The sequence below is a fragment of the Cottoperca gobio genome, chromosome 22 (assembly GCF_900634415.1).
Source record: "Cottoperca gobio chromosome 22, fCotGob3.1, whole genome shotgun sequence".
NCBI lineage: Eukaryota > Metazoa > Chordata > Actinopteri > Perciformes > Bovichtidae > Cottoperca > Cottoperca gobio.
In genome coordinates this window covers 9,531,458-9,675,636 of record NC_041376.1, presented here as the reverse complement: position 1 = coordinate 9,675,636, position 144,179 = coordinate 9,531,458, and the positions used below count along the sequence as shown (strand labels likewise).

Sequence of the window (144,179 nt, the reverse complement as noted above, 5' to 3'; positions counted from 1 at the left end):
TTGTCATGGTTACAATAAAAACCACATGGTTATAGTTAAGGTGATGGAGTTTGTGCTTGTGGATAATTAAACTTTCTTCCTGTTTCCACGTCCCTGTTTGCTGGGTTCAATCCATGCCAGCCCGGTTGTAATGCAATTAGAATTTTTATTTTGGTTCAATTATAAGGTGTTTTTGTACAAGTACCGTAGTAGGCCTACTGCCTTCAGTAGTATATAAACAACTAACAAAAAACAGACTGTGTTTCAGTTCTTTGATCAAATAAATGCCACATCCTCTAACGACCACTGAGAGATGTTTCTGTGTGTTTTATTTCACAGAACAGCGCGTCTGTCCGTGCCATCGCGTTACCGATGATGTGTGCGTTTGTGTGTGTAGGTTAAACGCATTGCACGTTTGTCCGCACAGTTACGGTACAGGTGCCGGGAGTGGCCAAAAAGGTGTGCCGCCCTTAAAATGAAGACGCCTCTGTGTGTGTCTGAACTTTCTTCCAAATCCTTCATCAAACCTCAGGGAACACATTTAATGGGGCTTTGGCTTTATTGAGGACGTGACCTTTTCATAGGAGGCTTTGGCACTCATGTTGCGTTGCTATCGTAAACACGTGCATAGACTCACTTCAAAACACAAGAAGCAGCAGCACGAGCACATCCCGAGCGGGCACTGCACTAGTGATCTTAATACCAGGGAATGTGAATGTCAGTACTGCAACATCTGGGTTACAATGCTAATGTGTCAAACAACATTAATAAGTATAAAACTTGGCTTTTTCTGCAGCCACATCTGAGGCCAGTTCCCACTGTACAGTGGTTATTCGATAGTCCTTCACATTATCACATTAGCGAAGAACAAGTTCTGGGGAATAAAAATAATTCCATGGACATGTTTTTGAGCTCAATTGTATGTCTCTGCTCACCTTTTGACCTCAAACCATGTATATGACTTTAAAAGCAAAATAATAATATAGTCTAAATTATATTTCCTCTCTGGGATCAATGAGGTTGAAAATAATCTAATTGAATTCAAGAATTCTTTTTTTTTAAAGTGATTTAGTACTTATTGGATTCAATGTTAGAAAGAGAAAACAATTTTGAGCTGTTTTCTGATTTATGTATTTCTATTTTGCTTATGTCACAACTTTTGAGGAATTAGTCTAATGTGGAACATGTATGCGACACAGATCTCCCTTTATGTCTTGAAAATAATTAGTTATAAATTATAGTCACGTGATAGAAGCTTTGGGTTTATAATTGAGAAACTGTGCATTAGACATAGACCCTCAATTCACATAAGGAAAGACCCCCCCCCAAGAAAAACCCTTTATTGAGAAAAGTAAAAAGCTTTGTCCAATCTGCTTGGAGTTTTACATTTTGGTAACGTAATATAATACGTAATATTTTCTATTTTGTTCGCACTGTTTTGATCCGTGAGAAACGATTCATATCAGGGAGCTTTAACTGTAAAAGCATTAGCGCCATCATTTCAGTTCAGGGTTTGTTTTTTATAAATGCAATCTGTAGCCATTTAAATCTTTATTAAACCCTTAAACCTAAACTTTGAACACATTGTCTTACATTTCATATTCCATCTCTCAACTGCATTTCACATGCTGCAAAACATATTTGTGCTCTTGTCTGCGCTCCAAAACAAGCAAACACTACCGTACCCTCACACAACTTCTCACACTGACACAAAACACTGATTTAAATTAGAACAGCTCATCTTATCTAGATCTCAATATAATCTCCAAATCGCCGGAGGCGTAATATTTGTTAAAGGCAAAATATGTGTCCACATACCATTCTGAATTAAGTATTGTGGTGTTGCAGAGATGTCCCGGGCTACAAATCATATGAAAGAATGATAATGTTCGATGAAAATGAGAACCATGATGCAAAAAAGATCGTTCCCTCCAACATTGTCAAACATATTGCAATTGCAGTCAAAACAATCACAATTACATTTTTTCTTCTAATTGTTCAGCCCTAATTCCAATGTGTCAAGAGTTTCTCATGTAACAAAAACGTAGATTATTAAAGAAACGACTAATAAAAGACCTAATGAACACCCTTCACTATACTCAGCAGATACGAACAGGGAGCAGCTCGATGATACTGTACTTAAAAACACAACAACATGTTTCAATTCCATTATAGCATCTCACAAAACATCATTGCCAAACCCACAGCTAGTTTGGTGAAATAATAGCCGACACAGCCAATAGTGGTCAGCTGTAAACATGCTAACAGATTAGCCCGCTAGTTATGCATTGATGCTAGCTTCCCCTCCAAACTAAACCGCGAAATGTCGTGATTGTTTTTAAAAACATTTGAAAAGAATTTTAATCACTTCAATCCATCCTCATCGAGAAAAAGCTTGTGAGAATCAACACTTCATTTTAAAAGTGCTGCCAGTCGGTATAATGTAAAATACAGAATCGAAGCATTATTATATGACAAAAACATTTCATCTGGAAGTTGTATTTTTGCATCTGCTCATTTCACACAGGATGTTACAGAACTCAAACATTAACTTCCCACACGCAGAAATGCTGGTTAATTAAGAAAAGGGAAAAATATCATGAAAATCTGTAGTAATTAAGTAAAGACTTTAAAACTTAAAGCACTTCAGAGCCGCAGTTTTGATCTAACGAAAGTGGTAAAAGAATCTCTTCCCTGGATCTAATTCAGCTCCAAAATATACAGAAAAGGGTAACAAAGGAAATTGGTTGATCGATGGAGTAGCTGAAGAAACCCAGTTGAGAAGCAAGTTACACTATTCAAGGGAAATAAAATGTGTCTTCTTACTGGACGTTTCACAACAATCCCTCGCTCAGACAATTAGAGACGATAGATTTTCAGATGAGAATCACTTCTGCAGGGTTTTCAGTAAGGGACATTCAAGAATGAAAAAAAACCAGCCAGAGTAGTGTTCATTATTAGGTGGAAGTGAATAAGCAGCATGGAAATATCTTTTAGAAATGAATATTACACAAGTCCATTAATTCCCACTGATCCACTGATGGTGAGCAGACTGGGAATTATTTTGTGCTCGTGCAAAAGGAAACTAAAGATACTTCTTCAGGCTTTCAGCTCCGTTTCTAGGTAAACTGATATCGTATTAATTTCCATTATATCAAGAACTAGATTACGACCACGCCACATCCACTTTAAAATATGCGCATCTTTGCTGAGATGTTTGTCTGCATCCAGACACACTTCTGAAGAGACATTCATGTGCAGTGAATCAGGCTTTTGGTATTTCCAAAATAATTAAGTCCCATAACTCAATTTATGATTTAATTGGTTGCAGCTTGACTTCAGTTAGCTGGTACACTTTAGCAAGTTCTTCTCAGACAGTCCTTTATTAACACAAACACGCAGACTCTCTAACACACCATGTTTGTTTTTTCTGAAAACCAGTTATGAATATGAAGATAAAATGCAGCATACACGTAAACCAATAAGCATTTTAATTCAAGGTGACTTGGGACATGGAAACAGAACACGTGATTTTGATGAGATAAAAGCTTTATAGTGATGCTGAAAAGCTTTCACTACATTAATGTGATGTGTTTTTGCAATAGATTTTTCACGTGTGGTTCATTCTTGTATGAAGTCATGAAACATTTGTAAATGTCGAGCTCTGAAGGGTCAAACCTTCACAGCTACAACCTTTACTGCTACAACTAGAGTCACAAGAAACTGTCACTGTCCATGTATGTATGCATTTGCCTTTTGCTCTCGTTAAATGTACAATCCACAATCCACAATCCAAATAAAATGAAAGAATTCAAACTAAAATCATGACTCCATATTGATTGATTGACAGGTGATTTGAGGACCAGCATTATTTTCTGAGGCCAAGTAATTCTGTTTACATAATTTACATTTTATGCTAATATTGGAATAAAACAATTGTTTGTTTCAAGCCTTGTGTTTACTGAGTTTCCTAAAGCAACAACCACAACCTGATCTAGTTTTGAAAATTCAGTAAATAACCTTCTTGGAACAGCCACAGGGTGACTGTCCTCCCTTGAAAAATGGTGGTCTGTTGAACCACTTAAAAGGTTTTCCCTGACAGGAACCTCTTGTCGCCAAATAAATAATGATGTTGAATGTTGTCTGGATGGAGCATTGTGGGATGTAGCATTACCAGTGAGGGCCACTCGTGCACACACACACACACACACACACACACACACACACACACACACACACACACACACACACACACACACACACACACACACACACACACACACACACACACACTCTCTGGATGTAATCTTCACAGTGTGTTTTTACCATGTTTAATGTTATCTGCTCCTGGAGTGACTCTACAGTAGTGATGCAACTCTATCTTATATAACTCCAAAGAGATCCTTGCGTTTTCATATTCCTACTGCAAAAAACTAAATGCAGGCTGAATATTAACTAGTGTCATTTTTCTTCACATTTAATAGTTTCATTTCTTTAAATAATTTCTTGACTGATTTCTTTTATTTTTCTGTTAATAATAATAATAATAATAATAATAATAATAATAATAATAATAATAATAAGATTTATTTGTATAGCACCTTTCATACAAGAATTGCAGCCCAAAGTGCTTCACAGCAAATACATAACAATTAGTACAAGATTAGACAGAATAAGAGCATTTACAGTACAATAACCACAGTGTTGATGTAAATGAGTCTGAAGTACCATTATAAAATAGCAGAATTAAAATAGTATAAAATTACATTGGAATTCATGCCTAGTTTCCGTATCTGTGCCGTACTTAACGACCCTACTGCCGGGAAACCACATTCATCACACCATTCCTGTAAATTATTTAAACTATCAGTGCCACATTTTGAAAGCATGAGAACTGGTTTACTCCCTTCGGTTAAAGCCAGTTATTCTCCAATACACATTTATCAGAGAAACTTCCTCTTGTTCCCGTGGTAACACAGTCTATTTGATCTCAGGATTTTCAAAAATACTCACTCTGAAATTTATCTCAGTTACCTTTAAACATTCAATGTTAAACCAGGCATAGGAAAACATTATGAAATCATTTAAATTAGTTTAAAGTGGCACCATTAAAAGGCTAAGATAAAGAGATAGAAAATATCACCATTAAAAGGCTAAAGTAAAGATATATAAAATATCACCATTAAAAGGCTAAAGTAAAGATATATAAAATATCACCATTAAAAGGCTAAAGTAAAGAGATATAAAATATCACCATTAAAAGGCTAAAGTAAAGATATATAAAATATCACCATTAAAAGGCTAAAGTAAAGAGATATAAAATATCACTATTAAAAGGCTAAAGTAAAGAGATATGTTTTTAGCTTACTGTTGAAGATACTGAGCGAGCTTGCCTCCCTAATGTCTGCAGGTAAAGTGTTCCATAGCTTTGGTGCATAATTGCAAAAGGCTGCATCCCCGATTTTCTTTTGGATGTTTCTGGGAACATTTAATAAACCAGCAGTGGATGATCGTGATGTTCTTGGGGAAACATAGATGATTTGAGAGTTGGCAGTGTAACTTGGTGCGGTTCCTTTTAGGGCTTTGTATACAAGAAGGAGGACCTTAAAGTCAATTAAAGTCAAACAGCTAGCCTGGCTCTGTTTTCAGTCCACAATTGTATTGTTTTGGTTCACTCTCACTGCTCTCATCAGCACAACAGACAGCTGTTCACAGTACACTAATGTTACCTGACCAGCAACAAACAACAGATAAAGTTATCAACTAGCTGGTGAACATTGTGGAGCGTCTAGCAGCTAAAGAGACAGATATTTCCCTCAGGAGTTAGCAGACATCAAAATAGAGCTAAAAGTCGAGTAGGCCTAAATATTGGACACCAAATGAATACTCGTGGTACTCCATACCTGCTGGATGATATTGGAAACTATTTGCTAACACGATCACAATATTAATTTCAAAGCTGCTAATAAGCCATTGTTTCTTTACAGCCTGTTGTGCTGACCCTTAGGGATCAAAAAATGAAATAAACTATAGCGGTGGAAGATCAGAAAAAGGATACGAGCAATCTTTGTACCATTATACTGTATGTTCTCCAAGGCATTACATTCTCCAGACATTGTGTAAAGTCCACACTTGAATAAAATGAACGTGCATTACTCAATGCATTTATAATTTACAAATTAGTACAGAGTTAACGTACACTTCCTTAAAGCTATCAACTAACACTCTGTACTGAGGTCGCCCTGACATCTGTCCGGTTATCCTGAGGAGGGGACTCGAGCCGTCCTTTTCATCTCTAACCACAAAGTCCATCTCCCACTCTGAAGGCGCTGGTGTGCTGACCTTCCTTCACACAGATCAAACAGCAGTGTCTATGAAAGATGTGAACACTCTTCACTCATATGGTTGTGTTCGACATCACATACTTCTAACTGCATACTACATACTCAATCTGTATGTGCTGCCTAATAAATCAACGATGACGTATTTTACCGGCAGACTGTTCCCATGAAGTATGCTCAGACAAAACCTCTTCTCTGCATCAATAAAATAGTTTATCACAAATGTAAATCAACATTACTTCTTCCACTCAATTTAATATTTTCCAGTTATAGGCACGTTTAAGCCAATTTAAAAGCCTTAAATATTTTAAATATTTCCTACAGTACTTTATATATGTGGCCTCCTGCGCGTTCTCTCTTAACTGTACCTTAAATGGACAGTGCTGTTAAATGGAAACCCTCCGCTCCCCTTTAAAAGACTGCAAAACAAGCTGCCAAGACAAGCTTTTCTACATGTACCACAATGTATTGCACTCCTGCTTCTGACTCCAAGAGTCCCCCGCCAGCTATATCCTCTTGCTCGGCTAATGCAGCTGCAGCCTCGGCCTCTTTAATCTGCATTACTTAGAATAAATACTGATGAATCCATAGTATCCTCTGCACTCATATTTTGGGATGCAATTTTCGCAGTTGGAAATGTAACTAGATGGCAATATAAGAGAAGAGAACAAAGAAGTTCTGTCTTTGAGCTGCATCTAAAGGACGCCCCGCACGCAACCCAGAGGAATTCAAGCTGAAATAGCACGTAGTTCTTCCTTGCATCCAACTACATCATTGTCGCGTCAAATGACGGTGCAGGAAAAACAACAGATTTTGCAGCTGTGAACTCTTTCTCAGTCAATTTCGCACACAGTAAGGAATTTATTGCTTCAATCGTCTCCATTTAATATCAACACTGATTGGAAATATACATAAAAAAAGGTGGCAAATGTTCCCTTTAAGTTCAGCATTGAAGAAGAAATTAGGCCAACCAGAGCCAGCGCCCTCCCCCATGTGACTCACTCGCTCTGGTGGATTTAAATTACTTGTCTTTTACCAGCGATTTAAAACCGATTCCCTTTGATAGTGTACTAAAGCAATGTTTACAACAATATGGAGAACATTAAAAACACAAAGTGAAATATATTCAAATGCTTTCTGGTATCAAGTGTTGTTTATCAGTTTGAGCAAATATTTGCTCAAACTGTATGAGCGCCAGAAGAGTCACAATCTGTTTCTGATTTCTTTGACAGACAGGCGTAGATAATCATACCAGTCTGGGTTAGTTGCTGTCTCTGCTGTTGCCTATTTATTATCTACCCCAGACTTATTATGATTTATTATTATTATTATTATTCCTTAACAGATACATTATCCACGAGTCAGGACACTGCTGTGTGACAGTAGCAACCCGGTAACTGAACTGACCAGAATACAGCAAAACATGAAATTCTGGTGATAAATGAACATGTCACTCCGAGTCTGTCACTTCCGACACTCTGTTGTGCTGTGTGTCCTTTCGCTTCTCCTAACAGTGGCCTGTTTTAATTCAACGAGGCCAAGTCATTACAAAGTTATAAAGTATTCTTCACCACATGGGAATTTGTGGCCCATGAAACGTGAAGCACTTCATCTCTACAACGTCGACGTCATTGAACTCTGTGTTACGTAAAACAAAAAAAAAACTAAAAAGTGTGGAAGACAGCTGCACGGATGTTGGAAAATGAACACGACAGAAACAATAAAAGCAGTTTGGGGCCTCTTCGGTTTTATGTTTTAAATTCTTTATTGACCGTGTGTGCCGATTGTCTGCTCAACATTGTTTTGTGTTAATTGCCTGCTTTTTAAATCCTCCTTTGCGTGATGATGTCTTCCTCCTCTATGACTTTTATCCTTTTCAGCTGTTAATGTTTTTGCTTTCTAATAATCTAATATTACATGGTGAAATTAACGTTTTATTCGTTGTTTTAATGGCCAATAAACATCAGGCTGAGGGACAACAGTTGAAAATTTGCCTTTTGGATATTACTGCCATATTTACAATGAAGTTGATCAAAGTGCACTGTCCCTGAGAATAAGTGCATCAGTAATGAGATATTTTAATAATAAATAACATTCCTGCCCTCAGCTGCTTCTATAACTGTAAACTACTCATTAATTATTCACACAATCTATTGGAGCATGATTTTTTAAAATAATTTTGCTCTTTGGTAACAGTTAACTTTAATCCCCCTATTTAACATTTCTACGCTGTATATTATACCATTTAATAAATGGTTTATAGCACATTATAATGTAGTTGTAAGCAGATTTAAGTGTTTGTTAATGTATTTGTCAACAACTGTAACTTCTCCTGCGATCGACCATAAGTGGAGGCTGGTGTATAAACAGATAACTAATGACAATATACTAAAACACAGTTGTGATAATGTAAAATATATATAGGTATTTTCAATATTCTTAAATCTGCAGATTAATTTTTTATTGTTAACCCTCTGAGGCATTGTTTCAGAGTTTTGGTTCCCCTGATCTCCTTGTGTAAAATGCTTGTATAACCTCAGCCCTGTCCTGCTCCATCAAGTAATAAACATTTTATTTTTCAGGACAAACTAAGCTAACAGTATGCATGCTGCAGGGATTTCACATGAATCTATAAATAGTCAAATGACCATAAAGACAAAAGACAAAGAGGCTTCAGAAGAATGATCTCTCAAGACTTTGGAGACATGGGAGAAAGAAAAACATTCTAACTAACACACATCAAAAGCTCTTCACATCTTTAGTTCTCCCACTTTTCTATAATAAGTCAGCTTTGCCATGACTGAAAGCAGATCCTGTCTGCAACGAGACAGAGGGGCACACCTCAGTCCCTACACGTCCAGGGGACACTGATGTCCTGCAGCAGAGGTGCTAGGCTCTTCAGCAGTCTGTTGCTCATCACTGTAAAACAAATACAAATCATTAGAAACATTATCATTACTGGAGATAACTTGCTTTGGGATTGATATTTGATTGGAATAACATCTTATACCTACCTAAAATGATACCTACAATCATGAAACACACTCTCTGCACAAATGAACGATGCATGTCCAAACGTAAAAATGATATACATGTTTTCATTTATTTCAAATGTACTGAAAATAAATATGGTCGAAAATAAATATGGTTCACTTACAATCCTCAGCTGGGACCAATTCCTTCTTGGTAAGTAAGAAAACAGTCTGCTCCTCATTCTCCATTATCTTCCCCTTCCAGAAATCAAAATCAGCTGTTGGTCCATGCGCTCAGTGTCTGTCCGTCTCCAAACCGTGCACCTCCGAAAAAAACGAATTGCACGCTACGATCAAAGAGGCTTCTTTCCTTCCGATGTCTCTTCCTGTTCATTTCTATCGTAAAATAGAACAACACCAACTATATCTTCATGGTTGCAAAATTAGCTTGAAACTCGAAGCTCTTCAGCTAACGGCCAAGGACAATACTAATCTACTTCCAACATGGATGAGTAATCACAGAGTACATCCATAGTCGGATATATAAACTAAGAAAATAAAACGAGGCTACAACTGCATTTCGTTGTGCAACCTGTGTTGAATAATGACAATACATTATCCTTGAATTGTGCTTTAGCACCAGTAAACGGTTTATTAATGTCATCTGAACTGTGAAGAGGATTCTCAATGTCAGCCTGCTGCTGGTTTAACATCAAAACGAATGGTAATCAGGATGACATGCTGTTAATGCTCCAGAAAATAATAAATGTATTTAATACTAATGGCAACCCGTGGTTGTAATCGCATTTTCTAACTTGCCTGCTTATAACAAAAAAGAAAATAATCACATAATAATCCTGTATTCTCTCAATGTACTTCTTTCCCAGAGACACATAATCTGAATTAACACAATTAACACAATTGGCACAATCTGAGTTTTAACATATTATAATTTTCCTGAAGAAATGGTTTCTAACTACTGAAGTGTAGCCTTGCTGATAGTGTTCCACTGGGAGTTGTCCTGTTAAAGTTGCATCTGTTTATCAGATAAATGTGATCTTCTGTGTCTGGAGTTTATTATCTGATTGGCGCTTTATCAAAGAATTCATTTGAAAAACTCAACAGCAACGTGTCTCTCCAGAGTCAATAGGGTCTGTGTTATGAGTTATTAGATGTCGTCCTTTTCTGTTTTGCATGGCTTCAGTTTTGTTTCAATATTGCTTCTGGGAAAGAGGAAACTTCAACGTTTCAAGTCTGATTTCTCACTCTTGCCAATGGTCAGCATGTCTTGTTTTATCTCTAAATGTAGCTCCCTGGCTGCGTCTCTTTTGATTATTTTTATTATCAATCCCTCATTTGTTCTCTGCTGTTTTTAATGATAAGAATAATAATAAAAAATGCCTGAACGACTTTGCCTTGACCCATGGTGACCTTTAACATGAAAGACACACAGCTAGCTGCTCTTCTCTCTGAAGCGCAGCATTGATCTCGCTCTCTTCTTGCAGCCTGTGGGTAGATGATTACACTCACTTAACTACACCTGAGCAAGAGACTTGAAACTGTCATCCATTAACTTCATTATAAAGAATTAAAAAAAGGAGTCTCACAAGATGAAGTCTGTCCCAAAAGCTGGGCCAGAGATATGTGAGGAGGCAGGAATTGGAAAATGAGACGTGTTGCAGAGAAAAGACAAGTAAGTTTGCAACTCTGAGGAAAAACTGAACTGAGGGATCATATTCAGACCTGAATCCCTCCTTCATTTGATCAAAAAAAAAAGATCAAGCTGTGCACATTACCATTTATGCCTCTTTATATCAGGGAACATTTCATACTTAAGTTCAACAATAAAGATTAGTCTGACTTAAATGACAGCACATACATGTTGGTTGAGGTGAGTTTGTCTGGAAATATATCAAAGCAGGAGCTCTAAAAGGTAACTGGTTTAAGTAGAATCCCTCAAGTGTTGAGCTGACGGACTGCCTGCACACTAATGAGATTCATACTCTGCAGATTGAGTGCAGATCAGACTCATATTTTTTTAAACATTTATACTCATGGGAACTGAGAATTGCAAAATAAACACAGATGATTAGTTTTCCTTAACACTCTCACCGTTAATGCTGTCCAATCAACCATCAAAACAAATCTTCAGCCAGTGTGATATTTACATCTGAAGCGCACATTTTCATTGCAGGCATACATCCACAGTCATTAACTAAGAGCTTTGCTGGATTCAGTATGAATTAGAAATGAAGTACTAAAGAAACCCCAAATCAGTTTATGTAAGTTGCAGTCAGGCAGCCAATATCTTCAACATCCCTAAAAGCTAAAGTCAAGTCAAAACCAGGGCCTGAACTGAAAACTAAGGAAGTTATCTGTCTGCTTTGTGTTACTGAAAGACATTTTACAACTTGGGATTGGCCTTTTTTTTTTTTTTACTCTTTATGAAACTATTTCTTCAAGATAACAAAAGCATTATTTCCAATCCAATTCTGTTTTTTAGGGGACATTAGCAGGGACTTAATTGGAAGAAATAATGTCATGATTCAGTGTGAAAAGAAGCACTTTCTCTTAATCACTAATGGCATAGTTGCATTTTGGCTGTTCTCCCCTCTGTGCCATTTTGAAAGATGCCACTTGGCATTTAGCAAAGCTGTGTTGGCAAGAATGTGGCCACACGTATCATGAAACAGCGTATACGACTCAATATAGTTCTATATATTGTGATGCTGCAAGCAAGGCAATATATTGGCATTTGTTTAATCTAATTTTCGGAAAACTGTCATAGTATTAAAAGCATACATCCATAATGCATTAAATCTGAGTAGAAAAAAGTTTACTTTTTCAATGCCATCAGAACAATGGGGTCTTCCTTTGCATTCATCACAGTCCCTGTAACATCGTAACACTACTTTTTGTGCAATCTGAGCCACCGTCTGTTGCAAATCTTGGCATGTAATTAATTTAAAATCTAACAGTGTTTTTGAGAATCGATACAGTATCACAACACATAATATAGAAATACCTCCTAGACTGTGGCAGCCCTCCATTAAATAATTTGCCCAGCCACAGTTTCATAATGAACGGAAAATATTTTTATTCTCAACGGGTGGGCTAGCTGGCCCTTGCAGGTGCATTTGCTCTGTAGTGACCACCCGGGGTGAAGGCCCCAGCCGTGAACTTTACGGTACCCCTCCCACGGGCCTCACAGCCATCTATTCGTGCGATCATCACCCGGGCGAGACTGTCGACGGTGGTGTGCAGTGTATAACCAAGTGCTGTGAGGGCCTACACATAACTATGGAAATGTGTTATCATGCTTTAGTTGCTACCAGCAAATAGGTATAGTTAAAGTGGACAGATCAACTTTCTGCAGATAGGTCAATGTGAACATTTTGCATCTTTTGAAGATAAATTCATCAAAAACATTCCTTGTTCGGTTGATAAGAAAAACGTAATTTTGTATTACATTTTGCTTACTGTAAACATATTTGCTGTTAGTTTATAAACGTCATTTCAAGGAGAAGTATGAGAGAACTGCACCTCACTTGCTGCTAAACTACGCTGCATGCTGGAGATGACTCAGGAACAGATAGGGAGGGGGTCTGACATAATACTGTGAGTTTTGGCAAAGCTCCCCCAGGGTGTTCTCCTGTCGCTGGGATTGACTGCAGTAAGAGCCACTTACACTGGTGCAGCCTCTGTGGCCACTGAAGCCAAAGAGGGTACGAGCCAAGAATCGCACAATCTCTATTTGTAAAAGTAAAGGTGTTGTCGCTGCAAACATGTGTAAACTCACTTCCATCCTGTTGGGAAAGCCTCTGGAATGAAGTGCATATTCAGCAGATACAAGACCATAGGTGGAAAGCATGTGGTGCAACACTAGAGGAGAGAAGCCGTGTTGTTTACCAGACAGATTTCCAAAACAACAAGCAGCAGCATGAGTTGGCGATGAGAATAAGCAATGATCCAAATCATCAGGCCTCAACTTGTAGGCCTAAAAAGGTAAACTAATATGCTCCATGGGAAAATTTGAAGCCAGATGAAGTCACAGTGATGCCAATAAGCCCGCTCTGGTGTATCCAAACTGAACTCATCATAATTTCTATGCCCACATGACATGCCTCTGCCGTAAACACTCATCCCATTCATACCACATTAAGCCTGGTGTATGTCATTTAGATTCAATAGAAACATGTAAAAAATATTTTAAAAAGGAGCATGGGGATTTCAAAGTGAAGAGAAACTGTGAATAATTCTACCTTTTTTAAATGGCGGTAACTTTTTATACATTTGTTTTTTAGTTAGGCTATGAGCCTTAAACAGGAAAAAGCATATGACCATTAACCTGCTTCCTTAACTTTTCAATAGAAAGGAAATAGTTTCCTCTAGTATTTAGTTTAACACTAAAACTAACCCTGTATATATTATATCCCTGCCAATCCACTAACTATGAGAGCAGTTGCAGAGCCAGTTTCTTGCCAAGTGTTGTAGTCAGTGCTGCAGTGTCAATTAATGTAAATCAAATTCCCTCAAGCCTGCCTCAAGAGAATATGACACCTGGACTCCAAGTTGTTTTTCAAACTGGAGCTGAATACACATGTGGGTGTGTGCGTGGAAATAGCGTGTGCGTGGAGACAGAGAGAGAGAAAGTGTGCTGTGCGTGCGTGCGTGCATGTGTGTGCGTGTGTGTGTGTGTGTGTGTTGGTGTACTCACAAGCACTCAAAGAGATGAAATCAAATTGCAACCGGCTAATTACTGGACTAAATATTCAACTGGTGATTTTCACTAGAGTGACACAATATATTACACAGAGCAGCAGCAGCAGCTAATTAATTTAACTCATGCGAGGTGTGTTTGCATCCACTTATTATATTAATTATATGCGCATTTTCAATTTGTGCATTCAAAATAACCTGAAGAACGCAGAAAATTCAAAAACAAATATATATATATATATTTAAAGTTTTTACAATTGGCTGAGGTGGGAACGTTAGTATATCGATAAAAACCTAAATGAAAATTAGCCAATTATTAATTATTAATAATTAACGACGAACATAGAGCAAGAAGTGACTTTACTTCTACACTTCAGATATTGAAAAAGGGCGACAGACGAAAACATCCAACGGCCTAAATGTGGAGCGAAGAAGAGACTGTACAATTAATAATTTACAAGAAACAAACAGAAATGTCATTGTTCTACCTTGTGGAAACATTTAAGATTAGACTGACGCTCTAATCACATCTAGTAGCAGCGTTTTTAAATAACGGCGCCTGACTGGAGCGCCACCTCGTGTTTACATAGATGAACCAACTCCTAATGTCGCTGTAACAGTTGTGGATGGAAACAAATACATTCCAGAAAATTCGGAAAAATGTGCGCTACATTTGAACACACACCTGTATATTGTTGTTAAATTGGTTCATTTAATGATTTAAAGAAAAATAAAGTAATACAGGACTGAAGAGGGGGACGTTGAATTGTGGTTAAACATGTTAGCCTTGCTTGATAAAAACACTAATTGAGGTAAAAGTCAATTACAGTACTTACTTATCAAAATGACGATGGAGAAATAAATATTGTAGTTTTTTATATAATCCATTGCTCGCGTTTTTCGGCAGGTCCAGAGAGTCCGTGTAGTTTTTTGGCACCTTTATGTCCTCATGAATACGTTCACAAACAGGCTCGTGAAAGCATACAGTAAACGGAGATACACACGCGCGCTCCTCCGGACAGTGTAGTTGTTTCTCCAAGTTGCGCACTGCTACTCATTCCGGTGATGCTGATGCTGCTGCAGCTCCGTGACGACAACCCCCCCTCTCTCTCTCTTTCTCTCTTTCTCTCCCTCTCTCTCTCTCTCTACCCCTTCCTCCCTCTCTCTCTCTCTCTCTCTCTACCCCCCCCCCCCCTCTCTCTCTCTCTCTCTCTCTCTCTCTCTCTCTCTCTCTCTCTCTCTCTCTCTCTCTCCTTATTAGTCACAGTCATAAAGGCTCCTGGTCCTAAAGACATTCATTTTCTCAGGTTTCTCTCTTCACTTTTATCTTCAGCTTTTGCTCTCAAAAAGTCTTTGTGCTCGAGCTGCAGGTGGCGACACCAGCTTGTACATAATAAATAAAGATACAGTTTTAATCATTGCAGCAGACAACAGAGACTAACATTATGTATTATGCCGTGGGGGAAGAATTATTCAGATATTAATTTGACTAGATATGTTGTTTTATATTCTTTGTGGTTTGTTTTTAACATGGTACAGCAGATGAAAATGAGCCTTCTTGGCTAATTGGCTTATTTAGTTTCTTTTCTACTGATTAATGAGCATTATCCTACCAAATAAGATAAGATGTAATACGATGTAAATAATTAATTCAAATTACGTAGCTAACATCACATAGGTTGTATCAGTCAAATATATAAATGTTAAAGAACATATAATTTAGGCCCTCAGTTGCCAGTTTATTAGGTACACATAAATCTAGGCCTTCTTGATTTGAAGGAGTTTAAACTCTTTATATATACAGTTGGCCAATGTCTGTGTTAAACTTCTCCCAGGATAAGACCTGAACACAAACTATATTTAGAGCATTATCTCTCAGCTAAACAGCCTCGTCCTGCATTCCAAAGGTAGGCAGTTAAAACAACCACAGAGCTAATAAAGCATGTCCAAGCGTTAGGGAGAAGTAAAAACTGAATTAAAGTATTAAAAGTTCCTAAAAATAAGACACAATCTGATCTTTGATACAATATTAACAGACAATTCATCCAAACTGCCCATTTTACACAAAATTCCTAAAGATATTGTGTTCACTATTTGGGTTAACTGTACAGTTTATCAGTTGTTCTGTACCGTTATTGTTATGCATTGAATATAATATGAAACATTGTTCACAGTTTACTCGATGATAAAACTAGGTTATTAACCACAGTTTCTTTCCCCCAATCAACTATACGTGCTGCCATGTGTTTCTAATTACATGCTTAGACACACACACACCTCGCCTCTGTGTTAAAGACATGTTTCACCTTTGCTAGACAAAGATCAAAGCAGACTATTCCTGGGGAGTGGGAGTGCAGCAGAATGTCAGATGCTTTTTAACGCCGCATTCATTTAGTTTTTTTATTGAAAAAAGTGAAACTCACAGCCAAAGTTGCTTAACATCATATAAAAAAATATACATTTCCCTCTTTAGCCCCTTCCCCGCTGACAAAGAAAACACAAACCGCCACTAACATCTGGAGAAAAAAAAACAGAAAAACTTGGCTACTGGCAATAGGAAAGAAGTCTCTCGCCTACCAAGGGTGTTTGTGTCTTACCAATTTAAAGTATGAATGGAAAGGTGAAGTATGAAGCATATGAACAAGTGTTCCATACTTCTTTATTTCTGTATTACAACTCATGCTAATCTATATTTTCTATAATTATAAGTGTTTCCTTGATTATCTTTTTCTTAATACAATGACTGCTTTGAATGGATATAGGCAACCGTTGCGGTACTTCAATCATGCCTAAGCTTGCGTCATCAGCCCACTGAAGACCACCTTTGTGTTCATCTGTGAAGCTGTAAATCAGTACATGTTCGTCACTGTGCTGCGCTTCGCACTGCAGATCTGCAAAAGTAAGGGAGGCTGTGGCGGATAAGAGCTCAAGGGTCAAGTCTTCATTTTGTTGAACAATGGAGAAACACTGAAAGAAGAGACAACAGGTGCTTCAGGCTCGTTCAAATACACCTCCTCACATGCACAGAAGGTAGAGCATCTATAATGTGTTCTGTCCATCAAAAGGCTTTTAAGACTTTTTAGAGATGGCTTCTGGTGACTCTGGTGAGTCTATTCCAGAAATCAAAAACAACCTTTCAAACGGTCTATGATGTATGTTTGCCACACTCTCACCTTGCCTGTCTTTCTCCTCTGTTAACTGTTCACTACAGCAAAGAAACACTTTAATAATTCAGTAGAGTAGACATCATCCACATCATCGTTCAGCATCCACAGATGTTTCTTCTCATCAGCCTTTGAGAGACTGATGTCCAAGTTGTTGACCTTTGTAGTCATCATCACTTGTGTTCAAGTACCTCTGATCTTACTGCATCATACGTCTTACATGATTCGTCAGCCATGGGGATTTCTCACCTTATACTTCCCTCTCTCAGTCAGAGACCCTCACCTCAACAAAAGGGTTCTGCAGTTACAGATTTGATGGAAAAGGCGTTGCTCTCAGAGGGAGCTGAGAAAAAGAGTCCGTTATTAAACACAAACAAGAATCTTAAATCTTAGCAGAATAATATAATGGCCAGTGTTGCACACCTGCAAGAATATAATTGGACATTTCTAGTGAAGTAGCTAATGATTGTAATGCACAACAAAGCACGATTCCAGTGCTCTGACTGAACTAACACTTTGCTTCATTTCACATCCAAACAAATAAAAATAAGGAAAACTGAAAAGTTACAAGCCAGAAGACATGTCTGTCATTAAGTATTGGTGTTCTCACAAACCCCTGACATTTTCTTGAAGACATTTCCTTCATCTAAACCTCTTACGTGATTTTGCAAAGGAGAGACTCCTTTCCATTGTGTAAGGTGGTGAGGTGATTTGCATCTAGGGCTGAGGGCATTAGTATTTGCTCAGACAAAAAGGGGCATAAACCAAATGTTTGGTAATGATGGAGATCAGACCACCCAAGTGTCTGCCTCTTTCCCGCTTTACATCCCCTTGGCACCCAGAAGACTGCCAAACATGAGGATGTAACAAGCTTCTTCTCTCTCACTGGTCATGTTCTCCCCACATCTGTGATATTTGATACAAATGTACACTTCAATTTTGAGTCTTTTTCTGAGTTTGGCTGGAGGTTTGCCAAGACAGGAATCGTTGTACAGACTCGAAACCAGTGACGTGCGGTGAGGTTCATGGCTGGGGAGGCACTGACTCTTTCAGAGGCAGATTTACAAATATATGAACCCAACTGAGAAGCTTATTATTATAGCGGCTCAGAGGTATTTGCTCTGCACCCTCCATAGCGTTTTTAGTCTGATGCTTTGATTAATTTTAATACAGACTGCACTATTAACAAAATAATATTTTATATAAGGTCAACATTTAGTTTTTAATTTAAATATTGGATTGTTTTCTCTTAGTTAGATACCATTTTCAATAAAATTGTGGTCTTACCTTTACTTGTAAAATCTTCTATTTTTGGCCGTCAGTCGGAGAAAGAAACTAAACTAAACGGTGCTACAGTGCACCTGACTCTGATGTTAGCTAGCAGTAGCTTGTTGGTGCTACAGTGCACCTGACTCTGATGTTAGCTAGCAGTAGCACCTGACTCTGATGTTAGCTAGCAGTAGCTTGTTGGTGCTACAGTGCACCTGACTCTGATGTTAGCTAGCAGTAGCACCTGACTCTGATGTTAGCTAGCAGTAGCTTGTTGGCGCTACAGTGCACCTGACTCTGATGTTAGCTAGCAGTAGCACCTGACTCTGATGTTAGCTAGCAGTAGCTTGTTGGCGCTACAGTGCACCTGACTCTGATGTTAGCTAGCAGTAGCACCTGACTCTGATGTTAGCTAGCAGTAGCTTGTTGGCGCTACAGTGCACCTGACTCTGATGTTAGCTAGCAGTAGCACCTGACTGTTAGCTAGCAGTAGCTTGTTGGTGCTTACTGTCTCTGCGTAGAAGAACAGGAGCAACACAAACCTGTGGGTTCACGTGCGCCCTCTTCAGTGCGGCAGAGTACTGTCTGCCTCACCTGGTGTCTTCTCACTGTGGTTTTATGTCACATCAGCAAGACTAAATATGTTACACACATACACTATGGACTGGACTATGGAAAGTCAGGACGCATAATAAAAGTGTCTATAAACATTATATTGGCGACATACAGAGAGATAGCAACAGGCAAGAGCCAAATGCATGCGCTCAACCTAGTTTGCGAGGGATTGCGCGCAATCTGAGGTGAGGCTCAGCTCGTTGCTGCCTCAGCTCTCCCCTGTGTCTGAACAGAGAATACGCAAATTCAGCGATTTTGACTATAAAAATGATCAACATTATTGGAATCATACAGAAAATGCATTTAAAGCACAGACCAGTGGACAAATATACATTTATGTTTTATTTTATTGTTATTTGTTTTTTTTACTTTTCATGATGGGGGCCTCCCCTGACCGCACGTCCCTGCTCGAAGCTCAACATCTGGGCATCTTGTTTTCAGCACAAATCTACCAAGAGAGTGATTTCCACGGTGGTTTCTACATAGCTCAATAAGTACAAACCACTGATTGTAATTGTCCTTCTCATATTTTGGGAAGTTTGGCGTAGACAATCTGGCAACTAGTAGAAGTGGGCCTGAATGAACTGCTGAGCAAGAGGGATGACTAGGTCAGGTGGTGGAACAGTTTGGAAAAACAGGCCGAATGAGTGAGTGAGAGATCACGAGGTATTCAAAACAGAAACAAATTGGCTACATGTAATGTGAAAGTGATTGTTTCTCTCATGTTTACAAAGCTTATCAGTGTCTTTCAGTTCATTGTTTTTGTTTTATGGCCCTCCTCGTATTCAGCCAAAGCAGGGTATGGAAGCCCTGGAAAAAAAAGCCAGAATTGTTTTCTCTTCTGTGTTTATTACTTAAGAACATTTTGTTTCTATCTATGAAACAGATGGGAAACAAACTTTTGCCAGGTGAAGAAAAGGGCAAAGTTTTGTCAGGTAATTTCTTCAGTCTGGATCATTTGTTGTTGTAATACTTATTTCGGCCATAAGAGGCTGAGGCGCACTAATCCATGTTCTAAACAGGACTAAAAGCATTCATGTCTCCTTCCAGGTGAGTTTTAATTTCTCCATGCACTCAAAACATAAGATACATATATTGTGTCTTAGCGAGTTATGTCTAATGTCTTTCTTTTGGCAAAAAAATCATTTTAATCAGCGCTAATCTGCTGTTAGTGGTAGGTTAAGGCTACTGACACAAGCCATTAGCTCACTAGCTAGCAAATGAAAAACATATTGACCTGTTGACTAAGAAAACTATTTGCCAAATCCCCCCCCCCCCCCCCCCCTGTTTCAACAGATGGAAAAAAAGTAACTTTGAAAAATTATCATATCCTAAACAAATGTTTACATACATAACACTCTGCACTCTGAAAAACAATAATAATAATAATAACAATAAATAATAATAATAATAATAATAATAGATTTAAGAAAAAGGGGAAAAAGATCAATAATAACACATAAGCATAAGGTGTGAAAGATAAACATACAGATATTGAATACAGCGTTATACATCCTTAGATCGGGTATTTTACACATTTTAAGATATAATCCAATTAACTGCCATACTTTCTATAAAAAAGTTGTTATGAGGCCACTTTTCTAAGTTCTATAACCCCGACTGATAAGTGGAAAGAATTCAAAGTAATTGATAGTGATCTCCTTGTTGTGGTCTTGTTCCCAAAAGTCTTGAACTTAGTGCATTGAAAGAGAGCGTGGAGTAATGTACTCTCTGTATTCTGACATTTTCACAAGTCTGCTGTGTTTTTAAGGTCTAATCGATGTTATCTTTTGTCCAATAGATTTAAATTGAATGCGTCTAACTGTTATGTACCTTGACAACTTTGTTTGATTTTGGCATATCCTGATACATTCTTACTCATGGAAGTGCGGTAGCCTGGTAAAATATTTTTGGAATAGAATTGAAAGGTCTTATGACCCAGTCCAAATATTATGATGTTATTAGCGATCAGTTTAAATTGCTCTCGTAGGAGCCCAGCACACAGCAAGTGCGTCAGCTCTAAGTACTGCCATATACCAGATCAAGGAAGACCAAACTCCATGATTAACTCTTCAAAAGATTTCAGTAATCTTTTTGAAACAAATCTCCAAATCTATTTGTCCATCCTTTCAACAATAGGGACAATCCAGAGTGTCCTTTCAGTGTAGAAACATGTGATGCAGTGCTAGGGTGGCCTTAAATGGAGAAAGCATGATAAAGTGCCCTCTGTTGTGGCCTTAAAATTAAGGAAACTCAATGCAGTGTCATATAGGCTGCACATCTCGTTCAATACTTTACCATGGAGGAGCTCTTTCTGGAGAGCGATGTGTCGATGTCTGAAAAAGTTTCTGTAATTCCATGCTCACTTTTTTTTTACCTGCTTCACAGATGAAAAATGCTTTTTTTTTATGGAACTTAAAAACATTGTGCAAACATTTGTGTTTACAGCTTGTTTCCACTTTCATACGAGTGGCCAGGAAATGTGTTGTTTTTGGAGCAACTCCAACATCCTGGAGTTTTGCTTTGAGGTCTTTCCTCTTCTATTGCTCATAAACTAGAGTCTTATGGAGTTTCTGGAATTTTTTATTTATGACTGCGCTTTGTATGGTCTTCCTCCAACAACCTTCAAGACATCTTGTAAATAGTGAGGACCATCTGGAGGTCTGGCTCACTGTATTTATTTATTCCATGATTCCTTTGTGGGCATTATATGATATTCCTCGAACATGATGCCAGCTGTCGCGGGTTTCACAACACAGCGGCCGACCTGCAGTCGTCCAGCATTAAGGCACCTAGCTGTTGTCTCTCTCTCACCACGTTCCCCTGACCTTTGTTTGACTACGTATACCATCTCTCAGGATGATCTCAAATCTAATCATGTAATTAAATTAGAAGACCCTCATTACTTTGAATAGCCTGCAGAAGTAAGGCTTTGTCTCAAGTCTCATTACATGACATTTCTTCTTCTGTGAACAGAGTCTGGTTTGTTGGGTGATGGATGACGAGATGGAGAGAGAAGTACAAAAGGGGTTGGGGGGGAAATCCAGCTCACAAATCTTTCTTCTTATTAGAGGAGGATGATCCATGTGACAGCTGGCCTTTCATAACTTCAAATATTGAATTTCTAAAGGCTCCTTTTTAAATCATTTCTTCTAATGTTAATTTCCAATGTCAGCGAAGGGATGATTCAAGTATAGCTATTACTTTGTGTCTGTGTGTGTTCGACACAAAGTTGCATTTCCCCCACTGAGCATGTGGTTTCAAATGTTTCTGCGAGTCACATCTGATTAGCCTGTGATGAGACATATTTTTCTTGTTACACCATGAAGCAATGTTTGGACAACATTTCTGGATACACAGCTTGTTTGAAAAGAGTGTGCATTTAAAATAAATGATCACTTGCCAGACAAAGAAACCCACTGATTGAAACAGGCCTTTTTTTTGTTGATCCTTGATTCTGCTTTTGTTTAAGCGTTGCTACAGGTATTATCCACATAATACAAAACTCACAATGAATCTTGACAGTCTATTGTTGGGCATGTATCCTTTCATTCAGGTCAAGTTTCTGGGTAAATTGCTCCTTTTGTGGAGCTGCTGGGGGTTTGATGTCTTGCTCAAGGACACTTCAGACGTGGTGGATACCTGATCATTTACAGATGCAACTATTTAATCCTCTTGATCCCTTTATTGCAGACCTGCAGCCAAATGAATTTGTTCTACAGTACATCTGGTTAATTTGAAGTGAAATTTCAGTGCCAGACATTAAATCCGACTTGAGCCATTCAGAAATAGTTTCCACTTGTGTTGCTGATCATGCATATTGCCTAATCTAATATTCATGTTATCAGTTATTTACGCACTCAACAACGTTTGTGCAGCTGATGACGTGAGCTCAACACAGTTGGTCTGCCGGTACGCCTTCCAAACTAAAGGGTCATGAGTTCAATACCAGGGCTGCCACCAGCAAGGTACTAAATTTCTACTACTCTTTTGATGTACATGTAAAAATGTGATAAACGTAATGGAGGGGAAAAGTGGCAGTAAATCCGTTGTTTTATTAATGGACGAGATTTCTTTTTAATCCCCTTAAAAGTTTACAATACGCTTTCCATAAGCTTCTTTTATGAAGCATGACTTTATTAGCCAACAGACAGATGCATTGGCAGATGTTGTCATGCAGCGATGAACATGTTGTTTACCTCCAGTCGACAGGAAACAACTTGCTCTTGAAGTCTAATCTAATAAATGTGAAATATGAAGCTGTCTGGGTCTGTCTGGCCATGTGTCCTTCATCTTCAGTGTGTTTGTCTTTGTCTATGTATAACACTTATCTGGGCCCATCAGGAAGTGTCTCCTCATATATTGTGTAAACAAGTCTCCCCATACCTTACAGAGTTGGGTCATGAATCAAAATGTCAAATTAGATCAGAATCATTTCTTTCTTCTCTCTAGTCCACTTCTCTGGTTTCTCTTGCCGTCTTATTGGCTCAAACAGTTATACGTGTCGACAGAACAGTTAATACTAAGCAGATCAGGTTGCTTTTCTCCGCATGTTTGCATAGGAACCACATCTAAGCCAATACATATCAGATTTCCCTGTTTATTTTGTGCACTTTACCTCAAGTCCAGTTAATTTAAACTCAGGGGATATAAAAGTAGGTTTATGTCTATGCAAGAGAGAAAAGAAGGCATTTTCCAGAATGGAATTTTGTTTTGCTGATCTTGGCATGAGAGTAAAATCTCTGACTGTTTCTGGCAAAACATCAAATCCTGAGGCAGATTTTAAAACAGTTGGAAGCACTATCAGGGACCTGGATGCAGAGCACATAATGAGACGATGCTATCACAAATGGATCACCTGTGAACAGTCAAAGAGGGCAGGTGCTAAGTATAAAACTGGGGGAAATCATCGTAAAAAAGATAAAAGGAAACGATGAAGAAAAGAATCAGAGTGATAAAAAGTGTTTATTCATGGTCAAAAGCACCGTGATCAGGTCTCTGTTAATGTTACTTCTGGCTGCTAGCTTCGCCGCGCTGCTAACCACAACCTCCTGAGAAGGGAGAACAAGAATTTTGAGCTCAGCAGAAAATATTTTCTCAAGTCCTTACAGAGGTTTTATAGCCAAAACTAAGAAAAAGATAATTTCCATAGAAGGAAACCACACAGTTGGATCAGTCAGAAACACACTAATAGGCTTATATTTTGGATCAGAAGACATTTCTCTACTGTCGGTGTATTTGGGAAACGGATGCAGTCCTGGAGTTTGAAGATATTCCTGTCTGCAGTCCGGCCAAATATAAATCTCGGCTCATATCTCCATTTCTATTAGATATTACAGGAGGGGGGGGTCATGGCTCAGACTTTACAGAGTAAAGTAGCTTAATCCAGCATTGAGAATAAAGAAGTATGCAGCATGTTCATCTGTTATTACCTGTACTCACACTAGCTCAGTTCTCAGTAGACTAAATTGTTTTTCCCAGAATGATATCCTCAACAGAAATCCACATAATAACAGACAGTGAACTCACATGGAGGCGCTGACCTTTGTGCTTATTGAAGGCCGCATCTCTTTATATACTGTACATCCTCATAACATTTAAATATCTAACATATTGGCCTGGTATTTGTGTCTTTTCCAATAATAACATTCTACAGTACTGCTACTGTCGAGATCAAAAATATTTATCTTCTAAAATAAAATATTTGAATCAATTCAATTCATATGAATATTTATTGTCTCAGCAGTTCCTCTTAGTGTAGTGATCTGTATCAATGTAGATTGTTTTGGTGTGAGTTGCTAGGTGTTGAAGTGGTGATCTGGCCCCTTAAAGACATATATACAAATCAAAACCTACTGACTGTGTGAAGTGTTTTTCATCTATCTGCCTTCTTGAGCACATTTGGTTCCCATCTGTATAGAAATATGACAACACACACAAACAGGCATTATGTCGCTGTTTCGTTGACACACACTTTGCTGTGCTCGGCTCTCCAGCTCGGCTTGGAAATCTGGAATTTAACTTCCTTCCCCCGATCCAGCTGTCCCGGTGTGATTGGATTGGGATGGGGAGTTCTCCTGAATATCTGCAACATAACTTCACTGCAGCATGGCGGCTGGCACATGCTGCTGTCTCGCCTTTCGTCAAAAACAAACTGGGAAACTATCAGCCTCTTTTACTGAGATTGGAAGTACAAAATTGATCTTATAGACACCTCGCTTGATGGAAATAAGATCTCCTGACTTAGCACTCCTGATCCTACCTATGCACCTTGTATTCCACCATTTTTAATAATGTGCATTTTACAACTTTAATTTTGCTGAAATAATGGGAAAAGGAGCCTCTCTCCATGGAAGATGGAGCTTTACATAATTTCTCTGAACTATTCGTTTATACTGATAGGATATCCACCTTAATCCTGAGCCTGGAGGTTGCCAGAAAACGCAAGATGATGGTTCCCCGAGCCAACCCGCTGTACATGGATCCACTGCGTTCAAATCTGTGAATACATTCCTTCATTCACTCGCCAAATATTTGAATATTGCTACAGCACAAGGTAATTATGTCATAAACTGGAGACTAAAATATTGACTGCTGGCTCTTCATCGTATGTTAATCCCGCAAATACTCCACGCATCAACACCATGACAATTAAACTAAAAGTTACAGACTGTATGTTATGCCAAAGTACTCAAAGACACAAAAGTAAAACTTAAACTTAAGGGAATGCAGCATCTGCTGGAAACTGCTGGACTCAGGATTTCACTCACAGAAGATCTGGATGTGATGATGAGTGGACCTCTGATTAGCTCAATATGGACACCGGATATGATGAACGGGAGGGTGAACACCCATAATCAGCTGATTAAGAAGAAGCGAAAGGAGAGCAAAGATGAATGAGGCAAAGATCTTTTTAGGGAGGCTCGATACCTTTAATAAATCTGATCACTGGTGTTAGTGAATATCCTACAAACCGTTTAATAAGGTCACGTAGGTGGAAGTTTTCGGTGCGTGTGTGCGCACATTGTCAACGTGTATGTGCATGTATTTCAATTTGTTCGCGCTGATCAGCCTTCCATACTGTACATCTGTTATGACCACATCTGTTGTCAGTTACATGACCAAACATCTGTTTCGGGATCAATGCCAATAAAGCTATTTGAATTTATGATGGTACAACAAATTCAGAGACGTCTACAATTACTTACTTACTTTTACAATTTTATCACATTTTCTCTATCAATGTTTGTTTTTGACGGAGACTCTTTCAATATGTATCCTAGGAGATGCTAAGCCTCTGGTGTTTCTCCAAGTCAACAGGATCTAGCTGTTTCTTGCACGAGTGAATAATGCTTTCAGAGGGAAGAGTGGATGGACTCTGTGATGATCCTGGCTTTTATGTTTCCTGTTTTACTTTGTAAAGAACAGTCACCATGTGTCATGTCTCATTTTACTTTGTGTCTTTGTGTGTTTTCCCGCCTGTTGTGATTTGTCTGCCACGTCCTGATTTGATCCTCTTGTGTGTGTGTGTGTGTGTGTGTGTGTGTGTGTGTGTGTGTGTGTGTGTGTGTGTGTGTGTGTGTCTCTCTCTCTCTCTCTCTCTCTGACATTAAAACCTTGCCTGCCAATAATATGGGCCTTGAGTTTTAAGTCTTTTCAACTCAAAGAGATGTCATTTGTTTCTTACAGTGTTCACTGTAACATGGTGGAGTTGCTAGATCATCATTAGAATCAAGCTGGAAATCATTTGCAAGTTATCTTGTGGATAGATTCCTTCACAGGGTGAGGGAAAAGAGAAAACATCGCCAACATGGCTATGAGAAAGGCTGCTCGATGTACACTAACAACTTGCATTGCTAGCTTATAGTGAACATCCATTTTTGGAGAAAATAACTTTTGTCTCACGTGTGGTCTTACATCTTTCCCGTATCGCTTCTCGGGTGTGTTTTGATGTAGTGTGGAGACCAGACAGACTAGCAGGGATTCCTCCAAGTGAAATGTCTTTTATTGTGTGTCGCCGATCACTCGTGTAATGTGCAAACTGCAAAACTTCAAACTACCCCATAGCATAGCAGATGTTGTTCACAGGGCTGTGTAAGCACGAGAGGAATGTCTGGCTCCAGATATTATCATTCTGGTATATGAGGAAAATGCTCCGGCTTGTTTGTATTTCATTTAACTAATCACAATCATCTTGGACGACACAAAGAACAGGATGCAGCGACGGTGCCGTTGCAAAATAGATGTGCAGATAGCAAAACAGGAGGAGAATGCCGCCCAAAATATGCCTCCAATGGCAGGCTTATACACAGTCTACAGCCGGTGAGTAAGATTACCTCATTATAAGACAGACAGGTGTGTGATCAGTGCAGCAATCTGACCACTTTGAAAGTTGTATAGTGGGTAGGGGCCATAAATTAACTAGTTAACTTCATAAAATATGATAAATGCTTAAATATCTGAATATAAAAAGCAGGTTACTGACTTCTTGATCTGACTTAATGCCGCTACTGCACATTATTTCATCCATCACACATGCCAACTGTGACTGGAGGGTTTGAATGAGTGTTTTTTAGAGTGAAACTAACAAAAGCTTCAGGTGGGAAGTGGTTGTTTCACACTCACCATGAGAGACAGAAGGTGCACGTCACTGACACTAACACAGACAAACACAGCTCAGTCACCATCCAATTTTAACTGATGTGAGGAGCGTGAGCAGACTGCAGCCACAGTCCAAACCAGCAGCTTCACTGATGTCAAACCAGGCTTCACTTCAAGCTCCAAGTGGCCCACTTTAACACAGCGTGCCTCAGATAAAGTAGAGTGCAGGCTGATGATGACAGAGAGAGAGAGAGAGAGAGAGAGAGAGAGAGAGAGAGAGAGAGAGAGAGAGAGAGAGAGAGAGAGAGAGAGACTGTGAGTGCTGTGTAACTCGAGGGCTTTGTTAACACTCTACCCACCAAAGGGTCCATATGTGATTCTCTTCAGTAATAGAAGAGCAGTCCATCATGCCCTGTAAATTAAATCAAAACAGGAGTGTGAGACAAAGCGATTTACTACTCTGCTTACAGAGGAAATTGTGAAAAAGCTTTTCATTACAGGTTTAGTTTAGCATTTCCTGCTAAAGAATGTAATTCATTTGGAGGTTTTCCCTTTTGTTAAGGGGGTTAAATACTAATGGGTAGGAAAAAGCTGAAGAACTCGGAGCTTGAATGTCGAATCAAAACAGCAATCTCCTGATGTAATCTATATATTTATTTAACGCAATAAGTCAAACAAAGAAAATATTCTCAGCTGAGGACACATTTCGCGTCGCCGTTTCCATAGACCGCATGGCTCCAAGAGCCCCATCGTTGCAGTCTCACGGCTCCGCTCCAGGTGTGTCCCGAGAGTCGTAAAACATGCGGCTACCTAGAAGGAGTAGGCGTTGACCTTCTCCTCATTGGTCCCAGTTTGGCGCCTACACGCTCCTCCGTCAGCAGTCAGGAAGTAATGGTTTGTTGACCTGTTCTCTTAAAGGGGAAGTGTCCCTATTATGTTTGTAATACTCTCAGTGCAGAAAATACATAATAACAGAGAAACATATTCGTAGTGTAGATATATATATATATATATATATTGATTGAGGTAAACAAATACATACGATAGTCTTTCCAATATGGATTAATTTACCTGACAATACTTTCAAACTGAAGGTCAGATGCACAACAAGATGTCTCAACAAATGTGGATAAAAAAACAACAACCTGATCCCTGTTGTATCTTTGACATCTAGATCATCTTCAGACCTGAACAATCTTTGCAGCAGTTTGTGTGAGTAACTGCACATGTTGTGGTAGACAAACAGTTTTCTGAATGTTTCAGCTTGCAAAATGTGAGGACAATATTTGTAAAATTAGGTGTAGAGACATCATTATCTCTATTGTGTTGGCATTTTAATACAATTAACAAACAGCCAGGTAAATAAACATTGTAGCCTGGATTTGATTTAATCTGTAGCTCCTGCTTTGGCCTCTCTGCAGACCTAAAAGTAGTATCTCCTGTTTACCAGACTCACAAACTGACAAAGTGCTTAATGTTCAATAGGAAACTCACTGCTATTCACAGCTGTCCTTGACATAATTGCCATAATTAAAAAAACAGGTCAAATAAGCTCGCTGACCTGTTAGAGCAACAAACAGCTCCATTAAAACGTCAATAGAAAGCCATGCAGGCGCTTCACTGCTTCATTTAAGGTTCTAACCACTGTGGCTTTGTCTGTGCAAGCCAAAACACTTACTATAATGCGATGTGAAGCAAAATGAGCAAAATGTATCTCCGCATATTTAATGCTATGTGTTTAATCATGCTAGCTGCAGCACTTTGTTTATCCTCGGATTTTTCATCTAGCACCATCATCTGGTCAACTTTTTTTATTCTATAGACTCTTAGTCTTGTATGTGATGATAGAATAATGAAATATTTTATCAGCAATTACTCAAATACAAAAACAAAAAGAGAGAAGTGGAAAGTGTGATTTTGGGTCAGAATGAGTATTTCTGAAAGGGGATCACATCACGGGCCAGTGAAAAATATGTGTTTGTATAAATATGTTTAGAGACAAGCTGCTGTGTTTAGCATCAGTGCACTAGTGTGATACTTTCAACAGAAGACATGTAGGCTACCATCAACATCCCAACCATTGCATCATAAAAGCGTCAGGACAAATACTGCACTGCAATGTGAGCAGGATGTTTCCTTATAAGAAACACTTTTACACGATTTATTACTAATCCTAAAACTGCAGTCACTTAATGTATTTTAACGACTAACAACAAACAGCTTAAAGGGAAAAAGATGTTTGCAATTAGACCAATGTTGTTAAACACAAATTGTACAAACATTTATCATAGCTTCTGTACAACTTAGTCTAATAAACATAAGTTTATTCATGCATACAAGGCGTTTAGTCTTTAAAGGAATAGTTCGCCATTCTGAAGAAATGCTTATTTGCTTTTGTGAAGAGAAAGTTAGCGGCAATTAACGATGCGTAAACATCATTTATGCATGTTGGCAAGGAAATGGCAAGTAAAAAAGTGACGTAGATGGTTCACGCTGTTGGGACAGCAGTGTTTACCTGCAGTGGATGAATGTTTGAGGAGGAGAAGTTTTCACTTTCACTTTCTGAGTTCCCTCTTTTCTATGTCCTTTGGGCTGCGGGATTTCAAATACAAACAAAAAACAAAGTGCTGCTTGGTGAGATGCCACGTAAATTGTGATAGAAAGTGCACGTTGCTTATTTACACGATAATTGTTAATGAACAAGCTGGCGTGCAAGCATTGGCATGTCTTTCACCCATGTTTTTTCACGCCCCCTTTCACACATGCACTGCAACCCTGAAATGATGTAGACATTACCTGCAGGAGCCGTATGTGAAAATGCAAATGTCTGATTGATTCGTATCGGACATGAAGTGGACTTTACCCTCCCAGCTCCCTAGTACAACTAGCACGATTTAACCAGGCGTCACTCCTCGCCCTAAACCACACGGATTATTTCCAGTAAGTGAGAAGGTTCTCACAATCTCTCGTTTTCTGCTACATGTGTGAAAAGGGAAACTCCGGACAATGTGCGGACCTGATTTCCCGGATGTTGTCCGGAATTCATTATGAGATAACGGCCTAAGAGAGCAGTCTCCTACTTTCAGCAACAGGGAAGCCAAAAGAGTGCAGTGTAACTACTTCAGAAATGCTGACTGTCTCTTTCCTGCGCATTAAAAGAAGCGATGAGGTAATGGAAATGATAACGACAGCTCTGAATAAAGGCTGAGAGAGTGACCTGTTTGTCCTTCAGTTTGCCGACTTCTCACTCTTCTCCAGGATTTGGCTTTTGAACAGAGCAGATGCAGCAAAAAATCTGATCAAAGACACTGCTGATGCTGATTCTCCTGAGTCAACACAAACTATACTTTGTGTGTGTGTGGGTGTGGGTGTGGGTGGGTGGGTGGGTGGGTGTGATTTGATCTCCCTCTATTTATACTGGATCAAGAAATCCCTCCAAAACCAAATTAGTGCCATGTTCCGTGACCAAGCCATTTGATACTGGACAGATGTGCTTTAATTGTTTGTTTTGTTTTGAGCTGTCAGCTGCCGTTTTGAAGTGGTGTTTTAAATGCAATTACCAGATGTAGGGAATGTGAGGTCAAACTCTTTGGAATATTGTTTTTTATTTTATTTTTTTACATTTTTGACTTGAGAATTGTCCTGCCTTCATCTCTTATAGCATACGCCATCATATCAGTGAGTGAGAATGGTTATTTTTATTTAAAATTTTACGCTTTTTGCTCCAGCGCAAAAGTTGATCCCCCATTAATGCTTTTCAGACAACCCACTCTCTTATTTTCCATCATTTTGATTTAACATCAACAAAAGACCTGAAGCCACATGGTTTGCTTTAAGAACCACACGTTTGAACTGTTTAATATTTCATATTAATCATCACTCATAAAGAGCCAGGAGTGACGATTAACAAGCACTGCAGCTGTGTGTTGTGCAACTAACAAGGAACTTTTGATTAGAAATTGACAAAGCAATAATAGAAATTATGAAATTGTTGAGGAATACATTAGCTTTATAAAGAGCTGGAACATGTTCCACGACTAAACGCTACTGATCATATAAAGGTTTATATTGTTCCATCCATCCATCCATCGTCTACCGCTTATCCGGGATCGGGTCGCGGGGGCAGCAGCTCCAGTAAGGAACCCCAATCTTCCCTTCTCCGGGCCACATCCTCCAGCTCCGACTGGGGGATCCTGAGGCGTTCCCAGTGAGGAGATATAATCTCTCCACCGAGTCCTGGGTCTTCCCCGGGGTCTCCTCCCAGCTGGACGTGCCTGGAACACCTCCCTAGGGAGGCGCCCAGGTGGCATCCTTACTAGATGCCCGAACCACCTTATATTGTTACATGATGGAATTGTTTATGTTCAGCTTTAGTCTCCTTTATTCAGTAGCTTTGCATTTAAGTGGGAGGTTGTAGTGTATGGATTACTCTACTTGTGTCTTGACTAGTCTTCCCGAACTCTCAAATGCAGCTGATGTTACATATTTTATCACAGTGGGAAACATGTCCATTGCAGTTATCTTAGTAGTAGTTTATTGGTTATCTTAACAACAAACGTGACAATAGATGTCACAATAACTTTAACGTTTCTTTACAAGTTATAAGCTACATGACTGATTACTTTACTTAAACAAGAGGTTTCTGTATTTGACTCGTGTGTAGTTTTAGAAAAAGAGACATTATGGTTTAAGCAGCCAGGCTACATTTTGGAAGTATTTCCTCACATCTATCAGTTAGCCGCAGTACCTGCACGCAGCTCTGCAGAAGTCCTGTCTCAACAGTGAAGCTGTGGGAGTCCCACCTGGTGATTCCTAAATGCAGGCTAATATTAGCACACAAAATATAAATAAATTCAAAACGTAAAGTATATTTTTATTTATTTAATTAGAATAATTCACACTATCATATAGTAAAACCTGTTCTGCATGTTAATTGATGTCAAAATCATTACAGTAAATAATCTCTAAAAGTTATTCTGTGAAAACCTTATAAATTCCTTTGTAAATGTGGAGCCTGCACTGCTCCACAGTTTGTCACGGTCAGCTATGGTTTTTATTTGTGTTTGGCGTATTGCACCTGGAACGCTTGAAGGTCGGAAGTTGGAAAATTCAACAGGGAAATTACGACCTCTGAGTTGTCTGGAACACAGCATAAATACATAAATAAATGGAGATAGTCCCAGACGACCCGTCTGTCCACGAACAGAAACACAACTGATACCAACCCTACATCTCACTCTGAGAGCCAACCTACACGTTTCAAAGTAATGCCGTGTTACAGGGATCAGCAACTGCAATGTAATCACTGGATTTTGAATTGTAAGGAACAGGATACTCTGTCCATTTCTTTAAATTAGCTGAACTACTCGCCGATCGTTTCCCCCTGGAAACAGCCGAAGTACACGATGTTGGGAAACAACTGCAATGGAAGACTAGAAACACACTTGGTTGTTCATACATGACCACAAATACACTACACACACACACACACACACACACACACACACACACACACACACACACACACACACACACACACACACACACACACAGTTTTCACATACAAACATACATATAAAACAGCAGTAAGCATCCTGCACATATCTTTAGCACAAACTAATTAAGAGTGGCAAAACAATACTTAGAAAAGTACCTAGTTTACAAGCTTTCGTTGGTTTATCTGTTTGCAATAATATGAGTGTAAACATAGACAGATGGGTTTTTAAGTATTTTGGCAGGTTATTATCACAATGTTGCTCTGACACCAGCAGGAAATGGACCCAAAAGCACGACACGGAGAAAAAGGCAACAAAAAAGGAACTGTCCAAAAAAATAACTGGCCAGAACAGAGTGACAGAAAAACATACACAAGGCAAGGTAACAAGCATTCAGAGTTTAACACTAGGAAAACTGCTGGACCGCTGACAAAACAAACTGGCACAGACAAAAGGGGGGAAACAGAGCCTAAATACACAAGGGAGGAAAGGTGATTAGGGACAGGTGAAACTGATTAGAGCGGGGCGGGAAACACACAAGGGCAGGAAGTAAAGTATCTGAAACGAGAGACAAGGGTTAGTATACCAAAATAAAACAGGAAGACAACTACAGACAGAAAACAAGGAGAACATAACTTAGACATGGGACCGGGACGTGACAGTTCTTCTTTCTATTCTGAACAATGCTTGTGTCTTTACACTCAAACAAAACATGATATTCTTCCCCTGGTATTTTTCATTACATACATTAAAAACCTTTTATTCCTTTCCAGACTTTTGTATCTTCCTGTTATTTTAGGAATTATGCTATTAGAGACTTGAAGAATACAAATACCTCCTACAATACAAGTCACATGATGTCATACTCTCATCGTGTCACTTCTGCAGGAACGGATCTTGTGTCTTCTGCTTAACTGCTGATATGTGTTGTAGCCTTCACATGCAGCTCATGCATCCATCAAGTCTCTTGTTTTCCATTCCTTACAGATGTCTCCACCTTCCATGGACTCCACATTTACAGTATGCATCACCATACAGAGGAGATGAAATAAATGCAGGAATGTATACATACTGCACCTGGGTTATCTGATAGGATGTGCTATATGAACATCCAGCAGGGAGAAGCCATGCCTCGCTGTGTCAGGAGGTAAAAAATGAGGATTGTGGTCCAAAGGGAAACAAAGAAGCTCCTCTTGGCATATGGTTGCACTCGAAGGGGATAAATTGAAAGAATATATCTGGCTGCGAGTGTTATTAACAACTGTGCAATTCTCTTTTATCAGCATTTCATTGTCTATTGTGTGTTGGAGGATGATGGATGAGGACAGTAATAAATAAGCACAGTACTTCTTCAGGTCCATCGCTTCACTCAGAGTCTGGAGATCACTTGCTCACAGATAAATTTATGATCCCTTTGTATCTGGCAAAATCATCAGTGAAGAATGTAAAAGCAATACGTAGACATTACTGTTGAGAAGAGCTGAAGGCAAATATTTTTAGCATTTATCAGTATTATCTCTTGTCCCTAAATGATCTGCCATTTTAATCTGCTTCAAGTCGAGTCAAACTTAGTTCTATGGCCTGATACTAAAACATTTTGGGCTTTGAAGGCCCGACAACAAAGAACCCGAGATCTTTAAAAAGACAAGGTCTGGCTCTGTGAGGCTTTCTGTTTGCTTGAGCTAAATGCTAACGTCAGCTCGCTAACATGCTAAAAAATCTAAAGCATCTTCGTTTAGCATGTCATCTTCTATTCAGCACCAACAAAAAAACTGTATGTCTTTGGACATACAGTTTTCATGACAGTTTCATAGAAATCCATCAAATAGTTATTAGATAAAGATATTTCGGTATAGATCAAACTGGTGGACCGAACGACAGAAAGTTCTACAACTACAACAATAACATTATAACGGATCCAAAGGTCATGCGTGAGTGTGAGAGGAAACAGCAGCAGCAGTTATCCCTGATGATCCTACCACATCCACAACATACAGTATATGCAGTTCAGAATTCTGACTGATGTGAAGAGCATTTCACTGAGAAAACCTGTGGCGATTATGTATAGGATGGAAATTATATAGTCCTCACACAGCGAGGAGCGTCATGGAGGTCTGCACATATGGAATGTCCACACACACACACAAACACCATCGCTAATGTGGCTCGACTTGCCAGCTGGATGTGAACGTGTAACGGAGAGAAAGCCTAAGCAGCAGGAGAGGATGACCGCCTGTCCAAAACATTTTTATGTCTGGAATAACGCACATGAATCGTAACCTGAACAGTTTGAGAGCTTCTAAATGTACACCAAATTAAATTCTCATAATGGAGCCCATCAAAATGTGCGAGAGTAGAACAGCTGGATCGGGGAGGGAAAGGAGGTTAAATTCCAGATTTCCCTGCAGCAGCAGAACTGGAGAGTCAAGCGCAGCAAAGTGTGTCAACAAAACAGGGACATAATGCCTGTTTTGTCATACCTCCATACATATGGGAACCAGATCTGCTCAAAAGAGCAGATGAAGATGAAGAAAGCGGGTTTTGATTGGTATACATGTCTTTAAGGGGCCAGTTTTCCTCTTACCTGTAGTGCTATTTATTAAACTAACGCCTTGAGATAGCTTTGAAAGGCGCTTTACAAATACAATTTATTATAATTAATATTATTATAGTGTGAGTTGCCGAGTGTTGGAGGTATCCGCCATAGAGATGTGCGCCTTCTCTCGTATATAATGGAACTAGATGGCACTCGGCTTGTGGTGCTTAAAGCGCCAAAAATATATATTTGAGAAATTCAACACACTCAAGAAATCATGACCCGGTTACACAAGATAAACTACAGACCTTGTTGTGCGTGCAGTTTCATGACAAAACTATTTTCTTTCTACCGTATCACGTGCAGAAGGAAACGTGCATTTAGTGACAGCACGAGATGTAAACATCCTCGGCTGAGCTTTAACGTCAGCAGCTGGCTCAGAAAGGTTCAGGAGAGCCTCTTGTCCTTGAGCAGATGCAGGCTTCCTTCTGCACGGTGATCAGCAGAAAGAAAATAGTTCCAACTGCTCACAACAAGCTCTGTGTGTGATCTTGAGTAACCGGATCATGATCTCATTGCGGTTGAGATTTTCAAATGTATTTTTTGACGCTTTGAGAACCACAAGCCAAATACCATCTTTCCATTATATTTGAAAGAAGGCAGACATTTCGATGGCCGATATCTCCAACACTTGGCAAAAAGATTATTTAAGGTTATGATTTTAAGCAGCTACAATCAATATTTCTATATTAACTACAGATCAACACAAAATGAAAGTTCCTTGTAGTTGTTAAAGTAGCCAGCAAAAAAATTGGCAAGCAGATGCTTTCTTTAGCAGATATATGACGATATCTGTCTTACCCAGCTCTGACCACAAACTCTTGGAGGAATGTGTACTTCTCCCACTCTGGTCAGAGATATAGGTCCCCTACGGTAAAAGCAATAGGTTTTTATCCTTTGTTCCAAGTGCCAGAAACACGATTAATTAGCAGTGAACTGTTTGACTGCACTGCTCAGCAGCACTTCATCATACTACCATTACAATGGTTTGAGACTTTTAACAAACACAGCTATATATCATTTGTTATACCCGCCTGTTTGATGAACGTCCCATGTCCTCATGTATGTTGTGTTTTTGTTTTTTACCCATTACTGTAAATTACATTTCGCCTCGAGGGACAATAAAGATCTGAACTGAATTGAACCGATCACATGCCGACTTGCATGTGAAAGGGATCACTTTTATGAACTTACAGAGAAATAACAGCAGACTGCAGTTCCCCGCGCTGGAGACTTTTAGAGCTTCTTGTTGTATCTTTTAGGTTTACTGGCCTGCAAATTTACTGTTTCACAATTCAAAGCTGCAGCAAACCAAACCTCTAAAAACACACTGTGTAGCCTATCTGCCCAGCACCAAACAGCAGACACGGCTAGCAGCTAGCATGATGAACATGGTGGAGCAATTAGCAGCTAACGGGTCAGATATTTCTCTTAGAGACCAAAGAGAAGCGCTAACACAGGGTCAATAATGAACCTACATTCATCAAGTGACCAGTAACAAGACTCTGAATGAACACTAATGCTGCCCTTTAACTGCTATATCCGCTATATTAACTTAAAAAGTGAAGATATGTCAGTGTTGTGTTCAACTTCTTTCCACTGCAGGTTAAGGCAGTTCAAGTAGACAAAGAAAGTCTTAACAAAAATTGTTACTTTTTAGAGGAGTGCTACTAATTCAGTTTTCTGTGTTTTTGGAGCTTAATCCATAACAAACTGGATATCTCGGCCTCTGCTGCAGGAAACATATGGAAATAATTATATGCATTACAGCTCTGTTCCAGCACTTATTGTAATGCAATGCAACAACTCGTTGTGTTATGAGTTACACCTGTGTTTGGAAGTTGACAGTGTTTTGGATAATCCACTGAAGATGTCGACAGTTTTCATAGAGATATTTTCTTCAGTAAAAATTAAATTAAGTAAATTAATATGTATTTGATTTGTTCTGGAAGACGTTTTCAATTATGTTTTTTATTCTGTGACTACCACAAAACATTTCCATCCATTGTTTTTTGTTATTGTTAAGGTTCAATGTGTAATTCTGAGCCACCGGCTCCAAAGAAATAACGGCAATGTTTCACCATTAAACTGGGTCCATAAAATCTCTAATGTTTATTACTTATTTTTAGTAGTTTGGCATATTCATAGTATTCAAATGTATTCTATATATTGCATTTACTCTGTGTAATTAATGCCTGTCAGTCAGTCAGTGGGCAAGAATACAAAAATTCGACCAAACTGCTGAAACTCTGAGAGCCGGTCAGTAAACTCTGCTGGTTTATAATCTTCACGTGGAGTTTATTCATCTGTGTTTACTGGGCACTAATGTTAAATGGGGCTGTAGTCCGTGTAACGTTAGTTTGCTTATTGGATTAAATCCAAAGTGGCAGAAACTAGAAAACAACCCACATATTCGTCTCGTCTTCCTGGTGGCGGCGCAGCCGGGAGAGCAGCCCACCAGGGGAGGAGAGAGGTTGGCAGAGCCATCCGAACAACGGGTGGTTTTCTCATTTCTCATACTTTGAATGTAATCCAATAAACAAACTATAAAACAGACACGGAACATGGCTGTAATATTTACAAGCGAGTCAGACAGCTGTACTTCTTCTCTCTCTGTACTGAGGGCAGACTGGAGCTACAGTGACTCACTATCGCCTCTAGAGGAACAAGTGGTATTACAAGACTGGACGGAGCGGAGCTAGACAGTTAGATGCTAATGTCAGTAGATATCTCTGCAACACGACATATAGACGTCTTTGACATAACGTCAACACTGTTACCTCTTCACATTCTGTTGATAATATTAGTTCATTGTTTTAAGTTTCAATTCTGGCATATCTTACAAATTAAACCTTTAATTTAGGGTGAACCACCCCTTTAAATGTTGTTAAAATCAATAAACATGAAGCCTTCACTCAGTCAACTGTGTCCTTAAAGACAGTGACAAACCAAACAGACATTAAAGAACAGGTGGCGCCTCAAGTTGCCTGCGTCTGGGCAAACGATTCTCATTTGAAAACACCGCAAAGACTACAGCCAACAGCAAACTAGTACTTATGATCTGCGCCTGCGTGAGAGGAAATAACTCCCCATAACACCTGTTGGCGGTCGTCTGTATTCATCATTTAGAAACGTAAACCGGAAGACCTATGACTAAATATATAAGCCGTTGTTAAGATACACACATTAAAACAAAGCAGCGTTTCCCAACCATTTTCACACCAATCTTGCTCGCCACTTAGTTTAATTACATGTGGCTTCATTAATGTCGCTGTGAAAATATCCGTGTTATTGAATGATCAGATGAGATAAAGATGAAAAATTAAAAGAGCCTCTGTGTGTGCCCTCTTGGCTTTAGTAGTTAGTTTGTTTGTTTGTTTTCCTCACGTCCGTTTCTCTTCTTGTGCACTGATTGCTGAAGCTGAGCAGCCAATCAGAGAGATTCATTTTGCAGACAGAGACTGTTGGCAGTCAGTTGGAGACAGCGTGAGACACATCGTAAAAAAAAAAGGCCGACAGACGCTCACTGACAGCCGATATCGGCTTGGTGTGTCACGGCCTTTAGATGTTTCCAAAAGTCGGCCTTCATGATCGACCACATACACACACACACACACACACACACACACACACACACACACACACACACACACACAGCCCAGGGCTTGGCTGGATCATTAACTGGGTCGACTAAATCCTAAAGTATTATCATCCCGCATATCCTGCACGCAATCAATATCTCTCTGTGTTTAAAAGTGTGTGTGTGTGTGTGTGTGTGTGTGTGTGTGTGTGTGTGTGTGTGTGTGTGACTGTGCTTGTTTAAGAGATAATGCTTAACACAGAGCTCTTGTTCAAAGTGATCACTTCTGCATTGATGTTTTTAATGGGTTCATAAGCACATCCACACACACACACACACACACACACGCACACACACACACACACACACACACACACACACACACACACACACACACACACACACACACACACACACACACACACACAAACACAAAGAGCTCTAATTACTGTCCTCATTATAGGTTAATGGCTGTAAAGGAAAAGCTTCATTCACATTTCCAGCTCTTCCATTTACGTGGATGTTAATGTGTTTTTAACGCTCTCATGTAAACAGGGAGACGTTGTCTGTGGTGCCATCATTACAGATTCAGGGGTCAGGATGTTTGACACACAGAGAGTTGCCAGATTTGGCTGGTTTCAACATTTGGCAGGGTTTTGAAAATATTGTAAAAAGCAATATTACAAAATTCTGTAAACGTGATCAGCAACACTGGACGCATCGCTTCCATGTGACCCAAAGTGCAGCATTGTTATCATGATGGAAAGAAGCCTAAAGAATCTTCTCCCTGATGCCACTTTTTTATTTTATTTACCTAAACACTAGTAGTTACAACAGCTGTATCAACTTATGTTGTCATCTACAATTTGTCTGTGTTGTTTGATAGTATCATCACAATATGTTTCACATTTTTCTTTAAAACACATCAAGGTTGAGTCACTTGCAACATCATGCAACAACAAAACCAAACCACACAAGTGAAATAAGGATCTGTTTATTGTTGATGTTCTGTTAACATCATCAATTTATTGCCTCCCATTCATTATTCATTATGATTTTTACTATGATGTAGTGTGAACTAAATCTTAAAATAGAACCGTAAACAAAAGACATTCAGTCTCACAAAGTACAGCAGTGTGGTGGATGGATAAGGGTACAGTGAAACATTTATCATGTAATACGACATCTGTTGAGCATGTGTGCACATTAAGATTGTCCATGTGTGATGCTGTGAATTGAATCTCCCTGCAGCCTTTAAAGGCTTTATAAAAGTTCATGTATGCAGGCATATTGATCCAAAGAGAACTCTGTCAAACCACCCTTATGAACTCTGAGGAGTGTAATTCACTCCAAAGCAATCTACAAGCTGCATAAATCCACCCTGTCCAATATGAAGTGTCATCAAAGAGAATAAAATGAAAGCATTTGGTGGTATAAAGGGACGATTGTGCTGTGCTCGGTGTAATTTACAGCGGTTGTACGAGGACACATTATTTTGTTGTTTAAGGGTGCGAATCGGTATGTGAGCGTATCGTTCCTGCGGTAATAATTTAAGTAACATGACAATATGTAATGTTAATGTGAATACTAATGTGGCTCCGTGTCTGCTGAAAGTGTAATACGGACATCTTGTGCTTAGAAGTTCAGCGTTCTCTAAAAGCAGTCAGACAGGGGAGAAAGATTTGTGACAAGACAATCACTAAGGTTTGGAAAAAAGTTTGGATTTCGCAGTTGAAATTTCCAGTTTACGACCTCCAAGCGTTCTCGGTGCACAACGCCAAACGTAAACAAAAAACATGGCTGACTGTGACAAACTGATGTTTCTTTGGCAACTGTACACACAGTTCAACTCTCAGCAGAGCAGCCTCAACATTTTTTGAGGGACTTTTTAACGTTCTCCCGATAACTTTTAGAGATTTCCCGTAACCAGCTTCCTAAAAACATTGGCGACATATTTTGACATCTATTTACATGCATAACCGATTTTACTATATGATAGCATGTATTATTTCAATTAAATACGGGCAAATATACTTTACGTTTGCCTTTTAGTTGATGGTTTACCAATGTGAGTTTGCCGTCGGCGTTGATGGATTTGTCCCGAGTTTCAGAGTAGGAAATGCTTTTTCTAGTTCTGAGTTATCTAGAATGCAGCATTGTACACAAACTGTCCGCTATAAACAGACTCCGAGTTTAACTTTTACCTGGTGTACTTTTTGTACTTTTTGTTGTTTTGTTTGCTTTAGTTTTTTGAGATCTCAGAAATGATTTAAAGATTTTGTGGCCACTTGGGGGCAGCACAACAAGCTGTAAACACAACGCTGACATATCTTAGAAAGTTGGCTGTCGCGGACCACTAGGTGCCTTGCATTGATTTAATTAACAAAACCGACGGGCCAGTTATGATAGACATGATATTTTCTGGCAGGCCGGACATAATTGTACGGCGGGCCGGAAGTGGCCCGTAGGCCTTGAGTTTGAAACCTGTAGGTTATAGTATCCTACTGATGGAAGAGCATGGTCACAATGTGGCCCTCTGGTAGTGAGGACACATTTTTTGTGGCCCTCCCTATCCAAAGTTGCCCATCCCTGCTATAGGTGGTTGAAGGTGCAGATGTGCAACATAAAAAGTTACACACACTCAAATATGTTTTGGTTTATAGCCTATAGGTTTATAGTGCTGTGAATGGTTCGGCCCCTTCCTACATCCAGGCCATGGTCGAACCATACACCCCAGCGCGTTCACTTTGCTCTGCGTCGACCAATCGGCTCGCCACTCCTTCATTACGAGTGGGACCCAGATTTCCGTCAAACAAAACCCGCCTGTTTGCTATCCTGGCTCCAAAATGGTGGAACGACCTCCCCATTGATGTCACACCTTCCGTCGCAGACTGAAAACTCACCTGTTTCGACGAATGAAGAAAACAAAATAACTGTTCTTCGTATGTTGCACTTATATTGGTTTGGCTTATTTGTAGCTAATAGTTGAATTTGTATTCTATTATTTCTGTATGTTGCACTTCAATCTGGCTTATTTGAAGACAGTGTTCACTTATACGATTGTACCTATTTGAAGCTATTGTACTTGCAAGATTCTTGTTGTTCGGAGTTGTATCTCCATGATTGTTTGCACTTTTTGTACGTCGCTTTGGACAAAAGCGTCAGCTAAATGAACTGTAATGTAATGTAATCTATACCTGACAAAAAAGGAAAACTGAAGTTACATAACCCCAGACTTAAAACCCTAGTGCTCTTTGAAAGGCTATTCTTTTTTCTCCCTCTGCTTCTTCATCTGCTAGTGTTTTCCCCATCTTTCTTTTTCTTCCCCACACACACACACACACACACACACACACACACACACACACACACACACACACACACACACACACACACACACACACACACACACAGAGAGAGAGAGAGAGATAGCAGTAGTGGAGGAATTCCCACGTGGCGTCAAGCTAAAAAAATAACCTATTTCTTCTAAAATGAGTTTCTCATCGCTTGACACAGCTTGGGCCCGGCTTGAGGGGCATGATGGTCCCTCGTTAACTAGGTGTTGAATACTTAATACTCCACAAACTACAGAGAAAGATGAGACAGTGGAAAAGAAAGAAAATGATGTGAGCAGCAATTCTGACACAAACACATAGTGACAGCGAGTCTGTGCTTTGAACATGGACTTAGCAGGTAAGGAAAAGAAAGCATTATATGTGTAATCTGAGATCAGTGAGACATGATAGGAGGCATTAATCTACACTCATTACTAAATATTTTGTAGGATGTGTTTTATAATTTACATACTTCACATACATATCAACATGCATTAGCACAGTCAAATGCGTGCACGCTGAGCTTTTTATCGATACACATACCCCTTTCAAAGAGGTTTCACACCAGATGCTTTGTGACAACATTTGCATTTTGCCTCTTATTCTCATTCTTCTTGTTTTTCAGTCTGCCCTGAGAGTTGCCGTGGCCTGAAGGCAGGCTTTGTTTGCAGGACATCGTGAGAGCATCATGCCCGTCCTCTAATATAATCAGTTTCAGTGAATTACAACAGCGCCTAATGGCATTAGGACCTGGTGACACTCATTTAGTCCACTTAAGTCACCGCATGTCTCTGACTTTGGAAAGTAAGAGCTGAGGAAGTGACAGCTGTCTAAACAGCATCTCTCCCTGGTGAGACGGGAGAACTACAATCAGGATTTCTAAGAGCTTCTGGGCATAAAGAAATCTAACTCCAAAGCTGTCAAATTCTTCAAAGAGGATCCCTTATCTTGACTTGAAGCAATATCTGAATCTTAAAATACGATAATCTGTCTAAAGGGTATTTTCGAGGAGTTTAAGTGAGTTGAGCTCAACTTTGTCACATTAAAATTTAACACATTGGTCCAAAATGCAAATCACAAATCTCACAGAAAGATGAATGTTTGTTAAAACTCCCAAAAATCCCAAAAAGAGACTGTTTCTTTGGTCTAACATAATCACCACTTTCAGAAGCCGAAGCCAAATCAAAATACAGAGTGCTCGCTCTTCGCACGTTAAACACAGTGCGGGTGGAGATGCTCTGCATGTGATTCTGTAGCTAATGAGCTTGAGAAGCACACAACATTAGTAACAGTTATTAATCCTTTTTAAAGCTCACGTCTCGTGACGACAGAAGCGAAAAGAATACAGTTAAGAGTGTTATAATTTATTTATACATACAGAAGTGTTATTATACTACTTGTGCAGCTGAGTCATTTAGTAAGCAACACAGTGGTCATAAATAATAGGCACACTGTCTTAATCCCTTAGGTCAGAAATATTTATTCTTAATAACTTTCTGGGGCTTTTAAGCTCAAATGCATGTTTCTTATTATCACAGAGACCTCGTTAGCCACTTCCTTGCACATCTTGGATGAATGAACATCTGACGTTCCTTCCACTGCAGTCACTTCAAACCATCGTTGTCTTTGACTCAACGTGTTCATGGTCAAACTCCTCTGGGAACCGCACTGCTGTTTTATATTTTTTATGTCTCTCGTACTTTACAACTCACATTAAAGAACTTGATGAAAGGACGGCATCAGACTGAGGCCATAAATGACAATCATTGACAAAGAGTTTTAAATTCTCTCTTACCTGTTGTTGAAAATATAATGGTCATTTTTGTATTCATTTGATATTTATACTTAAAGGGGAGATGGAAAACTAATCACTTTTTCAGTGCTTGTGCACATACATTTAACCATCCCACAAATTGTAAAATAAGTCGCCTCAGTCAGAAAACATTCAACAAGCCATTCAGATGTAGCGTCTCTTCCTGTGTCACATGCAGGCTCATTACAATCACTTTTTCTCGCGAGCCAATCAGAGCAGACGAGGCATTTTCGGGATGGGGGGCTCAAAGAGACGGGCACTAAACAGTGCTTTGAGACAGAGGGTGAATACAGGTATATTCAGACAGTATAAGAAAAATATTGTGTTTTTTTATTTTTATTAAAACATGTAAACATGTTCTAGTAGAAACCTGAAAATGAGCACAACATGTCGCCTTTAATGTTGGCAGATATCCAACAACAAGGTTTCAAACTGTTTGTTTATATTATTAATAGTCAATTTCATATGCTGACAGCAAGTGAATATCACAGTATTAATAAGACAATTTATTGATATCAATACTATGACTCACTATATGTTACATTACATTACATCAAAGTTCATTTAGCTGACATTTTTGTCCAAAGCGACGTACAAAAAGTGCAAACAATCATGAGGATACAACTCCGAACAGCAAGAATCTTGCAAGTGCATTAGCTTCAAATAAGCCAAACCTAATATAAGTGCAACATACAAAGAACTGTTTTTTTTTTTTTATTCACCGAGGTGCAGTCGAAACAGAGGAGTTTTCAGTCTGCGACGGAAGGTGTGAAGACTATCTGCTGTCCTGACATCAATGGGGAGGTTGTTCCACCATATTGGAGCCAGGATAGTAAACAGGCGGGTTTTGTTTGAGGGGAATCTGGGTCTCACTCACAGTGGCGAGCCAATTGGCCGATGCAGAGCAAAGTGAACGTGCTGGGGTGTATGGTTCGACCATGGCCTGGATGTAGGAAGGGGCCGATCCATTCACAGCACGGTAAGCCAGCACCAGAGTCTTGAAGCAGATTTGGGCCGCCACTGGTAGCCAGTGAAGGGAGCGGAGAAGCGGTGTAGTGTGGGAGAACTTGGGTAGGTTGAAGACCAGTTGGACTGCTGCATTCTGGATGAGCTGTAGAGGTCGGATGACACATGCAGGCAGTCCACCGAGGAGGGAGTTGCAGTAGTCAAGGTGTGAGATGACAAGAGCCTGAACAAGAACCTGCGTCGCCTTCTGATTCAGTATCCTCCTGATGTTGTACAGAGTGGGTCTGCAGGAGTGGGTTTTTGCAGCGGTGTTGGCAGCAAAGGACAATTGGTCGTCCAGTGTCACACTCAGATTCCTTGCAGTCACAGTCGGGGAAACAACAGAGGTGCCGATGTTGATGGTAAGGTCTTGGATGGGAGAGCCCTTTCCTTGAAGGAAAAGGAGCTTGGTCTTGCCAAGGTTGAGTTTCAAGTAATGTGCGGCCATCCACCGAGAGATATCAGTCAGACAAGCCGAGATCCGTGCCTCCACCTGGGTTTCAGATCTGGGAAAAGACAGAATCAGTTGAGTGTCATCTGCGTAGTTGTGGTAGGAGAAGCCGTGAGAGTGAATGACAGATCCAATTTAGTTGGTGTACAGCGAAAAGAGGAGGGGACCCAGGATGGAGCCCTGAGGTACCCCAGTGGTGAGTTGACAGGGGTCCGACATAGCCCCTCTCCAAGTTACACTGTAGGTGCGGTCCTTTCCTTAGGTGTGATCCTGGATTTGGCGGAGATCCTGTGCGGCAACAGAACACAGACAGGTATATACATTTGACTATAGTTCATAGAACTTCTCAATATATAGTAAATACATCATAATAAAACGTAACATTATCCTCGATCGTAAATAGATCGCAAGCTATCGATAGCTTGCTACCGAATCGATAACTTGGTTTCCTTGAATTGTTATGAACCCGACTAGTTGCTCGATCCCTAAATATTCAATTATTTCTCTACTTGGACACGTCGACGTCTGTAAAGTTTGATAACTTGATTCTTTCTCGAAGTTTCTGCGGTTGAGGTTCTATCGTTGTGTCTGATGTCAAACGTCATATATTACGAGGCTGTATATAAAACATTAGCTATTAGCTAACAAACAGACCGGAGGACAGGGTTGTTTTATAAACCTATAGTGAGACGGTCTATATATATATATATATATATATATATATATATAGACGGTCACTATAGCCTATAGTAGCCGGAACACTTACCAGATGTTCATGGAAGTTACGATGTCGTAACTTTACGAGACTTACGTGAAACGGGTAAAGAGTTGCTACTAGACAGATCCAACCTCCGTACGACCATAACAGACTTATAACAGTCGTGAAACACAGGCATATAAATAGTATGACATTAAGATGACGTTAATATTGGCCTTTTTTCTGGATATTGCATATTGTGTACATGTCCTTACCACTCTTCCTTTGTACAATTAGGTGTACATGTGAAAACTGTACAATTGTGGAAGCAATTGAAGAGCTGCTGCCAAGAAAAGGATGTCAATGAATATGAGGGACATGGTGCAAACATAACCTGCATAACAGATCACCCAGGATTCAAATCAAAGTGTCTGGTTGTTTGGGTGTTGCAGACAGCCTACCAAAGGTATTCGAAGAGGGACAGACAACAAGCAGGTGATCAGCCACGTAATGAGTAAGTTACTTGTGTAATGTGTAGAGCTCAGAAACTTTGATGTATTTTTGGGAAGTCAAATGGTCACTCTGGCACAGTTACAGAATACATAGATAAATAAGCAAAGAATGTTGAAGTGATTACCATTGACATGTATTATCTTGTACTTTACAGAATGTATCACTATGTGGCATACCGCCGGTGAGATTCTGCCGGGGAATACTTGGTAAGAACCACAGAATGCCATCATGTGCCATTCAAAAGATCTATGCTACGTTTCCATCTGACAACTACACGTCGTTCAAGTATCAGCACTTCATTAGAGTCAATAATAAAACACAATGTCAGTTCATCTTCATCAGTTCATTCTTTATTCATACCGAGGGAAATTTATGAAACATTTACATTACAGTTTACATTTGTATGTAAACTTGTTACATACAGTAGGCCTAGACCGATTATGGCTTTATGCTTGTAATAATAAATACAGTAAACAAGTAGCATGGCTTACCTTTGCTCTCTCCCTTTTGGCGAATGCATTTCGTCGTCTCTCTGGTGGAGGACTCTGCACCGGTGGACGTGTTTGAATCGGGGTGCTGGCTTGTGCTGGCTGGGGTCTCGGCAGTATTATAGGCACAGCATCTGCGTTCAGTTTTAAATTCTTTTTGAATCTCATTTCCTTGGCGAGCGTAGTTTGTTCGAAACACGATCTCTCAAAGTGCTGCCCACAAATCGTCGGTTTCATCGACGCACTTGTCTTGTCCATAAACGCAACATTTTATCATCTTTTGGCCACAGAAAGCTAGATTTGGAGACGGCCCACATCCCCATACAACACATCGCTTCACAATTATCCTTGGCGATCAATTGTTGTCCGTGCTTTCTCGTAATAATTGACAGCAGTCTTTGCTGGACGCTTCAACGCAGACGAACACTGGCTGCGGCTGTAACGCAGACGAACACTGGCGGCGGCTGTAACGCAGACGAACACTGGCGGCGGCTGTAACGCAGACGAACACTGGCGGCGGCTGTATTCTACCTGTGACGTCATCGCCCGAACATTGCCGAAGTGGATGCTCTCGGCGCAGCGATCGATTGTTGTTAGCGGAAGTCATTTTTATGCTGTTATAATCGGGATTTATTACGAATACATTAATATTAAAAAAACATATATATGGCACATTTCACAATAGATATGCAACCTCTATCATGTACCAAGGCCAATAACACTAACGAAATATCATTATGTAGGCCCTTTAAGTAAAAGTAGCAGTAACACATTGTGACAAGTAATCAATTTACTTAGTGGCAAAAGTTATAATATAAAGTACATTATTGGATTATAATTATAGATGTATTCACCACTTAAATGTTTGCAGCTGGTAAAGGTGGAGATAGTTTAAATGACTTTATATACTGCTAGGTTGTGATAAATAATACATCATATGTTTATGTTGATTATAATTAGTTGTATTCATTTGAATCTGCAAAGTAATCAGTAATTTAAGTTATCAAACAAATATTTGGATGTGAATTGTAGCAGAGTAGAAGAAAAATAAATAGCAGATTGGAATCGAAGTACGCAAGTAAAGTACAAGTACCTCAAAATTGTACAGCTTTAAGTAAATGTACTTTTCACCTGTATGGAAAATATAATTAAACTGATGTTCAACACAGATTAAACTGTTGCACTGCTATAGGACGAGTAAGACACATTATAATCATGTTATACTCTGTACCTGGATTATATCGTCATGTGTTTTGGTCTTCACTGGACTGGACTTTTGGAAAACATTGACAAACCTTTTAAAATTAGATTTCACTTTACCGTCCAGTCAGTCTCTAAATTTGAATACCTGGGAAGAATTTTTAGAGCAAGACTTTTATTATCGGTATAATTGCCAGAGTGTTGATACTTTCCTGATGTGGCAAATGAGCAGAAATAAAAACGAAGCACCCATTTATGCATTTGCCAACATCTTTGTTTAAAGGTTTAATCTCAGGTATTTATTGAAGTGCCTCCAGATTCTTTTTAATTCCCTGTGTGAGACAAACAGAGTGAAACAGCAGTGGGATGTTAGTGTCAAAAAACGTTTCTCCAAAGTTCAATCTTCTAAAAAAACAAATCCTCAAAAGCTTTTGTAGCTGGCAGGAGATTAAGACGTCGAGACTCCTCAGATTGGAGAAAACCAGGCCGGTGTAGGGTTTTTGCCAAACTGGCTTCTGGAGGTCGAGCTTTTGTGGATCTGCATGCTGAAAGATCCTCGAGGTTGAAGATGGAGGTGGAAAGGAGAGAGAAAGAAATGTAAAACTGCAAGGAAAAAACAAGTGAAATAGTCAATGAGCAGGACAGACACATTATTTCCCAAAATGTTAAACTATTGCTTTAATGTTTAGGTTTTACTGTTAAAAGAACTAAAGTTTTTGCAATATTAATACACCGATCAATTTTTTAAATGTCTTCTCCTCTAATGTGCACCAACTAAGGCCTCTTATCTTTAACAATAAGGTTGTTCACATTCATAAATCATCCAGATTATTGTCTTTTAAATCAAACCTTTTTACTATAGATATCCAAACGAATAGGTTCATTGACAAATGTTATGTAATCATCTTGGGAAAATGTAGGTTTATTATAAAATATATAAAATGCATTTTTTGTCTTACGGGTAAAAAAAAGCAAAAAAGCAGCCGTAGTATTGAAAACAGTAGGTTGGACGTTTTATAATGAAGTCAAAGTGAAGTTTCCCTGTAGATAACTTTCACTCTAAAATCAGATTGGGCAATTTATTATTAAGTTAAGTGGGGCCGTTTGCAGATTCCTCACTTTTGTAATGGAACATTTGTGTAGATTTCCCCATGAATGAGACCAAATACAGACCAGATGTGTAGTGAACCCTGTGACCAGTTTATTAGTGCCCACAGGAGAAGCAATTGTTTTTAACCGGCTAAATACATTCCAAGCAATTTCACTGGGAGAGAAGAATCCAGCCTATAAATCAGTAGAATTTTTGTCTTAAAAAATACAAACAGAATCAGGTCGGTGTGGTTTATTAGAATAAACAACGTAACATCAAGCCGACTGGAGCCAGTGAAAACCTGGACCGTGGTGAAACTGAAAATATAAAAACAGATAAATCAGATGCAGAAATTCCCCTCGACCACTATTGCATGTAAAGACAAGTACACATGTATTTGAGAACTGAACGCTGGAGTTTGGTGTTAAATTAAAAACATCCTGCGATGGACTGTTTCAGCTCCACAGATCAAAAGCAGGTAAATTACTGTAAGAGTATAATCTGTTGTGAAATTTATGTGAGCCTGTTATGACTTGAAATGAAGAGAGGTGGAGATTTTACAGCTGCAAGAAAATCATAATGAGACGCGTTGCTATTCGAGATCTGCATTTTAACACGTTATTGCCCAGAAATTATTCTCTGACAATTTCTTAGTGTTATAATTGTTGTTATATTAGAAGCATTGACAACTTTTAATGGGTGAAAACACTCCACAAGAATGTCGACCTCCTTCCAAGCAACAAGCCGCTTTGGTTCTGTCATTTGTGAAAACCTTGGGAGGGTTGTCCTTCTAAATCAGTTCTTGTAGATAGATGACGTGATGCACTGCATCAGGGGGTCATTATCAAAGGAAGAACCATGCCACCATTTCCATTTGTTACTTACTAAAATGCTTACACAAGAAAAGAAAAAAAAGCAGATGGATAAATACTGTAAATTAGAAGTTCTGGGAATTTCCTCTACCCACAGAGAGCTCTGTAATCCTTAAACTGAATATAAAAACAATCAAACGCAGATTTGTAATTGTGTACGACTGAACTATAAATTAAGATAAACTGGACGTTCCTGGTCTGTGCTGCAATTTCCATCCTCTTCGGATGATATCAGCCCATTAAATGGCCGTTATCAGCGTCCTACATATGGGTTAGAAGGTGTCTGCTACAGCAGGTTCACCACAACGTTATCATCTGTTGCCATGGTTGCTACAGCTGTTGTAATTGTGCCAGAGGCCATAAAGGCGGTAATGGAATATAAAAACTAAGAAAGTTCACAAACGCATGATTTTAACCGAGGAGGCTGGAACTCATGTCCTGTGTGAAAGCAAAACATAACGTTTTAACTGAGGTATGTATTTATGACTGTGATCGGAGGATTGCAAATTAAAAAATTCACGACTATTGTTGTTGTTCCATTTTGTTTTGTCATGTTTTTCTTGTTTAGCATTATGGACTAAGCCACAACTGCATGTTGTTGTGTTACCCTGTGTTGCAGCATGAGAATAAACTGTCATTATGTATTTTATTTTGAACGTTGCGTAACAAACGTAGTTACCTATTTTAAACCAAAACATGTTTTTCCTAACCCTAACCATTTCATTTTGGCGCCTAATGTAACTAAAACTGCGAGTCTTTCATAACGTTAGCTATGCACCGGTGGGTACAGTGTGCCCTTTCTGAGGCTTTAGAGTGATGGTGAAAACAACCGATAACCACCATTTAATGGCCTGATAACATTTGAAAAAAAGTTGTTTACAAAGTTTTCTGATAAACATTTATTTATTTATCAGAATATTTATTATATGCAGAAGTAGCATAATACAAAAACTATATTCACCTCAATTTATATCTAAAGAAATCCAAATCCAAGCAGAATAATATATACCGGTTAAGTAAAAGGTTTCATCAGCATGTGAGTTGTTAATGTTATGCAGGGAAGTTGTTATGTAACCACCGGGCACTGATGGGAGCAGCTTCAATGGAAATGAAACAGGGTTTCTGTCTGAAGTACTTCAGAGTGAGTGATCAGTGACACTGAGGGAACAATCCATCTCCATAGTCCCGACAGAGCCCGGCTGGATGTTTGTGGGTCTTTAACCCCATTTTACTTTGTTTTTAGCGACTGAAAACAATGTTTGCTGCACTGCGTTTGCATCCGCCCATTTAAGAACAGGCCCTTCTGACTATAAAGGGCCTCAGTGTAATACTGTTTTTATGGGCTATAATTGGGCAGTGATTGTGATTAAGAAATAAGAACATTACACAAACTTGAAATCATGTTTTATTGGACAATTTCAGGCACTTGTAAACACATCTGTCTTTACTCTGAGATGCCAGGAATTGCCCTGGTCTGTTTTTCAAAGCTCATTAGACACCTGGAAAGTGCCGATTTCTCAATATTTAATCCCTCCCATTAGCTTAGAGGAAAGGTGTTAGAGGAAAAGGTGAAAACCTGTGCCTCGCTGACGTTCAGTTTAGTTAAGATGGGTTCAAGTAACATCAGAAAACCAAAAATGATATTAAACAATCATTTCCACAGATTGTTGGTAAAAATATATTCTCAGATTGGAAACTTTACCTTTGTTATGCTCGAAGCAGGTTCAAATAAGTGCTTAACACTGGCCAAGTCTACCTCAGGTTGGGTTTCCATTAAGAAAAGAGGCCACAGAAAATGTTCCTGTGGACATATTGGCTCTCGATGAGAATCATTCAGTTGTTGAAATAAATGTCTCACTTTGTCTCCTTTCTTTCTCAGCATCTTCTACTCGTGCTCTAGTTTCTCCTTCGATTCTCTCTCAGTACCATCCTGTCCCTCCTCTGGATCTGTTTTAGTCTCACTACTTCTCTTCTCTCTCCACTCCATGCCGCCTTCCGTCTCCTTTGTCATCGCTGCGGTCCTGCAGTCTCAGGATGCTCTCCAAACGTTTCGCCCTAATGGGAGGCAACTTCTCGAACATATCGAAGCCAAACTCTGACTTCTGTTGTGGCAGACGGAAGAGCAGCAAGTGGTTCCTCAACACCTGGAAATGAGACAAAGAAAGTGTGAAGGACGCATGAAGAGCAGTGCGGGGGGGGGGGGGGTCTGACAGGATGTATGTGCAAAGATTACGGAGTAGATCACATGATTTAGAAATGTATATCAACATATTCATCATGCATCGTATTCTAAAGCTTAAGGGAAGTGAATAAATGGCTGAAATCGTGAACTAGCTTAAAGGTTATAGATAAATGGTTGACATATTTCAAAATTGGTTGAAACGTCAAATCTCTTCTGCATGAAAAAAAATAGTGTAACAATATCCACTTTTATATAATCAGAAGTGTTAAATAACAGTTTAAGATAAAGTCCAATGAGCATATTGCTGAACATGATATGATGTAGAGGTACTTTGATCTGACTGTGGGGGGACTTCAGACAAAAGGTTGGGAACCACTGGTGTAAACAAAGCCGAGTGTGTGTTGCAAATGTATTCAATGATACTGAAATGACAGAAAAGCTCGGACTGAGACAACCACTAAGAGAAACTGAAATTCCAAAGCAAGACAGGCATTTGGTTTAATTATACAAAGAGAATAAAGATGAGAGGATCAGCATATACATAATTAACCCTGAGACCAGATTAAACCATAGAAGCAAAACAGAACGGTGACTTTGATGGTGGTGAACAAGATGAGAAACAGACTTGCGTGTTCAGAGAGAGAACATAGAGAAGAGTGAGTACAATCAATAAACACCTCGCAGCTTATAAAGATCAGAGCGTGAAGGACAAAAAGCAGTTGATTGCAACAAAAAAAGAAAGAAGAGAAAGTACCTCATCAGTCAGGTAGTAGATTTTCCTCAGCATGCTGTGTCGAGCCGCTTCAACCTTCTGTAAAAGAGGACGAAGGGATTAAAAGATCAAAGACTTCATTGATGTACTACACTGACACACTTTCCATCTCAGTGTTTACTCCATAAACTCGACACCTGCATGCATAAAATACTAAAATATTGTCTTTGTGAATGGAGTAAATACGTTTAAGTCACTGAATGCGTTTCTCATTCTCGGGTGTTGTTTACCTCCAAATCTCACAGTTAAATAAAAAGGTTACATACCATGATTTATACCAATTTTAAAGGAACATTGGGGAGTCGAGATTAATTTGAGAGACCAGAGGCTGCTCTTTTGACGGTTTATCAATAACATATGACACATAAAATTTGCAAGAATTTGCATCCAATGAGCTCATATTTTTGTGAATAAAATCCCCATAACATTGTTTAGCATTTTCAGTGCAGCTGCAACATTTTCTGGATTTGCTCAATCATTACACATGTGGCAGTTTGCCCGAGGTTTCACTGCGGCTGATTAAAATAAATAAATAAAAGCCACAAAGCATAAACTTAATATGAATACATAATCAGACTATGATAGCACTCAGACCAATGGTTCTCATCGAATGGCCCCATTTCCAGTTAGGAAGTAATTCTTCCGACTTTGGTGTGTTCATGAGCTTTAAGTTGTTATGTGGAAACAACATGAACGCTTCAAATAGGTATTTTATTGCTCTTTAATTGAGGATTAAACAACATGATAATATCCGTTTCAGAGTTGTTGTTCCATCTTCAGAGGGCGTTTAGGTGAATTTTACCACTTGGCAACACATTTTTTGGATTGTTCCGACACCACATGAATGCAGGACTAATGCCCTATCTCTCAGTGTTAGCAAAAGTGAAACATAGCTTGTGAATCCACTTGGTGATTTGGATCCGCTCAAAAAGATAGCCAAAAACATAAGATAGGGCATCAAGAGTGGCTTGTGCGCCATATAGTGCTGTACCTGTGCTGCAGCGTCCTGAGAGAATATGAAGGAGTTGACGTGAGACAAGGTAACCACGTATAAGACGGGACACCAGCGGTGCTTCAGGGTCCCCGTGACCAAAGAGCGGAAGTAGAGACTGAGGAGAGGGAGGGAGTCTTCGGGGGGGGAAGTGAACCGCTCGATGGGGATGGAGAGCTTCAAATGAAAAGACGAGAGATTAAAAAAACAATAATAATAAACATGTGTTCATAGAATGTTTGTGTTAAAAAGGACCGTAACACATGACAAGGCATCTTCATCATTACCTGTTCCAGAGTGACTCCCAGTGACCTCAGCATTCCCACGTGTTCACCAAACACAGCCAGCCTCATGGTGACGCTGTACCTCCTCTGCAGGGGTAACAGGACCCAGCAGCCAAAGAGCCGGTCTCCAAAGGACACAGCTTCATACTGGGTCAGAAGAGCAGTGTACAAGTCCTGGAAGGAGGCTAGACCCGGAGGAGGGACGTTCAGGTCCAAAGAGTCCAGCCTGGATCTCCTGTAAATGGAGGGGGTTATGTTTAAACTCTCTGTACTTAGATGTTGCACCGCAAGGATATCAAACATTGTCAAACCTGGTCAGCAGTCTGAACAGACCCCAGGTCAGTTTCTGGACAGGTCTCTCCAGGAACAAGTCACTGGAACACAGGAACACACAGGACAGGCGGGCGAGCTTGGCGACAGGAAGGATCACCTGCAACATGACACAAAATGCTAGTCAATATTAATGACTAGTATTTATTTAACAATTCACGATTATTTAGCAATGTATATGCTAAATAAAAATAAAAATCATTCTCAAAGTCACTAACTCCACCGCGCTTCAGAAGCTGGTTACATGAACTTGTCTCAGGTTATTTCACATGAAGAAACTTCAAGCTTATAATTTAACACGTCAACATAAATCTGAAGAATCTTGGGGGGTCCGCTTTTGCAATATCTGCACTCAATTTTTACTGCATTTATATATTGCGTTTTTTCTTCTTCTGTTTTGTTCTTGTATACTCTATTACTATATAATAATAATAATAATAATAATAATAATAATAATAATAATAATAATACTATATTTCTGATGGGTTGCATTTAACAATCACAGGTGGATGATATGTGTTGCTATGAGCTTTTGTGTCTTTGACATGTGGTTAAGTTTGTATCTTGTATCCCTCGCCCCGGGTGAGTATCTGTAGAAGACGGATTATATGAAGTTATCAGAAATGTTAGAAAATATTTATTTTGAAATAAAATAGACCGGATTTGACTTGTTTCTGTACCTTTAGTGCTTCCTCCCTCCAGACCTCCAGCAGCAGCAGCCACTGCAGACAGTGTGTCACCACCTGCAGAGCCCCCTGCGGGAGTTCTTCCACTGTTAACCCCCCACCGCCCGACACCCCTGTCCGCTCATACAGGCTGACGAGCGGGATGAAAGGCCAATCGGATGGCATGGTGGGACCAGTGAGCTCTGGGAGGAGATGGGAGCTGATCCAGGGGTTGTGGCCGAGGAGAGCGTCTCGGGACGTCAGCACGGACGACTCCAGGTGGGCCAGTTGAGTGAGGTAGCAGCCTCGTATGGATGGCAGCTGGACGCAGGCTTCTCTCAGCAGAGCTCCGACAGTCTGCAGAGAGGTGCTGTGTTGAGTTTCCTCTTGGAGTTTCAGCTCTCCCAGCTCTACAGCTTCAGGTCCTCCGCTGTGGCCCTCCCTGGAACACAAACAAATAAACATAAACTGAGTGATACTGTATTAAAGAGGAAGCAAAGAACGAGGCATTCTACGGCCTGTGATTTCTTTATAGCAGACGACGCTCCTATGAATAAAAATAATGTATTATATGCAATCAAAACAAAAAAAGGCTCCATAGTTTGATTGTGTTGGCTCATCCGCTGGCAATCGATCCTAAATGAAAGTTAGTAAAGTAAATGTGAACTCACGATATAAAGTCCTTGCTGAACATGATGCTAGACAGCAGTTCATGTCCCAGATATTCACTGCCTGGTAACAACCATGGCAGCAGAACCAGCGCCACCTGGTGGTACAGTGAGGCGTGCTTGGCTACTTCTGGCTCAATGGGAACCTGAGAAGAAACCAAATGGTAGGTTAGATGAAAGTTAGGATTTGTTCCACACTTAATGGAAACAATACCATCTTAGATGAAACACTCGGGAATCAAACCGAGCTGGGATGTGGAGGAAACGCCTGCAGTAAATTCTGAAGCAAAAACTCAAAACTAATTCAGATAAAATGGGCGAAAACTAAGAAGCTACGCGGGATAGTTAATGTGATACAAATGTAATGATATACTTAGAATGTTATCAATTACTGTATCTCCTCAGATCTTTCAAACAATATGATACAATAACTAAACACTTTTTATAAGAGGGGGGGAAACCCCAGGATTTAAGAGAGTACAAAGTGTTCTCCAACGGACAAAGGAAGCCTCGGGTCACAAGATTATACTGGATTTCCTTTCAAATGGCCAAAATAGCAAAACACTTGAGTAAAGATACCCAGTTAGAGTGGGTTACTATTGAAATAACTCATCTCAGTGTTCACATATTGAATCCCAAAGATATAAACACAAAAATACATAAGAAGTATAAATGATCACATTGTATTCGTCCTCATGGTATAACTCTATGATTAGCATCGTAAGAAGACGTCAATCAGGAAGTGCATTACCTCCAGGGTTCAGCACAAGGATGGAAATGACATTTCGACTACTTCCTGCTACATGAGGAGCGGAATCGAGCTTCTGTATTTTAAAAAGAGCAACCAACCACTGTTCATCTATGACTGTGAGGACTTACAAACACTGTGGGAGAGAGAATTAGGGAGTGTAAAGGAGGAAGGGGAATGGCAACAAATTACATCTAATAATAGGAAATAAATAAGGGAAGTTCAAGAGAAATTCACCCAATAAAAAATGATATTATTGGACACCATTAAATAGCGAATGTCAGAAAGACAAGGCGCTTTTGTACACTGCATTTGGGAATTCCCAATCGTCCAACCCTTCTGGAGAGCAATTTTAGAATATTTGAGTCGTTTGGCTGTGAATACAATTACCTTTTTATCAGTTTATTAGGGGACAGAACCCAAACAACACATCACATATCAAATGGAGAATTGTCAGGACTCATGGCGTCGCTGCTGGGACACTTAGATACTGGAAAACACGCAAACCTCCAGAATTAAAAGAAAGGGGCGAACACTTGATAAAAATGGCTTCAAATGAGCACATGTTTAACCGGAAACAGCAGAAATAAGAGTCCCGAGGGAGCCCGAAGGATCCTTATTGAACTTAGATCACACAGATACGCCTGCAGTATGTCTCCGGATAGTGATTCATAACATCTATATATGTTTAATGGATATATAACAAACATAGACTGCATGTTTCAGGTTTGATCTAAGTTGGAGCCTACCAGTCTGTGTGCCAGCCGGAGCAGCAGGTAGAGGAGGTGGTGCTCATGACGGAGGAGCCAGGCTCTGGTGTGAGACAGGGTCGGCGTAGCCTGACTGCAACTTCGCAGGTAACCAACCACAGGTTCTGACAGGAGGAGACCCGCAAACTACAGAGTGGGAAAGAAGGTCAAACACAGAAAAGGGTCAAATTAAGATAAAATACATGAGATGTTGTGTATGTCACCACAAGATGGCAGCAAAATATATTGTGTAGTTCTGTCCTTCCTGGGCGAGGGATCCCTCCTCAGTTGCTCTTCCTGAGGTTCCTTTCTTGTTTTCCCCGTTAAAAAGGTTTGTTTTACGAGCTTTTCCTCATCCGAAGGGTTGAAAAGGACAGAGGGTGATGTATGCTGTACAGATTGTAAAACCTTCTGAGGTCAATTTGTGATTACGGGCTATATAAAGATAATTGACAGTGATAGGCCAACATGTGCACTACACTGCCAAGAGTCTGCAATCAAAGACTGCACTGGATGACTTCACTGATTAGTTCTTCATCTTTGGCTGAAAGTGTGCTTAGCAGTGATATATGATCTAATGAAGAAGAAAAACAGCAGACTCTGGATTTAAACGTTACCTTGCAGCTGAGGCCTTTGTGGATGCCGGTGATGGTTTCCAGGAGGAGCCCCAGGCCTGTGAGCAGAGAGAAGGGGGAGGTGGGAACAACCAGCCCCGGGTGGTTCCTCCATCCTGGGCAGGCCAAACCGGGGAGGCTGGGCGTCGTCTCTTGGCCCAGATGACTGAACTGGACATTACACACTACTGAGGAAGACCTGGTAAAAGAAAACATGAAAAAAATAACAACGACAATAGATTAAATCGTTTTTCAGACTGTGCTGTTCAAGCGATAAAGTTCAACAATACATTTTATAATGCAAAACAAAGGCAATCTGTTTTCATTATTTAGACATTCATTACACGTTCTGACAATATGACAGGAAATAACAACAAGAACGGCAACGACTTCACTGGTCTCACAGTAAATGAGACATACTTTAGGTTCTTCATCAGGCCTTGGACAGCAGGGTGGGACAGCAGGGGGAGGAGAACCTCAGACGTCAGCCGCTCCAGTTCCAGAAGCGTCTCTACTGGCTTTGAAACAGTTCTGAGGAGGAGTCAGTTTTAAACTCATTTCAGTTCAACAATTTGTTTTTGCATTGTACAGTCACTTCCTATGTTACATTTTGTTCAAACGAAGCCTGAGCTGATGACTTTTGTTTAATTTGTTATGTATTCATAGCTTGGTAAAGTTCAACCATGATGATATGGATCTACTTCCCCAGATATGTTATACTTGTGACACGTTAGAGATACATCAGAGATGCACAGATTGCAATATTCTTGGCCGATTCCGATTTTTTACTTTCTAAAGAACTATAATTGACAGCGTTCACAAACATTCTTCTACATTTTTTGTAAATTCATAATAAAACATTGACTATTGAACAACATACTGCACAAAGTTACAACAACTTATTTCTCAAAACCTTGTTTTCATTCCCCCGACGCGGCAGGAAGCAGTACCTGTCTGGAGAGCTGATGGTAGTAAGCTTCTAGGTAGGTCAGGTAAGCTGGTATCACAGCCAGGCTGCACTCCTTCTGCACTGGGTTATCAAGGCTCTTCACAAAACCCTTCAAATGTCCCAACAAGGATGGCTGCAGCCCTGTGACATGACCCCAGGACACTGGAGGTGGAGGAGGGCACTCTTCTCCCTGAGAGCTGCAGCACAAACAGAGGGTACCATGTGGATACAAAAGGATTCAAGTGTGTTGTGTAAATTCTGTTTTTATAAAACCTCTTTAATCCTCATCTGTACCTGACCATGCCAGCCTGTAGCTCTTGGTGGCAGCCGGCAGTGTGTGTGACCTGTGTGAGCAGAGAAAGCAGAGCCAGGACCCGCTGGAGCTGAAGAGGCAACAGAGGATCGGAGGCAGCCAGGTCTCTGTGAAATGACTGCAACGCCTTCGCTAAGCCTGGATACAGGTCTCTGTGGGAACATAATGACAGCACAGCAATGAGAGACAACCACTGTGAGAGAAGAGCATTAGTCAAGCTAATGTAGGCACTGTAATGATGAGACTGTACTATACAGATTCACTGTCTCCAATCAGGCTCTGCATTCAAATTAATGACTAGACCTAAGTGATACGTGTTGTTGAATTGTTTTACTTGACGTAACGTGACGTTTCATTTGGCTGCCTGAAATGTCGTCATATCTTCTTTGCTCACGCATCAGCATTGTGGTTGTCTGCCAGAAGCTGTTATTAATTGACATTTGATCCAGTTTTAGCCACAATTTTACGATACATTTTAGATCTTGGTTGTTTTTGATGAATGATTTACATCGGACGTCTGGATCCTAAGTTATCGTAGAAACAAGCGGGGCAAAAGTTTGCTTACATGTATAATTTGCAGGCCTGGCCATAGCCGGCTGCAACAGCCCACAGCCTGAAGGCCTCAGTGGTGACTCTGAGGGCCGCGGCCGGTTCCAGCAGCAGCTCACTGGGCTCAGCACTCAGCAGACAAGGCAGACGCTCCCTCACTCCAAGATAGTTTAACTGGGAGAGGAGAGAAAAGTATTCATTTTTAAAGATTAGTTTAGTAAGACCTCAGCTCATCGGGGTCGCCCGCTCCACCCGGTGAGATACTGGGGCGCCCAGAGCTATTCATTCTTCTTAAAAATAATGAGGTCACAAATAAATCAGGAACAGTAAAGTATTTTAACTACCAGCGGTTGGATTTCAGACCCAACAAATGACTTGAACATCAATAAACAAAAAAGATGTTTGCACATTTCACACACCACTGGGTAATTCCATACATGCGTCAGTACAGACGTAGTTCATCCAGTTAGTAAAGGCCTCTCTACAACACACTGTTACACTGAGACATTATCAGGCAATTAAACACTGTTGCTCAATTCCACAGCAACACTTACCAGCCTGGCACAGGCATGTCTGCCAGAGGTAGCCAACACTCTCAACAGCTTCATGGCGCTGGCCAGTGGGAGTCCGTAAACAGAATGAGGAAGGGGCGAAGATGGCGTTGTCCAGGAAGTGGGAAGGAACTCTGACAACACCGTCTCCATCAAGCGAGGACAGTCAAGCACCTGAGAGGGAAAGCAATTTTACTGAATTTAGCCATCAGAAGAAATATAGACGACAGGACTGTAACGGTCTGTGTATTCGTGTCGAGCCGTCACGGTATGGTGCGTGCAGCCGCGCACGCAGAACACACAGTGTGTAAAGTGATGCTCACAAGCTGTGCTGTGGTTAGCACAACAAGCCGATTGGCGGGCGAGTCAGTCACACTTTTGAGAGCACAAATGACACGTCGGAACTGGAAGACGCCTGCGGCTTCCCCGTTCAGCTACAACAGCAACGGAGAGTGAGAGTTGTGTGTAAGACGAGGACGTGTGAATGTAAACAGGCTAACCCACATTCAACGGCTTCACCCAGATGTGCCTATCACCGGGTTGATGAATGTGCGGGTGCTTTGAGTGCTTAAATATAGCCACGGTGGAACTAATTGTGACATGTTGCCCTTTGGGGAAGAGTTTGTTCAGTGTGATAGGAGGGTTTGAAACATTCTTTATTTTTATACTGAAAAATGTTCACCAAAGTTGCCAGTGGGCAAAATGTTACTTCAGTCCCCAGCACTACTCCACTACAGCGTGTTCTACCGCTGTACCAAACTCGCACCGAACCGTGACTTTGTCTACCATTACACCCCTAATAGATAATAATAATAATGACTTGTAGTACAAGCCTGGTAGACCAGTAGTTGATCAAGTGACTGTTATTGTTGCTACCTGGGTGGCAGATGAGGAGGAGTGCCTGGCGATTCGAGTCAGGATCTGCAGGACGTTCTGGACCGCTGGAGGAGAAGGTCGGACCACCTCAAGGATGTAACGCAGCCTTGGGAGCAGTTTCATCTTTAGCAGACCCTGAAACACAGAAAGCCACAAATAATCATCAAACCTTCGTCTACAGAACTTCTTAATTACTGTACATTTACAATACAGTAGAAATGGGAAACAGCCAAGAAAAAGAGTGTAAACATGTTTACCTTGACAACATCCTGCCTGGCAACATCATGATCGCTCTTCCTCTCTTCCTTCTCTTTAGCCGTAAACTTCATATTTTCGGGAAGCCCTGCATCCTCCTCTTCTTCCTCCTCCTGAGCAGTGGGCAGCAGAGGAAAAGAGGCCAGGCCGCGAAACCAGGAGAAAGTGCAGTCCAAACACTCCTGAGAGGGATTACGATTTAGAAATGAACAAGAGGGACTAGACGTTGGATTGGGATACTCCAATAGAAGAACTGTAACAGACAACCAAAGTCTATCATCTCTTCCACAAATCAAGTAAATGTTACTGTGATTTCATACTGCACTCTGAAATCACTTCCTAAATCACATTTACAGATACAATGACACAATCACATGAAAAATACTGAAGGTTTTAACCCTTTAAAAGAAGTGTCTGATGTCTTTACAGGAAAATGTCTGAAAAAAAACTGCCACAAAATTATATATTAATATAGTTTACCACTTTCAATTAAGTAAATCTTTTAACCAAATGTTCATTTAATTTCAGAATTCAAACTCTTTAAATATCTGAAAACATGTCTGTCATGTGAAAAATAGTAAAAGCTACAATTCTGAAGGCAGGGCTCTGGACTGAAAGCCTGATATAATAGAGTGTATGATGTTATGCTAGTGAGACAGAAGGTTTAATGACGTGCTGTAATACTTCATGTTTTCTTACTTCATCCTCTGCACACACGAGGAGCGCCTTAAGTGCATGCACAGCTGCAGACATCACTCCCTCCACACCGTCGTCCAATGCAAAGCGAAGCAGGAAGAGCAGGCCGGCGTCGAGCAGAGTGGACACCACGCTGCCTTTCAGAAAAGACAGGTACTCCCCGGCACGTGCCTACAGAGTAAGAAATGCAGCCACATGAGTGACTACAGTTCATGTGCATCTGCAGCGACACTGTGTGTGTGTGTGTGTTTGTTGGCGTACCTTTGAAAGGATGTTGGCCAGAGTGCTGAGGGCCAGACACCTCTGCTGGATGAGCTGACTCCGAGACAGCAGGAAGAGTTCCTGCAGGGAGTAACCGGCCCGCTGCAGAGAAATCCCCAATGTCAAGAGTTCAATCATTACAAAGAAAATACCTGGAGCCTCGTTTTAAAAAGATAACTTTGTGATTCATTTTGGTCTCAAAATGAGGGTTCCCTTTTTAAAAAGGTCTTGTAAAAAGTTGCATGATACTTTGTCTAAGCTAAAGTGCAAAGAGCAAGTTATGTTTCAAGGCTGTCAAGATTCAAACCACCTCACAAATATGCTCTCTGGAGGAAATGTAACCAATGATAAAAACAGATACAAGCAAAACACTAGTGCCGTACTGAATGGCTTTTTTTACATTTGACGCTTCTATAGAGGTTTTCGAATGAAGCTTTAAATATCTGTCGTCAGATTTTAAGACATCATTATTCTAGAAATACTGCGTTTGAGCTGAAGATTTTAATTTCAACTTTATTGGTACGGCCCTACAAAAAGCTGCATTCAAATGAAAAAAGGACAGAGAGCAATGAGCCAGCATAATGACTTTTAAAAGTAAAATCTGAAGTTCAGAAATAATCAGATTCTAACTTCGATACAAAACAAATCATGAATAATAGACCTGATGGATTTATTTTTTGACTTATTGCATACTGACATCAGGCTCCTCTCCGTGGTGGTGCAGGCCTAAATGAGTTGGCAAATCCTCAGTGGATGGAATCAAAGTCCCCGCAAAGTCAAAGCGAGCCTGCATGGCCTGTCAGGACACATAACAACAGAATGTGTTGACGCAAAACAGAAAAACGTAATCAAATGCAAGATTTGAGTTCAATTGAATGAAAGTGGAATCTACTGGCTTTGTAAGACACATCTCCTAACCTCCTTGGTTCCTTTCCTTCTGGGTGCTGGCAAGTCTCTCATCCACTCCAGCTTCTCTGGCTCCAGCTTATCCATGTGGACCCATTCCTTCTGAGGCTTCAGCAGCAGATCTTCCACTACACACACACACACACACACACACACACACACACACACACACACACACCTTGCTGTCAGATAAAGTGACAACATGCTGTAAACACAAACTACTGCTGCACTGATTAAATAATCCCCAATAACAAGCGCTTGTGCTTCCTCTAGGAGACAAAGACACATGGAGGGGTCAGTCGGGGTGCAGATGTTTCCATTTTCTAGTTAAAGTGAAAACGGTTTTAAACATGAGTATTTGGTTCATGCTCAAGAGAGACCGAACACAAAAGATCAATACTGACAAAATACTGTCAGGCAAGAAATATTACACAAAACCATCTGCCCCTGCACCCCTTGTGCTTCTCTCAATCATAAAAAATAAAACGCAGATGGCAGTGAGATGTGGGTTGTAATGTGACTAAATATAGTTATATATCTTGCAAAAATATAATATAGACGAATAAGACGAAGCGACACCATTAAACACAAACAATGCAATATTGCTGACAAAAAATGTTTAAGACCAAAATGTAGTTTTAAAAAATTAAAACTTTTCCAAAGTGTCTATATATTCGTAAAAAGGATGTAGTTGACTAAATATGATTTATTTTAAACTAACAAGGACATTAAGACTAAGACTAAATAAAACAAATAGCTGACCCAATTACCACTAGGGCTAAGGCAGCGTTTAACTATTTATTCTAAACCTATAACAAGAATATGTCGTTCTTTTCTAAAATTAGGTAGACGGGGGCATTAAACCATCTTTGGCAAGGAAATCACAGAATGACAAAAACAGCGCTGTTCACTACATTTTTTTGAGGAGAAAAAAAAATTGGTATGAGTTTAATCTGTCCTGATACGATCCATTGGCAACGCTGAGCTGGGAGTTTTCTTTGAATGATCTGCAGTAACTTAATTGCAGAGAGTGGCTACTTCTGGCTCAGTCCGGCCATCCTGCTAATCACACAAAGTGAAGTCGATGATCAGCCTAATGTCAGGATTTTAGCCATGCAGCAGAAACATCGCACATTAGTTATACAATTAGAAAACAGATGCCGAAGGGGAGGAAGGGGAGAGGGACAGCAAAGAAAAATCAGGTTAGTGAGATATATCAGGAGGGAGATGAAGGCAGAGAAGGATGTGAGGGTCTTCTTGACAATGGTACATGCAGGACTTGCCACAAAATGCTGGAAAGATATGCAAACGTAGTAGCTTTGCATCACTCACAAGCCAATAACACAATAGTAATCTATTGAGAGGCTGGTCAAATTTGAACATTCACTAGCCATTGCGCCGGGGGACAAAAAAGTTACTTTTGCACCCTGTCTGTAAGAACCGTGTCTCTAAAAAGTTGTTTTCAGCTTTGTGACGATGCTTTTTCCAGCTGATCCAAGAGGCTTTGAAAGTAGTTCATTTAGCTTAAGAAGTAAGAGATCCATAAATGAACTTTTTCTTTTCTTTTTTATATAATTACAAACTTTTAAAATCACCACATCTGGAGAATCATGGTTTTCACTGGACAGGAAGGAGAACATTTGAATCTGTAAAGTAACTAAAGCTGTCGGACGGTGGAGGTAAATATTTCCCTCTGAGATGTATGTTAGTAGAAGTATAAAGCTGCTTAAAATAGAAATACTCAAGCAAAGTACACTCACCTAAAATGTGAACTTTTAAGTACTTTAATAACATTCCACCACTGTTATTTAAACAGGCAAGAAGTAATGTGACATATTATATAGCACAGTCGTCCACATAATGCTGGTGATTTATTTATATCTCCAGGAGGAGCAGAGACCAGGAACAACTGAAAAGACTCCATCATACCCATCATAGCAGGTGGTGCTGGTGGTTCCTCTCCTTCCATTTCTACTTCATGGGGTTTCTGAAACAGAGCAGCGACCCTGGAGGATTCTGACTCTCTGCTCACATTTTCAAGAGAAAAATTGTCCTCGCTGCTTTTGGCCCGGGGTTGTTTTTTGGCTGCGGAAGCCGAGGACGGGACACTCTGGGCTTTGCGAGATCTAACAAAGTCCACCAGTGTAGGATCTGAGAAGCGGAAATAATCGTGTTATAAGCAAAAGTACCAACAAAAAGAAATAAAAAAGGGTTCTGATGCACTTTACTAGTAAGGATACAAAACTAAAACACATCATGTCTTCATCTCAACGTATTTTATATATTCATCAACTATCATGTGAACAACATCATTGCCTACCGAGCTGAGATAAAAGTCTCTTCTGCTCTTGCAGGATCTCAGACCGAGACATGGCCTGGAGCTTCGCCTGGTTCTCACTGTGGATCCTCATCGTCTCTCCTGAGCTATCCCGGACCTCGAGCCCATGACCAGAGAGCAGGCTGGGACCTGAGAGTGCAGCTGGAGAGGAGACAAAGACAAAGGGAGACAACAATAATGAAAAGAGGGGGAGAAAGATTTCTTGCAAGTCTATTCATTCTGTTTAAACTTGGTCTTTGTGCACAGTTGCAGTTCAGTTAAAAAAAAAAAAGCCTTACCACAGACCAATTCATTTATTCTTTAAAATTCTGACATACCTTCTGACATGAATTACATTTACTTACTATCTGCAGCAGCACACTGATCTGTATCCATGCTGGTCTCAGGCAGCAGGTTCTGCTGTCTGTGTTCAGGTGTCCGAGTAGCTTCAGGTGCACAATGTAAAGGCGTCTTTCCCTCCTTAAGTCTCTGCGCTGCAATCTGACGTGCAAAGATACTTTTCTTTCCCCCAGCTGAAGACAGTGGCACCTGTTGAATTTTTTTATATCAAGTTTCATGCAAATTAAGAGATAAAAAGCTTGAATAATATATCTTCATACATTTTAAATATTTTATGTGTTAGTAAATATGTACGTAAGAGATTTTGGGTTTGTTGCCATTTTTATAATTAAAGGTTCTATAGCAACTAAACTTCAAAGAGGTCCAGTTAGAGATCATGTCCTCAAGCAAACTTCTCTTCTTAGAGAGCGCCATGTGTAGTTATGTATCTCTCCCCGTCTCCAGCTCACTCGTCTAATCGCTTTCCGTCGCCTCTCGCCTCTGATCTTTCTGTATTCAGAGTTGCAATGTTTGCCGACTGGAATGCACAGATTTGATTGGCTGAGTAGCATCACGTGGGATGGCTTAACTCACATGCAATTGGTCTGTGAGTTTCCTGAACCGCTAAACCAGGGCCGTAAAAACAAGAAAAGCTGCTCCGGTTAAAACAGAAGCACCCCGCCAAAATTGAAAATCCCTTAATTTATTGGGGGTGTGCTGGTGCGTAGTTCATTCCTCTCCTTTCCTCCACTCTGTGCGGGAGTGAAACAGAGCGGAGGAGGGAATGTGAACGCACAAGGCAAGAAAAAAACAAAAAACTTGAATGTCAGGGGGCGACCGGTCGATTGCAATCGACCTTTTGGGCACCCCTGCTCTTCACACTTCAAAATCACCCTTTTTTTTTTTTTTTTCCAAGAATGGGCATTCATGTCTTTTTACCTCACAGCTGGTTTCAGAGCGGTGAAATACTTTGGGGAAAGCCATGCCTGTCAGCGCTGGTAGAGATATTGGAGCCGAGCTGGTATCTCTCTCCTTAAAACAAAGAATAACGTTATTGATCCTGTGGTGAAATAATACATGAAACTGTGAATTATGTCAAGCTAAACATGATAACAACAATATTGGATAACTGAGAAAATCTGATAAAAAGAATTGAAGAAACACACAGTGTATACTTATACTTATACTTAATAATACAAATAAGCTACTTTATGTAGAGCACAGTCACCGATTCACTTCTATTCTTTTACAACAGCTACTTACAACGATCCTGGAGAGAACAGCACTGACGTGAGTGTCATGTTGGTCCAACCTCTCCCCCGCATCCTCAGCCTCGAAAGTGACATGACTGGCTTTAAAGCGAGACTTCTTAGGAGGGCCTGGCGTCAGAGAAGGCATTTGGTCTGGAAGATCTAGAGGAAACAGAAAATGTTTTAAATAACTGTACGTACCGGTATATATGGTTGTAATTTTATTATGTTGATTAATTTGTACACACGACATATATTGCACATCTGTCCTGCCTGGGAGAGGGATCCCTCCTCAGTCGCTCTACCTGAGGTTTCTTCCATTCCCCCCCCACCCTTTATTGTTTTGGGGGAGTTTTTTCTTATCCGCTGCAAGAGTCTAAAGGACAGAAGGTGTCCTATGCTGTACTGATTGTAAAGCCAGTAAAGTAAAGTGATATTGGGCTATATAAATAAATAAATATTTATTGATATGGCCCATTGTTAGACGTGTGCGACTCATGCCAGTTAAGTATCATCTTGCTTTATTTTGAACCTGATAAAACCCACAAAATGTCAAGGAGTTTTTGGTGTCGATAATCAAAAACGGACACATTTCTTACCTTCTATGGTGACAACATCCCTCTGTCTCCCTTCATCACTCTTCTCGTTATGCTCTCCTCCTTCTCCTTCTCCTTCTCCTCCAGCCTCACCTCTCCTCTTGTCAGGTCGGCGGACCACATTGGCAGTAGACTGGGAGCGAGAGGCCAGAAACTTCTCCTGTTCTCTGAGGAGGTCTGCCTCAGAGTCAGTTGGCTTGGGACGCCGCAACATCCCTCTGAAGGACACAAAAGATCATATTAAATACATTGAGACTTTTGTGTCTTATTCTAATTTCCCTACCCATTGGTGTCTCTCAATACTTCCACCTGAACCCAAAGAGTCAGCTCTTCAACACCTGACCTAAGCCCCAACACAATTACAATTACCCACAAAAATAACTGCATTACGTCGCTGTTGACAGATAAATGACATTTTAACTGAACTGTTACTGAACGTTAAGAAAATATTGTCAATTCAACATTAACTTTCTCAACTGCTTTCGATTAACGTTAGAAGCTGAACTTCGTAAGCGTGGCTAATAATCTTAAGGCTAACTACCGTTCACTAGTAGTGAGTGTAAAACAGACAGAAAGCGACAGACTTTAACAAATAATCAACTAAATTACTATATATAACGTTAGCTAACTAGCTAGTTAAGCATATTGCTTTTTGGTTTTCACGTGTGATAAATGTACATCCTACACGCACCGGGATGAACGTAACTCACATTTAACGTTAGCTAGAAATCTCAAACATCACTCAGCTGAAGCTAAAATTATACAACACATCACCAAAGAGGTTAATTACAATGTGGCAGTCTTTGTTGTGTTGAAATATGTCACAGTTGTGTTAGCTAACCTTCAGTTAAGTGCTGGATCCGTAATGATACACAACTATCGGTAGACCACACGGAAGATTTTTAATGTGACACCAAACTCCACCTTCAAAACAAAAGCTCTACCAGGATAAACAGAAAGGAAAGCGTCTTTTTATCCTCAACATCCCTCTTCTTCTAAATATGTTTAGGTCATTTTGAGTCTTAGAAGGCATACACTATTTATCTGAGTTGTTGGCGAGTCTTTTAACGCATCTTCGCAGATTTTTGTCGTGTAACGCTCAGCGTGTACCACATCCTTCCTGCCTCCTCCGGGACACTGGACAGCGCACAGACATCTGGATGAACATTGTGCAGTGATGTTTTTATATTATGCACGGGTTTTATTATGTAATTTAAACTGGCCACTGACAACAAGCATCGCTGACTGCATCATGGTCAATCTCTGCTGTCTTTGCTGCGGTGAAATCCCTCAACCCCGCCCCCCTCCGTCCGGCCAGGCGGGACCACCGCGGGATCCCCGCTCCGTGCAGCAGCAGCAGCCTGCTGGCTCCGGCCCAGACGGTGTGGGGCTGAAGGGGGCACAGAAAGGGGGGGCGAACCGGACGGAACAGCTAGCGCAAGTGAAGAAAAAGGAGTGAGTTTATAATCTGACATGCAAAAAGTGCAGCATGCTCTCCTCCGATCCGGACTCTGCGGAGGACACGGCGGCCAGCGTTCCCAATGATGCTGAGGGAGAGGAGCAGGAGGACTCACCGGCGGAGAGTGATGTCCTGGAGGAGGTAGGTGTGGACCATGGTGCAGACATGCCAGACATTCATTCATTTATTTAAACGAAAACATGAAGTTGGGAATAGTTCTGATATTTGAGAAAAGGATAAGAAATAACAATAATTCTTAACCATAATCATTCTTGTCGTGTAATACAAATAAGACCACTCTTAGATGCAAGTTCCTCAAGCTTATTTTATTAAATTCCATCTTTAAAAAATATAGCTAATTTAGATTTAACACACATGCATTTTGATTTCTGTGCACACAGGGAACATAAATCCTATATTGACATCCTCTCTTATACCTGCAGCAAAGGCAGAATAATCAATTTCACATAGTGGCAGTAGAATCCAGTGATGTGGAAAGATACTCTCACAAATGTGTCTTAAAGAGAGTTGTTAAGCCACAAACAATTATTTCTTATAAAGCCAGGCTAATGGTTTCAAGTGTACATGCATTGTGTCTGTGTTTGCTCCACCATGCCCTCTGTCTGTACTGTCATGGAGTAATTATTGTGATTCCATCTGGGGGACTGGCTCTGTGCAGCCAGCCATGCACAGACAGTAAGAGAGCACGGGTTGTCTTACCTCAGATCCACTGTCCATGTAACCACTTGTACTTATTTTATACTGCGAAGTAAATGAAACTTGTGTCTTTTTCACAAATGTATCTTCAGCCAACATATTAGTTAGGTTATTATAACCTTACATTCACAAGACATTTTACTCAGAAGAAATATTTAAAGGGAGATTTTTGCATGTCTTGTGTATAAAAACATGATACATATAAAAATCATCCCATACTGTTTTGTTTAAGGTAAATAAGTACAATCAGTACGTGGCCTGTAGTCAGGAGGCCTGAACTACTGGAAAGTCCGTCCTCTCTGGTACACAAGAAATGCTCCATAAATAACTGAGGTGGAACCAGCAAAGTGACATCCCCACCCCTGTGTCAGCGCAGTAATGGATGGGCTGGTTGTCAGCATAAATCGTTTCACTCCATAAAACACGGGAGGTAACCTACAAGAACACAGGATCTCGTGAGGACCATTGCCACCACAAGAACCAGACACAAATATGAGAAAGTAACATGAAGTCATCTAGAAACCATGATAAATGTGAAGATGGGATCAAATTCATTTTGGATGTGTGAAACTCTCAAACTAGCCTCTTTTGCAGATGCAGTGGTTTGATCTCTGTATGCATAAAGGGTTACGCTCTAGCTTTTTTTACTTTTAGTGTTACTGATAAAATAGCTTTAGGCCAGCGTGTCTTTGCTGAGTGGGACAGTTTGACTTGTGGTCAGTATTGGCAAATGTGAGCACTTTCTGTTTCTGTTTCTCTGCCCTGAGCTAACCACCAGAGTACTGCAGAGGGGTGTGTGTGTGTGTGTGTGTATGTGTGTGTGAGTGTGTGTGTGTGTGTGAGTGTGTGTGTGTGTGTGTGTGTGTGTGTGTGTGTGTGTGTGTGTGTGTGTGTGTGTGTGTGTGTGTGTATTTAAGCAGTGCTAGGAGAAGTATTCAGATTTTTGGGGGGTCTAAAAGTAGCAAAATCACAATTTAAAAATACTCCATTATAAGTGCACAATTAAGATTGCATAAAAAAAAATAAGAAATGTGTCAGGAGAGCCACAGGCGTATACAACGGACCCCCGTTAAAAAGAAAAAACTGAGAAAAAACAATAACAAAAGTTGGTTAATACATTTTGGTGATTTTAAATACATCACCTTTGAGACGGTTTTGAGAAACTGAAATTGACTTTTTTTCCTATTTGCTGACATTAAAGACCAAACGATTAATAGATAGAACTAGAAAATAATCTGCAGATTCATCGATAATGAATATATTCGTAAACTGCAAACCTAATTTCCACTATGGATTTTTTATCTCTGAGGTTTTTGAGGATTTTGCCTACATAATATACACAAGTGTGATATTAATGTGACAAATTTACTAGTACATTTGGCCTAAAGCAATATAAATTCAATTAATTTCAGAGATAGATTTGTGCAAACACCTCCGTCAATATTTATTTATGTCAGCTGCTTTGACTCACAGCCACCCAGCGACACTGCACGGTTTAATTGAATTCCCACTGTGCTTTCTTTAGTTTGATTTACTTTATGCTTAGGTATGGAAAGGCTTTGCTTGTGCAGCCACGTATATTTGCATTTCTACTGCTTGTCACCGACAGGTTTCATGGCCTCATTGCTCTAAGTGCCTTTTACTGCCATTACTCTCTCTCTGCAGCAGCATCCAGTGAAGCAGTCCCTGGGTGCCTATGTCTGCCGGGAGTCCCATTGGCGCTGCCTGCTGCTCTCTCTGCTCATGTACAGCTGTCTGGGTGCGGTGGCCTGGTGTCAGCTGACCCGGGTCACCAAAATCAGCTTCAAATCTGGCCTCACCTCCTCCTTCACGGCCTCCTTCACCTCCTCCCTGCGGGGGGCCTCTGGGATGGGCGTGGGCGGACACTCAATGATCTACCATGACAGCCCCTGCTCTGATGGCTACATCTACATCCCTCTGGCCTTCCTGCTCATGCTCTATGTCTTATACATGGTGGAGTGCTGGCACTGCAGAGCGAGGAGCAAGCTGCAGAGCAAAGCAGATGTGGACAGCGTGTACGAGCGCGTGCTGCGGATGAGACAGGCCCAACCTTGCATTTGGTGGAAGGCTATCAGCTACCACTTTGTCCGGCGGACTCGGCAGGTCACTCGATACCGCAACGGGGACGCCTACACCACCATGCAGGTGTACCACGAAAGAGTGAACACCCACGTGGCTGAGGGGGAGTACGACTACAGCCACTGCGGGATGAAAGATGTATCTCGCGACCTCAGAGGCTTGGAGCGACATCCGGCAACTCGCCTGCGTTTCACCAAATGTTTCAGCTTCACAGAGGCCGGGCCGGAAAACGATTACCTCAACCAGAGAGCCAGGTTCTTCTCTGAAATCGAGGGTTTAGACGATTACATGGAGGCCAGGGAGGGGATGCAGCTGAAGAATGTGGACTTCAGAGAAAACCTGATAGCCTATGTAGACCCCGATAGGATGCCTTGGTACAGTTCGCAGGTCGCCTTCTGGCTGGCAGCTCTGCTCATGTTGTCCTGGCCTCTGAGAGTGCTGATAGAGTTCCGCACTGCTTATGTGCACTTCCGCGTAGAGAAACTATTTGGGTTAGAGTACAGCGCCTCCCCTCTGGATGAAGACAGGCCTCTGGGAAATAATACTGGGTGTGTTATTCCCCGAGTAGACACGCTGGACAGCACTGAGATGGAGTGGCACATACGCTGTAACCGCCAGGTGATCCCTAGCTACTCAGAAGCCATGCTGATCAACATGAGCACAGCCGACTCCAACTCGTTACAAGACACTGACTGCACCTCGTCCTCAAACTGCTTCCTCCTGGACAGCAGCCAGACTGCTCGGAGTTACGGCGCCCTGCAAAGCCAGGAGGACTGCGAGCAATGCGGGGAGCCGACCGGACGAGGTGATGGAGGAGACAGGAGGAGGACCGTCACCAGCTCCAGCTGCTCCTCCATATTCTCCTGCCGGGGAGCGCTGCTCCACTCACACCTCTCCTCGGACACGTCTCGCTTCTCTCTCTGCCGCATGTACGGCTCCCATCGCACCGTGGCTCTGTGGAGGAGTCGCAGCAGCAACCTGACTGACCCCTGCTGCGTGGACGAGCAGTGCTGCAGGTCCGACTCCAGCCAGCTGGCACTCAGTGATAGTCCGCCGACTTATACGGACGCCCGGTTCTTCCCAGTTCTCATCGTGCATCGGCCCGAGGGCTGTAGCAGCGAGGACGGAAGGGAAGTGAGACGATATTACATAAGGAGAGGGTCGTCCTGTGTGGAGACGGATCTGTGAAGCATATAAAAACACTTATTGATGAACCAAGTTGGATTCACATCAGTAATATTGGATGGTGTCGGTCACTGTTTGCTCCATAGACAGAATGACATCAATGATCATTTATGGAGCATTTTCCAGAAAATTCCATTGTAAATAGGAAGTAAAAGAAACTTAAGAGGATAGTTTGGGTTGTTTGAAGTGGAGTTGTATGAGATACTTATTCCTAGTACTATGTTACGTACAGTAGAAACAGACAGGAGTAGCATCACGGAAGCAAAGCTTTGTAGGACTGCTGCTGTGGACAGGGGCAGCAGCTAAATGTAATTTAGCCACCTAAAACAAATCAGAATATGTTTACCACAAAATTGAATTTATTATCTATTGCTCTCTTCAAAGCGTCCTTTGATAAAAGCGTAATTCTAACTCACAAAACACGGGGTTTGCTGGCACAGACTGTATAGAATAGAATATATATCTTTATATATTTATACATTATATAACACTGTTATTGTGTGTCTTTGGTGAATACAAACTAACCAAAGTCACACAATAATACAAACAAACTAACCGATCGAGGCAGCGGTAGATCAGCAACTCCCATGTCCTGCAAGGTAAAATTACTGTTTTTGTCAAAGGAGTCTGGTGGCTTTAAAGAGAGCAGAGATAACAACTCCAGTTCCCCGTAGGAGAGGGCTGTTTTCAACAAGATAAAGCGGTGAAAATATTCTAAATATAGCGTCCACTTAAAATTATATTAATGTTTTTAGGTGGCTAAAATATGTTTTGCTGCTGCCTGCATCCACAGCACTACATTGCTTAGCTTTAGTGTCAGTAACTCTTGTCTGTTTCTCCAAACTGGGGGCGTGCAGACCGGCATCTACTGTCGGTAATACACTGACTATAGATAAGCACCTCATACAACCCCACTTCAAATTATTCAAACTATCCCTTTAAAACACAGACTTCTATTTTTTAACACAGTCACTGAAAGGTCATATTGAATTTCAAATGTTAATATTATTACACTTTGTTATTTACATATTGTCTCTATGAAAACAGCCGCAGGTGTGGAACAAACAGTGTGTAGTAGTGTATCTAAATGCATCACCTCTGCATTGTCATACCCTCCTTGTAACAGCAACAGTCTGTCAGCTACAGCGTATAATGACAATAATACAAATCTGATCAAAAGGTGCATACATGCCACTGATGCATGAAAACTCGGCATCCTACTGTTTTCAACCCCCAAAATTCAAAAGAATCACAGGATGCAAACCTTCACCAGTTCTTACATTGACCATGTATGTGTTATTATATGTGTGAGGAGTATGCCACTTAGAGGCATACGAATAGTACAAGAAATAAGAAAAGTAGCATGTTTTACCAAAAGCTATTGTCTTTTTTAGTTGATTAATTGTGAAAGCAAAGGCATCAGTATTCTGTTTTGTTTTGATGTTGTTTTTCCAAAGATATTTATTAAACACCATAAAGCTTTTATTGATGAGTGGGAACATGAATTGAATGTCAACATGTAAGCAATAAAAGTTTTTATTGTCTTTTAGTTTTTTATTGTGTTATTATTATTATTGCATTGCAACGGTATATTAATCAGTTTGCTGGTACCCCGACAGATTGAAGGGAATACTTTCAAAGTGGAAAATACATGAAAATAATATAAGGAGTCAATCAATCAACAGGATGGTGTTATTCTCTCAAATTAGTTGATTAAATCATGAGGCACATTTCTATCATTTAATTTAACTTTGCAAACATTTTGCACAGTCCTTCGTGTGTGTAGAAGATGAAAAAGAAGAGAGATACGTTTATCTTGTGATCATGTTGATCTGAGGTGACGATGTCAGACACTCTCAGGCTCACCGCTCGCTTGTTCCTCAAGTACAACGACAAGGGAAGAAACCCTGAAATGACTACACTGACATCCAATGATTTCAATCAATAACTTTCCATTGAGGTTATAGACAGAGAGTGGTTGGTACAAATAAATCATTCATGTAAGGAAAAGTTTAAATTCAGCATATTGTTAAACTGGTGTACCATCTGGGCAAAATACAGGAGTGAGAGGAAAGAGAAGAAGTATAACCAGTTGTGTTTCATGAATAACAATAACACAATCATATAGGTCATGATACTCTTGGACCACCAACATATTTTCCTGTTTAAGATTTCAAAATACAAATGAACTTAATTTTTAGACAAACCGAAAAGTAAATATGAAATATAAAAATGTCATCTGGCCTTGAACATTAATTTGAAACTTTATGGCTTATTTGTGCTAAATGTGTTCATTCAACCCTAAATTTCGAGATGTTATTAATTGTTAATTAATGTTATTTTGAGTCTCTGTAATTTGCATGTCAGCAGCGAAACTTTACACAGAGATGTTTGTCTGAGAGGAAGTCTGCCACCATTATTATTATTGATTATTATATTATTATTTATTTTACGTTTGATGTAGTTTTTTTCCTTTCTTTCTTAGTAATGGTATGGCTAAATCAACATTATTTTAACTAACTGAATACAATGTAGTGGAGTAGAAGTATGAAGAAGCAGAACATTAAAAACCTTAGCATTGTACTCCACAGTGCTTGGCCTACTTCTAAAGGCCTACTTAGTTACTTTTTGTTGTCCATTTAAAAACGGGTCTGTCTGTCCCTCTCCTGCAGACTGAGCCCGCGCTGAGTTTAACAAGCTCTTCCATGACGTCACTTCCCACGCGCGCGCGAGATCATGCTAACAGCAGCTAACCACCAGCCAACTGACAACCGAAAACTATCCAGAACCTTTTACAACCTGTCAAGATAGTGTCAGGCTCACAGCAGCTGCCCGCTAAAGACTGAGGATCCCCGCTGTATGTCGTGTCTTCACAGCCGTCCAGAAGCAGCTGCAGCCCGGTAGAGAGGGCTGCTCTGGTCGTTGTTGACATCTATGAAGAGAACGGGTGTGTGTTGTGTCTGTAGCTCCAGGACGTTACAAGCTAGCGTTACTTTTTTCGCGGAAGTTTCTTTTCCTCTCAGGTATGCCTTTAAAACCTTCACTCTGACTCGGCATTAAGCCGGACATCAAGTGTTTTTTATTTATTTAGTATTCGGCTGCGATGAAGCTGCAGTGTGATGTCGAGGTGGTGAATCGGATGCTCCCCACGTTTGGGATGAGAAGTCGAGGGAAAGGGACGAGAGCAGTGCTGTCCATCGGGAAGCATCTGGACAAGACGAGTCAACGCTGCAACATCTACATGATGATCTGCACAGCTAAAGACAGAACAGGCTCAAAGTACAAGGTCTGCCGGTGTTATTGTGGTTTGGCTGTACTAAAGCTGTATATCCATTCATACAATGTATCCCTGTGTGTGTGGCCTCTGTTGGTGTCCTCCAAGATATACTGATTTTAAGGAGATTTAATTCAGCTTCAGTTCAGGGTATTTTATTCATCACTCAAAGAGCTGAAGTCTGAAAACAGTAGAATGACCTCATCAAACAATACCCATAATACACAGATACAAGAACAGGAGCTTTTAAAAGTACCAAAACAATTACTGCATGTTAAATACCATTTTAAATGTAGTTCCTAAAACATGCAGGTGTGTATAAAGCAGGATGCAGTGTTTTAAATGAACTTCTTTATTTATTCTTCACAAGTCTTATACACTTTTGTCATTTTGAGGGTCTGTATATGGAGGATCTGTTTATGTACATATCACTTACATTCAGGCAGGGGACTGGACCCTTTCTAAGCATACATTTACACCGGACCGTTTTCTTTTTTGAACAGATAGATTAAATTCACCTGACTCATCCAGTGTTTGACTTAAAGAGACAAGTATGTGTCTAAGATAAGATACACTTTATTGTCTGTCACAAAGCAACATAAATTCTCCTTTTGACGAGGCTCAACAGCAAACAAACAATGCACATTTAAAACACATTTAAGAACACACACATACATAAAATAGGACTAAAACTGTTAAAAGTATAGTCAATCAAATAATAACAAAACATTTCAATTTCTACAAGGATGTCACATGTACAGGCTACATCCCTCTTAGCTCTTTCAATGAGTATTGTTTAGATAGACAAAAAACAAGTTGATCATGTTAAAGTATTTGTCGGATCTTCTGCTACAGTTTCTTCTAGAAATGGCCAGTATCAAACATTGCATTAGCAACACATTGCAGCAACTTTGACTGCATTTTTGCTTTTCAATTAACTCCCCTGTGTCACCTAATAAATCTACCTTTTTATAATTATTAATTCCAGAAAGACATAGATTGGTCTTCATGGTCTCAAATGCTGCCTTCAGGTGCTCTATTTAAAAGGGTATAACTCCGTGAAGATATAAACCTACATGTTGACCAAAAGGTTCAAACGCTTTCAGTATTCCTGTCTGCACTTGTTGAGAGTGAATCATTCTTGGTTGAATGAAACACGGCCTGTTGTTGTTTCATGTATCTTCCATCACTGACATTTGCCATCTTACTCTTGCAGCTGAAAGACAACATAGAGAAGTTCTTCACTTGGTTTGTGGAGGAAGGAAAGGCCACTGTGAGAATAAAAGAACCTGCTGTTGACATTTGTTTGAGCAAGGTAAGACATCCAACATGGTGTTATTACAGTATAAAGTTGTTTATAAGTGAGCGCTAGTTGTGGCTGTTTTTGTCTCGAACAAGATTTTCAGTTTTATGATGAAGCGACTAAAGTCAAGTTGGCCACTCGCTCGTTTATCAACTAGACAGACACATTCAGTTGTTGTGACTGCGGCTGATGCAGCCTCATTGTTTACAGTCACTGTAAAGCCCCTCTGGCTGTTTGGAGGTCAGTGGTAACCTTTCACCTAGATTCCTCTAACACAGTCATGTTGGAAAAAATGCACACACACACACACACACACACACACACACACACACACACACACACACACACACACACACACACACACACACACACACACACACACACACACACAAACAGACTGATGCCACATTAGGCAGGTAAACGGGAAACCAAGTTCACCAATTTGTGGGAAATTTGTAAATATAAACAAAAATTACTTCTTTTTTTTTAAAGCCTAGAGTTTACATTTCTAAACATGACTAAACATGAGTGTTTTCAGTAGACTGACATGACACGAGCAGTATTATAAGTTTGGTTTACTTGCACACTTTACGTTTCCGAGACAAAAAGCATACTTTTTTACATAATTATATTGTCAGTCAGAATTATTCATATCAGTTTGGGAAAAAGAAAGGTGTATATATTATCTGTAAAAAGGTTATTACAATATCAGTCAGGACATTTAAAAACATTATTGGGTTTTTATTACACATTTGTTCTGGTTAAGTACAAATGTTATTATATTTACAGGAAATTACAACGTTATTGGGTTCTACACACATCAACATGTCTTTGGGTGTTTTTTGGTTTGGTTTATTATTTTTGCATTGTACAGGTATTCACAGTTCAAAGTTGTGTCTAAGGGATGTTCTTTACATCCTAAATCACTCAAATGTTTATTCCCAGCAGCCAAAAGTTCAAAATATTCCACGCCAGGGAATTTAGGTTAAATATTTCAAGGAGTCTGGTCATAAACAGCCACCTGATAAGATACTGTCTGCTGTTTCTCTCGCCTATTAGTGCACCTGTAACTTTATTTATTTATTCGCAGGCTGATGCGAACAGTTTAAAGAACTTCCTCTCAGCTGCTCGTTTGGCAGACAGAGGATGTGACGCCAACAGCCTTCCTCTTTCCACGCTCACTCCTGTACGCGCCAGAGACGTAGAGCAACCCAAGAAGAAGCTCACCATCGTCTCCAAGAAGGACTACCCCCTCACCTCCTGCTTCCCCTACTCTCTGGAGCAGCTGCAGGTCTCCTACTGCAAACTGTCTCGGGTGGACATGCGGATGCTGTCCCTTAAAGGTAGAGTGGGACGATCGGGTCACACTTAAAACCTAAAGAGTTTGATGGCGCTTGATTTACATTCTGTTTCTGCACTTCACACCTTTTTATAGAGAATATTAGAGCGTTGTTGAGTTTAAAGGGGCACTCCAGCGATTTTACACATGGAGGTCAGTTTACTTATCATGAGGAGTCCTACTCAACCTGTGAAAATAGTTGTATCATATCTTCTGTGACACTTCTCTGAGCTCTTCAAAGTTTGAGAAAGTAACCTTGATGTTTTAACCAGTTTTGTTTTTAAACAACATGTTTGTTGAGATTTTCCATTTTTCCCACAGCAAGATACAATAGAAAGATTGTACAAGAGATAGACATGCTGGGTAGGATTCAGGGTTGTATTTGCTTGGGACAAAAAGTCAGGACATCTCGACTTCTGCTGCCATTCTTTTAAAAAAGGGGTCTCTTGCAAGTCTCTCAACTTTGTGGAAGTGAAATGTTAAATAGCTGGAATACCCTTTTTAAGAAGTTATATTTTCCTTTTGTTTTTGCAGCTCTCCGCAAGCTAGACCTCAGTAACAACCACATCAAGAAACTCCCCGCCACCATCGGTGACCTCGGCTGCCTCTCTGAGCTCATCCTCCACAACAACCACCTGGAAGCCTTCAGCGAGGCGCTCTGCCTGTCCACCCTGCAGCGGACCCTCCAGCTCCTGGACCTCAGCCAGAATCGACTGCAGTCCCTCCCCGCTCAGTTCTGCCAGCTCAAAGAACTAGTGAACCTCAAACTGGACGACAATGAGCTCGTCTGTCTGCCGTTCCACGTGGGCCGACTCTCGAAGTTGAGGTTCCTGTCAGCGGCGCATAACCAGCTAGCTGTGTTGCCCAGTGACTTCCGTAAACTGAGTCTGGAAAACCTGGACCTGTTTGGGAATCCGTTTGTCCAACCTAACCCTCTGGACCACACAATGAAAATTACATTCCCCCTTCCACTTCAAGAGTTGGCTTCCAGGGCTGTGGCCAACCTCAGGTTAGAGTTGAACATGCTGCGTACATCATACTGTATCGTACATATTTTTATTGAGAGGGACATTTCTGAGAATAAAGTCGTAAATTTACAAGAAAAAAAAAATCATATAAGCCTCATCACACCACAGACGCCGTCGGTAAACAGGGAATGCCACACACACACTTAGTGAGGAGCAGTATGGAAGATGGCGATATCCCTCATCTGTCCATTGTCTTGTAGTTCCTGATGCACAAAAGCTCATCACCTCGTCTAAACCAGTGTGTTGTTTTCTTCTGCATCTCATGGAAATTTCGCTTCAAAGTGTGGATGCGTATGATAATTAAGTGTGATTCTGGGCTAAAATCACGAGTATTTCCTTATTGCTAAATCTGATTTAAAGTATAATCTGATAAAGTCATCCACTGGATGCATAACACACAGCAAGCAGCGGCCTCTGTGGTGTGAGGAAGTTGATCTGTGACTGTACAAGGAATGTGTTTTCTTGACAAAAAGCTATTATCCAAGTTTTTTACCATTTTAATCTCAGAGTATATTCAAGTTTTTTTCTCAGAATATCACCCCCCTCCGCCGGCTCCGTAACTTCTTTTGATGGCCCTAATATGACGTTGTATCCTCACTGGTTCTTGCAGCATATTTCCTAACTGCATCCTTTCTGACTCTCCTCGCAGGTTACCATACGGACCTCACCTCATCCCTGCCCACTTGTGTCGGGACCTCGAAATATCCAAGACCTGCGACTGCGGCCGTGTCTGCATCAATTTCTACATCAAGACGGCGGTCAGCATGAACCTGCACCAAGTCTCTCACACGGTGGTCCTGGTGGACGACATGGGGGGCACGGACGCTCCGGTGCAGCAGCACTTCTGCTCCCTCTCCTGCTACTCTGAGTTTTTAGACAACTCCCTCCAGAGAGGGATCAGATGAGGAGGAACAAAAAACTCTTTCGCTGGACATGAAACACACCAACTGCTGGAAATTGCTGTGAATTTTGCAATAGATTGCAGTTTATGAGAAACTGTTGGAGGATACATTTTTCTGGTAATGCCTTCAAGTGAAAGAAGAATATTGACTCTGTTAGACTTTTTAAAAGTGCTTCAAGAGACCCATTTCGATTTATAACGCACTTCCCGCTTACCTGCTCCATCTGTAACTGAGTGGCACTGACTTTATGTAATGATAGCGAGCAGAAGAAGGGCAAAACATGACCTTTTTAAGTGTCCTGCACCATCCTACCTTTACTTTCTGCCTACTACAGGGGAATAAAAAAGTGAAAGGAATTTCTTTCCTCAACACAGTGCCTCGGGGTCGGTGAGCGTCGGCCAAGGGGAGTTGGTTTTATTTAGCTAATGACCCACAATTTTTATATACATGTGAAGAAATTCAATAAAATAAAAGTTATCATCAAATTGTCCAAAGAAGTTTATTCTGTGAAATGATTTATCTGCCATATTAACAACACACACTGATAGAACTTGAATTCAAACCTCTGCACAACCTCCTCTGAACCTTTGCACACGGCCCTCAGTCCAGCTCATACATCAGGGAGTTTTGGAAGACGAACCCAGCAGATGTGGAATGATCGCTTATGATCGTTTCGTTTCCATCTTTATCTATTTCTCTCAATAACACAGGTGGGGGCTTGTTGTCAGCATCTGGGTTGTGGAGAATTTGCTCCGTCTGCAGGTCGTCTTCGTCTACATTCTCCCTCAGTTCCTCAGAGAAGAGGGAAACCCTGTTGCCTGAACCTCCTCTGCTTGACTTGTTCGCGTCTTCTGTTGCAGGCATCTTGCTGGGCTCCTCGGAAATGCAGCGCTTCTTCATTTGAGTGTTAGCTGCTATGGATGTCTCACTGGATCTGTGATGTAGAAATGCAGCATCTGTTTCCACCTAAAACAGAACAAAACATTAACAATATATAAGCAACTTATTACCTCTGTCAACATGATTGTTTAGGGTTCGTCAGGTTTGGTCTCACCTTCTCATTTCCATGTACGCTCTCTTCTTTCTTTACAGTCTGCTCTAGGATGTCTGAAATCTTCACCTCGGGTGTTGACTCCAAACAAGAGTTCAGATTTACTTCTCCCTCTTTTCCTATGCGGCTTGAATGTTCAGGCAAAGAGTTTTCTTCTTCAGCAGAAACAGTATCACTCTGAAAACGACCATGATCCTTTTTATCTTCATGTTGCTGCCTTTTCTGTAGGATAAAGTCTCCAACTTCTATTTCACTTTCCTGCTTCTGCTCTTTTAATTGATCCTCCTCCTCCACACCTTCTTGGCCTTTTCTTTTCTGCTCATTGCATTTTGCTTCCTCCTCTTCTTCACTATTTTCCCCTTCTCTTTTCTGCTTTCTCCATGTTTCCTTCTCTTCCGCTACACCTTCCTGGCCTTCCCTCATCCTCTCCTCTCCTTCCTCCTGACCTCTTCCTGCCTCTTCTTCAGCTTTCTCTTCCCTTGTCTGCTGCCTGAAATCCTCATCAACGCCTCCTTGCGCCTCCTCCTCACTTTTCTTGCTTTCCCTCTCCTTCCATTTATCCTCTTCCACCTCACTTTTCTCCTCCTGGCTCTCGTCATCACTAACAGGCTGAGCAGGGCCTGCAGCTAAATTAAAGGTTTCTTTAGAAGGGAGAACAGGCAGTGTGACTGTAAGCTGTCCTCTCTGCTTGTTGAACTTGGCTTCTCCTTTATCTTCATCCACAGGGTAAGCCAAGGGAAGCTCCAGTCTGTAGGCTGGTTTCATGGACTCCAGCAGCAGCAGCCGACTCTCTTTCACCTCGAGGCTGGCGTCTGTGGCCGCCTTCAGAAGCGGCATGTCGACGGTAACCACTATCTCTTTGGGCCTGGGGCTTTGGGCAGAGTCTCGAGAACATCTGAAATCCTGTAGATCCATAAAGGATCGATATTTTACTGTGTAGTTTGGCTTGGTAGGCTCTTTGGCTTTCTGAGGCTGTGTGCTTTTAGGTGTGGCATCACTGCTGTTTTTTGATGCAGGTGATTCTGTGGACTTAGTTTGCAGGGAAGAACCTTTTTCATCTGGGTATGGGAATGCAAGAGGGGCAGGCTCCTCTACCTGCTCCTTGGTTTTATATCCAGTTATGGGTTTTCGGATGACACAAGGCTGCGGGGTGCCTTTGTATTTTGTTCTCATCTCCCTTATGTTGTTTTTATCCAGAGTCACTTTAAAATTATCCTGGATTCCCTGAATGGCTGTGCCATCCACCATATCTGTAAATCTCTTGTTTTTGCTTGCAATGTGGAGCGTGTCAGGGTGGAAAATTACATCATAGATCATGATCTTGTTCCCTTTTGGATCTGTGTCTTGTCTCCCTGGGTGCAGACTGTGAGGCAGGGACCAACACTGTCCCCTGCGGCCTTCCTCCGACACTCCCCATTTACATTCAGGCTTCCCTACTTTGTCATTGCTGCAGATGTTGATAAAACACTTCTGCTTGCCGTTCACACTCGTCCTGAGAGCTCTGAATGGTTCCGGGTGGATAAATTCAATCGCGTTTCCTCTTTCCTGCTCCAAGAGTTTGATCTCCTCTTCATACTTCTTCTTATTTTCTGGGTCTGATAATTCATGGGCGTAATCGCGCAGCATCTCCTTGAATTTCTCGTCTTTGAAAGCTTTTGTCAATCTGTCGATTTCATCCACTGTCATGTTCAGTTCTTTCAGTTTATCTCCGACCTCCATTGCTGACGGTGACGAGGAGAAATGTTGACGCGGGTGAAGTTAGCGGCAACACAACTTTCGGGATGTTTAGGTCCAAAAAATAAGTTAAAAGCGAAGTTAGATAAAGTAAAAAAGTGTTACAAGCTGTCCTTGCTCAAAGAAAACAGAGTTTGGTGTCGTTTTGTGTCAATTTCCATGTGTTTTATCAGGCGTTGGACCTCCAATTGGCAGTAAACCGTCCTGGTTGTATTGATGTAACTATAGCAACACAAGGATCATAGGTGCAACAAGGAAACTCTTCCCCGAGAAACATGTGTTCTTCCCTTATGCTGGCTGTAGTCATGAGTGACACTTTCATGCAACTGGTTGCAGGTTGCAAATTGCATAAAATATAAGTGCAATGCAACACGACAGTTACACGAAGCAATTCAAAAACAACTAGTCTAATGCAACACGATGTAATAGTTCATTTCACTAAAAATTAGCTAACTAGATTAGTCATTTTTAATCGGTCGTATTGTTTCTCGCTAGATTATCAAGTCTATCAAGTTTCATTGTAGCTACATTTGCAATCTCGGAAACCATCTGGTTATAGAGATGACTACATACTGCATCTGTGTATCTTTTCTTGCTAAATAATATCAATTCGGATGTGTTGTGTCGCTCTTTTGTCTGGCACTGGCTGGATATTTGGCTGCCACGGATATTATTAATAGAGGTATTGGTGCATTAATGCTTATTGATATGCTGGAGGAAAAATCACTAAAAGACATTAAACGTGTGGGTTTTCCTGCAATCTTTCAAAATGAGCCTCTGTTGTGTGCATTCTCCTGTTAATTCAAGGAAAAATAAATAAATCTGATTTTTTTTAACTGTATATTAAAGCATTAGTAAACATTTGTTTCTCAACAGTTAAGCATATGTGAATAATATTTCACAACATGATACTTTAACTACAATTTCCTGCTAATACTTAGGCTATGTAGTTTTGCGTAAGCAGGATTTTAAATACGGGGCTTTTAATTGTAATACAGTAGTTTTAATTTGCTCTATTGGTACTTTTACTTAAGTAATCTGAATACTTCTTCTAACTTCTAACTAAGCTTTTACTGTACTTCTCTAAACATGTCAAATTAGGCTGTTCTCCAAATGGTGAAATGACATGCATCCACCACCAGATGTCGTTGTAGATCAGGGCTCAGGTGGCACGCAGCCAGTCAGTAAATCGGTCAGTAAGGCAAAGTGGGGGCGGGTGTGCAGCAAAGAGAGGTGATTGGTCGCACCCCCAACAGTTCATATTTCTCACTGTCTGATTGGAAGGGATGTGCTGTTGCTTGGTATGGGACCACCACACTGATTATGAATGTGTTGATGAGAGAGAGAGGCAGCGCAGAGAAACACTCAGCAGCATCCTAACAGCATCTTGTTATTGTCCGCTTGCATCCTCTCAATTTCTCTGTCTAAACAACTTGCTTCCTTTCATTTTTGCATTATGTTTTTGCATTTACAATACAGTTTATACATTTTACTATTACTGTTACCACAGGATTTGAATTTATATTATATTATATTCAGTGGTGGTGGTAACCCCCATTTACATTTAATGCAACTTTATACATTTAGGCAAATGTTGTACTTTTTACTCACCACATTTATTTGATAACTTGAAGATTCAGATTAATAATAAAAAATGTAATCAACAAATAATTGATCATGTATTATTATAGGTTATCAACTTTATCGATCCATTGGTGAAATTTACTAGCAGTTTAATGTACATACTGTACATTAAAAGCTCCTCCTTCACCTTTTTATATTTTATAGTGATAAACACTTTAATGCATGAATAATTAAAATACAATAATATAACATATTATTCTGAAATGGGCGGTTGTGAGGAATGAGTAAAATGAAAAGTAAAAGTACAATTTTGCATGTAGGACTTTTGCTTGTAATATATTACTTCTGTACTGTTGTATTACTACTTTAACTTAAATAAAAGATCTGAGTCCACCACTCATTTTATTCCTAAATACACATATTTGTATTAGCATTGTTGGAGGAAGCCTGAGAACTAAGAATTGTATTGTTAACGACTTCTTCACTGTAAATGTCGTGCATATATATTACTAAGAATAAAACATTGTAACCACTAAGCCCAAGAACAGGAGGTGTTTTCTAAATGATGCCAGACTAAGTGAATACAACTTGGTGTTTTATAAGTCACGTAGCCCCACCACTTCCTTGTCCCCATGTGATACTGTTGAATGGCCTTAATTGATCAGTTATTTAACAACAAAACAAGATAAACTAATCTCTGTCGGTCTTATCTGCTGACTCATCAACACTTTGGCTCTAAGCTAATGAACGCGACACACTGTCCCCAGATGGTCTCACCAAGAGCTTTTTATAACACCAAAAATTAATTCAGCCAGTGGACCAAAAGAGGGCGGTGGTGGGGGAGTCAGTGTGACGCACACAGGATGTGTGCAGGCACCACACTCATTTCTGCATGAGACAAACACGAAAGATTGTTGACTATATCTACTCTAGATCCCACACTTCCCCAGATAAGATATCGGAAAGTTTCACAAAATCCACAAAGAATGACTCATTTAATATTTTTCTTTTATTACAAATACGTATTAAATAATATGAAAAGTTATACAGGGAGATATAATCAAGGTATAATCAAAGTACTGATGATTAATATTCATATTTACATTGTTTTCATGTTTTCCCAAATATGACAAATAAATGCATTTCATAGTACAACAAACAATACATTCATACATTCATATATATATATATATATATATATATACATATACATTCATATATATATATATATATATATATATATATATATATATATATATATATACATTCATATATATATATATACATTCATATATATATATATACATTCATATATATATATATACATTCATATATATATATATATTATATATATATATATATATATATATATATATGTATATATGTATATGTATATGTATATGTATATATATATGTGTATATGTATATGTATATATATATATATATATATATATATCTCAACACAAACAAAAAGAAAGTGTTGCAGCAGAGGTGGAGAAGGTGAAATGTATAAGACAAACTTCATACAAAGGCTTTGGCAAGAGTGCATTGATATTATCAAAGTAAACAAAAGAATCCTTTAAAGAAAAAAGTACAAATGAGCAGTAGAAAGGAAACAAAGAGTCCAGTGCATGTTTTTTCTTTCATTTCCAGGAGTAAAATAGCAGCAGCCTTGTGTGCTTGGCTGCTCCCTGCAAGTGTCCCTCTGGTATCTTGGGAGTTAGATGGATGTTTATTTTACTTTGTGCAGGCAGGTACCAGCATGCTGAGCGTGGCAAGGCCGGGTTTTGAGGCAGACGTTTTGCCAGCAGTCATCTTGTTCAGGCTGCGAACATCAGCCTGCCAGGAGGGAATTTTCTTTGTGGTCATGTGGCGGCGGGCGTGTTTGGTGAGGTGATCACTGCGCATGAATCGCCGGTCGCACACGGGACACACAAATTTCTTCTCCCCGGTGTGTGTTCGCCGGTGACGGGAGAGCTCGTCAGAGCGGGCAAATCCTCTTATCACAGCCGTCCCAGCTGCAGCTGAAAGGCTTCTCCCCTAAAAGGGAAAGCAGGAAGTCAAGTCAGCAACTGAGTCACAATGCAATCATAAAAACTTAACACATCACCCTCGTCGTGTCTGGGATATAACAATGAGCTCACGCTCAAGAATAACAAGGCCAAGAAAGTTTAACAAACAGGATGCAACACTCATCTGTGTTCTCATATTACTCCACATCCTCAGTATCAACCAAACCCAACACTTCTGTATGCAGTTAACTAACTTACAATCAGAGGGCCTTGGATGCATTTGAGACTGCAAACAAATACTATAGACTTCCACTAAAAGTAGTCCACTTTTTTTCCTCACCTGTGTGTGTTCTTAGGTGAGCCTTGAGGTGTGAGCTCTTAAAATACGTCTTCCTGCAGCCCGGGAAGTTGCAGACGTAGTTTCTCCTGCGGGAAAAGTCCATCTTTGTGGCTGTTGTACTGCCGCTGGGCCCCGCTGGCACGTACACAGGGGCCGGGGCCAGAGGTAGCAGCTTGGTGTTGCCCAGGGTCATGACAGTCTGAGGGCAGTGAGGGGCCTGAGAGACGGAGGACTGAGGGAGAACCAGCATCACCGTGCCCTGGGGCACCGATGAGCCCACGATGAGGGACTGCTGGACAGGGACTCCGTTAGCTGAGGCGGGCTGGGGTAGGATGGGTGTGGTGGTGGTCCGAATCCCAGTAGTGGATGTATGAACTGCAGCAGGGATGAAGGCTGAGATTATACCCGATTGGCTGCTGACAGGGAACATCTGGCAGATGATTTGAGGACTGGGGATTGAGGGCTGGGACAGGGTCATGGGAGTAGGGGGGCTGTTGTGCAGTTGTATATTGACAGAAGTGGGGGTGGAGACACAGTTAAAACAGAACTTTGAGGGACTAGCGTGCTGCTCTGTTCTTGAGGCAGATAATGTGGGTGTGAAAGGAGCAGGGGGAGGTGGACGTGTGGTTATCTGCTCAGTCTTTGTAATGCGTTGCTGCTGGCAGAGCGTTGCAGCCGTTACTGTGTCTGTAGTTTTCTTTGGATTGGGGGCCACTGGAATGTGGTGTTGGCAGGGGGTGCTGTCTGCGGTGTGGCGGATGACGCTGGTCGCCATGGCTCTGCAGGGCTGTGGCTGAGGGGGATGGGAGGGGGTCTTTTCAGCAATGGGTGACAGGACAGGTTGGTGGAGCCCGGAGCCACAGTGTTGTGAGGACACAGCTGTGCTGGATGCCTCAACAAAGCTGGGGCTGTGAGGGGGAGTCATACACTGGAGAGAAAAGGGAGAAAATAATTAACCAGTGTATCCCAATACCCATGTAATAAGTGTTTATCTAGTGTTACAAGGAAAAGTGATACATAAATAAGTATAACAGGTGGCAGGCAGGTACACACAAGGAAAACGACCATTCTAACCTATAAAGAGCTATAAACTATGATCTTTATGACCCTGTCTGAAGGTCAAACTACCTTACAGTATCAAGGCTATTCACCTGTCTCAGGCTCATGCCATAAATTTTCACTTTCATATCAAAAGGTTATTTTGGTTTAATGCAAACCGTAGCCAGGTTTCCTTCCAAAATAAATCGCAAGTTTTAACCGAATTTTGAGTAAAACAGAAAATAATTAATTGTGAATGAATGCTTGTTTCCATCCACTATCACTATTATGTGATTACTAGTAGTTGTTTGTGGAGATGAGCAGTAGATGGTGCCATTTGTCCAGTGGGAAAATATTGCAGAAGTGGGCGCAACAAGATGATGCAATTAAAAGAGCACCAGTTGGACATCAAACCATTTGTTTCATGTAGTAGTGTGAGGAAAGCTACATCAGATCTGTGTGGAGCTGCATCTTGACTTTTATCAATACACGTTAAGATCAACACGCTGCGATAAATCAAGATTTTAAGAATTTTCTGCGTTTTCACTCAGGGTTTTTTTAAGCGCTAAATAAAAATGTGCATAAATAGAGGTGGATGGAAACGCACTTATTGTGTGCAATCAAACATCAGTCATTTAAATTGTTTCACAGCTCTGTGTGATTTCAGCACCTGACGTTATGAGGGGGCAGGACCTGATTATGCAAAACGGACATACATATTATCCAATGGTTTGACACCTGTGCAGCCTGATAAGTCACTTACCAGGGAGGAGAGGGACACAAAGTCCTTTGGGGGCTCTGGAAGTTCTGGCGGCAAGAGGGAATCACAGGAGTCCGAAGCTGGTGTGAGGGGTCTGGGCTTGCAGGGGTTTGGCCTGCTACTGCCGAGGAAGGGGCTCTGACCCCAAGAGCTCATACACACCAGCGCTTCAGCTGCCTCCAGGTCTGTGTATTCCAGACCACACTGTTCACTGTCATGCCTCATTCTCTTTGCATAGGACCCACAATGATCCGTATACTCAGTCTGAAAGGAAAAGTAAATAAACTTCAGACAAAGGAAGAGAAACAAGAAGTACTTCAGTACTGCCACATCATTGAGTTATCAGTGTTATTCTCAACGGCATGATTGTCTCATATCTAATCATGGCGTGAATGAAAACAAAGGGAAGCACCATTTATTCTAATAATAATATATAATATGTATTTGCAGTTATCATCTGCTCTGTCACTGTTCCTCAACCTGAAGTTCCTGCACAATGCTGCCAATAGGGGAGAGGAGGTGTTGGTGACTACACCCCAGCCCAGCATCCACTGTCTTTGGTTCAGAGCCAGGACACCTCCCAACGCCAAATATAGACCAAACAGTGACGTGCTGCCGAGTTGAGCCATGTGAAATCCCCATAAAGCGGTTTGCATCAGGAAGTAGGTGTATTATGTTATAACTTCATTAAACATTTTTTTTTACAGTAAACTAAGCATATTACTTATCCTTCACAAACACCTGATACAAAATAAATAAGTGTCAACACTGACTTACTGACGTTTTTTTTTTTTTTTATATGTTAGATTATCATAGTTATTATGGTTATTACTTTTTAAAGACTAAATAACAAATTGAGTAATAAATATGATAAAAACAAATTTGTATTGAATATGGCTGATTTGGGACGTTGACGTGACACAAAATAGTATTAATAAAAGTGTACAGATATGTAGAATTCAGCTGTTGACTTAGCTTTAGTACTGAAATATCAAAACACCTCAGTAAACAAGTTAATGTTACTGGACTGCAAAATAAATATCGCCCCTAAGCTTAAGTATAGTTTAAAAAAATAATTTAAAATCTTACCCCGTTTGAGTCCATCTCTGTAAATTTTCGCGAGGGCATTGAGTAATAAAATGTCTAAATATCACTTTTTTGTTGTCAAAGCCCGTACAGAACAAAGAGGCGGCGGTTGCCAGTGCTGCTGTCTGTACTGGGGTAGGGTTGAGGTCGTTTTTTTCTCTGACTGGCTCTCTTTTCTCTCAGCTGTGTGTGTAAAACATGGGGAGGAGAAAAAAAAAGGAAAACAAAACTCACAACACGCACTGGCGGGTGGCAACACTCAGCCAATCACAATTAAGTGTGTGCAGAGCTCCAGCCAATGGGAGAGCAGTGAGCGCGTGAACAGTGCGTGCTCGCAAGACGGTTGGAGGAAATAGGGTGCGTGGCCGTTGGTGGGCGTGGCCTTAGAGTCAGCAGTGTCAGGGTAAACCCGATGAACTGCCGTCCATTAAACTAGGCGAAAGGTCGATCCAGTCTATGCTGCGTCCACGGGGTGTGGGAATAACGTGCGAAAACGACCTGACGGGCTCGTGCAACATCTTATAAATTATCCAAAAAAGAAAATGATTTTATAAACGTGTCTATTCACTGAGCAACATCAATAATTAAGTAATTCATATATGTTGATATAGAGAAATTGAAATTTTCACCAAAGCGCCAGGACAACACAGCAGCTAAGTGATAAAAAAATGTTTTTGCCAAGATTTGGAATTTGCCTCAGTGTGCTCATGACAGAACAACAAACAATCACAGCACAACAGTCAAGAAACATAATAATAAATAAAAACATAACCTAGGGTACAGAATACATAACCCCCATTCCATAAAACTTTACATACATCCGTGGATGTAAGATATTGTGCAAAATAAGAATATAATGCCAGGTGCTTTAAAATACAATATCCGTTTGTGCTTTGCTTTCGTAAAGTGCTGGTGCAGAATTAGGGAACCATTAATGTGATGGTTCTGCAGTATGTGCTGTTGATGAAACGGGAAGTCTTAGTTTTAATGGCGCGAATCCACTTTTATATGCATAAGGCATATATACAAAAAAGGCCTACTATATTTTTGCTGTTTATTTTTAATAAGCTAATTTTTCAATTATTTCAAAGAATGTTCTAAGTATGCATTCAAATCTGCTTAATGTGGTCCACTTGGGTTTATATGTAAGTCTGTGATGTTGCACTGTATTCTTTCATATTTTGAAATAAGATAAAGAATATTTATGGCCAGAGGTCCACGTCAGCTAAAGTCAAATTATTTTAACCAGCTTTTGAAGAAGTCAGTTTATACTTTACACTTTACAAACTAACGCTCGATGAAGGACTTGTGGCAGTTATAAACACTTGATTATGTCTTGGATTATTAAAAAATAACATATTCCCCTTAATATGACTGCATATAACTTCTTGTTGCCAATGGAAAACGTTGATCCAAAAATATCTTGATTTTTCAAATATTTGAACTAATACAAGTAATTTGTACCATCTTTCCCACAGTCCTTGAATGCAACACCAGTGTCCAGATGAAGTGCGGATTTCTGGCTTGTTGTTTTTGCAGCTTTCTTACAGCAAAAGCAGATAAACAAGTGTTTGAGTGTCATCATCTTCACAGTTCATTGCACAAACACATAATCACTAAGCAACAAAGTGAGTTAAATGCTTTTTTAAATCCATGTTATTACTTTTGCCCTTAACCATGTTACCAGTGTAATAATGTCTCATTATCCCTGCTCAAAAGTAGACTACATGGAATGTTTTTGTGGTTTCACAGGTCACCCATAAGAGGCCATCAAATAAACTCTAAATGTTACATACATTAGGCAACAAGGTACCTGGATACTCTTGGTCATGATATTGACACTTGTTTTGTCTGTGGGTTAAATCACTCTTAATAAGGAATTATGAGGGGGAGCCAACCTCAGTGCCCCATTATATAGCCTACATATGGACTATATTAGATTTTACATCGTAACATTTGCAGACAAATTCATTCTAATGGGCATTCAAGTGTACAGGTGCCCTGCACTGATAACATTTTGTCCTGGGTGCAGAGAAAAGGAGGAAAATGTTTTAGTGATTCTATAAACTTTATGTAAATGTTATTGTATATTGGGCTGCTTTTTCTGTGGCCTATTGTCTGACAATTTCTCTGAGATAATTCCCACGAGTACATGTAAGAGAGTTCAAATTGGTCTTGATCTACATTTGCTGTTATGTGACCGACTGCATTTAGACAAAGAGAAAATGTGTCAGAAGTCCCAGTGAACTTCTGCAAGCACTGATATGGAATTAGCCAATCAGAATTAAGAAATATTACCAATTCAATATAACCAAGATGTTTTGATAAAAACACTAGTAGGCCCGGTGTCATCTTCATGAGCATCAGACCAATTATATTGCACATTTTGTTTCTGATTTTTCCTGCTTATATACAAACAAAACTCATATTAGACCACAGTGTGAAATTGGTAAATTGTTGTTTGTTTGCAGCTTTCCTGCAGCAGAAGGGAGTGTAGCAGGTGTGTTGGCCTGGCCCAGGCAGTGCCCGGCTGCCAACGAGGCCGTGCCTCAGTGTGACTCACATAAGCATGACCTCAGGCAGCAATGAGGGCTTGGAGCTGCAGTGCCAGCAGTTAGTGAGAGGAGAGGGGAAGAGGGAGGAGTTACAAGGAAAACAAGTTAGCATGCCGGCATGACAGGCAGCCCAGGCCTGTGCACAGCAGCCTGTTTGTGATATAAGTGGGGCAGGCCGCTTCAACTTAGTTAGGGAATCTGGAGGAAAGGTTACACTGGCCCTATCTGGGCCTCCACATGCACACCTCCCCTGTCCGGTCAACTCCCCCAACTCAGGAACTCCAGGAGTGGACTCAGAAAGGGGGGCGATGCCCTAGCAGGGTTAAATATATCACCCAGGGGCTATATTTCACTAACAGACCCTGAGCTCTGACAGGCAGCCATAGGCTGTGTCATCTAGACAAGAGTGTTATTTCCACATGAGGTATATCCACTCTAAATCTAAAATGAGACAGCCATCACATGTTTGACCAGAATCAACACATTACTTAATAAAATGTTCTGAATTGATATTAATTTGAAAATATCACGTGAGTAACATGAGGTCAACATTGTTTTACATTCATGTAAGAGCACACACTTCTCGTCTCAATTCATTTTGGACCCTCTAAACTCACATCACTGCAAATGCATGGCATGTCTGCAAAGATTTTGGTAATATGTTACATATTAGTAACATTTTAAAGCTAAAATAAGAAGTATATGATTATTCCATATGGTTAAATGACCCAAATTCATCTTACATATATTACCTCCACTGGAATACATGATTTCACTGATAGCTTTGACCATATTAAGACAGATTTAACATGTTATACATTTGTTAGGACAGCAAACAGGAGAGAACCAAATGAAAGCCATAGTCATGCAAAAAGACGATTGCTTTGGTGTTGTGAAATCCCTTCACTACGCTCTCGTCAAGGGGTCTACTTTTTCTTTTTTTTTTGATTATTGTTGAAGATAATGTATTAGCCTAGCACATGCCTCTAAATTGCATTTTTAGTATTACTAATTACTTTTGTGGTAATATTTTAAGCACACATGCCAACACATATCCAGAATGCTTTGTGGGCTCAGTTGTTGAAAACACTTGTCAGTCAGTTGCTCCTCCCTACTATCACTACAAGCTGGCATCTGGGTGAAAGGACACACCAGGCAAAGAGATCCAAGGCTGTAAAGAAGGATCCTTCTTCACAGCCTTGGATCTAAAGAAGGATCCTTCATCCTTCTTTCCTTCCTTCCTTCTTTCCTGCTTTCATTCTGTCCCTCTTTTAGTTGCCTTCTATTAATGTTTTTTCAATTTCAGATCAATGCATATCATTTTACACTTCACAGACATAAAAGAATAGAAAACCTTTTCTCTGCTCTGTGTATAAATATGAACAATGTTATGAAGAAGCACATAACAAACAAAAGAAGACAATGCTTTACCATCACAGATATCTGAGATTTAGGCAGACCAAAAAAAGTACTAAATGACAAGCCATAGCATGTGTAAAAGTGCTCTTCCTGAAAAGATTAAATGGTGTTTACTTTCTAGATTTATGTACGTCAAAATGCTATTTTGGCATTCAATGTATTATTTATGCATGAGGGAGTCAAAGAGCACAGCTATGTGTATTATGTTTGTGAGTGACGCATAACTGTAAGAGTGTATGTTAAGCATTTAAAAGGAAAATGTCATCTCACTTACTTCAATGTTCAAACCCATTTCAGCCTTCAGCTCTGAAATGTTAACATCCATTTTTATATGGCTTCAAAAGACACAAAATGACCATCAAATGTATTACAAATCCATATTTACACATTGTAGCCTGCATTTGTATAGGTTTAGTCACGTGTGCATACTACAAACAAGCACTAATAGGAAAATATGAGAGACAAAAAGGTAAATATTAGACTTTTAGACCCGCAAAAACCCACAATTCAATTACATGGCTACAAACAAAACATTCAAGGAGGTTTAGGTTTTCATAAAGAGTTAATAGAGCGTATTGTCATTTTAACTTTGCAGAGAGCAACCCCTTCAATACTGAAGAGGTTAATAGAGAGCCTCGGCTTCATAAACATGGAAAATCTTTACAGCGGTTTCTGTCGAGGGACACTGAAAGGAGCATGTCTATTTAAATCTCTCCTCATTTCTATTCAATTAAAAAAAGATCTTAATCAACTTCTCTTGACGGAGTACAGTACTATGTAAATGAGGTATGATACAGTTGTTTGTGATCGTGATCGTAATCGTAATCCTTTCTTTTTTCTTTCTAGCTTTGAAAATGACTTAATAATTGTCTGTTTGTATTTGGCGGCATGACGCCAAACACGTCATGATAAGAGATTGCTGGAACAGACTCAACCAAGAGATTTTTAATTCGCGAAATAAAAATAAATGTTAAATTCAGGGTTGGGGAGTAACGGTGTACAGTACATGTAATCGGGATTACAAAATATAAGAAGACCTAACTATAAAAAGTGCAGTTAGATTATAGTTACATCGTCAAGAATTACTTGATTACATTTTATATTACGTCTTTAAAATATGTCGATTTTAAATGTATGCATTTTTATTTATTATAAGTTTTTGCCAGTACTGTTTTTGTAAGGATAATTTGAACTGTAAATGCTGAATATGGAAAAATGCATTTTATTTGCATTGAAAATGTTAAAAGAGAAAAAACTTTAATATAGGTTGCAATATTTTGTGTTTGATTTTGTAATAATCCAAAAGTATTTAGATTAGATTACATTTCAAAGTAATCTGACCACGATCCTAGACAAAAGAGTGTGTTATATATAGTAAATATTGCCTGACAACAAACCACAGATTGCTTGTTGTTCGAGCCGTATAGTCAACACTGCACTGAAGGATGTTTTGTTTACCACACAGCACATGTGGCCCCACCCTCTCTCCTCCTACACATTAGAATGGAGCGATAACAGAGATTCCTCTACAAGCTCCTGGCTCCTGATTGGTCGGAATGGGATTCTAAAGCCAATCTGTTGCTATGAGACAAGGACTCCTGTGCTGCCAGCTCGCTTTCTGTTGTCCTGGCAACACGAGGAACAGGAGGCAGGGTTGAGGGCTCTCTGGAGGAGCTCCCCAGGAGACAGTCTGGGCATGTGTGTTGCCTAATGATGAAGGCTTGGAAATCTGGGATATTATTAAATAATACACTTTGAATAATTGTCTTTCTGCTTTTCCTGTTCTGGGGAAAATTGTATTCTTCTGCAATGGCTTGTCATACAATGCTTTATGAAAGAAGCACATAGTGTTTATTCATCATCTCCTTTCAGAAACCTACAGTATCTAATAAACTGTAGTTCATTTTAAATCAAAAAATTATTCAGTGTTTTTAATGTTAATGTCTTCATACTTGTAATTCAAAAAAAGGGAAATATTGTGCTTTTTACTCAACTAAATGTGTTACCTTTGATTTCTAGTTACATTGCAGGTTCAGATTAATTATACAAAATATAACCAACAAATACATTACTATGTATTATTAAGGATAACGATGAGACTTGACCGCTATCTGGCAGTGTATATAGTGAAACCAGCTTCAAAATCAAAGCATCAATAATCATAATATAATAATAAAATGTACATTATTTTGAAATTAACCTATTAAAATTTAAATATATATATTTTATGCTAATACTTAGTGCTTTTACTTCTAGCAGAGTATTTATATTTCATATCTAACTTTACTGAAGTAAAAGATCTGAGTACTTCTTCCACCATCGCTAGAAGAAGGGCAAACAACATAAAACCAGATGCAATTGATAAAATTACATTGTTTATTCACAAAGAACTTGGGAATATATAAACTCAAACAAAAAGGAAAACGGCAATGGAAAAAAGGGTATTTTCAAATCAAATAAATAAATATAATAAAAGAGAAATCTTAAAATAAAAGCTACTAACTACTAACTAAATGTACTTATAGTACCTACAGACTAACCAGCTCGAGTTTCTAAAAGACAAAAAGAGTTATACTCATAGATAGCGAAGGTAGCGACTATAACAAGCTGAAAATGAGACATGCAAACATTCAACATTTGTTGTTAGACTCAACCTGAGTTTAGTATATGTACCTTTGTCAACATCTGACAGCAGAGGAAACAAAACCAAAAAGAAAATGTGTTTTTAATTCATTTTAATCGTCTTTCTTGTGGGAGGAAACCCATGCTAAAAAAGGGAGTATAGATGTATCCACATAATAAAGATCGAGGAAGGGAGCGCTACCCTGACCATTGCTGCGAGGCCACAGTATTAAACACTGAGCTGCCATGTTGTTTAATGTTATGATTTGAAATGTGGGAGGGAACCGGAGCACTTGGAGTAAACCCATGCCTACACTGAGATTTAGTCAACGAGCTTGCGCATGAAGAACAACTTGAAGGGCTTGGTTTTCCCACTGTTGAAAATAACCTGGCCACTGCGGACTTCTTTGGTGGTCGCCTGAGGAGGGCATTCAGATGGATTTTCAGATTCTTCACAACAGCATCATCAAAAGATGTATCGTTTGATGCCATTGCAGCCTTCTGTACCTTTACTGGAGAGCCAAACTCCTTTACAAGGTCGTTGATCATAACCTTGTTGACTTTTTTCATGGTGTCTTTGATTTTTCTGACAGCAGATATAGAGATGTTGATTTCACCCCACACCTTGATGATGGAGTTGAGTCTGCTGTCTCCAGGGACTTTCTGGTTTCCTTAGGGTCTTTTCTCATAATCAGAGCAGTTACTAGGTTGTTCGTGATCCTCTCTGTTGTAGAAGAAGAGGAATCAATTGACACTGCTAAGAGTCCCTCACCTGACTTTCAGAGTGTGTTGCCTGACTGATGCAAACCACTGCAGGTACGGAGTAAGAGACTGGCTTAGGTTGTGTTGCATCCTTATGAGATGATAACCAATTTGAACAAGAGAGTTTTGCAGTCTGATGGGTCCTTCTCCAACCAGAGAAGCACCTGCTGCAAGAACTTTCCCACTGCGTCCTCTGTCATGACATATAGGACTATATAGGAGAAAACTGGGACTTAGAGTCATTCGCCTTCATCCTGAGCTCAGAGATGACCGAGTCACAGAGACATTTTGCCGTTTGGACCAGGGGAATGTGATGTGATGTCCAGTCGGACGGCTAGCTTTGGGTCGTGGCCTGCTAGACTCTGGAACAACTCCTGGTAGAACGTCTTCAACAGTTTCAGCTTGTTTAACGTGAGAAGACCCTGAAACCTGTGTCAGACTCACAAGGAAGTCGGTTACTTCTTTCAGTGACACACTCTTCGGCTCTGCCTTCATTTTCTCAATTGTTTTTTGGGCAAACTTGGAATAGAACTTTTCAGTTGGCGGTATCTTCTAAAGGTGCGGTCCGTGTCTCTTACCCTATTAAGTATTAACCCCATGTTAAAATGAGGTTGCAATGAGCTACTGTGATCACTGCATCCAGAAATATGTCCAGAGAGCGTATCAGTACATCCAGAGAGAAGCTGACAGACTGGAAAGCATCTTCAGCCTCGTCCATTGTCAGTATCTCGCTGGACCATTGGATGAGGATGTCAGAAATAGCTTTATTCGCTAAGGGGACAGAGATCTGAGATTTTACACTCTGAGATGATTCACATCTCTCTGGTTTTTCTAAATGGGGGATCTGTAGTGTAGATTCAAAGCTTTTGAGTATGGCAAACTCAGTGCTCTTTGCCCGCCAACACGCTCCCTGGCGCTGAGTGTTTAGTTTATCTAAATATCTTCTCAGACATTTGGTAACATGAAACACCATTTGACGAAGAGACACGGTGTTGGACGTGGAGCCATTGACAAAAAGGGCAGGGCTCTGACGGCCAAACAGAGCTGTTAATGACCACAAATGTAACAGAGTTTACCTTCTGTGCAACTTCACTCTTGACCAACGCTGTCAGCTTATCAACGCTCTCACATTAGTCATAAATTCTCAAATCGAATAAAAATATTTTGTCATATCATCAGAGATTATTCATATTCTAAAAATAAATTAAGTGTGAATAATGTGTTGAGATGGAAAAGAGCATTAAGGGCTTTCTGTCATTTATCGAGGCAAGAGGTTGAATAATAGATGAGACAATTATTTGCTCAGTTCAAAATGCCTAATGCAGATACTGATGAGAATATGTAGTTTGGATGAATTCAGTAAAAAGGTGTTACTTAAGGTGGTCTCTGCTCAACAATATAATTATGTAACTTTTCATAGCAGTCTCTCAAAGTTCTACATTGTGCAAGTGTCCTGTAAGAACAGTCAAAATGCATTGTTTAACTGTGTGGGTACAGTAGTCTATTTCCGGTGCTGGATTGAAATGATCAGCGATGCTATTTTCAGCAGGCACAATAAAAAGATATTTCCTGTTATGTCACCAAGTCCACACATGGCGAGTGAATAACTTCACAGCAGGAGGGATTTTTTACTTTGTAGAGTGGATCTATAACAATAATTTAAAAAAGGTATGAATCATACAAAGACACAATGGAACATGACTCAAGCAGTGAGGACAATGCACTTTTAAGGAAAGTTGTTCATCCCTGTTGAATAACATTTATAGTCGCTGTTGCTGTAATTGCAAATAAAATGGAAAAAGCACACAAAGATCTGTAAAGGTGAAGATGATGTTTTGCAGAAAATGAAAGAAACTCCATTTGCGAAACTTAATGCTGCACTGAAAAAATGTAATCACATTCATTTGGGGCTTATTTCTTATTTGAGTACTATTTTTTTTCAGTATACATTTGGAAATAGCCGGATACCAGATATGGAGCAGGACAAATCTCAGAGGTAATTTAGGATTACAGTGCTGAAGGAGGAATGTGTATAGTTTTCTCACAGATTGAAACTGGAGCTGTGGCTAGAGCTGCACTTGGGATGTTTGAACAGCATCAAAGTGGGTAACTTGTGGTCTGGTCTGCCAAGGGTACACTATACTACCATGAGAGTGTGCAATTTAAGATGACAGAACCCAAAATGGTGCAGCATATAACCTCAGAAAAGTCTGTAGCTCAGTTAAATGAGGTTCTTTAGGAAGTATAGTCACAGTGAGACTGTATATGATGAAACACCACCAAGACTTAATCTGAATCTAAGTGATATGAATGGTATTGTCATAAACTGTACATTTACACTTTGCAGAGGTGGAATGTAACTAATTACATTTACTCAAGTTATTTAGTTCAGTACAATCTTTTATAAAAATCCCTAATTCATCCAGACATAAAGCAAACAAGCAGGCAGATGTTTGCATTCTGTTCCATCTCTTCTGTTGATGTAACATTTTAACAGGACAATATGATGGAAAACAAAGAGAGACCTGATGTCTGAGTTGCCAGCCCGGCCAGTTTCCTGACCTCGCTCAGAAGTCAGATGTACACTAAAGAGCAACATGACAGCATGGCAAATGTTGGCATATTTATAACTAAATGAGTCTTTCTGTAGCTGAACCTTCAGATCGTGTGTATGCGAGCATCCAGCATCTGACAGTTATAAAAACAATGTTTGTATTCTTGCCTTAAAGGTTTGTCTTTGTTCATGTTGCAAAGGGAGTTGCAATGATGCACATTTCAGACTTGATCTAACAATAAATAATTATCATCATATTCATCACCACCATCTTCATCCTCATAATCTTCGACATCATCTTCATCCTCCTCATCTTCATCATCTTCATCATCTACATGATCATCTCCATCATCTTCAGCATCATCACCACCACCATCTTCATCATCTACATGATCTACATGATCATCTCCATCCTCATCATCCCCATCATCTTCAGCATCATCACCACCACCATCTTCATCATCTACATCATCTACATGATCATCTCCATCCTCATCATCATCTTCAGCATCATCACCACCATCTTCATCATCTTCATCATCTTCATCATCTACCATCTACATGAGGGGTGGGCAACTGGCAGCCCGCGGTCCGCATGCAGCTCTATCCCTCACTTTGTGCAGCCCGCGAGTCAATTTCCAGATGCGCCAAGCCTGGCGCATTCACATTCCCTCCTCCCCTCTGTTTCGCTCTCTCTCTCTCTCTCTCACACACACACACACACACACACACACACACACACACACACACATACATACACACACACACACACACGCAGAGCGGAGGAAAAGAGAGAACTACGCAGCGGACAGCGGAACCAACCCTCCCCCCGTCGCACGAACATCAGACAGCAGACAGCAGCATCCTCTTCATCATCATCATCATCATCTACATGATCATCTCCATCATCATCATCCTCATCTTCATCATCTTCATCTTCATCATCATCATCTACATGATCATCTCCATCCTCATCCTCATCATCCTCATCCTCATCCTCATCCTCATCATCACATGGAATAGCCTATCGGGTACTTTACTCTAATAGGTTGTTACATACAATGACAGACTGTAGTTCGGGCGCTGGCGGCTCTGTGAGGTTGTACTTGTACCTTTTCTTTGAGCTAATCATGCTATCAGTATGCAAACGTACACAAGGACTGATGTTTATTGCTATATCCATAATCACCAGTTACAAGTTATTTATTGTCATATGCACAATAATGATAGAGAAGCAGCAGTCGGCATAAACATCTTAGATTTCAGACTCCCTCTGGTAGTTCTCATTAAATATGTATAAAAATAAAATCATACAAAATAGTGCAAGGATGATGGTTGCGCTGTATGAAAAGTGTTTGACAATTAATCCCAAAGGGAACCTGAATGTCTGAGCCTGATCCTGAGCATCAATGCAATAGTTGGGATGTAAGGATACTGATAGCTATTGCATATTGGGGCTTAATACATTTATATCTATGATATGTATTTATTTGTTACATTTTGTTTTACAAAGTTAGGAAAGCAAAGTTCAAGTATAGCCTGCTGTTGCCTTGCACATAAAAGAATGCTCCCAGTCATCTCCACACAGGGAGGCATACAGCTTATTAATTAAACACTGGTATCGGTAACGTGACTGAAAAGGTTGAATCGGTGCTTCCTTACTCAAAACCACAATTGTCTACCTCGTGGTGGCGCTAGAGGGAAAGTCAGTAGCTCACCAGAGTCATTAGGATTCATCCTCTGGGGAACATTAATGTCTGTACCAACATGTCATGGAAAACCATTTGAAAAGGTGTTCAGATATTTCAGTCGGGATCAAAGGGGTTGATTGGCTGATTGACATTACTTTCCTTAGAGCCGCACCACAAGTGCGACTAAAATATCAAAATAATAGCCTACTTTAACCAAAGGGCGTATGCAGGAATTTGTGGCCAGGTTTCCGACAGAGCAGCTCCACTGCACAGGCTGTCCGGTCATGCCTGTTCCTGTGCACAGGGTCAGCTTTGATGCCCAGACATCTGTTCCTGTTGACAGACACAGAAACACTGGCACACGCACAGTTAATACCTGCTACAGCTCAACACATCAACCACAGACAGACATACCATTACTTAATCAAAGCATTTGCTTAGATTACAAGTCCAAATGTAGGTGAAAAGGAATCTAATAGGTCAAACAGTTTGAGAGAACACGACGTTGCGAAAGAGTCAGACAACCAAATCAGAAGCTACTGGAGAGCCTTTATTGAGATAATATCCTTTACAAAAAAACAGCAATTAAAAACATTATCTTTTTATCCCTTGACATGTAATGTCAGAATAACTTCATATAAAAAGCAAATAAACATTATATTAATAGGAATAATAGGAATTTGGATATATATGGTAAAAAACAAAACAATGACCCACATCCATTCTCTTAATAAATATATACACAATAAGTACTGAGATACAAAATGAGGGATCACAAAGATCCGTGTTTTCAGTAGTTATATACAACATTTCCTTTTTTTTCTTCTTTTTTTCCTCGATAATATGCATTACATACTTATGGCAATATAGGAGATGTTTTTCCCAAATGTGTCTAAACCTAAATATCATATTGCACTTCCAGAACAGCCTGACTGTAAAATACATTTATTGACCTATTACATCAACATTCAGAAAACTATTCTACAGGGGAAGCTGTGATTTAGCATTATTATCAATATATTTAGTGACTATTTAACACTTACAAAGGTCTTTTTTTTATATCTATCTGACAAAAAAAACATCTTTTAAGTAATTTCATTCACAAACATGTATCCTACGCTAAATAAAAACAAACAAACATTTACATTATTCTACCCTAATTGTATGATGGTTGAAGAGTTTTACACACTAAATACTGCCATGTTCTTTAGTATTAATACACTGAACCACTGGGGTTCCATCAACAATTTGCCGTCTTCATTTTGAGCGCGAAATACCCAACTTTACAGATTATAATCATCAGTGCTATGGCTTTAGGAAGGGAAAGATGAGACGTTTCTCTTCATAAAAAGAAACAACGCTGCCTGCATAGCATGAGGTATAGCAGCACTACAAATACTCTGCACAAACATTTACAAAAGTAGGCACTATTATCTGAGGTGCAACTTACTGAATACAAAATAAAAAGGTGTCATAGCAATCAAACCTGTCCTCACTTGTTGATTCGTATGCACAAAAAGGTTTTTTTAAATGAATCAAAAAGTCTAACTTACATATCTAATCAACATTGCGGTCTATTAAGAGCTATGGCTTTTTTTTTCTTCTTTTCTTTTTTAAATACCTGACATTTGACATTAATGCAGCACAAAGACAACATGATTTAAGTGTCAGATCAAGTGCATAATCACTGCATAGCTAGACGTGTAAACCACTTCTGACGGCTCCATTTCATTCGTCCTCCATCACCTGCGCCTGTTCAATCAGATTTCAGTGAGGGTGAGTTTGTACATGCCGCCCATCTCCTCCATGGTGATCTGGAAGGTGTCTTCGTTGGAATAGTGCTTGATGATGTTGTCGTCCATGTGGACTAGGATCCTATTATAAAAACAGAAATGAGGTGTTAGTGACCTCTTTATTTCATCTTTCTACCAAAACAACTCGTGCCAGGTTGAACTTAAATGACCTTTTATGCCATTAAATGTCTTTTCATTAGCTGATCTTTTAAATGTCTTACGTTCTCTGCGACGCTTATATTTACATGTATTCTTTTTAACTTAGTGTGTTTCCTGTTTTTTGTTTTTAAATGTAAAGTCCTTTAAAGTGCATGTTTTGTATAAAAGGACCTATACAAATTAGGTGTATTATTATTATTATTATTATTATTGTTGTTGTTATTATTATTATTAATAATAATATTATTATTAATAATCTTCTCATCTAACTTTAGGCAAGAAATTCATAAATAATATTTAAATTCGGAAAAACGTTGAAGTAAAGACCTCATTTACAATATAGCCAAGTAAAAAAAACTAAAAACTAATCTTAGGCATCAAGAAACACAAATAAGAAACGGCAAAAAAAAAGCAGAAATAATAAAAAGGTAAATTAGTAGAATTAAATCTTTAGGTTGTTCTGCATGTTATTCCAGGTTGCAGGTGCATTATGAGAAAAATGGATTTTCCAAACTCAGTAAATATTGTCGGCACCTGCAACACGCCATAACCCAATCGTTTAAGCGTGTTCGAGAAGTTTACAAAATGTTAAACATTCTTTAAGCTGTGTTGTACACCAAGACCATGGCTTTTCCTTCAATATGCAAATGTTACCCGTGCACAATTTAATTTACCTACAACATCCCAACTATAGTTATCAAGCCTGTATGTGTCCAATCCTACAGCTAATTGGCTGATGTGCATCACAGCAGCAAGTTGTCTTAGTTCTAATGCAAAATGTATTTTATTAGAGAGATGTTTAAAAGTATAAATTAGGCAAAATGTCCATGTCGTTTGGGGTTGACCTCCCTGAATCTGGCAGGCCAAGGGATTGATTCACACTATCATGATCTGCATTTTAAAAAGGAAGACAACATTTTGCTACATTTGTAGACTTAGTGCAGTGTTACTGCCTCATGCTCACCCTTTCTTGCACTTCTTATAGACTTTTCCAACCTTATCCAAAGGTAATTCGTACTTCTCTGAAATCTGGTTGAAAAAAAGAAACAAAATCAATGTTAAATTATAAAAAGGAACATAAAAGCTTTAACAAACATCATAAAAACTGTCTAATCCTTTACAGACACCTGTTCCACCTGTTGGTTCTCCGTCATTACTAAGTTCACACCGGCCTCTTTCTATTCTTCTATTCCTCGTTGTATTTTTAAACAACGCTTTGCCCACATTCTCCTCTTCTTCTCTCCACTTCCTCTTTTCCACAATATTTTTTCCCATCTCTCCCCTCCATTCCTGCCTTCATCGTCCCCCTGTGTTCCTTTTTAACCCACTCTTTCCTACATTATTCCTGTCACAGCTTATTTAACATGCCATAGTTGCTTATACCCTTTTTGTCTCTTCATTTGTTTATGCAGGTTTTATAAACTCGGGAAAACCCATTAAAAAAGGCAATAAACTTCTTTGGTCATTGCCAGACAAGTATTCCTTTCTGTTTGTCTCTGGCGTGTGATGTTTGACGTCACAGCCGCGCTGGAAAGCAGGGTTAGTAAACAATTGTGGTTAGGCTACTTCTTTTTTATATATCTGTTACTTATTCAGTCTCTCTTTCAAACGTTCAAACCAGAGTTGGTGATTGATGGAACAGTAGAAAGATTACTTTATTTTACTACCGTTTCTGTCAATGGAGTCTGGTGGCTTTGAGAAGAGCATATTAACTGTATTTTTTGTACGTTAATAAATTATTATAATGTTTTATTTATTATATATTCACTTCAATGTGCATCAAAGCATCGCACCGGAAAAGGGGCGAAAATTAGCACGTCCACGTTTCAATCTAAATTGTAACCTTTCCCATTGAAGACAAAAGCCAGATGTTAGTCGGTGTTCGTGGATTTTAGATGCTTTAGACACACACAGAGAACTGGGTCAACTAGCGCACCACTGAGACGACCCATATGAAACAGAAACATGTAGTGAACTGAGGACAACTTACAGCTTCCACCAGGCCTTTCAGCGTGGGAATCTTCAGCATGAGGGCGTCAAACACCTCCTCTGTTTCCCTGCGCACGTACAGCAGGACTGTATGGTGAAAAAAGAAAGAAGAGACGAGAAGGCGTCAAAGGAAAGAACGTGTGTTCATGGGTTGGACACAAAAACAAACCTCAAATCTGGCCTCAAAACAAAAGTCACTGACAGACGTGAAGCGTTTGTTTGCGTCGGTCTAAACAGCTTGACCGCTGCTTTGCTTCATTTGTGTGGTTTTGGGGATTTGTAGCTTTACTGTTTCACTGTCTCGATTTCGAATCAGTAGCTCAAGCACATGCACTCATATGTCTAATCTATTAGTGAATTTAAAGATGTACTGTAAGGTTGCAGGCCATTTGAACTAAATACCCCCCCCTGCAGGACTTTATGAGCACTCATCTAGACTCAAATTGGCACTGGGCCCAGACAAAGCACACTTGCAAAGCACACTCAAACATGGACCGAAGAACCTTTCATTGTTTTCAAAATAGGTCATGCTTTAAAAAGATTTTCTCGTATTGTTTTCCAACCTGTTGCAGGAACTATGTGTACAGGAGTTTTCATTACTTTCAGCTCCAAAACCAAATAAGAAAGAAGTGAAACCTGAATGTAAGTGTAACTATATAATGGTGTTTCATAATGCTACAGCATATATAGGCCAGAGTTCACTGTGGTCTGGAGTTGCCATGGGTAACTGTGTTGGAGAAGGATGTCATTTAAAAAAGAAAGCCGATTGGCAGTTTTCTCTTTCACTGTACTGACATCAGCATGATCCCCTTCAAACAGTCGCAAAAATGGAAGCAGTTGTGGATTTAAAGTCAATTTAAGGTCACAAATTATCCTTGCTTTTTGCTGAATCATGCTCCATTTTGGATATAAATGTGACCTTGTGACCTCTCATCACAGGTTAATGGTTGTATAGTGTGGCACGCCGCCTCAGTCATTGGTATGTTTTTATTTACAAAGCCATTCTTGGCTTGGCTTTGCCTAATATTCTTGGCCAGGTCTCCCTTGAGATCCTTAATCTCAATGAAGCTACCCTGTTTTAAAAATAGCTAAATGAAGAAAAACACGAGTTAGGACCGACTTTCATTGCTGTCTCTCTGCTGTTTTATTATCCTTCACGAGCTCTCAGATCTTCTACTGCTGGGTTTTTAAATACACACAATTATACGCACAAGGAAATAGGCAACGCAGCTTTATTTAACTATGCTCCAACATTATGGACTACCCTACCAAGAGCGATACAAGATGCAGGCTCTGTGACCATTTTTAAACAAAATAATTTAATTTGGCTTATAATTAATGTCATTTTTATTATTTACTTATTTATTTTGACTAATTCTCTCCTATTTTTGACTTAAATGTCTCTTTTTAATTTCACTTATATATTTTAGCGTCTTTTTTCTTGTCCATTTGCTCTGTTTGCATTTTTTAGTAAAGCACTTTGAGCTATAGCTCTTGTATGAAAAGTGCTTTATAAATAACGTTTATTATTATGATTGATAATAATATTATATAAGATAAAAGGTAAAGCCCAAGACTTTCCTCTTCTAGATATACCAAATCTTAAAGCATTTATTTGCATACAGTATTTTAGCATTGAAAAAAGCTTGCTGTATGCCTATGAATAGGATGTAGGGTAAAGGGCACGTAGCTATCACTGGCATGTTGGAAGGCCTCGGCCGTGTGTGTGTTTTGAAAGACCTGGAACACACAGAGCACACAGAGCACACAGAACACACAGAACACACAGAACACACAGACACACACAGACACACACAGACACACACACGCACACAAACTACCTTTTTTTGGTTCCTCCCCTCTCGCCATCTTGCTTGGGGGCGAACCGAACTCATCATCACTGAAGGGTAATCTCTTCATGCCCGAGCTGCAGTGGACACACACAAACACACAAATCATTGCTTAATTGCCCTTAACAAGCAGTTAATAGGCTATACTACTCACACATGAGCACACTAAGTCCACACGCATTTCCTAGAAACAATATGTCTGTATGCCTTTTTGAGTGAAAAGAGCAAGTATGAAATCAGGGCCTCACCTGTCCTCTCCATCTTCTGTCGGGCAAGGCTGCAGAGGAAACGGAAACATAGAAATGAACTCATATGGAAGATCAAAGTTGCTAAAAGTATAAGCAACATAATATATAATAACATTTATGGCAATAACCGACATTAAGATGCACTCTAATATGATTTTAATCTGCATTTGCAACTGCTGCAGTACTAACACTGCATACCGACGGTTAAGTCAGCCAGATCAACAACCAAGTCCAAATGGTTTCCTACGTTGACCCACATATTCTTCCTTTATCACCAAGACCTGAGCCTGCTCAACACAATCCAGCTACTCAGCTGTGTTGTTATAAATGTGGTGCAAAGCCAGTAGTAGTAGCTATCACATCCTCTTTTTACGCAAGGCCTTTCAACTTAAAAAATACAGAGGAAAGTTACACATTTACAGTGCTTTAAATAAGGTTAAAAAATGCATTGGATTGGATAATATTTAAAAAACTTAAATAAGATGCAAGTTGTGTCGGCTCTGTTCGGTTAGACAGTAAATCAAAGCGCATGAAACCCCCTTTTTGTATTTCTTGGAAAGCTGCCTTTTTTTAAGCCTGTTCGCTCTGCGACTATCGATTGCGTTGCTGTTAATAGATTTCTATTCTGAGAGGGAACCCAGTGAAGTCAGAGTTTATCAGAAATTGATAGCACTTAAGCCAGGTTCAATGTCATCGGCAACACCAAAAATAACCTCTTGTCCCTCTCTCAGCCTCTAATAATCATTAACTTGGTAAGAGTGACAGAAAGGGAGAAAGAGCACATTTTTCAAATTTCCACTATAAATAAAGTAGCTCAAAAGCCCAGGCCAGGTGCAAATGCACACACACATCTCTTTATAAATGTCAATTGCCGTGTTCATCCGGACTGGAAGAAGTCCAGTCACAGAGTAGATAAAAACCTGACAAACAGCATGCATACTTAAAGCGTGGAAGGTAAAGTGTGCCAAATTTAGCATCTACACATTGATCCGGCAGTACAGGTAGTATCTTCTGAAACACCCGGTTTGCCTCGAGTCACTGGTTAATGATTCATCTTGTGAGTAAGCAGTCTGATCTGCAGCCATCAGTAGCTAGGACTCCTATCAGTGCACGAAACTAGAACTCACTGTTCCTGCCAACTAGCAAGCAGGCAGGTCACCGCGACCCAGCTGGCTGAGGAGTGGGTGTGAGCAAAATGTTCTAAGATGTTATGGAGGTTATATAAATGTAGCAAAACAACTTGGTCATGGTCAGAAATGAAATGCGAGACATGCTCGAGTTTTGAGTCTGTGACTGGCACTCACGTGGCGCTGGAAGGTGGAAAAGTGAATGTCAGGGATGAAAAGGACAGGCTGCGTCTCGTAGTCGTTCATCATCTTGAAGATGGTCACGTCGTTGCGTTTCTGGAGGATGGGAACTTTGACATCCACAACTGGGAGGAAAAGACACAGCAGGGAGCAGTTTAGTCAATAATTAAGTGTCTATTAAAGCAGAAGGACATATTCAAAGTATTTAAACCTGCATTAATACAGTGTTATGGCCACTTGGGGGCAGCACAACAAGGTGCAAAGCATTGACATAGTTACAGCAAACGTGTTAGCGAAACGTTATTTATCTGTCAATCGACTAAAGAGTCCAGTACACAGAGAGCAACTTCACTCTCTGGAGAGGTAGCTTACAGAGGTTTTATCAGAGCTGAAAACAGAACCTGCTGTGGCTGGAAACAAGGTGGTGAGAGTGAACCAAAACAGTAAATACGCAGGCAGTAATAGTAAAACAATGGGCCAAAACAAGCTAAAATGCTCGGTAGGGCTGAGAAAAACTGCAGTCGTGTGATATTTGTCTGTGCGTTCATCACTACAAGCATCCACTTTCACATTTAGTTTGAGTCATTGCTCACGTAAAATATATGAATTAGTGCAGCTTTAAGACAAAAGAATCTTCGGGGGGAGAAAGAGGCCAGTAGGTGTTGTGTTTTTTACTGTACAGTAAACTCTGGTTATAGGTAGGACAATAATCTACATGAAATAGCAATACTTTGAGTCCCGTGCATGTTAAACAAAGTAAAGTTCTCTTGAGGGACTCACAGTTCATGCTAGGGTTGTGCTCGGTGACCTTCCCTTTCCTGCGGGACTGCTTCCTCTCCTCGTCTCGGATCTTCCTCTCGGCTCCCTTGTCACAGAAGACTTTGATCTGGCAGAAGGCGCGGTGGATGGGCTTGTTGCTGCGGTTGTTGTAGCTGTAGGTGTCGATCTGCAGGTTCAGAGGAAGACCCTTCACGCCCTTCTGGGAGGAGAAGTCGGTGCTCAGACAGTTGACGGAGATGAAGATCTGCGGAGGGAGGAAGGAGGAACAGTTACATTTTTTACCTGTACAAAGAGAAATTAAACATACAAACATCCAGCGGTGGAAAGTACATTTACTCAAGTATTGTACTCAAGTACAAATTTGAAGTACTAGTACTTGAGTATTTCCATTTCCTGCTACTTTAATAATAATATATTTTATGTATCAAGCGCTTTTAAAAAAGGTGCTCAAAGACGCTTTACAGATACATATTAAGATTCATAATTACATTATAAAAACAGGACATCAACATTTAAAATACATACAAATAATTACACACTTAAAAGCAGATCTGAAGAGGTGAGTTTTTATTTGAGATTTGAACATGGAGCGATCGGTGCGGTCTCGGATGTGTTTGGGGAGTGAGTTCCAGAGGGAGGGGCAGCGATGGAGAAGGCTCTGTCACTTTATACTTCTATTCCACTAAACTTCAGAGGGAAATATTCTAGTTTTTACTACACTATATTTATTTGATAACTTAAGTTACTTTGCCGATTCAGATTAATAATACAAAATAAAATCAACAAATAAAGATAATGTGATATTATAGGTTAGGATAAAGAACACCACTTTTTCCAATATTAACATGCATTAATGCATCACTAATTATAATTTAATATAAATTATTCTGAAAGATTAATAATACTAATAATAAAAAGAAATGCAGCCTTGAGCGCTTTACACATAAAAACATAGAGCTGGGCCACTCTGCGTAGTGAGAACTTTTACTTTGTAATTCAAATATCTTTGTACTTTTAATTGTATTTCTACACTGTAATATTGCTGATTTTACTTAAGTGCAGGATGCGAAGTACTTCTTCCACAACTGAAAACAAAGTCAACTTGGATGTTTCTAAATCATAAAGAAGGTTTTCCGTGTTATTTCATCATCAGTGTGAAACACAGACATTCAGCGTTCTGTGTTGCCCTCCGTTGGTCAACTCTAGGAATAACAGGCTCGTATCTTTTCTGATGTAGAGATGCTCCTTTGTCCTCCTGGTGCTTGTATTGAAAACAGGTTATCATTGTGTCAACAAAACACACTATGATTACAGACACTAGGAAGCACCAGACAGAGAGGAACAAAGGGGTACGCAGCAGATATCACTCATATTAGAAATATTATTTAAAAAAGGCAAAACAAATCTTTGTGAATGTATTTGTGCATAAATACAGTTAAAGCCTCTGGATTCCCTCAACTCATCAGTACATACACTTAGCATTTTTTATTTATAGTAACTTAAATAGGATTTACATCTTTCCAGTTGGAATAAAAATCACATAAAGATACATTTCTTAACTTAACCATGTCTTTTAAATTGTTTTTAATTTAAAATGTATGTTACTTTGAGTCTCTTATTATTGTAACAAATAAAAAATCCATGTCACTATTATTATTATTATTATTATTATTATTATTATTATTATTATTATTATTATTATTATTATTATTATTATCTTCAGATGTAACCATGTTTTTTATTTTTTTATTTTGTGAATTGGTATGGCTCATTGTTGGTGCATGTACTGTTTAATTCTAAGTTCAAACAAATACTCTATCATTTATATATAATTATAAATGTTGTGTCACATTGTCAACATAATGTCAATGTTTGAATACAATCATTTTACATGTAAATGGACTATATAATAGTTTGTCTGCTGTATTTGTGTGTATAAATAGTACAACTATATTTTCTACAAACATGAAGATAATATTTGGAGTGATTATAATTACAGATTACTATCATAAAAATCCTTTTTCTTGTATTTTGGGTTTCTTTGCAACTTTGAACTTTGTTAAAAGCAGAAAAACATTGTCATCAAAAGATGTGTTTTTGTAATGACATCTGTAAACTGCCCCAGAGCAGGTAAACATAAGGGAGGGGCTGCCTTTCGCAAATACATTAATGCTGCAGAGCAATCACCCCAGGGGCAAGCCACACACACACACACACACACACACACACACACACACACACACACACACACACACACACACACACACACGCACACGCACGCACACGCACACACACCACGCACACGCACACACACGCACACACACACGCACGCACGGAGGAGTAATGAACACACACACACAAGGATGAACATCCTATGGACAAAGGCCTCGAGTCATGAGACAGTTAGACCCACATCCTGGTGCGTGCGCGTGTGTGTGTGTGTTCACGAGAGAGGGTGGCATGTGCTTTATTTAAGTGTAGCCCAAAGAAAGCAAGACGCTTGAGATGAGTTGTGGCGCCATGTTGTCTGTTCGCCTGATAGCTTGTCCTCCATCTCAGGCTGACAGTGGATCAGTGACATGAGGATCGACAACAAATAAAAAATCAAGAGTGGAAGAGAGGACATGAACTCCTCCGCTCTTACCCGTTGAACAGGATTTTATTTGTAAACTGTCCGGTCCGATCCTCGTCCCCCCCTGCTGAGTTTCCTCATTCCTGCACTCTTTTGTTGCTCTGTCAGAAATACCTTAACACGCAGCATCACAATAGGGGTGACAGGCAGGTTGGACGAGTCAAGAAAACTACACACCTCCACGTCTCTACGCAACAAGACTAAACACACAAGAGGAGGGGAGGAACGACTCTTCTATTTCGGCCTCACTTTTCTTTAACGACTGTTTTGTAGAATCACCCTGAACAAAATGATGATCACAGACAAAGGGGCGTCAACATCTGAAACCTTAATTCTGGTCTGTGGCAAAAACCACACAAGACCTTAAAAAAGAGGAGTAGTTTATTTGTGTCTTAAGATTTTAAGTGTGTTGATGTGAAAAGTTCAAGGCTCATATAAAGAGTTCAAGAAAAGGAAGTATACGGAGACCCTGTGGACCAAACACTGTGCTTGTTCTTACATGAATGATGTTAGAAGCAGCTTTGTCCATCAGTTGTATATAAGAGAAGCTGTGTGTGTGTGTGTGTGTGTGTGTCTCTTTTATTGTCTTACTTTGGCCTCATCGTTGGTGTCCCAGGTGAAGGAAATGGCGTTATAGGAAATCTCCTCGATGTTGCCAATGGTGTTGAAGCTCTCCTTGTAGTCAGCTGTAAAAAAAAAAGAGGGTTTAGGAATAACCGGTTATATAAATCAGGCTATAAATGATATACGATGTAAAAAAAAAAGCCTTCATAATATAGATAGGAATTAAACTTGAAAGTTTGGTGTATGTAAGTGCGACTGAAGTGGAGATTTATGTCTCAGAAAAAAACTAATTTGGCCTAAAGGTTATGTATTGTGAAACTTCAATACATTGCGCAAGACACTACAGGTGAATAAGGTAAAAGTTGAACTGATTGAACTAAATATTACAATAAAACTACACGTGCTGATTAATTAGATTAAGACAATACTTTTGTGTATTACAAGTTTTCTGAAATGTTTCTTGCAAATTCTTATGGAAGCAAAATAGCCCAAAATTGGTGAATCGTGAAATGTATAAATTTTTTGCCTGTAGTGTCTCGCCTTAATAGCAGGGTGAGATGTACCGCTGAACCAACCAGGCTAGTGTACAAGTGTATATAAAACTTTATCTATATTCGCTAAATTACTGTCAGACACGCTGAGGTTTTAAAGGCTGCAGAATGAATCCCTAGCAACGCACCTTTTCCTGTCAGCTCCTCCTAAACTGCCCTTTCAACCAGCCACTTAACTGCAGACACAGGAGGATTAATACTCCTGCTCGATGATAACACCAGGAATGAATCATTAGATCATTTAAATCCCCACCGGCAGTGGCTCAGACGTTACTCTTGAGTTTATTTGACGTGTGTTCTGCCAAATAGTACATATCTTTCTATGAAATTGACAGAATACATTTAAAAAAGTGGTTCTTACCAATATCCAGACACCTCTGTTTGGCAGTGTGTTGTCTGGAGTGCCAGTACTTCCAGTGCTTCAGCTGATCATCCCTGCACTTCTCCTCTCCAAACACCACCATCACTACACTCTGGCAATAGATGAACATACACAATGACAACTTAATATGTTATAATGATCATTTTACATGTTATTAATGTCAATAATCCCTTGTTACTAATTTTAGTTTTTTTTTTTAATCGTTCTTCTTACCCTGACTTTGGTGATGGGTTGCCGCATGCCTTTGTTGTCAACCTCCCTGAGGGTGATTGGGTAAAACTGGCCCTTGTTGAGGTACGTCATCGTCCCGTCACCTGTCTTCTGACGCAGAGACTTGGACGCCTCAAGAGTGTACTCAAAGTTATTCCTAAAGAATGGCAACAATAAAACATGAATAAAATTATTATTTTTTGGTGTAAAACTAGATGACAATGCAACTAAAGCATTCAAAAACATGGTAAAGAATAATGGCGCACGCTTCATGTAGACGCTGCAGGTAAACTGTGACCTTAAAATCAGTGTGCAGGGCCAGATAACGCCTGTGTGTGCAGACTCTTGTCTTTCACACGGAGGGGAGTCTGGTGTCTCCCCTGTGAGTGCCATGAATGAGGCCATTCTGTGGTGTTGTGTTAAAAAGCTGAATGGCGGTGGAAGTCGGACGGTGGGCTGGCGGCAGCGCGACTTACCCCGGCACAGTGTTGAACTGAGTGTAGTCCTCAGGCGTCATGGAGGACATACGTAACTGGAGATCCCCTGGGAAGGAAAACACCTGCAGCGCACAAAGAAAACAGATAAACAGTGTGAAGTGAGGCTCAGCAAAAAGAGGATATTAAACAGCTACTTTTCTTTGATTTTAAATGATTGATTTGTTCTTATAATTCACCAGAGGAACATTTTTAATTTAGTGCTCCTCAGGGATTTTATTCTCTTTCTTTCACCACTTATAACAGTTTATGTAATTTCTTTTGTGGGAGTGTTTCAATAATACTGGAAATTGAGTATAACAGCAAATCATTAACCTTCTACATCTCCAATACTGGACATGGATCATTTTAACATAAGTATACAAACATGGTATTCTTGTTTATCCACATATATTGACATTCATCAACTGCTCTTATATGCCGCTCAAGTCTTTAAAATATCCCCATCCTCCCTTCCCCAACCCCCGAGCACATGGGTAAGACAACCCAAAAACTGAGGATAAAAAAGTGAAATACAATTATATATACTGCTATACAAAGTTTTAAAGAAAATAAATAAAAAATAATAATTAGCTATAAAATGTCAAAAGCTGCCGCAGGGAAACAATGTATAACATCTGTTTACAGTCACAGTAAAGGTTTTATAACTTCATTTAACTTTCTCCATTGCCTTGGACAATATGTCAATTGACAGTTTGAGTAGATTAATCTGTTTTCTTTTAGTTCAAATGGCTCTCCCCTCGTGTAGCTAAGCCCCCCTCTCCCCCTCCTGTGCTGGAGTTTTGTTGGGTTACTTTATTCTAAGGTAATTCCCCTCCAGGTAAATAGAAAAAAAAAGGAGAGAGAAAGGGCTTTGGCTATTGTAGGAGAAAAGTACAGCACTTTATTGTGTTGGTGAGACAATGGCATAATAACACACTGGCCGCTATTTTGGCATGTTCAAATAAAACCAGGGAAGGCTGAGCCCACCGCTGGCTCCATGGGATCAGGTGAATATCCTATTGTGTGATGGGAGAGATCTGAGAGCGGAGAGGAGAGGAAAGCGAGGGAGAGCATTAGCGCGGTTTAGAAAGAGGGGGATCGAAACACACACCTCCTGGGAACCATCCTTGTAACTCTCGAAGGTGGAGTCGGGGGGCGTGCGGGACTGGGTGCTGGGGCTGAACTGTACCGTGTTGTGGGAGAGATGGCGGTCATAGCCGTCGGTTTCGGCACAGTTGTTTGGCACGGTCACTGAGAAGCCGTGGGTTGGCACCTCTGTCTTGACGGGCGGGTAGTTTGGCACTGCGGCAATGGAAACAGTGACGGTTGTGTCTGAGTAGACAAGGTCAAAAAACTGATAATCAGCTTTTCTATTTTTTAAGCAGCTTGTGTCCATTTGTGTAATTGAATGTGAACAGACCTGGTGAGGGGAACTGGGCTCGCTTGTCCTGGGCCAGCTGAAGAATATTGAAGGGCCCCTTGAGGACCTGGATCCTGCTCTCCATACCGCCTTCCTGATGTGGAACGATGGGGTGCACGGTCTGGAGCTGGTGTCTGCTACAAAGAGAAACAGCACACATGTAGTAGATCTATTGGATTTGAAGTGTTATGATTATCATCACATAAACCCTTTCAGAAAAAAACTATTGAGTTTTTCTTTATTTATCTACTACTTTTGTTTCTGTTTATTTTTGCTTAAGTGTTCATGTGCCTTGTGTTCGACTACTGCCCTTTGGGGACAGATAAAGATAAAGTCATACCCTTATACCCTTAGATAACCATTATGAATGTATTATACACAACACTTAAAATTAATTAAATAACTCTTAAGCTAAATTTGTTACTTTTATGACACTTGTGACAGTTTGTATTTATTATTTTGGTGTCACGTTGTTGTGCGACTGTCTGAATGTTAATGTTTTCAACTCTCAGGTCTCTCTTGAAATCTAGTGGGTTAGATAGAATAATTGAGTTGAGCTATAAACAAGGTTGTTTTCTTCCTGAAAATACTCTTTGTACAAACAAGCTGCTCCTCCCCAAATTAATACGTTTGCAGTTTTAAATAGATTTTAGAGAATTAACGGTTGAGCTCTTCATGTCGAAGTTGCCCTCTGCTTTTATACAATTGTATTTTTTAAAGGGGGGATGGTATTAGGTGAGGACTGCTGCTTACCTTTTGTTAGGATCCACATCACAGACGAGGGCTTCTGGCTTGCTCTGGGTTATTGTTCTCTTCTCCCGGGGCACCTGTATGGGAGGGTAAACACAGCCGCTTAGCATCTGACCACATCACATCTAACAAGCCAGGTCATCCTGCTGTCTATAGATCAGTTACATGACATGTTGCTTCATGGTCGCATGTCAGTATGGAGAAAGATCGTACAGGCAAAGCCTGTCGGGATTTGGTAACTCATCTCCTGACATAAGATTTTGCACTTGTGATTGCTTCCAGATCCACTGTGAATTCATGAGGAACAAGCTCAGAAAGTTGGAGAATCCTTTCCCGCATGGTCAAGACGTTAATCCCTGTTACCTTATAGTAGTCGTAGAGCAGGCCCAGAGCTGCGGCGCTGTCCTCGTCTCCGTTTATGCTCATCATGGCCTTGGTGGCAGCAGTCAGCGGGTTCTCCAGAAAGGATTTCCAGGCTTCATCTTCTGTGGTGAAGGAGCGACGCTGGCCTCCATATCCCTGCTCGTTCTGGAGAACCAGGACCGCACGCTTACTGCAAGAAGACAGAGTTCCATAAGTTACATATACAAACCAATTATTAAGATTTAATGCTTTTTTATGCATTTAAAACTCTTTATTACTTTCAGTTGTCGACCATTGAAGGTATTACCTTAAATATACTGTATGGACACTAGTTATACATGTTTAAAAGAGCAGATACAGACTCTTATATCTCCTTTATGACAGGGCTGCACGATACGAGGATAATAAGCGTTAACGTTGAATATCGCGATAACGATTACTTGCAATAAATAAACAGATGTTAAAGTGTAATCTGTTCTGCCATTCTGCCACTTTCAGTTTACTGCTAACGCACTGAAAAGAATATATTTCCAACATGCTTTTATTGAACACATTTAACATTGAACTGAACACAAAAGGAACCGATGAAAAATATTTAAAGTGCACTTTTCTACTGATACTCTCTTTGAACTAACAAAAGACTCCCTCGCAAGTTGACATCGAGATTTAAAAAACACGATATATTATGCAGCTCTACTTTCTGAGCCTCTCCTCAAGCATTGAACAGATTTATTCTCCTCTCTGACTTCATACGAGTTCACAAAGCCAAGACCTACAATCTCAACCTTGTTCTGAACAGACAAACAGGTTATAACAGCGAAAGATCAACCACGTACGTATGTTCTTTATCTGTAAGACCTGTTGTTCAAGCTTTTCAATGATTGTGCAACAAATCTCAGCCATCGAACCACAGAGGTGTATCAAGCAAAAGATGCTCTACAGGCTCGTCCGGTGTGACGACTCAGGGCTTCTCCTCGGGGACTTCTCATTGGCTGAGAAGCTGACCGCAAGTGACGCACCTGACTCGGTCACATTCCAACGCCATGCTACTGTTTTTGCAAGACAATCATGAGTTATTATTCAAAGTCACTGGCTGTGTCTTTCTCCTCTTCCTCTTCCATCTCGTGAGGCCTTTCCAGTCATTGCTTTGTAAACAGGACACACCAGTTTCTGTTTCTGTGGGTCTCCTCTGCTTCTAATGGTCTAAATGTGTTCATTTAAGCTCATTTAACTCAGGTAAACACCTTAAAAATGAAAAAGAAATGAAGATACAGTTCCAACAAGAGAAAAACATTTAACATTTCAACACTGAACCTGCCTATTTACAGTCAATTTTAATGTTTGCTCAGCTCCTATTTACTTAGACGTGTTAAGCCCAACGACTAAAACAAAGTGAAGTCATTAGTCGAGCTCTTGTTCTCACAGTTTCATCTGAATCATTAGCTTTGCTTGTCAAACTTTGGAATATACACACCCGTATAATACGCCTTCAATCATCCTGCCACCAAATCCACCCGCTTGATTTTCTGCCACAACAAAGTAATGATGATAAAGTGTAAACGGACAGGCTCAGCTTCCACGTTCAGTATCTACAACAAGCTGCTTTGACCATTGAGAGGAAAAACAGCTAAGTGATAATTAGTAATTCTATATCTAATTGTGCTATTCAGAAAAGGCAACCTGATAAGAACCATTATTTACTCACAATAAAACTGGAAGAAAAAGTAATCAATTACTAAAACAATAAATAAAGAGTTTGATTGTTTTTCAGACAGATATTAGAATTCGACTTCATATAAATTCAGTAATGCAGCATGAATTCACAGACTTTCACTTTTAATGTACATGAAAGAACACACATATATTTAACATTTATAGAAATGTGCATGTAATGTCACATGTTTTTGACACCCAAAACATTTGAGTCCTGTAGAGTAAAATCCTCTAAAACCTCATATGGCCCTGTGCTTGCTTACATTGTCTCTGTTAGTAAAGTCGAGCCAACGCCTAGCAGGTGTACGATTTCACTCCTCTCAAAACTCTCCTTGTCATTGCCCTCAAAAACATACAGAATATGGGCTGAACATTTAAACCAACATGAAGAATATTCCTCTTTTTCAATACTTTTTAGTGAAGCTGTTGATCAAAACTCCTACATGAATATAAAACCATCTGCAGAGACCGTTTTCTTCAGCTGACAGCTCCCTGCTGAGCTCCATGTTTATTCATGAACAAACATCATTAAGACTTTCCACATAACTGTTAGAGCTTAAAGCTAAATTAAACACTAAACCGCCTAGGCATCGCTATCACGGGACCGTTTTTTCTTCTCACAGACAGGCGCCTCTGCTCGCACGACAGGTGGAGATACACCTGTGCAGGCTTCAACATGACAGGTGAAATGAGCAACACCATGGGAAACAATGAGATATCATCGCTTTACCGTTTGGCAGTCAAGTCTTTAAGTAAACTCAACCTTAAAAAAAAAAGAAGCTATAATAAATAATCCTATATAATAATTCTTTAATATCAGATTTTGAAATATCAGGCAGCAGCTGTGGGTCAGAGGTGGACCACAGTGTGACCTTTTAAAATCCGTCTGTGCCATGAACTCACAAAAAAAGTGTAAAAATCCCAAAATATATTTAGAGACAGTATTAAAAGCTTATAGTGTCTCGTGCTCGTTGTGCAGGGTAAAAGTGGAAATTCAGGACAACTTACTTGTCATGCTCCTGTGACATCTCGGTTGGTCGAACTGGACTTTCTAGTTGGTACTGAAAATCCGATCCGTCTTCTTTACCGTGGAAAACTCCGCTGGATGAGGGCCGCGGTAACAAACAAGGTTTCCCCTACTGAGAGAACGGGTTTTGTCGGCTTTTCTCGCTTTTTGGGCAATGCTGAGAAATTAAGGCCGGTTTTACCTGTGACAGGCCAGCGGATTGGATTACAGGTGGACAGGGGGCGAGGCCACGCTGTCAATTGAAGCTCCGAGGCTGTGATTGGCTCACCTGGTGGCCTACCTGGCCTCTCCTACCTGGAGAGGGACTCGGTGTGAGCGAGAGGAGGAGCAGGGTACAACAGCTGTGATTTGATCATATATTGGGAAATAAATATACTCTGTGGCCACTTTATTAGATACACCTGTAACATCTAATGTAATCCAATACAACAGATGAAATAATAGATACTGTTTAGTCTTTTATTGACACTATCAGAAAAACATTGATTTAACTGTATGTTTATTATTGATGCTGTAGATTGTTGTGGCTTTGAACTGGACTGCATTATGATGACAGGTGTTTCTAATGTGTTGCCCAGTCCATTTACAAGAATATTAGAAACATATTTCAATATAATGCAGTCCAGTACAACAACACCACTAACTATGACCTCAGCAATAAACATGAAGTTGAATGAACACTTTCAAAGTATTAAGAAAAACTGTAATGTGGCAGAGCTATTGGAGCTACTCGTTAACTTTAGATTGTAGGTGTGCCTGGGAGTGTCGGCTATATGTTCAAGTAGCCTGCTTAATCCATTAAAACAAAAAGGTTCAAAAGGATAAAGACTAAGGATGCACCATTCAATCACAACACAATGTACTGTCAACCTAATTATTTGAATTACTGAAAAGATCCTATTCATTTTATTTTGTCTTCCTTTCGGTCCAATTGTTGTTGTTTTTGTATTTGTAAAGTTATATTGTCATGTCGTTATTATTATTTTAAAGTAAGAAAATGTTATGTTCAGTAATATAAATGAATGGAAAGATGTAATGTTATTTTAGTCCCGCCCCTCAACCAGTGCTTTCCCCAAATGTCAATCCATAAATGTCTCAGCATGCAGCTGATTGAAATCATTTTAATGAAAGTTAACATTTGACTAAAAGTTAACTGGGTTTATAACGATCTACAGTACACAAAGAAGCTGTGTATACAGGATAGGTTCAACATTTTTAGTCATGTGCCCACAAACAGGTTTTACTTGCTGCCATTAAGACATCAGTGTAACAGGTTTCCAATGTAAAACATGCAAAATCCACAGGAATGGTTCTATATTATAATTTAATATACTCTAAAGTACATCTGACGATAATATGAGATACAAATCCTGTGATATGGTCGAAAGCTCCAGAGTTTTCCACCTTGTGATTAGATTGTTTTCTCAACCACTAATTTACAGTTTCAAAACATGTTGTAGTCTTTAAATTCTAAAAAGCTCCAAGTCTGTCCGTTTACATCTTTGAGCATTTTGTGAGCATATTTAAATAAATAACATAAATTAAGTAAAATGTAATATAAAAGTAGGTAAATTGAGTTTAGGTGAGGTCCCCCCCCCCCCCCTCCATTACATCCCTGGAATCCTAAAATCTTGTTTCTCTCGTGCAAACAAAATGCAATATGTAATTTTCCTCCACATGTCTGTGAGTCAGTTTTCCATGTATCCTGTTTAACTGTAAGTCAACCTTTCTCCTCATTCTATGAAAAAAACTCCCACCTGTGTCACTTTTAACAACGATGACACATAAAGTTGTTTACATTCTCATGGAGGGCAGATTACCATCATGCACAGCTGCAGGTAAGAAACAGGCACATTACTCCTGAAACCTCCAGAATCATCAAAACAGTACAAATGAAACAAAGAATTAGCATGCAACCAAATGAGGGGGGGAGGGGGCACTCTTAACGATTAACAATGTACAGCATCCTGCAGTAAGTAGCATGAAACAGGAGCAAATGTTTGTCAATGGGGCTCAATAAAACCAGGAGTTATTCCGTGTTGCAAACAAGTTTATCCATATCATATATTTCGAGCTGCTTTGACAAACTGTATTCAAATGTGCCTCTACTTTCATAATCCTCTGGGACTAGCTGTGATCATTGTGATAAGAAAAGGTTCATAAATAAATATAAATGTACAATAAAACTTTTAAAGCCTAAAAGTAGGAGATCAAAAGAAACACCCTGAGTGAAAACAAACAGCTTTGTTAGAGGAGCTTTAAAGATGCTATCAGCAATATTCAAAGTGTTTCCCTCCAAACACTCATTGACACAGAAACTAACAGTAACTCCCCCTCATTCTCTCTCTCCCTCCCTCTCTCACACACACACACACACACACACACACACACACACACACACACACACACACACACACACACACACACACACAGACTCAACCTCCTGCTCCTGGATCCTGGTTTACTGTTTATTTATCCCAGTAGAAGGACACCTGCTTCTCCTGGAGCTTGTTTGTGTTTGCACTGAGGACATGGGATAATACAGTGAGGGAGGGATACGAGGATATGTGTGTGTGTGCGTGTGTGTGTGTGTGTGTGTGTGTGTGTGTATGTGTGTATGTGTGTGTGTGTGTGCGTGGTTTTGCATATCTGTGTGATGCTGGGAATATGTACCCGAGCTGCTGATGGTGGGTCTGACTTGATGCTGACTTGACAAAGAGCCGAGAAGCTAAACCATGGGGGGAAAACAGACAAACGAAAAAGAGCACGGATCAAAGCGTGGGACCAAACCTGAGAAAAGACACACTGAATTATTCTCAAGGAGTGGAAGATACAGTAGATTTGGACAGATCCGTGAAAGCACAAATACAACAATGCAAAAATACTCCATTACAAGTAAAAGCCATTGCTTTCAAAATAAGCAAAAGTTCAGAATTATCAGCAAAATGTCAAAAGTAAAAGTATGGTACCTGTTCTGCAGACAAAATGGTCTTACTGATATATTATTTTACATTATAAGAGAGTTAATACTGATGCAGCAATGAGCCTTTTATAGTTGTAGCTGGTCGGGTGGCACTAGTTTTAACTACTTTATGTACGTTATTTACAGTCGGACCCCTCCAAAGGGAAGTAAAGATAAAGACAAATCTGAATCTGAAAGGTTGTGAGATGATCCATGAGATCAATTGCTCTAATCTTTGTCTTATTTTGAAACTTTGGATATTTTTACCTCTCTGGGCCTTGAACAGTTATTTAACTGAAAACAATAATTACAGGCCTGTAGCATTGCTCTCAATTATGAATTGTAAAATGTTTTAGGAAATATAATGTGTCTTTACTGAAAATGAAATGGACAAGGAAGGAGCACTGATGATGCAGTAAGTAATATCACCTACTTAGACACTTACTGTATACCACGGACTGGTTTCATGCAATATAACTTTTCTAAAAAACATACAAAAAATGGCAAAACATATAATTTAATTATTCCATATATATTGTAAATGTAATTATTCCATTTTATATTATGCACTTTACTTATATTATTATTACTTTGTAATATATATGTAATATACAATTTCGTTAGCTTGTGGGTTAGGGTTAGGTTAGAAGTGATCATTTTTCAAAATAAAATACCCTGAAAACTAATGTAAATAAAATATTTACAATAAATATTACCAAAACAAACAAATGTATGTTTTATTCTTTCTGTGCGGCCCGGTACCAAATGATCCACGGCCAGGTACAGGTCCGCGGCACAGTGGTCGGGGACCCCTGAGTTAGAAGACACTAAGACATATGGACGTTTGTTCTCCTTCTAATACTCTTCAGCCTTATTTATTACTGGATTAATTGAAACAGATAATGTTTTCCAACTAACAGTGTCCAGCATGTAAAGGTAAATAAAGTCATATCTGACCCTAAATATATTAGTAAAGGTTCCCCTCAGGGTGTGTGAGCGCCCCGGTTCTGTGAACGTACTGAAAAACGAGGAGATGATACTCAATCAAAAGTCAAATGTTGACCACAGTCTAGCAATCATTCACAATGTCCCCGTAAATCTGTTTTTTTTTATATAAATATCTTGTTGTCCACTACGCTCGCAGTACATGTTGAAAGCCTTTTTCTAGGCTACAACAGAGAATGTTTTTTTGAGAAGGGTCAGACTCTCTGACAAAACTTTAAACTCATGATTTTAACTCAGATGATTTTAGAGAGTGTAATTCGATATGGCATGTTGTAACCTGTCAGCACAGCTCAAGTCTAATTACGCACTTCTCACTCAAACGGCCATAAAGATCATAGTTGAAAACAACTTCAGCACTTATATAAACTATCTTTGCTCCGGGAGGCACAGGAGGCACAGGAGGCACAGGAGGCGCTGAACGACCCAACACACACATCCTGAACCCGGAGTGTGAGATGTGGCCTTCTGGCCGACCGCACAGAATGTCAAATTACAGGTACATCTTGTTCACTCATCCTCTATCAAAAATATTGAATAGCAATAAGCATATTATATCAGATAATTATATTGGGAACTAATTGCAACTTGATTATTTATTATCTGGGTTAAATATACCTTGTTTCACTGTTTGAAATTATTGTCTATTGTTTTTTTCCTTTTATTATTTTAAAGATCTATTGTCTCACACTCAACATGTGGATTTTAGTGAGTGTTAAGAGTTTATGATCTATGTTCTCTACACATTTCTACAAAGTATATATTTTCATATCTAATCTTATCTGATCTGATCTGATCTTAATCATATATTGTAAAATTCAAATCTGTAACTCATGTAATGTTCAGGTAGCTTCAAAGACAATATGTATTTTGGTGTGCCCCTGGGTTCTGTTCTGGGTCCTACCTCCTTTGCCTTTTACCTTTTATTAAGGCGTTTTAAAGGTATATATTATCAAGCAAAGCAAACTAAACTTTGTAATATTCCATGAAATCAAGCTCTCAAGTAAAGGAGAGGTACATGGGATATAAGTAATTAAATAAATAAATAAATACATTTCTCAGAATTCTGAGATAATAATCTCGCAAATAATTATTTTCTCAAGTGCATGCAGTACACTACCGTACTAAGATCCTCTGGTAAGATTTATTTGTTTTTCCTTGTTCCAAACTTAAAGTCATGGCTCCTAAACTCCAACTCTTCAGTTGGATTTAAGGTCTGTGCACACCTCATAAAAGCAGCTTTTGAAATCTTACCTAGAAAGGACTTATATATATATATATAAAGAAAACGTTTCCTCCCTTTACTTGATTGCTTTTGTTTCAACGCAAAATAAGAACTCATTTGCAATCCTTGGCTTTAATTAAAGTCTGTTCTCCAACCGAAGGGAATCCACACCCAGGCCAGGCTTGCAGTAGTTGCTGGTGTTAAATAGCCCGAGGCAAAGAGATGATCTCATGATTGAAAAACAAACAAACACAGAGCGAGAAATGAAAGGTGCTGCAATAAACCATAGCTGAGTGGACATCCTGGGCACCCTGGATGCAACATGAAGCCCAACAGTTTTCCAACGACTCAAACCCTCCAGGAACTGTTGTGTCATCTTTGTCAATTTGCTCAGTGAGAAGTTGAACCCCCTGTCCTCTCTCTCATCCTCTTTTTCCCCTCCCTCCTCCTACAAGACAGTTGGTATTCAATGTTGTTCCGTCTCACTCCAGGCACATAACCAGGATGGAAATGACATGCAAATCCATCAGCACCTTTCTAGCATGTGAGCACTTGTCTGAGCCGAGAGCGCTTGTAACTGTATTGAGGTCGGTTTGAGTCACAGCGGACCGTCAGTGTAGGTTTGAAGTTTGGGAGCTCATGCTGAAGCTTGCTGTTGGTGGGTAAACAGCTGAAGAGCCTACATGAACAATGAAACAGTGTTGTAATGTGTTGGAAGATCATTATCATTCACTGTCTCTTTAAATGTTAACAGGCATCATGTACTGTATGTGCATTAACGTCGGCTCAACTCTACCTGGATGACAGATGAGTGTGATCCACAAATATAATTTTATTGACTTTGTGGGATTGTCATTGCTTCTGTGTAATAATCACTTGTGGGTTGTTTTTTTTTGCCATTACAGCCTCATCAGTTGGGACTCTCTCCATGGTCGTGATGTTTTTCAGTGTTTTGCTGAGGCCGGGGTTAGATGGTATCACACTGTTCCCATTGATGACAGTAAAAACAGTCACAGACACTGAGGGCACGGCAGACCCGCATGCTGTTCCGCAATTCCAAAAACACTTGAGCTAATGCACGCACACACACACACACACACACACACACACACACACACACACACACACACACACACACACACACACACACACACACACACACACACACACACACACACACACACACACAGCAGGAAACAGGTCAGTACTTTTTCCAGGTGTTACCAGATTCTGGGATACTTGGAGTGTTTGTATGTTTTGCTTCACAACACTGCTGATGTTTTAGCCCTGAGCTGTGGATGTTACTGACCATACAGACCTATTAAAGGGACCGTTATGTTACCCTATACTCACATATACATAAAGTGGACAAACAATATTTACCTTCATTTCATTTGATGTCTATTTAGGTTTAATACTGTGACTTTTTAATACATATATAATTTTTCTTTTTACATTAGTTACATTTAAAGCGATAACAAAAGCATACTTTTCTTTTTGAATGGCCCGCCAAGATAGCTGGCTCCCTGGGCTGACATGCTCTGTTTACTCCTTGTTGGACAATGTTGGACAATGTGCAAGTTGAAATCACCACAAAAGTTTGATGAACGGCTTTTATGATTGCAATGTTTGACATTTTTAGTAGTTGTTTTTAGGAGCAGACAGATAAAACCACGCACTCATTCAGAGACAGACAAACTGATGTTAGCTCAGCTGGTAGAGAAGCTGTTCAAAAGTCTGGAGGTTGTGAGTTAAATATCCACCTCCACAGTTTAGAGTTTCATTTTGTCAACCTTCAGGGCTGCTGGATCAGAAACCTCCCCTTCATCAACCTGCAGAGAAACAAAGTTTACGCACTGAAACAAAAATTAAGTGTTTTTAAAATGTAAACTCCTAAAATGTACAAAGTAACAACACAGGTTTTTGGTATTTTGTTGCTTGTATATGACCTGAAGTTTGTTGTTGTTATGTGTTTTAGCATTCAGCATTGTCCTGCAAATGTTCACTTGCAGCCACAGTTAGATGGTCTTGCTTTAATCTAATTGGCCCCTTGAAAATAAAAGCAGGCTCCAGTTTGGCCCCCGTGATTTAAATGGGCCACAGCCACCACCGTCTCAAACACTCGGCTACTCAAACAAAACTAATCCAGATTGATAAATAGCACTACAGGTAAGAGGAAAAATATGTATTTTTTTATTTTGGGGTGAACTGTCCCTTTAAAACAGACACATCTTCTGCAATAAAACTGTCAACAAAATTAAAGTTTACATCTCTTTGTGTTTTTGTGACTTCAGCGTCATTTACCTGAAGTTTCCTTCGGTGGTGAGATGAGAAGAAAACAGTCACAGTAACCTGAGCGCTGTGTTGTGAGGAGCAGCACATTTCTATCGGTAGATGTAGAAAGTTTTTGCAGGCATCATATTATTATTATTTATTTATTAATTTATTGTTTTTTTCATTTAGCAGACGTTCTTATCCAGAGCGACTTACAGTGAACTAACTACAGGGACAGTCTATATCCAAATTACACCCAAAACATATTCTTCTACAGTTATTAGAGGCACATTTGTATGCATCCTTTATAATCCCAATCCACTGTACCTGTCGGGGGTAAATCTCTATTATGACACATGTTTAAGGGGTAAGAATATTTGGGCCAGGAATACGGAAAGAAAAACACATTATCTTTGTTTAAATGTTTAACTTTTCATTACATGCTGTAACGCTAATGCTAGATTTTCATTATGCCCTGGCCCAAATACTCTTCCGTAAAAGTGACACCGTAATAACTGCTTTGTATTCACTGTGAACTGTAAGTGTGAGGTGAGTGAGGTTTGAGGAATGCAGCCGAACGGATCACACCACATTCCTTTGTGTTCATCGCTTCAAAGCACTATTTTAAGACGTCACCTTCATTTAAAACACACTGAAATCTTTAAATTTACGTGCAGGAAAAAACCAGCTCGGTATTATCAGTGTGGATCTTGCTCTCCAGGTTTAGATACTATCAGATGTAAACCAGTTTATTGTTATTAGTGGTGAGTGTGATTGTGTAATTAAACCTGCTGCAACCAGAGGGAAAGTCAATATACTCTGAGCACAATTGTAAGGTGCTTGTACTTTACTTGAGTCTTTTCTTTGTATGCCACTTTCTACTTCTACTACATTTCAAAGGGAAATATTGTACCTACATTTGTCTGTCAGCTTTAAGTACTAGTTACTTTACAAATTAAGATTTTTGCACAGAAAACATATGAAGTGTTTCACTATAAGATCAACTACTTTGATAATCCTTATATTTCTAATGCAGGACTTTTACTTGTAACAGAGTATTTTCCCAGCGTGGTATACTTTTACTTCAGTAAAGGATCTGAACACTTTCTCCACCACTGGCTGTAAAACATGCAGGTCAGGTGAGATCTCATCAGTTCTGGATCTGCTTGAATGTCTGGATGTTTGCAACCTTCACATGTCTTATAATATCAATGTTCAGTCCCCGAGAGTTGATAAAGGTTCAGTTCAATCAAACAAAATCCCCTTTCTGCCTTTTTTCTGTAGTTGATAACAACCTTCACTCATTGCGGTGTTGTGACTTCAGAAACATACAGACAACAATGTGTGCCTTATGTATGTGTCACATGGGAGCTGAATAGAGTGCTGACGCTTTATGGATGGGACCAGTGACGTGACTTGTGACTGAAGGAGCTTATTGTTGAAGAAAGAGTGGGAGACTGCCAAACAAGCTCTGCCACTTGTCACTCCCAGTCTGCCCAGTTTTACCTTCTGCTGTGATTGACTCTAAGATCACAGCCTCCTCGTTTTTATTGCACTGAAGAAGAAGAAGTCTGATCTTGTGAAAGTAGTAACAAAACAATGTGAAATATATATTTTACAGAAATTGTAATGGACAATAACGTGTGTACTTACTTACTTCTACTACTTATATTGTCAGCCAAATGTACTTAAAGTATACAAAGTAAAAGGGTATTTACCTTATTTGATAAGAAAAAGAATAAGAACAATGTATATAAAGGATTTAAAACTATAAACAAATGATGTCACAATTTTACAGAGACACTTTGTTGTCATTGCAGTATGAAGATTGAGAAAAAATAAATCAAAAGGATGAAATGTACAGAAATGTATAAACATTTATATATATATATATATATATATAAATGTTTATACATTTCTGTTTTCATCATTTATATATATATATATATATATATATATATATATATAAATGTTTATACATTTCTGTTTTCATCATTTATATATATATATATATATATATATATATATACATGTTCATACTATACGTCACGATTTGAAGACAAACTACATTTTTGTGCACGTCAATGCAAATGATTCACAGAGAACAATGAGCTCTGCATTTTTCATAGTGTTGTAGATGAAATGCGTCATATCTTATGCTCATTAAAGGATATATTTATAAAAGATTTATCTGCAAAGGTCATAGTAGCTATACATGTTAAAGAGTACAAATTACATCTGCTACATATGTAGAGAAGTGGAAGTAGATGGTTGAATAAAATGGAAATATTCTGGAAAGGTACCTCGTAGTACTTTAGTAATTGTTGTCAAACTTGAAATGCGTCTTTAGGAGGAAGCAGGACACAAAAACAACATCTTACATGCTTTGGGAAAATGTTCTTAAAACAACAGGTCGACATTCAAAGTCTTTTTGATTTCTCTGGATGTTTTTCTGTAGCTTTAGTGTAATATCTCTTAGAAAACTTAGAGAACAGCTGTGAAAATGACACTATGCATAAACACCTGAAACATCAACACCACATATCATCAGTGAGGTTTAAGTTAACTGAGGGCAACTTTGTACAGATACGATGCACTTCCTTGTTCTGCCTGTTGGTAGAGACATGGCAGCTCTGGTCAAAATGTCACCAGTTCTTTGTCCCGTTTCACTGTTTCCCCCCTAAACGCACCACACAGAGGATACGACAGAGCAACCAGAACTTTGTCGGGAGGACATTTGTCTGCAAACTGTTATTTGATTTTTATCAGCTTTTATTATGCAATATATAGTTTCATGTTTGTTTTTGCTTTTTCTGATGTTTTGTTAATCTGTGTTGGTCAGGATGGAGGTATTGTAATATTGTTTGCGATTTATGTATTAGATTTTTCCTCACACAGCATAACATCGGGCAGTGGCATACGATACAAAGATTGAAATAGCTTAAAAGACACATCATGACAATATATGCATCCTAATTAAATATAAGAAACTCAGCAAGTCATAGCAGAGTCATTAAGCCCCAGGAGCAAAAAATGAAATGAATTAAAAATAAAAACAATAAATCAATTAATGAATGACAGGGGAAAAATGTTTGTGTGTAGAATGATTTGCATTGTAATTTTGGATGAATAAATTCAATCGTAACCCTTGAAAAGTATTTTATTTTGTCATTTCGATAGGTCAAATCCCCCTAAAGTTTAACATCTATGGATAGCTTCACCCTATTTTTACTCAGGACAATAATCAACAGTTTGACACTTATTATTTGTTAGGAGAGATTTTACACATAAAAAAGTAATCAGTGTTGACATTGATAAAAAGATGTGAAAAACAAGTGATATAGAAGTTTCACTCAGGGATGATCAATTTGATTTATCACAACACACACACACACACACACACACACTCAGATTTTATTCCTCTGTGGCGCTACAGTCAGCAGATCTCAGAGGGCATGTATAAACCTGCAAGAGTTTCGGTTGTCTTCAAGCCAACCGTTGCTTTTTGGCAATTACTGCAAACTTCTTATTATGAAGGAGTCGCTGTAGTGAAACCCATTTGTCCTCTCCACCTGTTTAACCTGTAACATGCAGAGAAACATCACCTATGGTGCAACATGGTGAAAATAAAAGTTGGAGGCAAGTGATAAGACAGCTAAAACATGTTTAATGTCATGCCTCGACAGAGAGCGGGAGAAAACAGAAGAGTTTCACTTGAACCAGGGCCAAAACTCTGAGCCTGACGGGGGTGAGAAACAGGGAAGATTGGGATGATGTTCCTCAAAATATAAAGTTATATAATACTGTAATGGAAAACGGTAGGAACGTTCCTCCTCTGCAGAAATGTACGGGTTTTTGTGAGAGCGGGGGGGTTTACAGTTAAAAATGCGTTAATCAGTATTTCTTAAATCTGACTCCTTTAACACCAAATAAATAAATCGATAAGATTTCAGTATTGCTCCAACAAAATACAATAGAGCTGCACGATTAGTCAACTACTTGATGGATAGAAAAGTAATTATTTGTAAAGATAGCCGCTCAAAAATGGAGATTTGCTTCTTTTCTTTGTATTATTTCATATTAAACTGAATATTTTTGATAAAACAAGACATCATCTTGGACTTGGAGAAACTGCGTTGGGCATTTTTCACCTTTTTCTGACATTTTATAATGTGTGCACAGAGCGCAGAGGTCAGGGGGAGTGTGAATCTGCTGCTAAATCAACTTTTTTATATAAATGTCTTTTGTTAGCTGATCCAGGGATTAGACCAGTCAAACCAGCAACACCTCTGTCCCGGGTCCATCCCAGGGTGGAGCAGTTGGGTTAGGCTAACCGTCACCTTTGTTTTTAGTTTAGTTTTGTAAGTGGGTCAGGGTTTCAATCTGTGTGCTGTTGAGATTTGTCCATAGGAAGTATGGATAGTATTTTAAATTAAAACAAAATTTAACAGGAAGCAAGTGATATGGCACCGCTGCAGACTATAAGTAATGATGCAGCAGATTTAGATCTACTGTAATAGTGAAGCTGGTAAAGATGATTGTTTTGGGGCTGCTAAGGTAATAATGTTTCTTCACTGGACTGAATGATATTTATTTTTATTTTATATAATTTTTTGGGCTTTTTGTCTTTAATTGATAGAACAGGGAGGACATGCAGCAAAGAACCGGGAGTCAGATTCGAACCCAGACTGCTGCAGCAATGTAAAACATCGATATCACCGTGAATCTTCCCCAAACATTATATAATATATTATATATAATGAAATTATATATTAAAATATGAAAATGAGGCATTAAATATGTGTTAATTTATATACACACTACAGGGGAGCAGGGGGAAACATGTTAACTAATATTTATCACCATGAAACTTCCCCAGTTGATTACTTACTTGAATCAGACAGTTCTTTTCTTGTATTACAAGCTAATGTAATGTGTAAATTTGCCAATGAGGCATTATCTAATGCTAACTTTTGGTAAATTTGAGGGAAATATACAGACTTAAATAAACAAAACGTAGTAAAAGAAAACATCTAAATGTGTATTTTAGATGCTTTCTTTCCACTGGTCTGAAGAAAGGTTATGGAAGTGAAATAGCCCAAACTCTCAAAATAAACCAGTGCATGAAAAAACAATGTTTTTGCCTGTAGTGTCTCAACTTAACATGTTTCTTTAAAGACAACTGGGGATCAGAGGTGATCAGTTAAATACAATAAATACACAATGAAGCTAAAAGCACTGACTGAACAGAACATTGTGTTTTTATGAAGTACACGAGACACACACCTGACTTTTAGAAACAAAGCTTCAGTGTGATATCTCCTTCTCTGCAGCAACAGGAAACAGCACCATCTTTATCAGGGCAGCAGTGCAGGCTGAAGGCCAGAAGAGGGCAGCGTATGATAACACTTAAGTGAAATCAACATGCAGTAATCACTCTTCTCACTCCAAAGAAACATGTTGTATAACATTGATCTTTTTCAAAGATCTGTTGCAACATGCTTTCTGTGCTGTTCTGTCTTCAGGCAGGAAACGGAGCCCCACAAACAAACCCGCACTGCCACATACGACTCACACCTTCACACAGCTCAAGAGGGCTTCATACTCGATTTTTATGCAAATATCTTCCCATATGGTGTATACACTCTTGTCTATGATAATTAGCTGTAACTGGCGCTGCAGATAAAAGGTTTGATATATCTTAGCTGAGAGGCCTCTTTTTGGGAACAATACTCACTCACACACACATATATGTACGCACTGTGTGTGACTCTTTGTCTTTTTTCTGTTCTCCTGTCTCTCTCATGAATATTTCACCATTTTCATCCCCCTGTTGAGCTTTCCTCTTGCTGGATGCTTCTCTGTCTAACCCCCTCTTCCTCTCCCCTCCTCTTCCTTTTCTTTCATCCTGATGAGTGCGAGGGGGTGGGGGGAGTTTGGTATTGATCTACTTGTGTGCCGGTCAAAGCAAAAGCAGAATTTATTATCACAGATTATTACACCCGTGACCAGGCTATATGCCTCGCTGTGTGGATGTGTCGGGGATCATTCTTCAGGCTTCCTTTTACTAACTTTATCAGACAAAATGTAACAAATAAATACATAATGTAGATTTACTGAATTCTTATTTATTATTAAGAAAATAAACCAGTACCTTTGTAAAAGATCTTCAAAATGATCTGGAATTACAATTCATTTTTAAACCTTTTTAATGCAGCCACACATTGGACACGTAAACAGGAATTAAAATAAATCAGCCACATTGTCACCAATACCCGATTGTCGGCCGATATCGGTATCGGTGATTACTTGGGGGGAATTTCACTGTGCGCTGCATGTTTCCAGACATGCAACGAGGCAAATAAGGCATGTATGTGACAAGACAGATGGAGGAGGACAGATACTCAACATAGGAGAGGAAACAGGATATCAAGACAGGAAGTGCGGCAACGACATCATCCCTCCCCCTCCTCCTCCTCCTCCTTCCCCTCCTTCTCCTCCACCTCCTCCTCCTCCTCCTCCTCCTCACCACACACTCCCGCACAGATGCTCCCATGTACCTCCCCTCCCTCCCAATCCCATGCACTTGTAAATTGTTGGAGTGCCGCTGGTAACCATGGAAACCGATGGAAAATGTATTCATAAGAATCAGGCAGCGGAGGAAAAAAAAAGGGGGACGATCCCTCCCACCTGCATTCATCACCATGACGAGGGCAGCGCTGTGTGTTGATGTGGTCGACTTTACTGTACACACGACAAGTTGAGTCCAATAATAACATCTCCTCGTGTCTCTTTTGTTCTCACTGCACACATGGATGTATTATATAAACATACAAACAGAGTGACCAAGACTAACGATGGCTTAAACAACAAGAAAGATGTGAACATTAAATGAAACTTCAATCCTTCCAGTGTAACAGCGTTTATCTGTATTTTAAATTTCTCTCTTACTTTCTCTAGAAATCTTTAAATGAATTCACTGATTTCATCCCTGTCAGCTCTAATGAGACCGCTCAACATTTATTTTGGGAATGTCAACGTGCAGACGTTTTTGAGATGGATATATTCGCTTTTGTGATATCCAGAATTTGTCATGTTTCTTCTCTTGGATGTGAAAATGTGTTGTTTGGTTTCTTTGACCTCATAAGTTATGATAAGCACAAATTCTACCAGATGACTGTGATACAGAGCGATATGGTCGAATGCTCTGGAAAAAGCTAGTAATTTGACCACATATTTATATCAGGTTGTCCTGGTAGTCCAGTGGTGAGATGCATACCATCCACATGTCTCATCCAATCCACTATTTCTATCTACTAAACTTTCAATTATTCTATTTTTAAATGTCCAAAAAAAGGACAGGGTGTTGTTTTTATGGCTCGACTACATGCGAGGTCACCTGTAGGCACATAGAAGACGAGACAAACAAGCACAAGTTACACAAACGGACTCAAGTCTAATGCCTCATTCAACTTATGTGGCTCCAAGAGTTGAGTGTATATCCTCCATGCTCCATGTAACTGACTTATGATACTGCCACCCTAAGAGGTTTGGTTGGTATTTATGTAACTTTATACTATATATTATTATGCATTGTTCTGGACTGATTAACCAGAAACATGTTTCTGTTTCGTTTCTCTCTCTGCGGTTATGTCAGTTATCAGCCCAGTTAACGCCCTGGGACGGTTGTCATGGTGGAATGTAAACAGAGTCACGATTGAGGGGAAAAGAACCTTTACTGGTCACACTTAAAGCCACAGTGAAGACACAGACACACCCTTTATTTTGTGATTTTTGCTTTGTGTGTGTAGTACCACCAGATGTCGGCCAGATTACTGAACAGTCGGCGTTGACACAGTCTCCTGGCATCCTCCCTCTGTCTGCCCCAAAATCCTGTCTGTCTCCGTCTGTCTCTCTCTCTCTCTCTCTCTCTCTCTCTCTCTCTCTCTCTCTCTCTGTCTCTCTCTCTCTCTCTGTCTCTCTCTCTCTCTCTCTCTCTCTCTCTCTCTCTCTCTCTCTCTCTCTCTCTCTGTTGTATGCACCACAAAACCTCACTGCCAACAGATCACACAGGGATGCCAATGAGCATGTCAATCTGTTTTTTAACTGCCCTTAGTCTCCATGGCAACTGTCAGGGAGTGGGAGAGAGACGCTGAGAGAGGCAGGTTTGTAGAGAGAAATCACGACTGGATGCAGACCATTTAAAACTCGTTATTAGTGGTGTATCAGCACATTGAGTGGCCGTTATCAGTTGTTATCACTACACACCCAAATGGTTTAGATGAGGCAAAATGGCACCGACTCCAAGCGGCAACCTCCAGGTCTGAAAAGTGAAGCCAATGCGAAAGTGCCTTAAACCTGCATTCTCTCTAATAGTCAGCAGGGGGGCGACTCCACTGGTTTCAAAAGAATTGAATAGAAGTCTATAAGAAAATGATCCAACTTCTTTCTTGGTTTATTACCTCAGTAAACAATTTCCTAATGAGTTTCTGGTCTCTATCTAATTGTAAATTATAGTCCCATTTAGAGTAAAATAGACGATCAGGCAGGGTATTATTAAAAGGTCAGTACCACATTGTTGTTCGGTGTCAGTGCAGTTCATTTTAACATTTTGATTGCATAAAAGTTTCTTGTTGTGGGGGATATTTTAAGGAGAAAAGATTAGAAAAAGAGGATAAAACAATTTAAATTTAGCTTGATTTCTGCATAAATAAATAAAAAATACAAAATAAATAGCAATAATAATGTATTTTGTGGTTGTATGTCAGCTTCAGAGTAAAAACTAAAAGGACACCCTACAGATGACAGGGGAGAGGAATTTTGTGCAAATTATCCTGTTTTCAAAAGCTCTCTGCTGCATCATCACAGAGCAGGGTCACCTTGGGTAAGGAGAGGAGGAGGAGGAGAGGAGGAAAAAATAGAAAGGAGAGCAGGGTGCTCGTCATCAGAGCAGAACGTGACCTGAGGCCTGGACACAGATTGAAGCCTTTCTCCGTCTCTCTCTTCTCTGCCGTCTGTGCTTTTCAGCCTTTTAGCCAGATTACCTCAGTGAAACAAAGCCGTCGTGTCGACAGTTTTGTGCATCATTCATCACAAGTGTAAAAGCTGAAGACCATGCTGATCTCCATCTGCGTGAGTCTGATAGTGTTGCATAATCCGCTCGGAGCAGACAAAAACATAAAGTTAAAGGTATAATATGTAACAATTCAACAATCAACAGTTTATATTTTATCTTGGGAGTTTTAACTATATATTTAAAAACTATTATATATGTCTAACTATAAACTATATATATATATATATATATATATATATATATATATATATATATGTCGTCGACATCTGGATCTTAAGTTATCAGAGAAACAAGCTAAACAAATGTTAGTTAGTCTGCTTCATTCAGTCTTTTTACCGGTTTTAATCACCTGGTACATTTATTTTAGAGAGGAGGATAATTTGGAGAGGCTGACTGCAATGACAAACTCCCATGATCCCTCGCTACTTCAGGCCGCCACCAAACTCTGTTTTTTTATATGTTTTTTTATTGAGAGAACCCTAGTGGCAGAAAATTACATGTTATGCGTTTAAAAAACAAATTACTTATATTCCTGTCATACTCCACATTTCTGTTATTGTAACAGTGCTTTAAATATGTTTTGGAAAAACAGAATGATTAAAAAAAAGTCCAGACTGATGAAAAGAAACTGATGCAACACATACAGTAGCAAAGCAGCAAACATCTCATCAGATTTTCCATATTTAGGTCATAAATCACTTCCTGTTAAAGCATTGTGTCCTGAAGACAGTGTGGCAGTACTTCCTTCAGAGATATCCTTTGTGTGTTTATGGCCACAGGATATTTGTACCACTTTGGGCTCCATGCCTGTTCCAAATATATCCTTTAGCATAGTAAATTAATTTTAAAAAAGTGAAGGAATTTGTCCGACTTCTTCTTTAACTGCCACTTCGTCCTAAAAAAACTTTAATTATAGAGAATTTATTTTTAATCTGATTACAGTGTTGTTTGAACATCTACTTTAGATATTCAGGATATCCTCTCCGTTTTCAATTCTATTCAACAGAGCCATTGTTGTGAAATGATAATGGAAAGCGTGGGCCGGCAGCTCACATTGCTATGGTGACAAAACCACAGCAGGAGGTAAGAGAGGCAGAAGAGTAGGAATCTGTAACATGAGAAGGAAGAGAGAGAGTATAGATAGGATGACCATGTTGGAAATAAAAGCACAGACATGGAGATAATGGGGCTCACAATATGACAGAGAGAAATCCTTTCCAATGGAAGTGTACTTTTGTAGACTAGAGGAAATGTCAGCAGCTGAATAGTATCTTCAACACACGCTTGATGGATGTGATGGAGGCGTGGCATTCAAATACACACCAGTACAAACAGACACATAGGTCTAAATGCAAAAGCCTAAAGAAATACTTTGACATTTTGGGAACTATGCTTATTTGTATTCTTACTGAGAGTTAGATGAGAAGATAGATACCATCGTCATGTGTGTTTGCTACGTATAAGGCTATAAACAGCCTGGCTCTGTTCAAAGGAAACAATATTCACCTGCCTGCACCTCTAAACCTCACTGTCGAAAACTGAAGTGGAAAAACAGCAGCTTATGGTTGACAGTAGTGTCGTGTCGTTCTCAAACGATTCGTTCAAAAGAACAAATGTTTTGGTTGAATGAACTGAACTGGATCCCTTCTTGAAACGATCCGTCCATCTCTCAGTTCAGTTTAGGTCTTAGTCACTTGTGAGCGAACGTGTAGGGACTCGCTGAGTGAGTGATTCAAGTCATTCGTTTGCAAACGGTATCTTTATTCAACTAAATTCTCAGCTCACTGGCTTATTCTTCACAATCGAACGTCCTCAGTTCAATGGTTAGAACACTTTGGATTTTGTACCATATAAACAAACCAGAAACAATGTGTTAATCAGTGAGCTCTGGACGAGACAGAGCTAGGCTAGCTGTTTCCCCTGTTTTCAGTGTTTGTGCTCAGCTAAACTTCTTCTCATCTAATTCGATAAGAACGTGAAAAATTGTTTCCTAGAAATGACACGTGTACACTACATACTCAAGTGTTAAACATTCTTGTTTATCTCTTCTATTTTTACTTTGTAGTCTTCATTATTTCCATTAAAATGCTTCGTAACTCTGCTGCATATCCCCCACTCACTCTTCCTCTTCCTCATTATCTCTCTCTCTCTCTCTCTCTCTCTCTCTCTCTCTCTCTCTCTCTCTCTCTCTCTCTCGCTCTCTATTAGGGCTGCAGTCTGACCCGGCTAGCTGTTGCTAAGTTTATCTCTGTGCCAATCTGTGCCCCAGAGGCATGCAGAGGCAACCCAGAAAAGACAGAGTGCACTGTCAGTTAGAATAATCAGGGGAGGGAGGAGGGGATGAAAACTCATGATGGCCTGCTCTGTTTTTCACGACCCGCGGGCTGTAATCTACTGCAGAACAAGGAACCGTGGGTGAGCATGTGCATGTAAGCGAGTGGTTCTGTGAGCGTGTGGGTGTGTGTGATGGTTAAACCATTTGCATCACATAACAGTAGCATCAAAATCTTAGCTGCAAACTATAGCAGGGTGTTTTTTTAATCGTTAGAAATGAATTTGGTGTCCTGTTCCCAGTGACCTTTCTGCTGCTGTTTGCCTGCAAAGCTCTGGAACTGACTCTTAATAATAAACAACAAGCCCCAAACCATCTCCTGTGGCTAATTATTCCATGCAGCACTATACTGTGTGAATGTCCACTTCATCAGCTTACTAGATTTCCAATCAGCCATGCTGTAATAATATACAATATAGGCCTACCTAATCCTAACTCAATATAATAATATCTATACCACACTGTAAACAATACTCTGTAACAAGCTAAAGGCATTACAATTAAGAGTACCAAAAGTAAAAGTACTCATTTTGCAGAATGGCCTATTTCAGAATGATAACCATTATATTATTGCAGAATAATTGTTGATGTATTAATATATTAATATGTTCATGTTGCAGCTGATAAAGTTGGAGGGGAATTTTAATTTCTTGAATACTAAAGTACAAGTACCTCAAAATTATACATATGTACTGTCCACCGCTGCATGTATGTTAACACCTTCAGGAAACATCAGGAAACCAGTTGGACCAGAACATCACATTAAATGTACTATACTGTTTTAACTGGTGCACTGGAATTCACTCCAAACCTATGAATCAATACAGCATATTGATCCAAAGTGAGGCGCAGGCTACTTGTGAATAATTGAGTTTGTGACCTCTGTGCAGTGAGCTGACATCATCACTCGGGGTCAGGAGTCAAACACCCTGCTGCACTGGAAAAGTCCCTCTGGCCAGGACAGGGAGACATCAGCCCTGCTGGTGATGTGCTGCATCGGGTTGATGAATGATGTAGTGGCAATAGCGTCCCGCTGCAGAGCTGGGACCCTTGAGTGACTGGTTTAGGATGTCGAGAGGCTCAACAGAACAATTTAGAAGGGTTTTTTTTCCACAGTAGTGAAACCCATGTGATAGCCTTTTTTCTTGCGATAGGCGCTTGTTTTTAATTTTTATAAGGTTTCATTTAATTTTTATTGATTTATGCTGCAAAATAATACAGTTATCCAATAGATTATAATCTAAAAGTGGCTATAATCATCTATCCATTGGTTTACAGAAGCTTCATGGTCTTACATAAATGTAACTATAAAATTACATTTATATTGCTCATCTGTGATTTAGCTGCAAGGGCTTTCTCTCTAGACATGTTGCAGCACAGTCAGAGCAGTAGGTATTTGCCAACTGGTTCAGTGGTTGAGCCCTGCCCTCTGATGACTCATTAAACACGCCTGTAAAGACAAAAAAAAAGGACATCCATCTGCACTTTGCTTAATGTTAGTGTCTTGTTCAAACTGTTGCTATTTTGTTTGTCATAAGCAAATCACTGCATTTATTAGTCCTAAACTGTTAATCAGCAGCCACACAGGGGACACGCCCAGTCACAGATTACAGAGTACGACTGTGAGGGTTACAGCCGCACTCATTTCACCTTTGAGTAAGGTATGATGAGGTATGATAAAAAACAGCTTTAGTAACTTTCCATCTCACTTCACAGAGGAGGAAGGGAGAGGCTTGTGAGAAATGGTTTTACTGTTGATTGAATATAATCACATACACCATCCTTAATGTGACCAACTTGAAGGACTACCTCGTGTAACTTAATATTTCAATACATGCTGCACATTAGTTATCAGCTAATTTCTACCTGCAGTCCCAAAGCATTCATTTACATGCAACACCGTTACATACTCTCTATCACACTAACAACTATAAAGAAAAATCTACCGGAACACATCAACAAATATACTATAAACTATAAAATGACAATTAATCACAGTCGAATGAACGTGGACATGACTGGTTACTAAATATCCTTGCACCATGAAAGAAATGTGCTAATCTATCACATGAACTTTCATGTATGCATTGGTAACTTTGTCTAAGTTACTTTATTGTTATGAGGTAACACAGTGCAGACTATTTGTATTTGATCTTCAACTGCATTATTATGCAAAGGTAAAAAAAAGAGAAAACAATCCAGACTTGATGTTTACTTAATTACAAAACTCATGCAAGTTTTAAAAAATCAGTGAACACATTTTCATATTGTACAGAAACCAATGGATGCCTGGAACAGCAGAAGAAATGCACTAAAACACAGTAGCAAAATAATTAGTTGTAATGTAAAATATATTGAAATGAATATATTTGTAGTGAATGCGCTACAAAAGAAACTCTGGTGAGATCAATTAAGAACAAAAACACATATTCCTGTTTTAAAGTTACTCTAAGGAAATGCACCAGATCACTCCGTGTGTTAAATGTGTAGATAAAATGCTTTTAAACACTGCTTCCTATCACTTTTACAAAATGCGCTCATATCACATACCTACGACTCCCCTCAGGAGACACATGTCTTTATCATGTGCACTTCCTGGGACAAAGACTTCCCTCTTTATACAGCCTCTCTTTCATTCTTGGCTGCATTCCTGTGCAGAATTGGCTGCGTCTCATCTCTTCAGGTCGACACAGGAGCCAATCAGCCCTCCTGTCTGATCTACCTGACAACATTCACACAGAGTGACTGATGGTATTTTGGGTGTGTACCTTGCAAACAAAGAGCAACAATGCTGATGGCGCATATAAAAGGATATTAATTCCAATGGTGATTTTGCATGTTTCTGAGACCTGGCAGCTCATATTTGCCCTTTTTGGGGGACAGGAAACAGAGGCCTGTATTTGAAACTATATGTAAAGTATTTAAATTTCAGCATTAATGTGCTGTGAAAAACACATCCTGTGCTTTCTAGTGATGTAACACACATGGGGGTGTGGCCAACAGAACACATGTTCTGTCTATTCAAAATGGAGAGAATTGCAGCAAACACTATTATGGCTGTAAGGGAGATACGTGATCAACTTGAAAAATATATATTGTTTCTGTTCATACAGATGTCGTTTTTTTAATTGATGAGAGTGTAACATTTTAAGATTTTAGAAATGTGTGTTCATTTTTTCATCCATTTTCCATTCTTCAGGAAACAGAGCATTGAGTGAGGCAGAAACGATTTTGTTAAAATAATTGAGGAAGATTCAGATTATTTGTCTTGTCCACACACATGCACACAGTATGTATAACCAGTTAAACACATGCACAATACCTTGAATTATATTTCTTAACCACTACAAGGGATATGTTTGAGAAACAAATATTTGAGACATGTTTCTTAAAACCCAATTACTTAAATTATGTTTTTTTAAAGAAATCTAAATATTAAACCCTTTTTTCCTCTGAGTCTCAGGAGAGAAAGGGGCTATGTTGTGCATACACCAGCAGCACAAAGGATAAAGGATTGAGGGAAAGGAGGAATAGAGACAGATGGTAGATGAAAGAGAGATAGGAGCTCTTCAGCCTACTCCTATCTCTGCTTCATTTGGCTGAGTCTCTGGTACTGTAGGTGGGAGTATTGGAAGCCCACTTGTTGTGTAACACCTTTCCCTCCTCCACACTATCGCCAAACTGTGCTACAACAAGGTTGAATCACGACAGCTTTCATCTTCCAATGTAGGATATTTCAAAATGTTAATGCAGTTTTAATGTTTCTCCCCCTCTCCCCACTTTAATCCATTGTAAATAAAAATCAACAGAGTGAATCAAACAGCAAGCTGTGCAGTCAATCAGTTTGACCGGCAGATCAAACTGAGTTAGTAAACACAATTTATTCCAAGCTCAAATAAATAATTTCAACATGTATTTTTTGT

At 39.7% G+C, this 144,179-nt stretch overlaps 7 protein-coding genes across 12 annotated transcripts in view; 2 read left to right on the top strand and 5 right to left on the bottom strand.

Moving 5' to 3' along the window:
- The window catches only part of ltk (leukocyte receptor tyrosine kinase), a 49,885-nt gene extending 34,965 nt beyond the window's left edge, over nucleotides 1-14,920 (bottom strand). Inside the window, 1 exon segment of the mRNA XM_029461400.1 lies at nucleotides 14,848-14,920. Coding sequence (XP_029317260.1) covers nucleotides 14,848-14,899 — 52 coding nt within the window. The 5' untranslated portion in view covers nucleotides 14,900-14,920.
- Nucleotides 14,921-52,187: 37,267 nt separating this feature from the next.
- rpap1 (RNA polymerase II associated protein 1) lies at nucleotides 52,188-69,467 on the bottom strand. The gene is given in 28 exon segments (XM_029460568.1): nucleotides 52,188-52,939; nucleotides 53,732-53,788; nucleotides 54,741-54,917; nucleotides 55,028-55,259; nucleotides 55,336-55,454; nucleotides 56,035-56,461; nucleotides 56,691-56,833; nucleotides 58,185-58,331; nucleotides 58,802-58,997; nucleotides 59,219-59,319; nucleotides 59,321-59,329; nucleotides 59,749-59,944; nucleotides 60,042-60,212; nucleotides 60,626-60,783; nucleotides 61,164-61,334; nucleotides 62,037-62,171; nucleotides 62,294-62,473; nucleotides 62,991-63,158; nucleotides 63,249-63,350; nucleotides 63,946-64,044; nucleotides 64,167-64,282; nucleotides 66,084-66,305; nucleotides 66,475-66,633; nucleotides 66,837-67,020; nucleotides 67,750-67,842; nucleotides 68,074-68,222; nucleotides 68,660-68,874; nucleotides 69,447-69,467. Coding segments are annotated over 27 exon segments (4,305 nt in total). The 5' UTR covers nucleotides 68,871-68,874; nucleotides 69,447-69,467; the 3' UTR covers nucleotides 52,188-52,756.
- Nucleotides 69,468-69,716: 249 nt separating this feature from the next.
- LOC115027317 (transmembrane protein 151B) lies at nucleotides 69,717-75,660 on the top strand. Its single transcript, XM_029460569.1, has 2 exons — nucleotides 69,717-70,256; nucleotides 72,498-75,660. Exons 1-2 carry the CDS (start codon nucleotides 70,146-70,148, stop codon nucleotides 74,118-74,120), a joined length of 1,734 nt encoding a protein of 577 aa, XP_029316429.1. The 5' UTR covers nucleotides 69,717-70,145; the 3' UTR covers nucleotides 74,121-75,660.
- A 1,147-nt stretch (nucleotides 75,661-76,807) lies between these two features.
- Nucleotides 76,808-82,455, top strand: lrr1 (leucine rich repeat protein 1). 3 transcript variants are annotated; one of them, XM_029461316.1, is made up of 6 exons: nucleotides 76,808-77,064; nucleotides 77,209-77,403; nucleotides 78,608-78,706; nucleotides 79,785-80,037; nucleotides 80,568-81,042; nucleotides 81,711-82,455. In XM_029461316.1, the coding sequence occupies exons 2-6, from the start codon at nucleotides 77,221-77,223 to the stop codon at nucleotides 81,964-81,966; spliced, it is 1,266 nt and encodes a 421-aa protein (XP_029317176.1). In that variant the 5' UTR covers nucleotides 76,808-77,064; nucleotides 77,209-77,220; the 3' UTR covers nucleotides 81,967-82,455. The 3 variants fall into 3 exon arrangements, with proteins under 3 accessions (XP_029317176.1, XP_029317175.1, XP_029317174.1); XM_029461315.1 differs by having other exon boundaries at nucleotides 76,808-77,140; XM_029461314.1 differs by having other exon boundaries at nucleotides 76,808-77,403.
- On the bottom strand, nucleotides 82,447-84,965 carry LOC115027810 (protein kintoun-like). The gene is made up of 2 exons (XM_029461313.1): nucleotides 83,018-84,965; nucleotides 82,447-82,929 (listed from the first exon to the last, which is right to left on the bottom strand). The coding sequence occupies exons 1-2, from the start codon at nucleotides 84,731-84,733 to the stop codon at nucleotides 82,564-82,566; spliced, it is 2,082 nt and encodes a 693-aa protein (XP_029317173.1). The 5' UTR covers nucleotides 84,734-84,965; the 3' UTR covers nucleotides 82,447-82,563.
- A 2,774-nt stretch (nucleotides 84,966-87,739) lies between these two features.
- On the bottom strand, nucleotides 87,740-91,750 carry klf11b (Kruppel-like factor 11b). Its single transcript, XM_029461409.1, is given in 5 exon segments — nucleotides 87,740-88,327; nucleotides 88,329-88,372; nucleotides 88,685-89,612; nucleotides 90,486-90,746; nucleotides 91,572-91,750. Coding segments are annotated over 5 exon segments (1,530 nt in total). The 5' UTR covers nucleotides 91,611-91,750; the 3' UTR covers nucleotides 87,740-88,069.
- A 12,350-nt stretch (nucleotides 91,751-104,100) lies between these two features.
- grhl1 (grainyhead-like transcription factor 1) lies at nucleotides 104,101-121,508 on the bottom strand. Of its 4 annotated transcripts, none has more exons than XM_029460606.1 (16): nucleotides 121,367-121,508; nucleotides 118,646-118,835; nucleotides 118,286-118,359; nucleotides 117,533-117,669; nucleotides 117,224-117,444; nucleotides 116,113-116,195; nucleotides 115,640-115,793; nucleotides 115,406-115,517; nucleotides 114,521-114,615; nucleotides 111,298-111,541; nucleotides 110,515-110,642; nucleotides 109,211-109,239; nucleotides 108,954-109,039; nucleotides 107,114-107,199; nucleotides 106,088-106,152; nucleotides 104,101-105,046 (listed from the first exon to the last, which is right to left on the bottom strand). In XM_029460606.1, exons 1-16 carry the CDS (start codon nucleotides 121,384-121,386, stop codon nucleotides 104,932-104,934), a joined length of 1,839 nt encoding a protein of 612 aa, XP_029316466.1. In that variant the 5' UTR covers nucleotides 121,387-121,508; the 3' UTR covers nucleotides 104,101-104,931. The 4 variants fall into 4 exon arrangements, with proteins under 4 accessions (XP_029316466.1, XP_029316469.1, XP_029316468.1 ...); XM_029460609.1 differs by having other exon boundaries at nucleotides 117,302-117,444; XM_029460608.1 differs by having other exon boundaries at nucleotides 117,224-117,414.
- Nucleotides 121,509-144,179: the final 22,671 nt, after the last annotated feature.

Excerpts from the sequence above, each read along its gene's own strand:
- LOC115027810 (XM_029461313.1), bottom strand. The coding sequence starts at position 84,733 with ATGGAGGTCGGAGATAAACTGAAAGAACTGAACATGACAGTGGATGAA. Across the intron at positions 82,930-83,017 it reads GCGTACATGGAAATGAGAAG|GTGGAAACAGATGCTGCATT; the intron begins GTGAGACCAAAC and ends GTTCTGTTTTAG.
- LOC115027317 (XM_029460569.1), top strand. The coding sequence starts at position 70,146 with ATGCTCTCCTCCGATCCGGACTCTGCGGAGGACACGGCGGCCAGCGTT. Across the intron at positions 70,257-72,497 it reads AGAGTGATGTCCTGGAGGAG|CAGCATCCAGTGAAGCAGTC; the intron begins GTAGGTGTGGAC and ends CTCTCTCTGCAG.
- lrr1 (XM_029461316.1), top strand. The coding sequence starts at position 77,221 with ATGAAGCTGCAGTGTGATGTCGAGGTGGTGAATCGGATGCTCCCCACG. Across the intron at positions 77,404-78,607 it reads GAACAGGCTCAAAGTACAAG|CTGAAAGACAACATAGAGAA; the intron begins GTCTGCCGGTGT and ends TTACTCTTGCAG. Across the intron at positions 81,043-81,710 it reads AGGGCTGTGGCCAACCTCAG|GTTACCATACGGACCTCACC; the intron begins GTTAGAGTTGAA and ends CTCTCCTCGCAG.
- grhl1 (XM_029460606.1), bottom strand. The coding sequence starts at position 121,386 with ATGTCACAGGAGCATGACAA. Across the intron at positions 118,360-118,645 it reads TGCTCTACGACTACTATAAG|GTGCCCCGGGAGAAGAGAAC; the intron begins GTAACAGGGATT and ends CCTCCCATACAG. Across the intron at positions 107,200-108,953 it reads AGGGGAGGAACCAAAAAAAG|TCCTGCTGTACGTGCGCAGG; the intron begins GTAGTTTGTGTG and ends TTCACCATACAG.